Raw genomic sequence first — 144,179 nt, 5'->3', positions numbered from 1 at the left:
GTACCTGGGCAACGAGGGCTTGTGGCGGTTCAGACCCCAGTAGTCCTATACGCCACTGCATCCCCCGCTGGAACTCTGAAGTTTCAGTCTTCTCTGACAAGGCAAGGCTGTTCTGGTCCTCCTCCATTAGCTCCGTGATCAAGGTAGCTTTGGACTTGTTACTGGTCGTCTGCCCATGGGCCTCCAGTAAGTCCTTCAGTGTCTTCTTTTTCGTAGTCCCGGTGGTGGTTTGGATGTCAGGGTACTGAGGAAGCATCCCACCGCTGCCACCAGATGCCAACGCAGAGCATTGTGCGGCCATCATTTGCCGGCAGGCACGGGAGGCGGACAATGCTCTGCATTGGCATCTGGTTGGAACACGGTGGTTAGGTGACCCAGATCATTCCCCAGCAGGACTTCCGTAGGTAGGTTCCTCATGACACCTACTACCACTTCGGGAGCGCCGGCTCCCCAATCCAAATAAACCCGGACAGTGGGGATTCGGAGCACACTTCCTCCTGCCACTCGTACGGCAACTGAGCGGCTGGTCTGGCACAAACAAGAAATACCACATATACTGAGGAAATACAGCAATCACAACCAATAAATACGACCAAAACGGCACCTATTAACCCTGGGCTCATTGAGTACAATGATACCACCCATGCATGGGTTTGTCAGATTGTTTGAGGACTAAAAGGCCCCATTTGGGATGTTCACATTTTTCTATTTAGAATTTTACCATCTGGTCATCCTACCCTACATGTCCTATTTGGGACATCTTTGAACCAGGCCAATTCAATGTACCCATCAAACCATATATTTTTTAAACTAGACATGCTGGTATTTTAACTCTTTCCATGCACTAATTCTACCACCAGCCTTTGTCAAAAATTGTGGTAGTTATTTGTAGTGTGTGTTTTTTCCCCACAAACAATGTACTTTAGGTATGAATTTACAGTCCATGGTATTTGTCACTGACAAACAACACCCCAATATGTGTTTATCAACATCTCCTGAGTACAGTGATACCACCCATCAATAGGTTTGTCAGGTTCGTTGGGAGGTGCATTTTTCAACTTGGAAGTTTGACATCTGGCCCTTCTGCCCTCATGTCCTATTTGGGACATCTTTGAATCGGGCTAAATCAATTTACCCCGATGAAACCATATATTTTTGAAAACTAGGCACAGTGATAGCACCCATGCATAGGTCTGTCAGGTTATTTTGGGGCTAAAAGGCCATATTTCGGAGGCGTGCAAGTTTTTCTTTTCATTTTGACATCTGCTCAGTCTGCACACTGAGACATCTTTGAACCCGACCAGTTTAATTTACCCCTTCAAACCATAAAAGTCCATGGGTATTTCAAATGCTAGTATTTTAACTGTTTCTGTGCCAGGATTTTTGGTAATTTTAACACTTGCTCATAAAAATAAACTTTTTTTTATTTTTGATATTTTCTTGAAACTGGATAGTTTCCTTGATGGTCACTAATTATTTTCAAACATTAGCACATTTGTATTTATTTTTTAACGACTTTTTTCAAAAATGTAAACTTTTTTCAAATTTTTTACATTACTTTAATTTTTTTACTAATCACGTTGTCATTGGAAAATGATGTTCAATAGACTTGAATCTTTGAATGTAGTACCTGTAGTCAACCATTTCGGGTTTTCACCGTCACTGAAATCATTCATCGTTGATCGCCTCCTAAGCTCTTTTAAATCAGGCGCCCAACGCCATAGAGTATAACGGATGTTGACGCCCCGGGGAGGGACCACACAGAGCCCCTGCTGCAGATTTCAGTGTTGCCGAATGCCTTAACAGCTCTCCATTTTCTCATCTATATTACTTCTTATTATTTCTCCCCATCTCACTTTCTTTCTACCTCTGCCCTACCTCTCTCCTCCTCATTACCTCTTCCCTATTTCTTTCTCTTTATCTCTCCATTGCCTTACTATCTATTCTATACCATCTATTTTTCCGCTTTCTCAATATTTTTTGCCCGTTTCCCATTTCTCTTTTTCTCATTATCCCCATCTCACTATCTGTTCTCTTTCTCATTATCTTTTTCTCAATATCTATTCTGTACTACCTATCGCTTCCTTACCCCCTCATATCTTAGCTTGGCCCTGTGGTAGGAGCGTGAGGTATGTTCTCCTCAGTTTCACTGCTCTCCACAGACCTCGCACTCACTTTATTTTACCCTACTCTTCCAGCGGCCTCCTGCCGCAGAGGAGGCGCCCCTGGCAGGTTAGAACTCTAGCCTGGCGCTTACCTTCCCTATAGCTAGCTCCAGCCCTACATGTGAAATAAGTCAATTGTAGATCAGCAAATAGAACATTATTATATATAATAAACGTTTTCCATAGGTCAAGCAATTATTTATCAAGTGTTATAATTACCCTAATCCGGGACTGTTTCCTATTGATATAGAAAGCAAACATTATTTTTTCAGATGTTTTGGTGAAATCACACAGGATTTTACATCCTGTATTTCTGGATATTTTGTTCAGAAAATTAGCAATTATTATCTGACTGAAGCAAAATAAAAGCCTTTGATAATAAACAGTAAACACAATTACTTAAAAAGGCAAGGCGAATTGTGTTTTTAAGTTATCCTTTTTTCTGTTTGTGGTAATTAATGTCTGGAAAACTAAATTGCTATTTATTATCACAAAATTAAATTAAACAGAACGTCCAGAAACTCTCCTCATTTCTAATACAATAACTACCACAGTAAACAATCAGCTTTTTTATTTTACAAAGGGCATAAACCTTTTCACAACTCTTTTTGATCTTTTATATTGGAAGGTCTAATCACCTTTTCTTTCTGTTTCAATTTGTAATTTTCTTTATCACCAACTACATAGTCCCAGTACAAGCCGGTTCTATATAAATAAAATATATTAATAATGATACCGATTATAACTAAATATTCAGTACCATTATTACTATATTTTATAGTAACTAAAAATATTTTCTTTATAAATACCTGGGGAAGATCAATTCCATTAAAGATGTATCTCTTGTATCAGTAAGGATTTTCCCTATATATATCTAAATTATGCAAGTCAAGTATGATTAAAAAAAATAAAATTCTAGTTTAGATGGAAGTTGGGAGATGAAAAGGCTACTACAGATACCACATGTGTTTATAAAGAAGCCATTCATCTCTCCTGTTTGTGTTAGAAATAGAGATGGAATAAACACGGGCTCTTTAACCCACACCCAGAGGACCATCTAATGGACAAGATACAGACTAATTAGGTCAGATTGAATGTTTGATCATTTTGCAGATCCAGTTTCCTGGGTGACACAAAATCCCAGTCACCCTCCGCAACCCTCCTACAAATGAATTGTCTGATTCAATTACGGAAAAAAACATTGTGACTCTGCGTAGTAAGTCCACAGCAAAATAACATGAAAGCATTAACCTTTCACTGTAAGAAAAAAAACAGAACTCAGGGTTTACCTTAAGAGCAAACCAATCTGCCATCAGGACTGTAACACAAAATACCATTCACAAATCATTTTTAACATTTTTAGTTTAATTATTATGCTGTTTGATCCCCCAATATTTTTTTTAAAACTTAGCAGGGTTTGTTTTCACCTTGCAGTTGTCCTGAAACCCTACTCACCCAAAAATGTTTTTAAATCATATAATACCTGACCTTTTTTTTTTTTTTCAATATTGCAGGAGTAAAGAATGGTTAAGTATAGTAATTATGTTCTGGTCAATCACTGACATCATGTTAGAAGGTCTTCTTTTCAATTGGGATACATACAACGCTGCATTATGCATCCCTGTCAAATTTAACTAACAACCATTGGCAAATTATCCAGACTTTACAGTTGATTATAACCCCCACATGCACGTATAGTTTTTTGCTTTGTTTTTCAGACGGGCGCTTTTTGGTCCAAATGTCAATATGCTTGGCACCCAAATGGTGTATGGTACTTAAAGGTAGAGGACAGCTAGATAGTTTAATGTATTCAATCTTTGTTATATATACGTAAATATTTTTAGTATAGGTTACCCTTCCATCCCACAGCAAAGAGGATGGCGTAAGAGATATGGTGAGTTGCCATGTAACCCTAGAGGTTTAAATTTTATTTTTAATCCCCCCATTCCACAATGCATGAGAAGGGGGTGGAGGGGGAAGCTACTGATTAACCCCCATACCTCTGCATGCTGGGTGGCTCCTACTGCCCCCACCTTTGGTTAACAGAGGTCCCAAGTACCCTATATTTTAATAGTTTATTTTTTAAGATGTACATTGCATTAAAATATATTTATGTTGGCAGCAAACTCATACAACGCTTACTACTGCACTGACATGTAATCTTCTGCCTGCATACAACATAAATCAAGTCACATCAGTTGAGTTTAACTTTAACATGACAGACAAGAGTCAATCTATCCAAGTCTGTATGCCATGTCAGATGATTATTGAATATAATTTTATTCCATAAAGAGAATAGAAATATAGATTGTCAGCTCAAAAGAAAAGGGCCTTCTGCTTCTGCAGCAGAGTTATTTTGACTGTCAATTTTGTATTTTTGTTTTAATGCTATTGTTTTTTTTCACTCTGCTCTATTGCAATAGCAGTACAGAATATGCTGGCACCTTATAAACAAACACATACAACTTTCAGCCAAAAATGATAGTACTGTGATATGTAGTCAAACAGCTGAAGGGACAGAGATTTTCCAATCTTGAAAGAATATATTTATAGGAACATAATACTTAATGTTCCACACAAAGGCTGAACACAGGCTTATAGCCTCATTGTCTGTCTTTGTTCTCTGTTTTCTATATTATGGAGAATATACAAGAAAGCAAGAAAGCATATGAGCTGTAGTCTCTTGCTGATTCATCCATTCACAATGCATTTCATTATTACTGCCTACAAAGCTTCTTATGAAAAAAAATAATAATAATGTCAACCTTGTTTTCCATTAACCTTTAATCCTCTTGTGCTTTCTACACCAACTGCGTATCTATCTCCTGCCCACGCAGTGATTTACCCTGCCATTTTGTTTTGTTACATAATGTTATATATATTGAATTGACATAGCTTACTGGTCGGAGAAAAGGGAAAACCAGCTGTTGTAAATCCCATCATTCACATGTCTGGTTGAGTGTACTGAGCTGCAGCCCTAACAATTCCCCATTCAATAGGAAATACAAAATCATCCAGCGACAGAAAGGGGCACATTCCCATCTTCTAGAATCTATAAAGCTTTAGGTAACACAACTAAAACTTAAGAAATATTGCTTACATGTAATGAACAAGTGGCTAAAAGTTTTCCATTATCCTCATCAGGCATGGCTGGACCAATTTCTGTAGAAGTTATGAGCTGATATATTTTTGGCAACTAGAAAGAGGTACACCTATAAAGATTAATAAATAAATACGTGGCTCCTACATGTCAAATCTAAATGATGGGTGGGGAAAACAATAATGAACAGTTATATTGCATTCAGACAAGATCTAGTGAACAGTTTTGAGAAATACTGTCTTGTTATGTACACTCTCATAAGCTGGACTATTGAAAACAGTAATAATCAAAAAATGCCTATTTCCACAGAGGAATATTTCAATGTTTTTTGTGAGGAGCCAGGAGTACTCTCTACAGTAGTGTATTTTGGCCTATGGTTTTGGAGGCTTGCATTAGCCTATGTGTTGCATTAGCAGTGACCGATCTCTCTATTGAATTATCAGGCTTCCTAGTGTGCTACTGCTCAATTACCATAGTTTCTGTAGTGTCTTTTATCTGGCTCTCATTACAGTGGATGTAGACCATAAGAAATAGAGGAGCTGCTTAAGAAAGGTCATGGGGTGATAGCCTGGGTCAGGGCAAGGGCAATGCTCCTAAAAAATACACCACTGACTGCCTGTACCATGTATCATATAAAAAGGTCTTGCTAATATGAATAAACACACTGAGATAAATTGAGAAGTCAAAGGCCAAGTTGCTTTTATTAATTCTTGGCTAACTAGTCACCTTTTGTGTCCTGTCCTTTGTTCTTCTTGATTAATATTTTTTTTCTGTTTGTTATGTATTGCAGTTTTGTCCAAGGTATATCTTTTTCCTAGACACGTGTGGCTGTTTTGAACAGTACTTGATTGTTTAATCAGCAGGGTATGGGATGGTGCAACACATTTTAGAAAGGGTAGATGTTTAGCCAGCAACAGTATTCTGGTCTATACTGAAAAAAAACAAGCTACATCAAGACATTCTAATTCCACACTTTTCTGCTAGCACTCATTCTACTATGTGTCAGTCATAACTTTAACTGTCAATGTGTGCACAAGAGTATTGAGGCTAGGCATAGAGCAGTGGTTCTTAAGTGGTTTTCCATGTTCTGGGGTCAGCTATACAGACAGATTACTTATTCAGCGGCTGCACATATATAAATACTCACATACTCACATTTCAGTTCAAATAGTTCCATAATGACACTGAACAGAAGCAGGAATTCAGGTAAGAGAATTCTGTATAAGGAGTTGGTTTATGCAATGCACCAAGGGCATCAGTGATAGATTGTTGCCATGTTAGAGATGGATAAGTGTAAAGGCTAAGTGGTTGGTGCATCATATTTGCACTAAAACTATTCACACCCCACTCCACTGCATATACAAATAACAAATTGTCTCATAGCATTAGATATCCTGGTAAAAAGCAATATGTGCGTGTATAAAAACCATTTAGGTTGACTGGACAAGTTCTCAGAGTCACACGGCCTTGAGCTGACTCCTTCATATTTTACTCTGACTTAGTGATATCTGAGCTTCCTGATTGGTGCATTTTCTTGCTGGGATATCTTTAGTGTACATATGACAATTAATGTTTTTTTTATGAGGACTTCTATTAACCGTATTTGGTTGCCACTATTACTCAATTACTCACTACAACAGAATCAATCGTCATGGGCTGTTAGAGGTAATATTTGAAGAGCCTCAGGTCAGCTCATTTATAACTTCCCAGGAATTAACACGTTCTCTAGTAACCTGCATTATAATTAGATAAAGCTGTGGTTATTGTTATCACTCCAGTCCAGCCAAACTAAGCTGCTTATGTATTGCTGCCCCTTGTTGTGCATGTTGTTCTGTTTACAAGTAGTAAAAGGTTCCTATGCATTACCTCCACCACATTGGAGCTCTGCCAGTTCCCTTTTGTAGTCAGCTCAGCAGCTCAAGGTCACTTAGCAACCATCTGTCTGCTTCCTGGCCCACACACAGAGCTATAAATAACAGACATTTCACCTGGCGCATCACAAATAAAGCTGATCAACCCAGAGAACCTGCAGAGCCAGGGTTTAGAGTTCTGCATTTGTCCATGACCTTGTTTAAGGCTGGTCAGACTACCCTGAGCATTAATTTTCAGATAAAATCCAAATGCTTGACTTTTGACTTCAGGTTATAGGTTTAAGTTAACCATATGTTCCCTGTACCGAACAGTATACATAATATATCGAAGATCCAGCCCACAAAAATGGGAAACAATATATTAACATGGATAAATACACAATATACACATGTATTGATTAAGTATACACCAATCAACCATAACATGACCACTTGCCTACTATTGTGTAGGTCCCCCTTTTGTCACCAAAACAGCCCTGACCCATCGAGGCATGGACTCCACTAAACCGCTGAAGGTATGATATGGTATCTGGCATCAAGACATAAGCAGCAGATCATTTAAGTCCTGTAAGTTGTGAGGTGAAGCCTCCATGGATGCATCCTGGTACCATCTGTTCTTCAGGTGAGTGGTGCACATGTACCAGGCCATCCACATGATGTAAAAGAAAACGTGATTCATCAGACAAAGCCACCTCCTTCCATGGTCAAGCTTCATGGTCCAGTTCTTATGCTCATGTGCCAATTGCAGGGGATTTTGGCAGTGGACAGGGGTCAGCATGGACACCCTGACGGGTCTGCAGCTACACAGCCCCATACACAACAAACGGTGATGCATTGTGTGTTCTGACACCTTTCTATCAGAACCAACATTAACATTTTTCAGCAATTTGAGGTACAGTAGCTCATCTGTTGGATTTGGCCATTTGGGCCAGCTTTCGACCCCCACATGCATCAATGAGCCTTGGCCACCCATGACCCTGTCGCCGGTTCACTGCTTTTCCTCATTTTTTAAATCTTTAATTTTACATACCTGAAGCTTTAACACAAATACTCACCCAACCATGATCCTATTCGCACTAGTCAGCGTCTTCTCTCATGATCTGGAAGCTGTAGGCATTAAAGTTTAATAAACCAATATAATGCTGAACTTATTTGTTCCTGCTGTTATAATGAGACATAACATATCCATCTCAAGGGCACTCCAAGGGAGGTCACAATAGGATCTGTTCACTAATCTGTGCATCGTAGGCAGTAACTGCATGAAAAGGGGGACTTTTATAAGGAAAGGAAATTGTTAGTACTGTGAATAGTCAGTGCGGTCCAGAGATTTTATTTTATCCCAGTTTACATACAACTCCCTATTTACTGAATAAAGCCCAAGTGATTGACCTGTCCCCCTACCTTAAATAGCTCCTGCAGTCACTCTACTGTTACAGTACAGTGGAAAAGTGGAAAAGACTGCTGGGCAACAAGCTGATCAAATGGTTCTTTGGTACATCTCTAATGTAGTGGATTTGACTTCAAAACCAAATCTTTACAAAACATCTATGCTTTGGTTACTTTTTGACCACCAATGACCCTCTAATTACTTTGCAGAGACAATAAGCCTTTGGGATTTCAGGGATATTCTGTTTCACCAAAATCTGTGTTGCTATTTCTAGCTTGTAACTGTTTGTGGAAACTCTGTTCATAGGTAACACATTTTCTCTAACTGTTATAAGTATGGGCACCACACAGTTAAACTGGTACTTCAAATATCTCAAGAGGGCTGTTTATACTGATGGAAAAATGATTGTTAATATTGTTGTTTCTGCACTGCTGTCCTCTCGTTTATTTGCAACATTTTATGGCAGGTCATTTAAAAGTTCTGAATGCTAGGCTCATGTTACTTCCGATTGATAAAACAACTTGAAAATTATGGCACCACTTTAAATTACCCACACACATGGTTGATAAAAAAAAGCATTCAAAAGTCATCACACAACTGCAAACATGAACAGAATTTTTTTTTTAAAAACAAGAAACCTTAAACTGATACTGGTTTATATTCTATTTGGAAATGGTATGTCTATCCTGAATACAAACTTTCTTGCCCATATAAGTCTAATGTGTCCCCACACCAACACCTACAACTGGGCCCAGTCACATCTCCCTTCTAAAAAGCATCTCTTTAGGAAGGACAATCTCACTTTACTCCTTTTCAATTTTTTTTAGGAGTCTAGAATGTTTGGCTCTAACTATTATAATGTTCCACTTCAATAGAATGTACAAAACTCTGTTACACCAGGAAACATGCATATTAACATATTTGTAAACTATAGTAGTAGGATCTTGCTCAAAATAACTTCCTGAACTACACACATAGCTAAAATGTTGAGTATACCAAAGAGTGTATGCGTTTTTCCCAGTTTATTACTTGCATCATTGTATGGGTTAAACCTGCCTATTTTTTCTGTTGAACTAGGCATTACCCTTTATAATCACGAAAAACGAATATGGTTTTTATGTTTCTTTTTTGTTCACATTCTTGTCTTGCTAGTTTATATAAAAATACAGTATGTTATTTAAATAAAAAAATAAGAATTATTGAGATGTTCACAAAACTATTAGGAAAAACAATTAAGAGTAAAATATTTGTTAAAATGGGCAGACTAGATGGCTCTGGTTTTTTTCAGCTATCACAGTTAATGTTCCTCCTTTTGGCCATAAGATACTTTGGTTATATTCTGATTCAGGGGCTGTTGTCACGGGACCAATCAGATGCCTCTCTGATGGTATTGCATGATGGATAAGCATCTACCTGTACTTCTTAGTATTGAGGAAACCATTAATACTGACCAAATCTTTAACTCCATTTGCCAAAATGCAAGGAACTTCCAAAGAACCTCCACCATGCTTCACATTTGCCTGCAAACACTTCTTCTATGTGCGGATTTGACTTTAACAGCAGTATGCAAGTAAAATCAGTTACTTTTCTCAGGTGCTTACTTAGATAACTTTGCTTCTCCCTCACATAGAAAATGTACAGTATATAGGCCCAAGGTCGGGACTTGGCATGATGCAATGTGCATACATAGCAGGGGTCACTGCTAATCTAAAAGCTCTAGGTGTCCATGGTTCCATCTGCTGAAAGCACTAGTGGGTGCCATATCTTTAAAATTAAGCCTCTAAGAAGCATGTTTTGAAGCCAAATTAAAGCACAAAATTTCAGTGGTGTAAGCATGCCTTCAAGATACGCACTGAAAACTGTACAGGGACCAGTAAGGTTTCACAAGAAAGCCATTGTGCTCCTATTAAAATGTTAAATTAAACACACATAATGCGGGTTTGTAATGTATTCACCACTTTTTGTACACACTATTACCTAGGTTTATTTAGTGAACTCATCTGTAAAATGTGCATTGAGAAAAGTGAGAGATTGACTTTAAACTCAATTCCCAAAATATTTAACCACTACGTATGTAAAGAATCCACAGAAAAACTAATGGAATCCATGCAGTGTTTGTATGAAAGAGGAAGAATAAGATTAAGTTTGAATGTTAACAATAAATTAAATGATATAGTTTAATTTAGTCTATTGGGAGTTAAGTAGTTTAAAACCTTAATCATTTGAATGCATTGCCTAAGACCTAACATATGTAGAAGTGAGACGTGATTGATAACCTTGAACTTTAAAGCAGGAAATGTGTATCTAGGTTTCTAGAAAATCCTGGGTTCAAGCATACTGTTTCTGCAATTAAAACAGGAGGTTTAGTTAAATATGGCAGTACAGCTACCTGTCACCAACCCTAATCCCCTAATTTTCTACCAGAGCTGACTAATGTTTATGGGATTTATGTACAATAACAGCTGGAGGTTCATCTTCAGTATGGCACCCAAATGAGTCCTCTTATGTAGTCACATCATTTCATTTACGTATGGTTTGTTGCAGTTAACATTTCTATATTTAAACCCAACCTTCACCCTCCGTCATCACACAGGTTTTTGTTTAGGTTTGAAATCAAACTTAAAGAGTTTCCATGAGCTTAGAAAATGTATAGACACAATATGTAGGATCAAGATCCAAACACATATGACACGTGAATGGCGAGTATTACGCAACCAAGTTTGTACAGCTGCTTTACCAAATTAAACACTATTCCTACCTATAAATATACAGTATTCTGGAAGAGCATTAGCGAAGTTTAAAAAATATTTTCCAAACAAAACAATTAAAATTAAAACTGGAAAAAACTCACTCATTCTACAAACACTTGGGTTAGTGTTAGTTTTTCATCATTTCAATGAAAAGTATATGTTTGCTTTGTATTATGGAATCTTGGGTTATCAGCAGGTAATCACAACAGAAAAAAAACAGTATCTATTAAACTAAATGCTGAAAAAAGGTTTAATTTATCAATGTCCAACATGAGCTCATTGTAACATACATTACCAAATTTGCATTTATAATTAATTTTTGATCCGACTGTCCCATAGATCATAACCGACCCCCAGTATTCACACCATTTTGCCAGTCAAATGGGGGGCTGCTAATGTTTTCATAGTTATATACAGTATTATTTATTTATGGCGCCATCATCTTCCTCAATCCTGAACAGGAGATAACAAGTAGTGTATAACATAAGAATAAACAAAGGTCCTGCTGAAACGGGTTTACAATCTAGAATAAAAACATATGAATATTTTCCAGTAATAGAGCATACAGAGAACCCTACAGGTGCCCAGTGTTTAGTAGGCAACCTAAACCTCTTTCGTAGATTATTGTTTTTCCAATATAAATAAAAGAGACATAGGTGTGTGCTTCTCATAAAGAATAAACAGATTCTATATTTCAGAACTGTATTAAAGTGAGCTGACCTCACTAGTCATCAAGTCTAGTGTATGCAGTCTCTCTCTATATACCTTACATACATACATCACAATGCTGTTTATTCACTAAACAGATTTGTGTTATGGTGACATTTCATTATGGTGACATACCTGTACAGTAAATATCCATCAGATAGTGTACAATCATATTGGCCATACAAAATGCATGTTTTTTTTAATGCATTAAAAGCAACTTAATTATGTTTTATCACAATCTATGGTAATATCACAAAATACTGGCTAAGTAAAGTAGTAAAGATTAAGTTTGGTAACTCAAAGTTATTACCAACATAATATGTTTAATTTACTAAAGCTATAGTTCTAGTACATCCAAAACTTGGTGTACAACAGTGCCCTCTTGCAGGTTATAAAACCTCTGTTTGACTCCTGTCTCTGTATAAAGCAATACGGATATCATGTTTTTAAATATTTGCTTAAATATCACAGGTGTGCTATGCAAGCAGTCAACAAAAGCTATTTACTGTTCTGATTAAAAGACGCATACTGTATACACTGAGCTGCACAGTGGTTTACGGTAGCTTCCTTCACACCCTGGAGTTTCAGGGAAATTGTGCTATCGTGATAACTCAGTTCTTTATTATATACTTCACCTTTTGATTCCAGAGCCCTCTATGCCTTCTGCCTCTGTTTTCTTACAATTGTTATAGAATTGCTGTAGAATCTTTTGGTGCTATATAGTTAAAATAGAAACATATTTCTATGTCACTTCCAACATTAATTGGCCAATTGTATATAATGTATATGCACTTATAGATAATAATCAGTACAGTTTTTTTTCCATGGGTTTGAAATGTCTAGAAACATTGTATTTCAACCACAATTAATATTACTTTATTTTTCATGTGGATAAATTAGTAGAATTTCAAAATCACTTTTTTACCCTTTTTTCCAGCAGCGTGTTAGAAAGGCAGATAGATATATAGATAGATAGATAGGCAGCTAGATAGGCAGATAGACAGGCAGATAGACCATAAATGAACAGCTTAAAGTTTTAATCACACTCATTACTCGGCTTTGCCATCATTTTTAGCGCCATATGTCTACACAGAGAAGAATCAGTAGCATTTTGTTTTGCCTTGGCTAGAAAGTTTTACTGATTTTGCAAGTACACTTTATTAAACTATTATTCCAGCATAATGGAACTCAGAAAAATGTAGAACTTTTACTTACTAATGCTTGTGAAAGAATGTACAATAATTTAGGTTCAGCGTGACCACAATGTCAGCGGGGACCGAGGATAGCATGACCACAGAAACAAAATACATTTGGGTTCATATAACATTTATATAACATTTAATACATATCTGGATTGTATTGCTTAGGGTATTTACAAAAGGTGTTGGATCTCAAATTATTATAAAATAACCAAATATATTAATTATGATCAGCATCTCCAGAAGATGGGGAGCTCCAGGCAGCCTACCCTGGGAAGTTCCCAGGTATGGTGATCAAGTACTGTATGTAATATTTAATGGGCAGAGATATTTTTGTCACATATAAGGACCTTTGCATCAAGATCTAAATCTGTAATATTTTAAGCAGGTCTTGAAACGATTTCCAAGTATTGAATCTTTTAATAGTGCAAAATACTAAAATCAGAATTATTTTTTATACGCAAACAAATAAATGCATAAGATGAATATTAAAATGAATATATAGTCAAATGTAATGGAACATATTGAACTTTTAATATATACAAAAAACAAAAACTGTCTGCGCTTCTTACCCTAATAAAGTTGGCAACAAATATATAAACATAATATAATAAGGTTTTGGTAGCAGTATAAACTGCTTTGTGTGCCCACTATGTAGGAGGTGAGCGTAGGTTCTCACCCTATTGAGAGTGTGCCTTGACGTGGCGGGTGAGCTTAATTATGCTTTGGCCAATTCATATAACCAAAACCTCTCATTTATATTATGTTTATATATTTGTTGCCAACTTTATTAGGGTAAGAAGCGCAGACAGTTTTTGTTTTTTGTATACATTGTACAGCCAATACACTGTTTTTGCAGCATGCTTACACCTGTTTGGTAGGCCTCGTATTATACATTTGTATTATTTGAGCCTGTGACTAGCTTAGCGCACCGACATTTTTTCTTTTCCAACTTTTAATATATGCTTAACATTGACATGAATTGAAGGAATATTTTTTTTATAGTCTGTGTTTAACATTTACAAATATATAACACAGATAAAACATTAAATCTCAGTAGCATTTCATATTTAAACATGACATAATGTGTGCAGCTCTTTTAGGGGAAATACATTGTGTTTGGACCCGAAACTAAAGACATTATTTTCCATAAATCCAAAAGCAAAGTTTATATTTTATTTCTTCTACTTTTTATTGTATACTTAGCATACAACAGCAGAAAAAAGGATTCTCCTGCCTTCCAAAATAACACATGCTGTTTCAAATATGTTATGCTTTATGAGTGTTTGAAAATGTTTAATTAGGTATATTGCAAAATATTATTTTCACATAAAATAAACTTGTGTAATAACTGTTTTATTTATTATTTAATCTGCCTCATGCCACATTTTGCCTGAATCTACAAAACCTCCATTCACAGCTGGAACCCCTTCATATTGTCTGTTTCCATTTTCTGTACTTTAAATAAATTGTGCTTTGTGTCGTGACAAGCCTTATCATGTTCGAACAATCAAATTTTAAGACACTTGCCTTTCTCATTCAAAGGAGAGATATATGAAGGCTGAGAGTTTTGTGGCACATCATGTATCATACATTAACTCTTTTGGAAACAGGTTCCATGGTTCCTAGTTATATTCGTTACATGCTTTATTTTATAAGAATTTTTTTTGTAGGTATAGAAGCAATGAAATCTGTAATAAGGTTGGTGGAAGAACAAGTCTAAGTGGTTTCAAGACCACATTTATCTAAAGCACTAAAATGTTTAACCCTTTTTTCCATCAAGATTCTTAAGTGCTAAAAGCTAGTGCAGAACTGTTTGCCCTAATTATTCACAATTCACACCACTGACAGAAAAACATTCCCTGGAATTTTTTTGTAATTATAAAACAAACACTACAAAGGGGAAGTATGAAAAAAAGTTACAGTATTAACTTTGTATAAATGAAAAAATAATTCTTTGGGGGTTTTTTTTTTTTAGCAGTTCATCAATCTTATTATCCTTTATTGTTATTTCACATATCCACAAAGATGGTTCTGTTTACCCACCTCTGTGTTCTATCACTGATTAGCAGCAAAAGGCGGAAAACTGGGAAAAGTTCATCTCTTGTTTGATTTGGACGTGAACTTGGCGAACAATCAAAATATAAGAAAAAAAAAACATTTGACATTTGTATTTAAGTCAGGAAAGGACAGCTACATGGCTTCATAACGTTATCTGTCTCTTCTTATTTGTTATTGCCAAATAAATACTCCGTTTCAACCATAATGATAGTTTCTGTTTTTATGTAAAAACAAAATGTTGAGGAGTGGTAGACAGACCTGCAATGATAATACAGGTTTCCGATAGGCTTAATGAGCTAGGTTTATAACATCGGTATCAAAACTGTGGCCAGAGGCTCCCACATTGTGTCATCATATCAAATTGTCTATAGATGCCAATATTTTTGGTATAAGAAAAATAGCTTCATCTGCTGCTGGACTAGAACTTGAGGTAAGTTTTAGCTATCGGAGGACTCTCCATGAGGCATAGTAAGGTATCATTCGGGAATATTCTTATAGCTGCCTGTTGCCTACTCCTGTTGTACAATGTTAAGTTATTATCTTCCAGGAAGGAAGCCCTGTTGTCAAAAGAGCATTCCATTTCCTGTTATTTCATTGAGGATGGATTTTTTTTCTAGACCTTGATAAGAAGGCTCCATGATAATCAAATGCTTATCCTGCTTAACAATACTATTGACAGTCCCACTGAAGTCCATGGTAGTATAATGTATTAATGTGAGCACTGAGTGGTCTTTAGATGATGTGCAGAACTCAACACAGAATGGATCTAAGCAGAGAGGCAGTAATAAAGTACAGAATACGTCCTGGGTTACTCTTTTCACCCTTCCCAACAGTTACCTAAATCTCACATCTCAACACTTGGAGTATCCAACTTGTAAATGTTTTCCCACAAGCCATACATTTAAGTTTACGCAATATTATCATGGTATCACATATGATCTGGTTTTCATCTTTCAATTGCAAAGGGAAATTATGCCACACAAAAAAACATGTTGGCGGCTCTACACACAGTGAAACTTCAACCCAAGAATACCGTATTGGTTTGAATATAGGCCGCACTTTTTCCCCCCACTTTAAGTGTTTAAAGTGGGGGTGCGGCCTATATTCGGGGTCTAGCAGGCAGCGGTGCATCCTACTCTCCGATGCACTCAGACAGCCTCCCCTGTCGGCACTTCCCACGGGGGGAGTGCCGGCACGGGAGATTGTCTAAGCACGCGCACACGCAGACGTTCACCGGCAGCGGCTATGTGAGTAAACAGCCCCCGCTGCTGGCACGTCTGCACGATGTGCTTTAACAATCTCCCTTGTCGGGAATTCCCACGGGTGGAGTCCTGGCAAGGGAGATTGTTAAAGCACATCGTGCAGACGTGCCGGCAGCGGAGGTTGTTAATGCTTGCATAGCCGCAGCCGGTGAACGTCTGTGCGATTTACGCTAAAAATCTTCCACCGGAAGTTGAATACGTACTGCGTAGCCATTGAAAAATGACGGTTGCTGTCTACTGGGCTGATATTTGGGGCACTATAGCTTTAAATTTCCACAGTAAAAATGCACCATATTCTCAGAAATAATAGAGGGGCATGTGTTTGAGATATCTGCAGTGTAACTGTATTGGTCCAATGGGAATTTTTTTTTTAACCCCCTGTAGAATGTTGAAAAATGGCAGTTACTGTCTACTGGGCTGATATTTGGGGCGCTATAGCTTTAAATTTCCACAGTAAAAATGCACCATATTCTCAGAAATAATAGAGGGGCATGTGTTTGAGATATCTGCAGTGTAACTGTATTGGTCCAATGGGGAAATTTTTTTTAACCCTCTGTAGAATGCTGAAAAATGCCAGTTGCTGTCTACTGAGCTGATATTTGGGGCGCTATAGCTTTAAATTTCCATAGTAAAAATGCACCATATTCTCAGAAATAATAGAGGATGGTGTGTTTGAGATATTTGCACTGTAACTGAATTGGTCCAATGGGGGATTTTTTTTTAACCCTATGTAGAATGTTGAAACATGACATTTATCAAGTACTGCACTACTATTTGGGGTGCTATATCTTTAAATTTCCACAGTAAAAATGCACCATATTGTAAGATATTATATAGGGGTGTGTGTGCGAGATATGTGCAGTGTAAATGTGTTGGTCCAACGGTGGAATTTTGTAATATATGCAGAAATGTTATAAATGAGCGGATAAAAGCGTCTGATGGCATGACCACTGATTTGAAAGTGTCTGATAGCTTGACTCCAGTGCTTGTAAGGGGGTAGGAGGGTATTTTTTCCTGGGATTCTCTGTTTTGGAGAAATGGGGCCACTACTGGAGACTTTTTCTGTGTTTTACTTGTAATGCTACATATAGCCACCAGGCTATCTAGAGTAGCAACTTGGCCTTTACAATGAAGACTGGATAGTGAAGACTGAGTGTGTTGTCTGGCAGATGTGTGCTGCTTTGGAATAATAATTAGGATAAAGGTTAACATACTTCACGTGTATAATTAGTGTATAAGTACACCATTAGTTGCAATCAGATCCTATCCACTCAAGTATGCATTTTTAGATTGAAGCAAAAACTTCAACATTTCTTGGTTTTATTAAATACCGTACCTTAAAGTGTGAATTGTGGGATATATTGCAAGTAACAATCAGCAATTATATAATTTTATTTTTAAATAAATTGGGCAGGGTAAAAAATGATATATTTGATTGATCAATGGTTGACATTGATATGTCCACATACACAATATATTTGCTTGATTAATAATAATTCTACAGACACCCCCCCCCATATTCATTTGACTTTTTCCCCACCTCCTAGCAAATTTGGCATACACATCTTCTGGCACATAATATACTTACTGCCAGTCTGCTTCAGAGCTGGCTTTGCGAATGCTGGGGGGGGGGGGGGGCTGCAGCTTCTCCTTAAAGTAGATTATATATATATATATATATATATATAATATTTGTAGGTTGAATTCATGCGTTTGAAAGTACTTTCATATGCATTAATTGTTCAGGAGGCTCCCTGGGTGATTGGAGTGTCACTTTAAGATGGCACTGTCTGTAAAGAATGCATTGGCAGAGTATTCAAAGCATGCACTCTGCATTTTGTTTGCTTTACAGAGTTTGCTTCAGTAACACACATGTACCGTGGATTTCAACCTCTCATATAAAAACCAGCTTGTGTCATACAACGCCATAAATGCTGCTTCCCATAATTATTTTGTACTCATACAATTGATAACATTCCTTTCTATAATCACACAGATGATTCTATTTCCAATATACATAATACAAATGATTTCTTCAGGGAGATCAGTCTTTTTTTTTATTAAACATAAATATTTGTATTTTTGGTTATAATTAACTTCATGGGAATAAAAAAGTTAAGTTTGTAAGTATTACAAATAAGGAATAGACTGAAAAAGTATTTTCCCACTGCAGTTTCGCCAAACCTCGCTACTGAACCTTGCTATCAGGAACTGAGTCGCATGAGATCCCTCTTCCTGCTGACTATTGCCCTTGAACACACTCTGCAGTTTATTTCCATTGCACTCTTGCTTGGCATTTGTCGCAGCTCTGCTGCAGGCATTCGCAATAGTCCTGATAATGGGTAATATTTGTGCACGCTGCTAACAATGCCTTATGAACTACACATTTACCCTCCCACAAGACTCTACCCCTAACCATTCCTCCCAACATTTCAAAATGTGAAAGAGGGACACTTTTTTTTTTTATCTCTCTCGCGGAACTAATACAAGCAATTGCACTTTACAATGTCGCGTTTGCAGCGGCACTTAAAACAGGCTTCATTTTTGTCAGCACAGTCATGCATATTCAAAATAACCATGAGGCTCAGCACCAGGCATCCTACTTTCATGATGCTGGCTGAGCATCATGGGAAGTGCAGTTAACAGTAGATAAAGCTGCAGATATTAGCTGTGAATTACAATTCCCATGATGCTCAGCCAACCAGGTGTCCACCATGACTAGGCATCGCGGGAGTTGTAATTCACAACTAACACCTGTCACATCATCTGCTGTTAACTACAATTCACATGAGGCTCAGTCAGACATACTGCTTCCATGATGCTGGCTGAGCATCATGGGAAGTGCAGTCAACAGTAAAGTTGCAGATGCTAACTGTGAACTACAATTCCCATGATTCTCAGCCAGTCAGGTGTCCACCATGATGCTGGCTGAGCATCATAAGAGTAGTCAACAGCAGCAGAGATTTCTTTTTTTATTTCAAAAAGGCTAATGTTAGCCTCCCTCCCAGGACCATCACACACTGCCTTTACACACACCTGCCCATAAACACACATATACGCATACACTGCCCTTACACACACACACACATACACTGCCCTTACACACACACACATACACATATGTAGGTCCAATGCCTGCTCACATGTCTTTGCATGAATTTCTCAAAATTATAAAAAAAAAAACACCCCTCTCATATTATATATATAAATGAGAGTACTCATAGTAAAAGTACTATGAAATAATAAATTAGACATAGTTGCAGAGAATGACTGTTTTTTAAGCCATATATATATATATATATATATATATATATATATGTGTCGTTTTGCTCAGAAATGTTTTAGACTTGAGAAAGGGAGAAGAGCTCCCGAAAGCTTGTCATTCCAAAATTCTGTTAGTCCAATAAAAAAGGTATTATCACAAGATACTTATTCCATCTGTTTTTTGATATAAATACCTACATATATATAAACACACACACATTTATATATATATATATAGCACAAAATGTTATGATCATTATAGAAAAATGAAGCTAAAGGTTATTGGCATGTTTGTAAACTGTTAATTTGATACTAGATAAAAATGAGATTGATGGATTAACAGACCTAAGCAGTCTCCAAACCAATGAAGAGAAATAATAGGAGCAAAGCTCCGTCTTTGTCTGTGCAGCCCCAACAAGCATCCAGTTTCTCAGGTGAGTTGTCACTTGGCAGCAAAATGCCAAAATTCCACATCAATTAATAATCCCAGGTGCTATTAATGGCTAGCCCAGGAAATTCTATTATGGAACAAAGGTGTTCATTTTCAAGAAGGTGACTTAAGTCCTTCTTTATATGGCTTTAAAACAGCAATCTGAGAAATAACTGACATCTGTGAGTCTATTAGCAAAGGTACAATGGACATATTGGCCACTCACAGTCTTGCATGCACCAGTAAAAAGCTATTCTTAGTCAACCATGGTTTAAGTGCAGCAGTCTAACATGGAAATCTGAGAAAGGTCACTACAGAGCCATTGTATATTTAGTGGTTTAACAATAAGTGACATAGATGGTATAGCTGTTACCAGACCCATCAAGTTCTGGGGGGCTGCACTGTACTCACTGTAATCCATTCATCTTGAGGATCTAGAAGGGGGCATATGTTTTGTGCCTCCATTAGATAAATGTTCAGAATATGTGACCTTTTGGGTGCTCATGTAAGAATAGGGTGCTACCCCTGTTTCATGGGCTGCTGTGCCATTTTTGTTTTCTCATCCTGTTCCACATTTCAACAATATAACACACCAGGCACGTTTTGAATTGAGATGGCCTTAGCTTTATTAAAGACTTTACAAGTAACAGAAGAGAGTGGATTTATAACTTACAAACAGTTCATGTTGTAACATGTAAAATTAGAAACCAGAATGCCAAAAAAATTAACACCCAATCACGTGTCCGTAAAGGTGAAAGTGAAAATAAAAATAAATAAAAATACTTCCCTAATATTGCACTGCCGCAGCCCAACAAAACACTCCTCTCAGTGTTCAGAAATGTATACAGCAGAAATAGGGGCGCATGTGTAAATAGGGGAAAAAAATAAATATATGATAGTATAGTACTGTCTGATAAATATAAAATGTGTGAAATTGTAAATGCACTCACAAGCACTCACTCACAACGCTCCAATTGAAACCTGCTATCCTATCCTGCATTCTATTTGCCTGTATTCAACACAGGAAGATACTACACTATTTTGGTCTTTTTATATATTTATCTATAGATTTTAATGAAGAAATAAAGGACTTATTTTACCTTTGAAGAGCCTCTTATACCGGCACTGCTTGTGAGTGCATTTACAATTTCACACATTTTATATTAATCAGACAGTACTATACTATCATATATTTCTTTTTTTCCCTGTTTACACATGCGCCCCTATTTCTGCTGTATACATGTTGTAACATGTTAAACAACAATCTCCAAAATACAGGCATTACATTTGAAAACACAATTCAAGCCCTAGCCATTGGTAGAGCAACCACTAAACCTACTAGATATAGGTTAACCCCTTAAGGACAACGGGCGGTCCCAAAACCCATTGAAAACAATTAATTTTGAGCCCGTACATGTACGGGCTTTGTCATTAAGGGGTTAAACCACTACTTAGCCCCAAGTCGCATGCCACCAGTGTATCGGGCCTCATTTTCTTGCCTTCAATTGGGCCAACCACGCCCAGCAATTACCACCACCTTAACATCTTAAACCAACACGAAACAATAACTTCCTCCAACAGGTATCCACTCAGTCCACATGCTGTGACCACTTAGCACTTGTAAAGGGCGGGTGCGTGAGAGTGCTGCTATGCGGTCCACATGTCTTGTCTGTCTGCATACACCCTCTCACCCCCTCCCACCCCATTCCCTTCCCCTCTGGTCATGCTGCCCGTCCTCGTATGGATCTTCCTAGGGATCCATGAATTTTGGGACAGGATTTATTAAACTAACACTTAGCTAAAAGCAAATAATTATAGCAATATGTCATTAATAAAAATGCTTGCTCGCTGTTTTGTATTGTTCCCACGTAGGATAGTTAAATGACTGAAAATATATATTTTTGTACATGTATTTTCAAGCCAGACAAATGTTTAGCTCCCTTTTTACCTGACCTCAAAAACAGTAGTAGGAAATTCAACTACAGCAACAGCACACAACAGATATTCACAAATAAGTTAAAGTAGGCAATTTATGTGTGATGATTGTAAAATGTTGTGGTTTTTTTTGTTTTAGGTTGATTATAAGCAGTGGTGTCATTACCTACGGTGCTGCAATAGGCCTGATCAAGGACAGCACCCCGAACAGCACCCTCCACAGCTGCCATCTTCACTACAGGGCACTGGAATATGATGTCATAAATGTGTGCATCCCCCCTTTATGCTGTCTATGGAGGCTGGCTTAGAGGTCTACCCTGTAACTGGCTCATTATGTAGCAGCATACTTGGGGGGCTCATCACCCAAGAGGATAATCTGCCCCTCACGGTTCTGCTACCGGGGGACTGCTGCCACCCTAGACCTGCCGCCCTTGCCGGGTCTAGGCCAGGATAAATCACGGGCTAAAAATGCAGCACAACGCGGTAACAGAGTCTTGAAATCTAAAGCACCTTTTTCTTAAATTTATACTACAACTATCAGGTAGAGCACCCCTTGCATGCTGATAGCAGATGTAGGATGATAGACGGACCCACACATGACTGCATATAATATATTTCTTTGATGCATAGCTACCCAGTCAACTCTGCAGTGCATCAAACTTAATTTTCTCTATTCTGCAATGTATCAGCCAAGAGCTAATTCACATACTTGACACAGGTTTCTAGTTCTATTTATGCAGCGGAATAAATGACGGTTCCGTTTACCTTCCCGAAAGGAAGTAATACCAGATGCACATGTGTACTGTAGTGTAGTGTGTTGTGCATCCTCCTGATATATAGGCTCAGAATTATCTCCACATATACACATATGGTAATACATAAAAGGATCTGAATGTAGTATCATATGCCTTGCAAATCTAGATCCTTTATATATACAGTATATATATATAGGTATATATTTATATTTCGTATTTTAAATAAAGAGCAAATGACTGTGTATGTTCACTGGGGGTTAATAATGACTAAAAGAAGGAATAAAAGAACAAAGAAATGTGCGTTTTTCAGGAAGGTCAAAACAGAAAAAAAAGATTAGCTACACAAAGTCAAAATTAGTAACACATATAATAGAACAATTTATCTGGAGATGCAATAAAAGGTGGTAGAGATGGGCTCTAAAGGGGAAGAGGGTTTTCCACTGTAAAACAAACATACGTCTGCCGAGCGGTTCACTGTATTGTTATGTGATATGAATGTGCTTTCATTATAGGAAGCAAAGCCAAAAGCTGCGAAGCAAGGTTTCCCTACAATATCATATCTTATACAGATGTGATGCTATCTTTCCTCTGACATTGGTTCAGCAGGTACTAAGCATCAGGTCCATTGAGCGTTATGGGGCTCACCAAAGCCTGGTTCAGGGCATTATGTTATCTATGTACCCATAGACATAAAGACTATTGTCAGTGTGGAAGTAGATAGAAGTGGCATATTAAAAATAAGTGGTGTATTTTCAAAGACAGAACATCAGTAGGGTTACTGAACTGTTTGAAAGCACTACCAGATTTGGCTGCTGTGTCAATCATGTTGTAAAGAAAAAATGCTTCAGTATAGGTTCATGTCTAGCCTAACTCATTGGGGAATACACAATGTATTATATAGTTCCACTTATGCATCCTACTGACATCACTTAATGGCGCAATCTATACACTTCATGGGCGCTATACAAAAGAGTATACAATAATAATGTATAGGATCCCTGAAAAGTCCCAAAGTATTTTATGTGATAGATTTCTATTGGCCTCCCACAGAGTGTGTCATTGTTTTGCAAACCTTTTTTGCATTAAATGGCTAATGTGACTACACAAAAATACCAATTAATATTCCTCTGAATAACTCACTGAATTTCATAAAGAACTGCCAGTGCATCACAGGTTCATATAAAAAGTATTTGTAAAGCCCCCTAGCTATACCTCTAGCTTTACCCCTAACACATCTCTTTCAAGCCATTTGGAATGCTAGGCGGTAGGTGATGGGAGATTATTCATTCTCAAATGAATGTTCCCCACACTCTTATAAAATGACCATCTACAGAGTAAAGTACAACTTCACAAAAAGTGAATAATGGCCATTATTAGTTTGTATTATACATGTTTATAATGTCCAAGACTAATATTTTAGTAGACTGATAATGTCCACTCCTCCACACTTGCTTGGTTCAATGTAAGGCTGACTAAAATATCAAGTGACACGTTAATCAAGAAAGACACATAACCCCATCTTTAACAATAAGTCCTCATGTTCATATTTACTGCTTATCTCCTTTTTATTTTTCTTTCTTAAGTGGATTGAGCTAAACCATATGGAAAGATCAAAAGGCAAGAGGAACCATTAAAAAAATAATTCATATCTTTAGGAGTAAAAAAAAAATTAAAAATCTTGTCAGCCATAGCTTATTAAATTAACAATGTTAAGAAAAAAAGCAGAAAGCTTTCATCAGTTGGAAATTTACTAAGAGGAACATCTTAGAAATGCATTATGGGTAACATATTTTGAATTGTTTTAAACTATCTTCCCAGGGTGAAAAACAGAATGGTATAATGAGAAGTTGTGTATTTGATCTCAAAGCCTGAACGATATTTCACCATATTGAATTGTACAGTCTGGGAAATGTCAGCAGAGCCCTTCATTTTTAACTTCTCTTGCTAACTTTGGTTTACAAGATATTATACAGTTAGATATATATTAATCGTGAGCTGTGATGTTTAAAATAAGTGATACAAAATGGTAGCCATTACCACAAAAAACACAAAATATGAAGACAAATACTTATCTGGATAACATATGATCTGCTTATATTTTCTGAGAAACTTGGTATAGACCTGTTCCAGTAGTGATAGAAGGAAAGAGAAAGAGAAAGAAAGGAAAATGTTGAAAGTGGCTTTAAACACCAACTACAACTATTCCTAGAGCTTAAAAGAAATTGTAAAATGTAATAGATGTGGTTAACTTTTTAATTCATACATAAACATACATATTCATAAAAAATGAATTGGAAACCCTTCAGAGGGTTATGACCATACCTGGGAACTCTCTGGGTTTGGCCAGCACCGCTTCTCTGGTTTTCCGGGTCATGACCCGAATCCTCCAGGTCGTGGGAGCGGGGTCTTGACACGCCCTACCCCCTCCCCATTTTTTCCTTTAGATGGGGGTGTTTCCCTCTGCCGTCAGCGGGAACGCCCCCTGATATCAGAGGAACTCCCACTGACGTCAGTGGGCAGTCCTGGCCATGTCCCGCAAGGGAAGGCTCCGGGTAGCTGGAGCCCAGAAGTTCCCAGGTATGGTTATGACACAAAAATACAAGTAATAGTTTAGAATCTGATTTGTACTCGACATAGTACTGATGTGAGGCTTGCACTTGGCTGCCTGGCCATGGAAACCCATTCCATGTAGCGCCTTTCGCACATTTTTTGTGCCAGTATTAATGCCAGTGAAATTTTAGAACTCTTTAGCATAATAACTCTGCTCTGGTACTTTTCATGGTCTTCCGCTTTGTGGCTGAGTTGCTGCTATTCCTACACGCTTCCACGTTCCAATAATACCACTTACAGTTGACAGTAGAATGTCTAGCAGGGATGATTGCATGTACTGACTTATTGCAAAGGTGGCATCCTATCACAGTACTACGCTTGAATTCACCGAGCTTTTCAGAACAACCCCATTTTGTGTCCCAATACGTTTGTCCATATAGTGTATATTAATATGGATTGTTCATTGGTTAGGTTGCATGGGACAAAGAAGTGGCCCTTTAAATTACTTCAATAGAACAGCCAGTCCAGGCCTGTTTAAAAAATGTGTATATGTGTGCATAGGTAGAATTTTAGTACAGTTAGAATCCACACACACTGCAAAAAAAAACAAAAAACAATTAAACAAAAAGCTGGTAGTTTTGTTTAAAAATATGTCTATTTATAAAGGATGAATCCTTAGATTATTTTCCCTATTCAAACAAATCTACCAGATTCTATAACATTCAACCAGAAAGCTTTAAAATAAAACTTTCCAAAACTATGTAGCATGCAATTGCAGTTGCATGCCAAACAGAACATGGATTAATAGATGATGAAGACTAACAGAGCACAAACAATATGTAATAATTGATAAAAACAAGATAAGTATTGAAGAGCATAATATATTCATAAAATACAGTTTTTTTACAGAGATGTAAGATAATAGTAAAAAATAAAACGAGAAAACCTAAATGAAAAAGATGAAGAATGAATTGGCAGTACAAAATTTATAGAAAAATGCAGCGGATATAGAGTAAGGAACTCGATAGGAGTATGATTATTAATTAAAAAATATTAAAATAATGTCATAAATAAATCATATTATACGAGAATAAATTAATGAAAGGAAAATGAATGAATCATGAAGGGATAGATGGCTAAATGATGGATGAATAAATAAATTATGAGAGTATGAATTAGTAAAACTTTTTTTTTATTGAAGTGTGCACATGAAATAAAAAAACATTACTGATGATTGGTAGTAAGAAAAGGGTATGAAATAAAAAATAGTGAATTAGCTTATATTTTTTCATCACTATAGCGTATGCCTTATGTTTGTCATTTGAAATGTATTTTAAATGTTAACATCATAGAATCCAAGATAGGCCGCAGCCTGTGGCAGAGCCATCATTATCTAATGAACTTCTTGTCCTAAAGTTCTCTTCTTTCACCTTTTCCCACCCTTCCAAAGGGTGTTTGAACCAATTTAACAATAGGTGACAGTTTTGCTTTAAGGTTTAATTTTTCCTGACCTTTACTCATAGTTACAATTCTCTTCTCAATGGATTCAAGGTATCTATCATTTACATGAGAATGATCCAAACCACCATATCTGGGAAATCTTCAGGTTTAGCTCAAAGAGTCCAGGAATCGTAGGTAATTAGCAGGCTTCCAGTGCGGTGTTTGATCTCGGGAGGGGAAGGAGCAGTGTTCTCCTTGTCTAGGTTCTGCCTGCACCCACCTCCTTTCACATCTATTGCAGAATAGCTCTTGCCCCACGCGTTACTAGTGACGGCTCCTCAACTCAGTCCTAGCCAGAGTTTGCTCATGAGTTGGCCTGAGACAGATTTTGAGTATGAATCCCCTGACAGTCTGAAATATTGAAATAAAATGTTGTGTCTAACTCAAGGCAACTGTTACCATTTGTTTAATTGATATAGTTCACTGACATCAGGTATTCACTGATGTGTGCTGAAGGATTCAAGCCTCAATATATTACTCTCTAAAACCCCTAAAGTTATTTTCCGGGGAGCCCAAACCTAAAAAGTATTTTGATTAACAGCAAAATAAAAAAACCCCACATTTTTTAAAATAAAGAGAATAGTATATAAATAGTATATACAAGAGACGTTCAAAATGTTTCCGCACGTATATGTTTTCGTTAGAAACGGTGAAGGCGGGAGGAGAAATAATTGGTCGTCCACGACAGGACACCCCTCTACCGGGGATACACGACAGGACAGGACAACCCCACAGGTTACATACCAGACTGACACACATAAATACAGGAACTAGCCTAGGACTATATGATAACTATTGGAGATCCGGCACATCTTATGGCCATAGTATGCTTAGCCCACCACTACGCCAAAGTTCTTGCACACTTTATAGATTTTTGCAAACTTTTATATAACTTTTTTATGGATTTTGTAAGGATTAATGGGAGCTCCATTTTTAAATGTTTTAATCTATTATTGTTGTAATATTTTTAAATACATTTTATTAATAATTTTTATTGTAAATTTAATAAACTATTAATAAGTAATAAACATCTCTATTTGTTTTAATGTAAATTATAAGCACTCCAATTCATCCATTTATATAAATCTGTATACGTTAGACCGATGTAAAAAAAAGTTTATTATTCATACTGAATGATAAGTAGAGAGCTAGTATTGAAAGGGTTAATAATTAGTGGGCCAGGTTATAATTGTAGCAGAGGACAACCACATTACACGTCTGTTTGAAAAAGCAATCAGAGCGAAACGTGGCGTAGTGACGCAAGAGAGAGGATTCAGACCGAAGCCACTTCACTGGAAGCCTCTTCACTGTACTACCTATACAGAGGCCTACTGCATTGCTCGCTGTAAGACACTTGTCCGGATGTCGCTTAACGGACACTTATGCACCCAAGCTTATATGTCTGTGCCCTCTTTGTCCCTAAAGAGCTTGTCAGTGCTCCCTAAAAACCTGACTGTTCCATCTATGCCCCCAAGCAGCTTCCCTGTGCCATCCGTGCCCCTAACAGCTTGCCGTGACCTCTTTGCCCACCAAACAGCTTGCCTGTGCCATCTTTGCTCCTAAACAGCTCGTTAGTGTCTCCAAAGAGCTTTCTGGGTCCATATTTTTCCCAAACAGCTTGCCTGTGCCACCTATGCCCTCCAAACAGCTTGGGTCTGCCATTTGTGCCCCAAACAGCTTGCCCATCCCCTCTTTGCCCACCAAACAGCTTGCCTGTGCCATCTTTGCCCACCAAACAGCTTGGGTATGCCATGGTTGCCCCAAACAGCTTGCCTGTGCTATATATGCTCCTAAGCAGCTTGTTTGTGTCTCCAAACAGCTTTCCAGGTCCATATTTCCCCAAACCGCTTGCCTGTGCTATCTTTGTCCCCAAACAGCGTGCCTATGCCATATTTACTCCCAAATAGCTTGCTTGTGTCATCTTTGTCCCCAAACAGCTTGCCAGTGCCCCCAAACAGCTTGCCTGTGTCATCCTTGTCCCTAAACAGCTTGTCAGTGCAACATTTTCCTCAAATTGCCTCTGCTCTCTTTGCCCCCAAACAGCAGAGAACAGTAGAGAACATAATCCTTGTGGTGTATGGGGGAGGCAGATCATTTGTCCATTTCTGATGGTGGCCCTGCATATACGGTTATATTTGGTGGATTTATCATCCTGTAACATAAACAAATTGTTCAATCTATGTATTTTTTATTCTTTTTTTTAATTAGTTTTCTTATCTCTTCAAATAAATAGATAAGTATTCATTATCCTTATTTGTATGAGCAACTTTTTTGCACTTTTCTAGTTTCGGTTTAACCCCTACAAGCCGGTAAACATCAGTGATTAATGGAAACCATCTACTGCCATAGCCCTAAATGAAGATTACCTATGTACAAATAACCCCAAAACCAACCAGCCTGGTGATGATAAATAATTGCAGCACCAAAAATAAAAAATTGTGAGGGAGGGTGTCAACACTAGACTACCTTCGCACAGACAGAAATTATGTCATATAAGGAATTATCAATTAATTTACTCCAGCGGCCTAAACGAAAATAACATATAATAAGTTCAACCTTTATGTGCCAACACCCACCCTTCAACGTACAATTAACCTTTTGGGCACGACAATGCTTAAGGCTCCTTTCCATCGACCGTTTGCCTATTCCATTTTTATTTTTTTGCAAAGTCACTACAAAGCTACTAAATCTCTTATCTTTTACAACAACGAGAACACACAACGGTTAATGTTGCAATTAATCTGCAGTTCATTAATTAAATTGTCATTTGACCCTGGCAATTCTTTGCTTTTCTATATATATAACACAACAGGCTGTCCTAGGCTGTGTTTGCCCTCCAGGGTAAACGCTTAAATTCTCCCAGCTGCATGAAATAGCAGTATAATTCTCAAATAATAATATCCCAAAGGGAAGCAACATAATCATTTTGTTTTATAAATCTGCCACTGTTTCTTGACCTGCATTTGCAATTGGGAAACAAATATCAAGCTCTGTAATTTTGAACTTGGCAAAATCTATTTATTTGTTTTTTTCTGTTCTTTGTTTGGCATATATTTTTCTGCATAACCCATTGCGGCTTAAAGCTGCTTCCTCTCTAATTTTGCATCTTCATATGTGTAAGAGGAGTTATTTAATTGAGCTATTAAATCCCTATTACCGTATTAACATTTACAAGATATCCATGGGTTTCTTTTGTTTTATTTTGTGTATTGTTTGTAAACAAGTAGGCATCAACTGTAAAGCAGAGCAATACCTATAATGGTCCAGTTGGGACTGTACCACAAGATGCAGAAGGCCCAGATGTTCTGCTCGCCCTGTGGTCTTGTCCCTAGTGTGGGTCTAGAAGATGATCTGTGTATTTCTTACAGGTCACGTGTTGAGAGCTTACCTCATACAGGTCCCCACTGGGGAAAAGGATCATTTGGCACATCATCGCCTCCCCATGTTCGCCTACACTTTTGTTTTTCATTTAATTTTTTATTTCATTAACATCCTACCAGGTAGAAACAACCTTTACTAGGCCAGCAGACCTCTGGGGGCCAGGGGAGGCATTGTGGAAGGGAGTCTTCAGTCTTTTTCTTGGTGCCCGTGATCATACCGAGGGCGATAGACAAGGCCTCCAATTACAATCCCAGAGATAGGCCCAAATTCCCCCTCACTTCATCTGATGCTCATTCCACTCTTAAGACCGGTTACCCGTGCTCCCAAGGTAGGCCAGGATAGTTTTATTTTTACTATTCCAGTATTTTATTCTTTGGAGCTCCCTCGTTTTTCTCTCCCTCTCATAGGGCAGTAGCCCTGTGTGCTATACTTTTTGGCATATGGAGTATTAGACAGGTCCAAGGTCCCTGCCCCAGGGAGCTCTTTGAGAAAGGTCCGGCGGCAGCCATGCATTGGTGACTCTTATTCCTTTGCTTGAGACTTTGTATTGACAAAACACTATTATTAAAGTCGAGGCAGTCCCAGGAAAAGAACATATGTTTCATGGGTATGTATGTGGGTATGTGATTGTGCGTGTGCATGTGTGTCTCAATATGTGATTGTGTGTGCCTAGGTGCGTTTGGGTATGTTAGTGTTTGTGTGTCTGGGTATGTTAGTGTGGACATGTGTTTGGGTATGTTAGTTTCTGTGTTTGTCTGGATATTATAGTGTTTGCATGTATTTAATTAAATTATTTTGTTTAACTTCTTTAGTATAGTGTCAATCATATTTTAATATTTAATGTATTATATGATGTTCTTTAATGCTCTGTTAATGCCCCTGATTCATTTCCATTTTTTAGGTTATTATTTGGATAGGTCCTCCATGACAACTGGACTTCATCCCATGATTTTATATGATTAATTGATTGTCAATTTAATTGGAATATACTGTATATTATAAGGTTACATATATGGTTTTTTCTGGCTTATGGGAAAGTATTTTCTAGTGTTTTGTCATCTGTTATTATGGTGTATATATACAAAAGTTCACATCTAAACCCACATATATATGGGTTTAGAAGTGAATATTTAAAAGCAATACAAACACTTTATTCTTCCTCATATATCTCTGTGTGGCAGGGTATCAATCCCCCAGGCTTGGAATACTAAATGGCATAAAACAGGGAAATCCTTTGATGCCTCTTCTCTTTGCCTTGGTAACTGAACCAATAGCACTAAGGATTCATCAACGTGTAAAAGTAACGGGCATCAGGGGCGTACCTAGAGTATTTGCCACCCAGGCAGATCCTGATCCTGATACAGCATAACTCCCATTACTATATAATGAGCCAGACATTGACAGTAGTGCAGCATAACCCATATCACTATAAAGCAAGCCAGACTTTGACATGGCAGGCCTCTGCCCCATCTGCTGCAACTAAAACATTCTCTCTGTTCCACAGCTGCCCCTAAAACAACCTGCCTGTTGTGTACGGGACAAGTGACATGGGACACAGATCCTATCTTTCAACATACTTTTGCTCCGTGGGACTCGTTTGTGTCAATGTTCAGTTTACTATCTGGTGGTTCCAGCCCCTCTGAGAGATGCAGTGGAAAGACTGTCTATGCCTTGGCATACATGCGAAAACAAGTCCTTTATAGAATTGCGGATTTGTAGGAAAGAGGGTAGTTGCTGGACCTTCAGACCTTGATGGCTAGGTTTGGACTGAGGGGATTCAACTGGCAATCATTGATTTCCAGGTGAGGGATTTACATCATAAGATTAGGGAAATCAACCTTGATGGCTCTACTTCTCCTCTAGTGGATCATTCCTTGGAAGGGTAGCAACCAAATTCATCAAGACTATATTTTCTTATTAACTCCAATGGACAGTAAGCATAAGTATAGTTTGGGTGCATGACTAACAACAAGATCTCTCAGGGGAACTATGGCAGGCAACACTAGAGGAGATAAAGAAAATGTTCCGGACATAGAAATGATACACAAAAAGGTGAATTTTATTCCTTCCTCAAAGTGTTTTCAAAGTTAAAGTGCAGCAACTTCACGGTAGTAAGTGTTAAGCCTTAAGCCATCAAATTGCAAAGAAAAATCCCAAACAGTCATGAAAGTCACTTTACCTGATGTACAAAAAGAGGCCGTGAGCTGGTCCATCTGTAAATATAAAAAATAACTTTAAATAATATTTAAATTTAAAATCAAAGATATATAACACCAGGTGACACAGGACAGAAAGCAAAAGCCCCTCAGCTGGGTAGTAGTTACTTCTAATTACTATGCGGCTGAGGGCTTTGGCATAATGACAGGACTTTGTTGCTAGGCAACTGTTCTATTTGAATAAACACAGTTTTTAAGAGACAGGGAGCATTACAGAGCAAAACAAATCTTTCTTTTACTTCTCTCTACTTATTTTGGGGATATTATAAGAGGCACCCTATGTATAACGGTTCATTTAAGTAATTGCTGAATAATCCATGAGATGCATTATATGACATCAGTAATGTAACAGGCCCTTGTGCACCCGCCTGGGATGTAGACTGATAAGCGCATCCCTTATTAAATCGTTTGACGTGACTGTTCTAGAACAGCAACAAGAGTAGGTGCCCAAAAATGGTGAATTTTAATAAAGGCACAAAGAGCTGTCATTGTCGCTCTCAAACTTTGAATTTGGGTCTGCAATAAATTTGAGTGATTGCATATTTTTATTAATTTAACCCATACATTGAAGATCATCACTAGGGATACAGAGTAATGTTTTACTTTAACAGTTGTTGCATAAATACTTTATTTGGTTTGTAAAATTTAAAAGCAAATTCAAGCTTGATTTAGCCCCCAGATAATCATTATTGCCAAAAATCATAATCTTATTTAATGTCAGTACAGTGCTGAGCTAGAACAGAATACATTTTGTGCACAGGATGAACTGTGCCCTTGTCCTCCCAAATAAAACATGCTATAAACTATTAGAGGTGGCAGGGAAAGCTGCTTCACAATCATCTTATTATGTTAAAGAGATTGCTCCTGGTGGCGTGTCCCTAAAACAAAAAGTGAACCAGGTCACATAATTTTAGCCCATCAGTATTGAACAGATAGTTTAATACCCTAGATACTATGGAAACCAAAGAAGAATGCATATTAACCCCTTAACGTCCATTGCCGGGTCAGGCACGTCATGCAAAACGGTCACTTAACGACCTATGACGTCCCTGACACGTCATGAGACTTAAACAAGCTTAGAAAGTGATCAACGATCACTTTCTAAGCTTAAACAGTGTTGCTGTAATGCCTCGATGTCGAGGCATTCAGCAACACCAAGATCGGCATGATGGGCCATGTCTGGCCCCTCCCCGGGGCGTCAACATCCGCCATACATTGTATTTTAAAAGCGTTTAGGAGGCGATCAACGATCAGCGACACCAAATACTTACCCCAGGGCGGGCTGTGACCGCTCCGGAGAGCGGTCACAGCCGCAGCTGCACGCAGTCTTCGCCATCCGCAAGATGGCGGCGGCCCGGGAAAAAAAATAATAACGTTGAAAAAGTTCGCTAGACGGTCTCCAGACCCTCTAGAGAACTCTGGCTCCACTTGCAGGTTGAATACAGGTACTGCATTCAACCATACAAGTCAATGGAGCCCAGCTTTCTAATCACTATGTGATTAGTAAAATATTTAAAAAAAAAAAAAAATTATATATATATATATATATATATATAAAAAAAAAAAGGAAAAAAAGAAAAAGCTTTTAAAAATTATTATGCTTTAGAGGAACTATCCAGTTCCAGCAAAATGTAAAAAAAAAAGTCCGAAAAGAGTAAAATAAATAAAATAAAAAAATAAAGTTTATTATTATGAGCAAGTGCTAAAATTAGCGCTGTATCTTCCCAAAAATCCTGACATGGAAAAATTTAAATAAAAGCATTTCAAATACCCAAGGGGTGTCTAATTTTAAAAAAATGAATGATTTGATGGGGTAAATTGGAGTGGCCGGGCTCAAAGATAGGGCATAGGCACAGACTGACCCAAATGGGGGGAAAAAAGCGCATTTCCAAAATGTGGCATTTTAACCCCAAACACCAGACAAACTCATACATGTGGGGTATGACTGAACTCGGGAGATGTTCCTGAACACATATTAGGGTGTTGTTTGATAGTGACGTATACCTGGAGCTATAAATTTATACCCAAAGTACAATTTGTGTGAAAAAATATATAAAAAAAATACTACCACAAAGTGTGGCAAAGGCTGGTGGTAGAATCAGATGCATGGAAAGGGTTAAATACTACCATTTTAAGTACCTTGGGGTGACTAGTTTTCAAAATATATGGTTTTATGAGGTAAATTGTAGTGGCCAGGCTCAAAGATAGGGCATAGGCACAGACTGACCAAAATAAGGAAAAAAAAGCGCACTTCCCAAATGTGGCCTTTTAACCCCAAACAGCAGTCAAACCCATGCATGGGTGGTATCACTGTACTCGAGAGATGTTGTTGAACACATATTAGGGTGTTGTTTGATAGTGACGTATACCTGGAGCTATAAATGTATACCCAAAGTACAATTTGTGTAAAAAAAAAACCCAAAAAATAGTAACACAAAGTGTGGCAAAGGCTGGTGGTAGAATCTCATGCATGGAAAGGGTTAAAATACTAGCATTTGAAATACCTTGGGGTGTCTAGTTTTCAAACATATATGGTTTGATGGGGTAAATTGAATTAGCAGACTTCAAAGATGGTCCTATTAGGACATGGGGGCAGAATGACCAGATGTAAAAGTTCCAAGTTAAAAAATGTGCACTTCCTAAATGTGGCGATTTACCTCCCAAACAACCCGACAAACCCATGCATGGGGGTATGACTGTACTCGGGAGATGTTGCTGAACACATATTGGGGTGTTGTTTGAAAGTGATGTATACCAGGAGCTGTAAATCCATACCTGAAGAGCAATTTTAGCGATAAAAAAACACAAAATAAATTACTACCACAAAGTTTGACAAAGACTGGTGGTAGAATTAGTGCATGGAAAGAGTTAAAATTCTAGCATTTGAAATACCTTAGGGTTTCTAGTTTTCAAAAATATATGATTTGATGGGGTAAATTGCATTGGCCGGCTTCAAAGATACCCGAAATGGCACATCGGGGGGAAGAATTACCAGATTTGGAAAAAATGGTTTTGAAATAGCAAAACGCTACTTGTACTTAATGCTCCATAACGTGCAGAAAAAAGCAAAAAAACATAAAAACATTGGGTATTTTTAAACTCAGGACAAATAGTAGAATCTATTTAGTAGGTTTTTTCATTAGCTTTTTTGGATGAGTAAAAGATTTTTGGGATAAAAGTCAGAAAATTTGTTGGGTTTTTTTACATTTTTCATCATATTTTATTATTTTTTGGGGGGGAAATTAGATAATATCATTAAAACAATGGTATCTGATGAGTGAAGAGAAAATTACATCTAAACACAAACACCGCAAAAGTGTTAAAACAGCCTCGGTCCCAATGGTACAAAGGGTAAAACACAGCCTGGTCCTTAAGGGGTTAAAGTATTTTATTAGTAATTTAATATGCATGTTTTAAAAAGTTAAACAAATAAATAAAAAACACTTACCTTAAGGAGAAGCCCCCTGACTCCCATTGTCTGACAAGTCTTGCCACTGATTAGCTGCTTTAAGCAAAGGGAGCACTTTCTGCACATGCTCAGGGGGCCTCATTAGCTTGTGTTGGTGCTGACTGGTGGTAAATTAACCATGTGTCTGCAGAAGTGTTTGGTCTAACACATGTCTAAGCAGTGGTGTATCCTGGCCTAGGCCAACAGAGTACAGGCCTAGGCCAACAAGGTCCAGGCCTAGGGCAGCAGGTCCAGGGGGCCCTGTTGTACAAAACAGGAAGCAGAAGACCCTCTCAGGCAATCAAGCCCCCCAGTGTCCTGCCAAACAAAGGGCTGGTTAAAAGGGAGGTCTTTGATCGTCATAAAAGGCTTAATTTTAAAAAAAAACACCCCATGCTTTAGAAAAAAGCAGAACATATTGATAGGTGATAGACACATTTGTCATAGCAAAAAAATATTGGTGTCAACTCCCACCATCACTAACTAGTATTATTAGATTGAGCTGCGATAATCTGTCAACATCCCAGACCTAAAGTATATTTAATCAGCTGTCAACAGCCTGCATTTGTTGTCTATTGCATGTGTGGACAAAAGGTCCTGCCAGGGAGTGAAACCAGATAATCAGGCATCTCATCAGATGGAAGACCATTTCTACTAAACCGCAGATAACTGTCTAATAGGTGCATTTTCCACCACGGATACAGCCATTATCCACAATATATTGGACAAGACTATAAATAAAGCAAAGAGGTTACATATTAAAGGTGACTTTGGTGCGAAAGGGTAGCGCTACTGGGATCTGCTGGCACTCTATAAATAAAGCATAATGTAAAATCATCAGAGCAACTAATACGATAGTCCAATCAGTATGAACATTTTCTTGGTTGCTATAGTGTTAAGGACACTTTTTAAGCTTTGTACTAGAGTCAGTTTTTTGTATAACCCCAAATACCTACTGGTCAGTGTAAATGCAACTTAACTTAACTTTTTTATGTTTTAATTTATGTGAAATTACCAACTCCATTGTGCACTACGAAGCCCAGCGAGTTTCTCCAGCAAGAAAGGCCTTGTTGGCCCTTCACAATAGTTAAATTGTTGACATTTCTCTAAATTAATTCCATGGTTAAAATATTATTTTACGAATACTATGTTTCAATGTTTCTCCAGTTTTAGCCTAGACCATCTTTATTGTTTAAAAATGATTTGGTAAAATAACAGGCATCTTTTAATGCATATCTGCAACCACATAAATAGAGTAAGGGCTATATCAGGTTCAAGGTTCTATCATGTGGACAGATACATAAAGAGTTATACATGCAATGTATTCATACATGCAACATGCCATGTTAACAGACTCATGGCCATCTGCTGCATTTGTCCAAATGAACTTAGTCAGCTCTTGTGTCTTCTGTGACCAGCTTCTACAGAGAAGAGCTGAAGAAAGCAGCAGGTGAAGGAGAACCTCATATCGGAAGAATTGTGCAAACCTAACGTTTAATATAAGCAAGGTTGGAATAATTGTTTTAAAAAAAAGTCTACTGTCTAATCTCCACTATTCTTGCTGTAATTTTCTTTCCCAGTAAAGCTAAAACTACTCAAACATAACTGAATGGTTCTGTAACCGATCATATCCAAGTAGGGAGAAGGGTTTCAATATTGCAAAATGTTGCTTGACCAAGTTTTAACTGCCGCAGGAATTTGCTTGATACTTTTGGCAAATATAGTGGGAAATGTTTATTGCTTGTATCTAGGACAGAGCAAAGGAGACAGTCGCGAGCAATAAGGGTCTGCCAGTCTACACACAGAAGAGGGATACATTTAATTACTTGTGGAACAGCTTTCTTGCACGACTGCTATGTGGAAAAAAGAATAACAGTGTTCATGGAAAAAGACATGTATCATCCTTAGCAAAAACATCCCATCAGAGGCATCAAAGAGGAATAACTTCAGAAAAATTATATGCAAGTGTGAGCAGGCAAAGACAATCCAACAGAAGCAACTCCAAACACTCGCCAGCTGTCAGACACCAATAGGTGTCTGTGTTGCGTTCAGAGAAGGAGCCCAATATGCAGGATGAGGAACAGGGAAGCAAAAACAGGTGAAGTTCAGACTCACTTTACTAGGTACAGTCCAGGGTCTGGATCAAGCACAGGTGCAGGTGACGGTACAGGCACAGGTAGAGGTAACGATACAGGCGCAGGCACAGGTAGAGGTAACGATACGGCACAGGCACAGGTACAGGTGCAGGCACAGGTGCAGGTGCAGGCACCGGTTTAGGCGCAGGCACAGGTATAGACGCAGGCACAGGTACAGGTGCAGGTGCAGGTAACGGTACCGGTTCAGGCACAGGTTCAGGCACAGGTTCAGGCACAGAATAGGGCAAGGAGCAGAGCACTTGGGACGCTATGTAGCATACAGAGCGTCTCAGAATATCTGAGCACTGCTGAGAGGGAGCTTGGGGCTTTTATAGGGATCACAGGTGTGACGTATGGTGTCACGCCTGTAGATCCAGCCCTAGTACCGCCTCTCACACAAGCTCTAGAGGGAGACGGCGTTGGAAGCGCCGCCCCTCTAGCAATAGCCTCCTCAGTCTCTCCTCCACCCTCTGCCTCTCCGGCGCCGACCCTGCGTGCCGGTACGTGCGTGACACCAGCAATGGTTTTCAAAGTTTTTCTGATGGTTAAAGTTGTCAGCTGTCGGTAAAATCATACTGGAAGCACCGGTCATGTAGATGTCATGGATTTATGATTCAGATGTTATGCACAAGGAAATAATGAAGAGTTAGAATGTGTCTACATGATCCATATTACAGCTACAAAGGGACACTGCTTTACCTACAAAGTTGTTAAATATATCAGGAACACAGCATAGGCCCAATATAAATAAATATTACTTTTGATTTATTAATTACTGGTTTATATATGGTCATCATATTCCACAGCACTGTATAATGGAATGTAAAGGTAACTATTATGGAGGCACCTGATTTCATGCTGCCATCTACCTTGTACATGGTTGGTAATTTTGGCAATATGTAAACACATATTTCTGCTGTAACACCAGGCAGAGTCACTGGAAGTTGTGTTCCTAGCTTCCGTTTGTTTGCTTACATATGATACTTTGGGGTCCATTTTCTAAAAGGAGAGTCTACAGGAAAGCTTGACAAGCCCTATATAATGCATAGTTAAATTTGTAAGATGTCTTCAAAGTGGTTTCACCTGTTGAATTATGCATTATACAGGGCCATGTCAACCTTTCTTGGACAAGAAAACTTAAAGTGATGAAGTAAAAACCTTAATGTGGTGGCAGATTTTAGTGTTACATTTTACAACATCTAATGTAGAATTGATGAAAAGACACAACTCCAACAAAAACTGCAAGAACTAAAATATATTACAACCAACGGTCTCCAACAATATATACTGACACACATATTTACACACAAACGTTTATACAAACACAAACATACAAACCCATGCTAACACATAGATACAACACACACACTTACACATACACCCTCACTCTTACATATATATATATATATATATATATATATATATATATATATATATATATATATATATATACATACATACAGACAGACGTGGTGAAGCTTCCAATGAATTTAGAGCTAAGACCATTTTGCTTTTTCCTTATGGAACATCTTCCTTAGTTATTATATTTGAAAAATTTGAAACAAAGAGAAGGTTCCAGCACTTACACATCCAACCAGTAAATGCTGTAACCTAGGCATGATGGGACTGTGATTGCTGTTAGCAATCACACTCCCATCATGCCAAGTCAGCCAGTACATGCTGGTACAGGGTTGCTGTAAGTGATGTGCAGACCCCATACTGCTGGCAGCATCAATACACAAGCGGGGCAGCTAGCTATGTTTCAGCATGTACTGGCTGACTTGGCATGATAGGAGTGTGATTGCTAACAGCAATCACAGTCCCATCATGCCTAGGTTCCAGCACTTACACATCCAACCAGTAAATGCTGTAACCTAGGCATGATGGGACTGTGATTGCTGTTAGCAATCACACTCCTATCATGCCAAGTCAGCCAGTACATACTGGTACACGGTGGCTGTAAGTGATGTGCAGACCCCATACTGCTGGCAGCATCAATACACAAGGGGGGCAGCTAGCTATGTTTTAGCATGTACTGGCTGACTTGGCATGATAGGAGTGTGATTGCTAACATCAATCACAGTCCCATCATGCCTAGGTTCCAGCACTTACACATTCATGCTATCACACACACTCATTCATTCATATACTCATTCATTCACAGATTAATTCCCTCAATCACGCATACTCATTGAAACACCCTCCCCACCCCCTTACCTGCACTGCAGCTCCTCGATGCCGCTCACAGGCTTCAGCAGAGGGCGCGGCCTCCCTCTGCGTTCTCTGGTACTGCACAGAGGATGTGATGTAATGTCACGTGAACTGGGTTCCGGTTCCTCTGTGCAGTACAGAAGACCCTCCCACAGGTAAGTAGCAGGGCTTGAGGTGCGGACCGCGTAAGATCGGTTGCCCTGGCTGCCGATTTTACGCGGGCCGCACCTCGAGGTCTCGCGGGCCGGATTTGCGGCGTTTCTATTGGGGGGGTTCCTACGGCCCTGGGGGGATTTCTTAATTATCGGTCCCCCCCGCATGAGTTACTGGGGGGGATCTGTCCCCCCGTCCCCCCCGGTTCCTACGCCCATGGTGACAGCATAAGGTAGGAAGTGTTTTCCATGTATATTAAAATTCCACTGAATTGTTTGATACATCACACCTGGCCTGTATTTACACATAGAGAATTCTTTTCATTGCACCACGCATTTTGGTTTTGCATAGTTTGTATTGTATAATACATTATGAAAAGATTGTAAAACAATGATCCCTGAAAATAAAAAGATGGATCATAGGCCATACGAACTCCTAAATACAGAATAGTTTAAATGATTTTAATGTGTAAATGATTTTTTTATGTGTTCGTAGTACATATAAGTCCTACCTTTACAAAAGAATGTTGCATTACAGTCACTCTAATTCCCCTGATAACAGCCATGGTAAAGTGTGGGGTTCCCAACAACTGTCTAAAGTAATTCTAATGCAGTGATACCCATGCCAGCTAATGTACTCCTTTAACCCCTTCATGACCAATAACCTACCAGGTATGTCATGAAAAGATGTCGCTAGGAGACCAATGCCATATCTGGTAAGTCATGGGTTAAAAATGGTCCCACATCACCACAAGCACATTGATCACTGGGTCACCGCTGTTGCTGACCACTCTGTGCACTTTAAGGACAGCACCTGTCTGATGAAGCTTATGTTGCTTATGTAGCTTGCAGCCGAGCATATCCTGCTGCTGCAATAAAGTGTCCTACAAGATGCAAGTAAAAAACGTGCTCCATTTGCACCATCCTATCCTGTATAGAGAACCTATAAACTTTGCAGAAAAAGCATTCAGTCATCACAGAAATGCTAACTTAAAGTCATTCTTACTCTAGAAGTCTGATTATTATATATATTATTATAATTTTTTGTTTTATATAGCGCCATCAAGTTCCGTAGCGCTGTACAATCGGTAGACAGAACTTAACAAGTAGCATGTAATATAACAAATTGACTAACAGAGACAACAGGTGAGGAGGGCCCTGCTCAAATGAGCTTAATAGTTATAAAACATTCAAGGCTTTAGGCAGTGGGGCAAAATTTTTAAATCAGGCCATCCCAGAAGGCAAATGACCCTCCAACCTCCCCTGCTGGCACAACCCTATCTTGGGTGTATGTTGATTTCTATACATATTGGTTTTTAGCATCTTTTCTAAGGTTCTTTATATTTAATTTATCTTCAGAATAAAAAAAAAGAAAAATCAAAGAAAAATATATGTACATTCAAATATAGGAGGGTAAAGTACTGGATATGGAATGGAAAATCATTTGTATAGACTGAATAAACATGGTTATTTCTTAGCTTCTAGCAAGAAAACACACGAAAGAATTCCAGAAATCCAGTCTTTTCCCCTACATCTTAAATGTCTATGATGACCCTGAGGGGCTATCACCATCTCTGGATTTTTTTGTTTGTTTTTCATAGGTCTGTTTAATACTATGAATTCTTTCTGTAGGTAAATCTGTATCCGAATAAAGAATCTGTTCTTAGCATTGTGATATATTACAAGGACCTGTGTTGACATCAGTGCTATTATCATAGATGATTTTTGTTAGCACTACTTCTAAAGCTGACACCGTAACCTCTGAGGATGTTTTATTACCAAATTAACTGACCCAATGTTCTAATGAGCAATACTTGTCATCTATTTTAATGTGTTATCGTCTTAATTCAGCACCCAAACAGCACTGTTTCGCAAAGATTTAGCTGACAAGTTGAGTCTGTAAATAGTCTGCTTGCACTCTCTGACATAACAAGCTGTTACAAAAGGTTAGTCACAAATAGCTGGGCTGGAGTCTCGCAAATGATAATCTTGGCTCTTTACTGATATCTACTCAGAGCCGGCCTTAAGTGTTCTGGTGCCCTGTGGGGACTACTCCTCTGGCACCCCCATCCCCCCAAAAAATGAAAGGAAAAATATCTCCCCCCCTGCCCTTTCTCACTATCTACCACCTCTGCCCCTTCTCACTATCTACCACCTCTGCCCCTTCTCACTATCTACCACCTCTGCCCTTCTCATTATCTACCCCCTCTCCCTATCCTTACTTACCTTGTTGCCGGAGTCCTGCGGTGGGAGCGGGAGGCGTCAGTCTTCCCGCTCTGCCGCGGTGCACGCTTCACAGCTGAGCGCCAGAATAATTCCGGCGCTCAGCATGAAACGCCGGCACCGCGATGGAGTCACGGAAAGTGAGGGGCGCCGAGCGGTTGCTGAAAACTTCACGAGCGACCGCTCGGCGCCCCTGTCTGGGACTTAAATGAAAACCCCGTTTTTTGTTTTGGAATATGGTATATTTGAGCATATTAAGACTTCTGTCAAATTTACAGAAACAATCATATTATTAGTAATTTGTGTCAAACACTGGTTCTCCTACCCAATCATTATGTATGTTATGGGTCGTGGATGAGTAAGTGTGTGTTTTCAAGCCCCAAATTCAAGCATATTATTTGCAAACAGATGCCACTGGTGGTCATATGTCAATATAAATATGCTTATATAAAACTGTGATAATTCCCTTTAATTTCACAATAACTGGGGAAATCATAGATAAATGCCAGTCTTATACCCAGCTAATTACGTGCAATCCAGCTGGTAGGCTATATGTGCTGCTACGATAAACACTGTTTAAACCATGGTGGGGGTGATTGCTGATCCAGTTATAGTGTCTACTCATTGTTTGTGATCATTTGTGCACACCTTAATTTTGGATGATTTCTTAAGTGTCTAATACTGTAAATTGCTTAGTTCAGCAGAGCACACCAAACTTTGCAGAATGGATCTACTGATTGCTGCACACAGGGGAAATGATATCAAGTGACTGCATTGTAATAATTACATCCTACATCTATCTGACAGCAGAGAACCATAACAAAACACAGCAATTATTACTATTATTATTAAGTTCCAAATTGTTATAGATGTTATTGTTGTGTCCAGTGCAGAGGACATTGCGCCAGCTTTACTTGGCACAAAAGGACATACACTGCAGCTCTCGATCAATAACATAAATGGGCTCTATACGATAGATCACAGCTGCCTTTTACAACATGCAATGTGGGTGTTTGACCAAGGCTTTCCATAAAAGGGCCCACATGGCCAGCTCATCTTGTAGAGAGATTGTTACTGATGCAGCATGCCAATGCTTGGGAGAGAGATCAGTGGCTGAGATATACACTTTGGCGAGAAGTAACACATTATTCATTTTGAGAGAAGTAGATTATTTCCAACAAGTTTAAACTAATTGTGGGTGCTTTGAAATACAAAAGAATATCTTTACTTGACCCGTGAAATCACCCAAAATGACCATGAAAGCATAAATTCTTGTATTTATGTATTTTCTAACAATTAAAGAAAAAGGTATCAATAGTCTCCCTCAAGCTGATGCAAGTCAGACGTCTGTGAGTTTTGATTGTACTTTTGCCAATCCGATATTTGTACTAAGAAGTCCACACTGTTTAGATGTTCTGACAGAGAGCTATGGATAAGCACTTGATCTCCTGGGTGGATTAGTACAAAGAAACTAAAAGTTCTAAATGACCCAGTCACATTTAAATACAACAATAAAATCAGAAATAAATGATGTAAGGTTTTAATAACAAGTAACCTTCAGGTTTCTCCTTTTATTTCATTTGTTTGGAAATGCAAAATATCATAATCCTAATTCTATGAAAAATAGAATGTCTTAAAGAGACACTCGTTTGTTTCCCCGTGACAAAGTTGTCATGTTGCTGGCGAAGCACGTGTCAGGTTTTATTTTTGTAATTTGTGGGTTTTTATGGTTTTTTCCACTTACAACATAATTTTTTCCATTAACCTTCATAAACACTTTGAGTTACCGGTAATAGCATTTTTAGGTAGATTTTTCTTTCATATATGTGGGTAATGACAGATAATACAGGGATTGGCTAATCATGTAGAGAGATTATATCAAACCGCTTGTATTAAAACACAATTATAACAAACAATTAAATATTTATTCAACGCTGTTTTTAAGTTTAAAATAATAATTAATATAAAAAAGGCATTTTATATTGTTATTTCTCAGTAAAGTTCCAATTTATTTGCCCATGCTCACTTCCACCTGCTGCTTTGTCTGGGGTCATATCCGCAGAAGCCGGTCTCCAACTGCACAGGAGGAGGCTGTATCCATGCCGAGAAATCAGATCCTTGCCGTTAAGAAAAGCAAATCCACCCTTGGCATTTCTCTTTGATTTTGTCCTTGTTCAGCCTAGAAAGCATCATCCCTTATGCTACAACAGAGGTCTCTAGTTTCACTATAATTCCTCTTTATGTTCTTTTACAATGTCTTAGGGTGCATTAAAGGTGTGATCTATGAGTACAGAGCACCATAAAATGTAATGTCCCTGCCAAAGCAAGTACAATGGTCAAGTGACAATAGGGGTTACCTATTGCCACAACTTCTTGCTATCGGACTTCTATCATTTAATTAAACATATCTTCTAGTGTCAATGTTTCCACTTTGTGTTTCTCACTTGAAAACAGCACAAATGAAGCAGAAAAAAAAATGAATGCCATCAAGCCACAGGAATTTGCTGCAACACTATGTACCACGAAACATAAGGTCTTTATTAGTTAAGAAAACAACATAAAAACACTATGCCATTTTATTATCAGATTTGGAAAGTACATGCAATTTCACCCTCCACTCATCCGTCTCTAAGGATATCAATCATGTTTTCAGTGTGTGTGCCTGAAGTATGTGATACACACAATATGAAGCTTTATTGTAGGAACAGGACAGGTCTTTTTGTAGAAGAAGGCAGCCATTAATCATACACTGCGTCAGACAGACGTGTTACAAATCTATGCTTTCCTGTGTGACTAGGGCTTGTGGTAACCATACAATGTACCTACAGCTATTCATTACCCAACATATTTAAAATGAGTTGCTGCTGTTTGAGTGTTTTTCTTTCGCAACCGAAGACTTTTCTATATACTTTGAGGTCACTTAATGCTATTCCCTATGTTTCCCTTTGCTAGAAGTCCCATTAAAAGGGAAAAGCCCAAGTGCTCACAGTACCAAAGGTGTTCACTAGTCTCGCCCAAGACCTTTAATGAAACGCAGCTCAAAAATTTCAAGGCATGTGCTTCTTTTCTCGGTGCCCCCAAAGGACAGCGCTATAAGACAATTCCTGATGAAAGTCTCCTGTTTCTCTTTTTTATGTGGTTACTAAATACTGTGCCTTTCGGACAGCAGGATCAGGGATAGCATCCTCATTTTTCAGTTATTCTATTTAATAGAACAATATTGATATGCATATCTATTTATATACATATTGGTTACCCCTTTATCTGACCTCTCATTCGCTGCCTACATTCAGTCTCAAAAAACTCCAAAAAAGCCTGTCTCCATCTTAAAAACATTGGCCTCAATCGTCCCTTCCTAACTAATGCCACTAAAGCTCTTGTCCATGCCCTCATTATCTCCTGCCTTGACTATTGTAACTCTGTCTTAGCAGATCTAACATTGCTTGTTTCTTACTAAGACGTCAGTAAAAAGCTGTAAAATATTCTGACTGAAAAACTAAAGTAAAAAATATTGATATCGGATACAAATGCAAAGAAAAGTCTAAAATGTGAAAATGTTTGCATATTGATATCTGATACAAATGCAAAAAAAGTCTAAAATGTAAAAATTGTACCTTTGTAATTATTATTTTTGTCATATTTCACCAAAAGAGTATTTTACCTATGTGTATACTTTGCTATTTATGTCTAGTAGAGAGAAAATGTTTCTATAATATGATCTTCTAATAACTGTGACATTTTGCATATTGATTTTAGAATATTTGTAAAGGTTTAGTAACATAGGCCAGGTACTTTAACTGAGTGATAAATGTTAAAGAATGTGATCTGGAGCCTATTTCAAATGGAGCCCCATGAACTGACCCATACCTGCTTAATACCTCTGCTGGATTACAAAAAGGCAGATAGGCAAGACGAGGCCTAAGAAATGACACATTAACATAAAGTTAAGAAATACGGTGTTACAGATCCAAATACAATAGCGTAATATTGTCACATACCTGATGGTATTATTTGTGCTTATAACTTATAACCTTTTTCTTTATTGTAGGGAGTTGTCTGAATGATAGAGAAGTGTTGCCACCTTTTGGATATATGAATAACTGCAGTGAATTTGGGCTAACTTTGGATAAACTAATGATTTATTGTACAAGTGAATTGTTTAACCATCCCACTCTGCTAACTCTGCTAATTCACAAGATAAAATAATTGCTAACATTGATTGGGTCTTATCTTATTCCAAGGGGATTATTAACAAACGGCTATGGGTCCTTATTCGTTGCTGTGCTATTTACATATTGTTTCCACATTGCTTAGAAAAAATATAGTGTTTGGTGTGTTAAATGACATCAGGGTCCACTTAGTTTATGGGGTCTGAGGTTGTTTAATTTAGAGAGTCTGGAGACAGTAGCAGGTGCATACTCTACAGATTCATGTGAGCCCATGCGTGAAGCAGCAATAGAAGACTCAAGCTGTCATTGTCTGATTTGGGTGTTGCAATATCTATTTTTTTATGTTAACACTATTGAATGCACCACATTATACATACACACATGATCAAGGCATTACAATCTGGTTGTATGGAAAAAGTGTTTAAAGTGTTTTTTCATTCTTTCAAAACATCTTAGTCAGACCCAGTGAGCATATACAGACTTTGCATTCATCTAAAATTTCCACAAAAATACAGCAATGCAAGGCAAAAGAGTCTAAGCGGGATAAGCAGTGTTTCTCCATCTTCAAAAAGATATATTTTTAAACTAATTTAAAATATTTTAAATAGAAAACATTAACAAAAAATAAAAAATTATAATTAAACAGACACCATGGCTTCATAAGTGGTTCCTTCCCGTTCCAAAACAGATCCCTTTAAAGGTCTCCATAAAAAAGTATAGAAATTAAAAAAATTTAAAACATTTAAAAAAAAGCATGTGTTTGTGTTTTAAAAGGGAATAAGCTTATTTAAGATGAATATCATATTAATACATAATAAAATAATGTAAACACTAAACCCTTTTAGATTAGGGCTTAGTTTAACTGTATGGGCAATCTAGATGGCTGTCTAGGCTTATACCATGTGAGAGGGCGCCATTGTGAGGTTCATTGCTTACGTTGGCAAGCAAGTACATGTAGGAAGGGGTTGCAAGAAACCCTAGGCTGCTAGAAACCATAAGTTGACCTTGTTTTAGAGACCCCATGTTAAGACATACAAATTAAATCTAGGCCTTCCTTGTAACAGGGCAAAATCTAAACACAACATTCAATATATATTGCTAACCACATTCTAATTCTAATTGCACAAATATGTTAAGTTTTATGGTTTCCTATAAATAGTTAGTTAGCCTATACTCCCCTCTTGTGGTCAACACTGGTTAGGAAAATGGCTGTTATAAAATTAGAGACTGTCCACTGCACAGATGTGTGCATGTTGTTAAATTCTGTACTTCCTTCACTACTTGTGGATATCCACCAATCCTAATGAATGCTGAGAGAGATTGGGATGGGAAATTGTGCATTCAAAGTCATGAATTTCCTAATAAGAGAAAGGTTTAAACCCAGATGTTCCACAAACATCACTTTTTATTTTAGTTCCTGAATTTGTGGACCTGAAAAAAATGGATCTGTACCTTTCACGATAGTTGTGGACATGATCCAACAATACATACCTCCCAAGTGTCCCTCTTTAGGCAGGATAGTCCCTGTTAAAAACCAGGGCTCCCTTTCCTTCCCTGACGGCACACTTTTCTAGGTACACAGATTTTTCCTACGTATGAGTGTATCACAATGTTCTGCAGTTCTAAAAGCCACAATAACGTATATAGAAACAACATAAATGTGTTTATAAATTGAATTATGAAAAGAAAATCATTCGATGACATCTCACATTATTTACTGTTTCACATATCAGTTTTTAATTTTTGGAATAAATTAGATTTCATTGTAGAAAACACAATTTTATTTATTAATTTTCTAGTTATAGTTAGTTTTTATAGTAAGTAGTCTTTCCTGCACTTACAGTGGGGCAAAAAAGTATTTAGTCAGCCACCAATTGTGCAAGTTCTCCCACTGTAATTTTCACCATAGGTACACTTCAACTATGAGAGACAGAATGAGACAACAAAGTCCATAAATCACATTGTCTGATTTTTAAAGAGTTTATTTGCAAATTATGGTGGAAAATAAGTATTTGGTCAATAACAAAAGTTCATATCAATACTTTGTTATATACCCTTTGTTGGCAATGACGGAGGTCAAACGTTTTCTGTAAGTTTTCACAAGGTTTTCACACACTGTTGCTGGTATTTTGGACCATTCCTCCATGCAGATCTCCTCTAGAGCAGTGATGTTTTGGGGCTGTCACTGGGCAACACGGACTTTCAACTCCCTCCAAAGGCTTTCTATGGGGTTGAGATCTGGAGACTGGCTAGGCCACTCCAGGACCTTGAAATGCTTCTTACGAAGCCACTCCTTCGTTGCCCGGGCGGTGTGTTTGGGATCATTGTCATGCTGAAAGACCTAGCCACGTTTCATCTTCAATGCCCTTGCTGATGGAAGGAGGTTTTTACTCAAAATCTAACGATACATGGCCCCATTCATTCTTTCCTTTACACGGATCAGCCGTCCTGGTCCCTTTGCAGAAAAACAGCCACAAAACATGATGTTTCCACCCCCATGCTTCACAGTAGCTATGGTGTTCTTTGGATGCAAATCAGCATTCTTTCTCCTCCAAACACGACGAGTTGAGTTTCTACCAAAATGTTCTACCTTGGTTTCATCTGACCATATGACATTCGCCCAATCCTCTTCTGGATCATCCAAATGCTCTCTATCAAACTTCAGACGGGCCCGGACATGTACTGGCTTGAGTCCCTGGCGGCGTAGTGTGTTACTGATGGTAGCCTTTGTTACTTTGGTCCCAGCTCTCTGCAGGGCATTCACTAGGTCCCCCCGTGTGGTTGTGGGATTTTTGCTCACCGTTCTTGTGATCATTTTGACACCACGGGGTGAGATCTTGCGTGGGGCCCCAGACCAAGGGAGATTATCAGTGGTCCTGTATGTCTTCCATTTTCGAATAATTGCTCCCACAGTTGATTTCTTCACACCAAGCTGCTTGCCTATTGCAGATTCAGTGTTCCCAGCCTGGTGCAGGTCTACAATTTTGTTTCTGGTGTCCTTCGACAGCTCTTTGGTCTTGGCCATAGTGGGGTTTGGAGTGTGACTGTTTGAGGTTGTGGACAGGTGTCTTTTATACTGATAACAAGTTCAAACAGGTGCCATTAATACAGGTAACGAGTGGAGGACAGAGGAGACTCTTAAAGAAGATGTTACAGGTCTGTGAGAGCCAGATATCTTGCTTGTTTGTAGGTGACCAAATACTTATTTTACCGAGGAATTTACCAATGAATTAATTAGAAATCCTACAATGTGATTTCCTGTATTCTTTCCCCCCCATTCTGTCTCTCGTAGTTGAAGTGTACCTATGGTGAAAATTACAGGCCTCTCTCATCTTTTTAAGTGGGAGAACTTTTTGGTGGGTGACTAAATACTTTTTTGCCCCACTGTATGCTCACACACACCCCATGCTCTCACACACTTATACATACAAATTCATAATCACTTACACTTAAACATGGACATCCATGATCACATACATCTATACATAGACATTCATGCTTACATACACTTATTCATAGACATTCATGCCCACCTACACTTATACATAGACATCAATGTTTACATAGGAACATACATACTGGCCTCCCCCATACCTAGTTACCTCTCCAGCAGCTTTTGGCTAGGCTATTTGTTATTCATTTGCTCTTTACCTGCAGAAAACCATGTTGCCATGTTTTATTTATTTACTCTAAACCTGCTAAACCTGCAGGATTTGTATGTCTTATTGAGTTGGTCTATGCCTATAATGCTGTTTTTCCTTGTATTATTTAATCTATACCTGAACTACATGTGGGAGGAAAAGGCATGGCACAATGAAAAAGGGACAAAGGGACTCAGGGGGTGGTGATGGGAGGGGAGCCTGAACACCTAAGGCTGGGCTTGTCTATAACCTAACAAGTGCTCTCTTGCTCTTGGGCTTAGAAAGCCTCCAAAACTACAATCTGACCTACATCACTACAAGTTATTTGAAGGGTTTCAAGAAAAAAGCCCCTACTCTCATCCAAAAACAAACTCAACCGACTGTTACCTTTCGCCGGCGGGTCTGTCCAGGGAGCTCCTCTGCTGCCGTCCTCGGTGCTATGGAAGTGCACACACGTGCACGCTGTCATGGCGGCCAGGAATCCTTACCCAGCAACTGCGTACGTCACGCTAGGGGGCGGGTCCTCCCGCTTTTTATCTGATTGGCTGATTATTGCCTGCAGCTGTTTGGCACCAAATTTAAGCCCACTGCTCACTCTAATCTGAGCCCTTGTGTGGTACATTCGTTATCACTGTCTCAGTGTGCTATATATCTGATATTCTGGTTTTCTGACTCCTGCTTTGTTCCTGACTACTCTTTGATCGCCGCCTGGATTGACTTCGGATTGCTTTTTGAACTTTGCCTGTTTGCTGCCTGCCTTGACCTTGGACTGTGACCTGTTTTTGCTATTTGTACTGTTCCGCTGGTGTCCCACTATTCCTCCTACAACTACTTGTCCGGATAGCTCACCACTCTGCATACGGGACCCGTCCCTTGTCGGATTGTTACAGTACACAAGGGCCATTTAATGGATCCCGCAGAAATGGATCAGCTGTTTCGGTCACAGGAGGCAAGAATGCAAGGACTGGATCATCGTATGGATCAATTGGCGCAAGCCCTGCAGACTCTCCTCACACGCACTGATCCAGTGTCAGGTACCGCTGCACCTCCTGTTAACCCCCAAGTTACCACACCGCCCGCTGCGACTATACCGTTACGCCTACCGTCTCCACCTCGTTATGGAGGGGATCCCACCACCTGTAGAGGTTTCCTCAATCAATGTGCGATCCAGTTTGAGCTGATGCCTTCTATGTTCCCATCTGACCGAGCCCGTGTCGGCTATATGATTTCACTCCTAACCGACCGAGCCCTAGCCTGGGCGTCACCTCTTTGGCAAAAAGAGTCGCCTTTAATCAATGACTACCGTGACTTTGTGGCTACCATGCAAAGAATCTTTGACATGCCGGGCCATGAGGCTACAGCCTCTGCATCGCTCATGTCCCTCCAACAAGGCTCCCGTTCCTTATCGGACTATGCCATAGAATTCAGAACGATAGCAGCTGAACTTGGTTGGAACAACGAAGCCCTAGTGGCTGCATTCATGCATGGCCTATCTGATAAGTTAAAAGATGAATTAGCAGCCAGAGAAATGCCTGAGGACCTAGAGGATCTAATATTATTCATATCACGCATAGATCTCCGCCTCAGACAGCGACAATCACAAAAGGAGAAACAAAGGAAACCCCCTATACGGCTAGCTCCCCGATTCTCCAACTCCACACCCCAGAGCCTAGATCCGGAGGAACCTATGCAATTGGGTGCTACCTCCTTAACTGAGCAAGAAAAGTCTCACCGCCGTAGTGAAGGCCTCTGTTTGTACTGCGGAGGTAGGGGACATTTCGCTAGGTATTGCCCGAACAAGCCGGGAAACGCCCGCACCTAGGTAGGATCAGGGGACCTACTCTGGGTGTTCTTTGTATCTCCCCTGAGCACCAGATCAAACGCATGACTGTTCCTGCCTCGTTATGTTGGGAAAACACCAGGGTTAACGTAGAGGTACTCATCGATTCCGGTGCTGCCGGTAATTTCATCGATTCCAAGTTTGTCACCCGGTATGACATACCTCAGGTCAAGAAACATACACCATTGACATTGGAGGCAATTGATGGCAGACCTCTAAGCCCTTCCACAGTGACACATGAGACAGAGGCCGTTACCTTTCAAGTAGGAGCACTGCATCAAGAAGTCTTGAACTTCAACATAATCACATCTCCTTCCTGTCCTGTTGTGATCGGATTTCCTTGGCTCCAGAAACACAATCCGGTGATAGACTGGAGAACTGCTCAAATCGTGTCTTGGGGTGAGGAGTGTAAAAATTGCTGTCTTTGTAAAACCACGCCCGTACACAGTGTCACTATGTCTCCTCTCTCCACCAGAATTCCGAAACCGTATCAAGCATTTGCGGATGTGTTCAGTAAGAAGGAAGCGGATCGCCTTCCACCCCATCGTCCCTACGACTGCCCGATCGACTTATTACCTGGAACCACACCTCCTAGGGGCAGGGTGTACCCTCTTTCGAAACCAGAGAATGAGGCCATGGAAGCCTACATCAAGGAGAATTTGGAGAAAGGCTTCATCAGACGGTCCTCCTCCCCGGCAGGAGCGGGATTCTTCTTTGTCAAAAAGAAAGAGGGGGATTTAAGACCATGTATTGATTACCGTGGTTTGAACCAGATAACAATAAAGAACAAGTATCCCATACCTCTGATTCCTGAATTATTTGACCGACTAAAGGGGGCTAAAATCTTCACAAAGCTCGATCTCAGAGGGGCCTATAACCTTGTACGGATTCGTGAAGGACATGAGTGGAAGACCGCCTTCAATACCAGGTCAGGTCACTATGAATACCTGGTCATGCCATTTGGGCTCTGCAATGCCCCAGCGGTCTTCCAAGACTTTATTAATGATTGCCTCAGAGACTACCTCTCCCAATTCGTCATAGTATATCTTGACGATATTCTGATATATTCACCTGATCTCCATACCCATCGCCGGCATACTACCCTCGTTCTTCAAAGATTAAGGGAGAATGGACTCTATGCTAAGCTTGAAAAATGTCTGTTTGAGGTTTCCAAAGTTGCATTTCTGGGCTACATCATCAGTCCGTCTGGTTTTGAAATGGATCCTACCAAATTGAACGCCATCCTTCACTGGCCTAAACCAGTAGGCTTAAAACCTCTTCAGCGATTCTTGGGTTTTGCAAATTATTACAGGCGATTTATCCGGAATTTCTCACGGGTCGCAGCTCCTCTCACAGCCCTTACGAAGAAGGGAGCCGACGTACACAATTGGCCCAAAGAAGCATACCAAGCCTTTCAGAAACTCAAAAAGGCATTTACCTCTGCTCCGGTCCTGGTTCACCCTGACCCGTCTCTTCCATTCACCCTTGAGGTCGATGCTTCAGAATGTGGAGCGGGAGCTGTACTTTCCCAAAGGAAAACGTATTCCAGTCCGTTACACCCATGTGGCTTCTTTTCTAAGAAATTCAGTTCATCCGAAAGGAACTATGATGTGGGAAACCGGGAACTCCTAGCCATTATTCTTGCGTTGGAAGAGTGGAGACACCTCTTGGAAGGAACCACCATTCCGATAACCATCATTACTGATCACAAGAATCTATCCTATCTGAGCACCGCTAAACGCTTAAACCCTCGACAGGCCCGCTGGGCACTCTTTTTGTCTCGCTTTCAATATGTCATTACTTACAGACCCGGCTCCAAAAATACCAAGGCTGATGCTTTATCACGTCAACATACTACTATCAAGGAGGAGGAGGAGATCGAAAAAGAACCCATTATTCCAAGGAATAGGATACTGGCCATGGTTAAAACCACACTTGAGTCTCCTCTAATAACCAAAATCAAGGCTATGCAACACCATCTTCCTACCGACCTACCACAGGGAAAATTGTTTGTACCCATGCGGGAGAGGATTCCCATCATGTCAATCCATCATAATACTTTACCTACTGGACATCCAGGTGTTTCTCGAACCATTTCATTGATCAAAAGATCATACTGGTGGCCTACCATGAATAAGGACATCAAGGAATACGTGTTAGCCTGTCAAGCTTGCGCCAGGGTGAAGACACCTCGCTCACTACCTTCTGGTCTGCTACAACCACTTCCACTACCCGAACAACCTTGGACTCATTTATCGATGGATTTTATCGTGGATTTGCCACCTTCCAACAAGTATACTACTATTCTGGTTGTGGTCGATAGATACTCAAAAATGGCTCATTTCGTTCCGCTTCTTGCTTTACCTACAGCAGCAGCACTTTCTACCATCTTCATCAGAGAGATCTTCCGATTGCATGGACTGCCTAAGGAAATAGTCTCAGACAGGGGGAGCCAATTCGTGTCGAGATTCTGGAGAACATTCTGCTCTGAGATGGGAATCAAATTATCGTTTTCATCTGCCTACCATCCCCAATCCAATGGGGCAGCAGAGAGGACCAACCAATCACTGGAACAGTACCTTCGCCTTTTCGTTTCAGACCATCAGGACAATTGGTCCAATCTTCTTCCCTGGGCAGAATTTGCCTTCAACAATGCTACACATGAATCCACTAAAACCTCTCCGTTCTTCTGTTGTTCCGGTGTACATCCACGTTTCCTGCCCGACTCCTTTCAAGTCAGTAACATTCCTACTCTGGATGACAGACTGGCAGAATTAAGAAGAATCTGGAATACAGTTCGGGAATCGCTAAAATTGGCTACCGAGAAACAAAAGAAATACGCAGACAAAAGAAGAGGGGGAACATCCTCCTATCTCCCTGGAGATCGTGTGTGGTTATCCACGAAGAACATAAAATTACGTGTTCCGACACCCAAACTTGCCCCTAGATACATCGGCCCTTACAAGATCCTCAGACGCATCAACCCAGTGGCTTACGAGTTGCAACTGCCTCCAACTCTTAGGATACCCCGGGTATTTCATGTGTCCCTCCTGAAACCCCTTCACTGTAACCGGTACACCACTCTGGATCCTGTTCCGGATAAGGTCCAGGTTGATGGTCACGAAGAGTATGAGGTGCGTTCTATACTGGACTCCCGTTTCCACAGGGGCTCTTTACAGTATTTGGTCCATTGGAAGGGTTATGGACCCGAAGAACGTTCCTGGGTGTCGGCCAAGGATCTTCATGCCCCACATCTGGTGAAAGGTTACCATCGCCGCTTTCCTTCCCGTCCTGGTTGTGCCCGTCCGGAGTCCGGCCCTTGCGGAGGGGGTTCTGTTACCTTTCGCCGGCGGGTCTGTCCAGGGAGCTCCTCTGCTGCCGTCCTCGGTGCTATGGAAGTGCACACACGTGCACGCTGTCATGGCGGCCAGGAATCCTTACCCAGCAACTGCGTACGTCACGCTAGGGGGCGGGTCCTCCCGCTTTTTATCTGATTGGCTGATTATTGCCTGCAGCTGTTTGGCACCAAATTTAAGCCCACTGCTCACTCTAATCTGAGCCCTTGTGTGGTACATTCGTTATCACTGTCTCAGTGTGCTATATATCTGATATTCTGGTTTTCTGACTCCTGCTTTGTTCCTGACTACTCTTTGATCGCCGCCTGGATTGACTTCGGATTGCTTTTTGAACTTTGCCTGTTTGCTGCCTGCCTTGACCTTGGACTGTGACCTGTTTTTGCTATTTGTACTGTTCCGCTGCTGTCCCACTATTCCTCCTACAACTACTTGTCCGGATAGCTCACCACTCTGCATACGGGACCCGTCCCTTGTCGGATTGTTACACCGACTTAAAATGGGATCAGGTTCTATGGTCAAATGAAACCAAAAGAGAGCTTTTTGGCAATAAACCCCAGAGGTGGGTTTGGTGCACACAGAGAGGTAGCAATATGGAAAAGTATCTCAGGCCCACATGTCAGGAACTGGATCCATACAGGCGACTGTCTAATGACCTAGAGCGCCCAAAGATTGTGTTCAGGAGTTATTGCGCAGTAGCAGGGTAACTGCACTCTCCTGGGTGGGCATCTAGGGTTGTGCAGCCACATACCAGGGCCCGGACATAGCAGCTGATGTTGTCCAGAACAAAGCAGAACTTGGTGATATCCTGCAAGCACCCTGAAGTAGGCATGAGACATAGCACTAGAATCATGTGCAGGATGCTGCAGGCTGGGAGTATGGAAGCTAAGCAGAGTAACAGCTGAAATATAGCGAGCAAGGGGGACAGATCGAGCAAGGGACAGGGTGACCAAGCAAGAAACAAACCAGACAATACATACATGGAACAGGACACAACAAAGGACAGGGAACACAGGGGATGGAGTAAGGAGCCGAGATCCTCAGACGCTTCTCCTTTAAGCAAGAATAGGAAATCTCAACGGGGCCATGGGGAGAGGAGAGAGGAACCAAGATCCTCAGATGATTCAGGGAAATAGAGGGCAAAGGTACATACGAGACAGACAAACATGAATACAGGAACTAGCCTAGGACTATGTGATAACAATTGGAGATTCTGTTCTATCATATGGCCATAGTATGCTTAGCCCACCACTACGTCAAAGTACTCCAATATACGGTGGGTCCTAACACTAAACCCTGCCTACTGAATTATTAATAAACTGAAACTAAACACTGAATCTAAACACAAAACCAAGAAGGACATACCTGTAGACTGCTGACTGAGACAAACATAACAAATGGGTGGTGCACACCTTATAAAGGAAACAGAGCTGAAGCAAAGAGCAGAACTGGAATCAAGGAATCAGAAGCACAGAACAGAGTAATCTGTTCCTGGAAATCCAGGAATGGATTACAGCAAAGGGGGGAACTCTAGCGAGACGGGGGGAAACTATAGCGAGACGGTGGGTAACTAAAAGGAAGCAGCTCCGCAGCCTGGATGGAGCCTGACACCACAGTTCAATATAGTGGTGGCTTTTTAATCTTTTGGGGCTGTGTTTCTGCTAGAGAATCTGGACATTTTGTTAGGATACATGGCATCATAGACTCATAATAGACATCATAATGGCCAGATATTAAATGAGCACCTGACTGCATCTGCCAGAAAGCGTAAAAAGGGCTGTGGTTGGATTTTCCAGCAGGAGAATGATCCAAGACAAAAATGGTTTACCCAACACCAAAAGATCCTGCTAGGCCATCCCAGTCCCATGACTTGAACCACATAGAAAACATGTGGGGTGAACTTAAGAGGAGAGTCCACCAGTGTCGACCTCAAAATTTTAAGGATCTGGAGAAGTTCTGTATGGAGGAATGGTCTCAGATCCCTTGCCAACCTTATCAGGCATTATATGAGCAGTTGTTGCAGATTTGTCGGCTGCACATCCATGATGTGAATCTCCCGTTCCACCACATCCCAAATGTACTCTAATGGATTGAGATCTGGTGACTGTGGAGGCCATTGGAGTACAGTGAACTCATTGTCATGTTCAAGAAACTAGTTTGAGATGATGACATGGTGCATTATCCTGCTATAAGCAGCCATCAGAAGATGAGTACACTGTGGTCATAAAGGGATGGACATGGTCAGCAACAATACTCAGGTAGGCTGTTGGTCAATTGGTACTAAGGGGTTCAAAGTGTGCAAAGAAAATGTCCCCCATACCATTACACCACCACCACCAGCCTGAACCATTAATACAAGGCAGGATGGATCCATGCTTTCGTGTTGTGCATTCAGAGATGGTATTCTGCATACCTTGGTTGTAAGGAGTGGTTATTTGAGTTACTGTTGTCTTTCTGTTATCTTGAACCAGTCAGGCCATTCTCCTCTGACTTCTGACGTCCACACAACTGCCGCTCACTGGATATTTTCTCTTTTTCGGACCATTCTCTGTAAACCCTAGAGATGGATGTGCGTGAAAATCCCAGTTTATCAGCTGTTTCTGTAATACCCAGACCAGCCCATCTGGCACCAACAACCATGCCATGTTCAAAGTCACTTAAATCACCTTTCCTCTCCATTCTGATGCTCAGTTTGAACTCCAGCAAGTTGTTTTGACCACGTCTACATGCCTAAATGCATTGAGTTGCTGCCATGTGATTGGCTGATTAGCAAGCAAATGAACAGGTGTACCTTATAAAGTGGCCAGTGAGGGTATGTGTTATACAACAAAAGTCTTACAAATAAAAACATTTGTTTGATAGCTTCCAAGCTATTTTAACATCCATGGAGAAGCAGAAGCTTGTCTACCTTGTGCCCATTACATAATAGTCCTGAGTTCTTGGATGCAAACAGATGCAAAAGCTGTGTGACAACAGGGTTTTCATTATTGTATTGCCAAGTAGCCCAGAAACGACATCAGCAAAGGTGCATTGTTTGTGTAGTTTCTGATAAATATACAAGCAGAATTTCCCATAAAAAATTTCCTATATGCATACTTTATGCATAGCTCTACTCAAGGGAAATGCCTGTTTACATTAGGAAATCCAGCCAATATATTGCTGATCAGGTTCCTAAATATGGTTTATATTAGACTTGTGCATTCGTCTTCGGGCGAACATGAAAACGAACACGAAGAATGCGTTTTCGTGTTCGTTCCGAAGACACGCCGAAGAGACAGCAGCGGTAAAACGTAGGCGAAGACTAAGACACACCACGAAGAGCTTCGTGATCGTCTTCGTCTACCACTTCGTGATCGTCTTCGTCTCCCCGGTCCCTTCCCCTTCTAACTTACCTTGGCATCGCGGCATGGCGGCAGTTCACGGAAGTGGAAATCCGCAGGTTCGCCGTCACGGGTTACAGGGCAGTGCGAATGAGCCTATTGGTCGCCTACAGGGACCTCCTCTGGCATCAACCAATTGGTTGATGCCAGAGGAAGACCCTGCAGGTGACCAATAGGCTCACTCGCAAGGCCTTTGTAACCTCTGACAGCGAACCTATGGATTTCCGTTAACCCCTTCGATGCTACGTTAGATAACGGGAGCGGAAATCCGTAGGTTAAAGGGCCGTGCAAGCGACCAATAGGCTCACTCGCACGGCCCCTTAACCCCTTTAGGTGCAACAAGTGCACCAGGAGCCTAAAGGTAAAAGTTAACCCCTAATGAAAGTTAAAAAGTTAACCCCAATGCTGCAACTTACCCGGCAGATCCCACTGGTCTCCCTGTTCTATCAGTTAAATGTCCGTACAAGCGACTTTATTGGTTGTTCGTACGGACATTTAACTGATAGAACAGGGAGACCAGTGGGATCTCCCGGGTAAGTTGCAGCATTGGGGTTTTAAAAGTCTGTACGAGTGACCAACAGAGTCGCTCGTACAGACTTTTAAAACCCCAATGCTGCAACTTACCCGGCAGATCTCACTGGTCTCCCTGTTCTATCGGTTAAATGTCCGTACAAGCGACTTTATTGGTCGTTCGTACGGACATTTAACTGATAGAACAGGGAGACCAATGGCATCTGCCGGACAAGTTACGGAAACAGGAGCCTAAAAGTCTGTACGAGCGACCAACAGAGTCGCTCGTACAGACTTTTAAAACCCTAATGCAGCAGCTTACCCGGCAGATCCCACTGGTCTCCCTGTTCCCGAAGACGCCCCCTGGTGCCAAGTCTAGTTTATATATCTTTTCTGAATACATGGAAACACTAATATGATTCTTGGTGTTCCAACTGAAAACTAAGGAAAAATATCCAGATGCTTATAAAGGTAATTTAGTATGTTTTTTATGCCATTGTGTTATTTGAGGTACACTCATGCAGAAAAGAAAGGTTCTACTTAATTTGTACGTCATATGTACTGTATGAAGATTTTCCAGCCCCTGGTTGTTCCCATAGAACCTAAGCTATACCCTACTACCTATTACTAGTAGTAAGTGGGTAATTACAAAATGGAACAGTTGCTCACTGTGCTTACATATATATACTGGCCACACAACAAGGTTGAAAATAGTTCAGTACCAGGGTCTAGTGGTGGATCCATAGTCTGATCTTGGGTGGGGCACTTACATTAACGCACACACAGAGACACTAACACAACCAGACACATACACACTAACATACCCAGACACACATACCTAGAAACCCACATGAAACACTTACCTTGCGAAGCTTCGATCTGTCTTTAGTGCAGCTTGCACTGTGTGAAAGCTGCCATGCCACTGTCACAGGTTCACACAATGCAATTTTACTTGATCATGTTCAACCATGGCTCCTTGAAATTAGGGACATAACCCCTGGAGCATCCTGCTGTCTTTCTTGGGGCCTCCGTTGCGCCTCTCCCAGCGATTTGCCCATGTCATGGTTAATGACTCTGTTGTTGGTACCTAGATGTAGACTAAGAAATATCACCAAATGTATGTGTTAATGTGCCCTTAGAACAATACACGTGGCCCTCAACTCTACCTATTTTAAGCACCCATGTACTTTTAGGTATTAGACTCGAAACCTGTTATCAGGAACTGGAAATGGACATCTCTGACACAGCAAAAGCTGTTAAGCTCTGTTCATACTTGGTAGAACATCTCTTCCCGTCCATTTTTTTCAGCAGCAAAATGACAGGTTATATTTTAATTTTCATAATAATTACTATGAGCAAGTTAGAACAAAAAGATATTTCCCAATATGTCACTTTTTGTCTTTATAGACATGTCACACTTGGCACACCTGGAAGACCAGAGTGGTAGTGGCCTTGCACTTTTGCATGAAAAACTGACATAGAAAGAGATCAATGGCAGAAAAGGGCATAGTCAATGTCAAGATTTAAATAGACCCTAGGCCCTAGCTCTTTAAACACCACTGTCATACCAGTCTTTAAAGCAATGCCCATCATCCATGAATCCGGGAGATAGACTGTTTTGAATGGTGGCCCTCCTTTTCTTGAGTCAAATTCTGGCTGTGCCGAATACTTATGTTCAATAATAATTCAAATGACAGTTTTCATTCTTTTTTGTGTGACAATGTGTCAGCATTCACCTCAAGGTACAAAAAAGCAAATGATTAGTGCTACTCGATACCTCAAAATTAATTTTCTGGGTCAGTGTTTGGCATTCACCTTTCAGGTCATACCCAGTAACAGAGTACTTAGTATTACTGAACTTGAGGGAGGAGGAGGGGAACAATCAAATGGAATGTGAAGTGCAACCTGAGAGATTAAAATTCAACAGTGATCAGGGCCTGATTATATGTCCAAAGTACATAGCTACATAGAGAGGCAACTTTTTCATAACACAAAGCACATTCAACAAACATTTAGTGGCAAGTGCACTTGCCACTATTGGAATGTGCTGGAGGCTAGCCATTGAGTCATTGAGTAAATGTGTGGCATTGTTGATAAATTATCTGGGGTAAATACAAGTTTAGAGCCTCGCAATATCAGATTGTGCCAGCACCTAAAGCATGTGTACAATATGGGTGTTGGGGTAAGTCCTATGTTTGCAACCTGGGTGCTGGGCAAGTCCTGTGCGTGCAAGTGGTTTGGATGCAACGTGGGTGTTGAGCTAGTCCTGTGGATGTAACTTGGGTGCTGAGCAAGTGGTTTGAATGCAATTTGGGTGCTGAGCAAGTCCTGTGGATGCAATCTGGGTGCTGCAGAAAGTCCTATGAGGGGAATCTGGGTGCTGAGCAAGTCCCGTAGATTAAAGTCACAGCGCCGGATGTCACTGACACATTTAGTGCAAAAGTCAGTGGTCCTGATGCTACCCTTGAGCCTTGCATTTACCTTACAATAAGTAAGCCATACAATATACTGTATACCTACAAAATTATCTAACTGGCTGATCCTGTCACAGAAAGTGAGAAGCTGCCTCTGCCATCACTGAGCTTACCCCAGAAACCTGTCTGTTTACGAAATCTGTCCCATTTACGAAGTGAGCCCCATCTGGCCCACCGCATAACCAAACAACAAGTATTATGTCCCTTCTGAGAATATATAAATCACAACATAAAGGAAGGAATAAGTGGGGGTTCAGTGCCTCCATTTTTACTAACAAAAAAATTAAGTAATCCTTATGTTACTATTTAAGTGAGGAGCTGGGGACCCTTTTTTTAGGACACAGCCAGCGCCTTTAGTGTCGGAGACCTTCTGTACAGTTGACCAGATGGCAGGAGGAAGTGGGCACCTAAAGGTTAGTATACAGCTATAGTCTTAAGAAAGTATTCTTTCAATATAATTAACGTTTCCTTACTTTTTCTTTCTATAGTAAAAAGTTGTTTAATTCCTCATGTTTAACATGACAAAAGTGTACTAGACAAGCTATGGTGCCAGGATCAGCAAAGGGAAAGTGCTAACCAACCCTCATAGAACACTATGCAAAGTATAGGGGACAGACGGACAATATTTTTTACATAAACTAAACAAATTTTTTTTTAAAAAAAGGGGTTGAGTGTTTAAAACTTCAGCGGTAAATATTTTTTGAGTTAAAAATCACTTTAATCAATTCAAAGCATACCACTATAGCCTGGAAATGTATAAATATATTATAACCTCTCTTGTGTATTTGTTTTTTGAAACCAGTCAGTGTTATTACCTCTCACATTATATTTTGTTGTGTTTCACAGCTGGCCTTGCAAACAAAGGAAGGAAATGGGTGATCATGTTTGATTCTGCAAGATGCACTCCTTCCGGTTCTCTAGCAGTGTGTTCTTAAGTGTGACCAAAGGATCTAAAAGGTAGTGACCTTTTTCAGTGATGTGCGTTGGACTTCTTAAAAAGTTATTGTGTGAGATTGTAAGACAGAAATGCCAAATATACCATGTTTGCTCAATCATAATTATAAGACGACCCCCCAAAATTTGAATATTAATTTGGGGAAAAAATAAAAAGCCTGAATATAAGACTACCCTATAGGGAAAAAAAAGTTTTAGTAGTAAATATTAATTCACTTTCTTTTTCATATTTAATAAAAACTATGAGAAAAATTTTTTTTTGTTTTTATTTCCGTTTCTTTGCTACTCTGAACCCAGTTATGCACATCTGCCCCCAGATATACCTTATACCCCCTATATGCCACTCTGCCTCCCAGATATGACTTTTAACCCCCTATTTGCCACTCTGCCCCCAGATATGCCTTATACACCCCTATGTGCCACTCTGCCTCCCTGACATGCCCGTTAACCCCATATTTGCAACTCTGCCCCCCAGATATCCCTTATAAACCCCTATATGGCACTCTGCCTCCCTGATATGCCTTTTAACCCCCTATATGCCACTCTGCTTCGAGAAAACTGTTATACCCCCATGCCACTCTTAATCCCCACCGACTTACCAGTGCATCCCTAGACTTGTCCCCCATGCTTCAGACTCCCTGGTGTCTAGTGGGGCAGACGGTGGAGGTCTGTGGGATGCGCTGCTGCTGGCACTTCCGCCGTGGCTTCTATGACTGAGCACTTGAAGGTCATGTGATGCCGGTCCGCCGTCATAGAAGCCCCAGAGGAAGTGCCGGCAGAAGCGGAGGTTGTCTTTGCACATCGCACAGACCTCTACTGGCTTACAGAAAGGAGGATCCAGGTCCCCTGCAGCGCTGCGGGGGATCTAGATCTTAGTTTTATAGTCAGACCTCTATTTGAGGTCTGCTTATAAGACGACTGTGACGGAAGCCTCCATCACTGGGGCCACTGGAGAAGCCTGACTGCCAGCCTCCTCCCTATTGACTATGGGCCCTGGGTTTGTAAAGACTTCTGTGGCTACCCCCAGCAGTATCATCTCATCACTGGCTGAAGGGATTATCTCCGGCAGACAGCCAGGATCTGCCACCAGGGAGTGACCACCATTCTTTGATGTTTAATGTTGTATAAATCAGTCTCCCCCTATTGTATTGTTAATCCCGTTACTGCCCCTGTTGTCTCTGAGAGGCAGATTAAGAGGGCGGTTTGTGTCCCAATATCTTGTTTTATGTTAATGTGTGTTTTGCTGGATATATCCAGCTCTGTGTGTCTAAAATAAATTAGTCTTCGTTTGGTTTTACCCTACACTGAGTCTCGGCTAGTGACTGGGGAACCGGGGAAAGTGTTGTCCCAGACTAAGGGAGCACAAGACAGCGGAGATAGTCGGTCGGACTAGCCAGCTCCGTGACAACGACCTTGAATATAAGACGAGGGATATTTTTCAGAGCAAATACAGTAATAAAACACACAATACTATTTGCTAACATTTGGTACACCAGCATTTTTGTTCAGAGTACACTGCCATTAGTTAGGTAAAACAAAGTACTATGACAGAATAAGTCATATTTGTATCATACAATGAGACAAGTGGAGTTTGAATGATACCTTTATTGGCTAACTGAGTAAATATAGATTGCAAGCTTTCAAGACCTCTCAGGTCCCTTCATCAGGCATATTATTTCACAACTATCTTTTTTCAAAATCTGCTCATCATGCACCCATGTCCTATTTGGGACATCGTTGAAGCTGTCCAATTCAATTTACTCCCCTCAAACCATATATTTTTGAAAACAGTGTATTTCAAATGCTGGTATTTTAACTCCTTCAATGCACTAATTCTACCACCAGCCTTTTGTGGGGTTTTTTCGCATACATTGTACTACAGGTATGAATTTAAAGCTCCACGTATATGTCACTGCCAAACAACACCTGATATGTGTTCAGCAACATCTTCTGTGTACAGTTATACCGCCAATGCAAGAAAACAGAGTTACTGACTGTTCTTTGCCCCCTGCATACTCTTCATCTTTGGATACGGGACCTCAAGGAGACTTCACATAGGGGACCACAGAGCAGACTTCAGATAGCGGACCTTGGAGCAAACTGGGTCCTCTGGCAAGGCACGAGGCTGGAACTCCTTGGTCAAGGTACATGGCTGGAAGCCCACAGACGGGGCACTTGACTCACGGTAGGGCACTAGACTCACGGCAGGCACAGGAACTCAGGGACGCCGGGTCAACACCAGAAGATCACAGGAACAAAGCCAAATGATAAAGGAGGGAAATAATGAGAGATTAGGATAAAGGGGAGATATATTAAGAAAGAAGAGATACAGAAAAAGAGGAGGATACAGAGAAAGAAGAGAGATAAAGAGAAGCAGGAGACATGTGGGAGTAAGGGGAGAGATCATAAAAACAGTGAGAGAAATCTGGGATTATGAGAAAGGGGGGGAGATAAGAGATAGTAGAAATTATGAGAAAGGGGAGTGATGGAGAGTAAGGGGGAAGATAATTAGAAAGGAGAGAGAGTATGAAAGTGTTTGCATGTTAGGGCAAGTGTGTTTAAGGACAATTATGTATTTGTGTGTAAGAGCATAAATGTGTGTGTATGGGCAGGCACTGCAGTGTATATGTTTTTATAATCTTTCTATTACTACTGTTTTGGGCACATTTTACCCCAGGAGGACTATTTAGTATTGTTGTAAATAAAACAAATGATAATGTCCTTCACTGAGTCCAGCAACTGTGAACATGCCTGCCATGAACAATGTCTGTGCCTATCCCTGTTTATGATGGGAGTGATGTGTTTTTTTGTGTTAGATGTGATAGGAGTGATGTATGATAGGTGGGATGCTTTGTGTGATGGGAGTAATGTGTGCTAGGTGTGAGGGAATGAGGTCCCTTTAACCCGAAGACCTTAAAGGTAGCACTCACTTCTGTGATGTCATAAGAGGCCCCACTGAAATGTTCTCAAAAAGAAAACACAGAAAATTGTATGTTTGGTGGCCCCTGCAACTTTTTTGGTGTTGCTGAATGCCTCACTATATGTAACTGTATGTTTTTCCATGAAATAGAAAAATAAGACTTACACATAATAAATCTTCAATGAGGTGGTTATTATGGGGGACTTTAACTATCCCGACATAAACTGGGAAACAGAGACCTGTGAATCTCATGAAGGAAACCGGTTTCTGACTATAAGTAAGGATAATTATCTGTCCCAAATGGTACAGGACCCGACCAGAGGAGGCGCCCTACTGGACTTAATATTAACCAACAGACCTGACAGAGTAACTAATGTGCAGGTCAGGGGGCATCTAGGAAATAGTGATCACAATATGATACATTATAACTTGTCCTTCAATAAGGGAACTCTTAGAAGAGCCACAAGAACCATGAACTTTAGGAAGGCAAAGTTTGATCAACTAAGAGAAGCCCTTAACACTGTAAATTGGGAAAATGTCCTCAAAAACAAGAGTACAGACACTCAATGGGAGATTTTTAAGGATATCTTAAATTCTCACTGTGAAAGGTACATACCGTATGGGAATAAAAGAGTCAGGAACAAGAGAAAACCAATGTGGATAAATAAAAATGTAAAGGGGGTAATAAATGGCAAAAAAAAGGCATTTAAGCTACTAAAACAGGAAGGCAGTGAGGAAGCACTAAAAAGCTATCGGGAAAAAAATAAAATATGTAAAAATCAGATAAAAGCAGCAAAATTGGAGACAGAAAGACTCATTGCCAAAGAGAGTAAGACAAACCCCAAAATGTTCTTTAACTATATAAATAGTAAAAAGGTTAAAAATGAAAGCGTTGGCCCCTTAAAAAGTAATGAGGGAGAAGTTATAGACGGGGATCAGGAAAAAGCTAATCTATTAAATATATTCTTCTCTGCTGTATTCACAGAGGAAAATGAAAGGCCAGGTAATATACAGCAGTATGAGATAACTGCCCCAGTACATGTCGCCTGTCTAACCCAGGAAGAAGTGCAGTGCCGCCTATTTCTAATATTCAAGGACTCTATAGTGACAGGGTCTGTTCCCCAGGACTGGCGCATAGCAAATGTTGTGCCAATATTCAAAAAGGGGACAAAAAGTGACCCGGGGAATTATAGGCCTGTTAGTTTAACTTCTGTTGTGTGTAAACTGTTTGAGGGTTTCCTAAGAGATGCTATTTTGGAGTATCTCAATGAAAATAAGTGTATGACTCCATATCAGCATGGGTTTACAAGGGATCGGTCCTGTCAAACAAACCTGATCAGCTTTTATGAGGAGGTGAGCTCAAGACTGGATCGGGGTGAATCGCTGGATGTCGTATATCTTGATTTTTCCAAAGCATTTGATACGGTGCCACATAAAAGGCTGGTACATAAAATGAGAATGCTTGGGCTGGGGGAGAATGTGTGTATGTGGGTAAGTAACTGGCTCAGTGATAGGAAACAGAGGGTGGTTATTAATGGTACATACTCTGAGTGGGTTACTGTTGCTAGTGGGGTACCACAGGGGTCAGTTTTGGGTCCTATTCTTTTTAATATATTTATTAATGACCTTGTAGAGGGATTGTATAGTAAAGTATCAATCTTTGCAGACGATACTAAGCTCTGTAACGTGGTTAACACAATAGAGGACAGTGCACGATTACAAATGGATCTGCATAGGTTGGAGGCTTGGGCTGGGATGTGGCAGATGAGGTTCAACACAGATAAATGTAAGGTTATGCACATGGGGAAGAAAAATCCAGGCTGGGAATATGTATTAAATGGGAAAACACTGGGCACGACTGACATGGAAAAGGACTTAGGAGTTTTAGTTAACAGTAAATTTACCTGTAGCGACCAGTGTCAGGCAGCTGCTGCTAAGGCAAATAAAATCATGGGGTGCATCAAAAGGGGCATAGATGCCCACGACAAGGAAATAATTCTACCACTGTACAAGTCACTAGTCAGACTACACATGGAATACTGTGTACAGTACTGGGCACCAGTGTACAAGAAAGATATAGTGGAGCTGGAGAGGGTTCAAAGATGGGCAACCAGAGTAATAAGGGGAATGGGAGGACTACAGTACCCAGAAAGATTATCAGAATTAGGGTTATTTAGTTTGGAAAAAAGACGGCTTAGGGGGGATTTAATAACTATGTATAAATATATAAGGGGACAGTACAGAGATCACTCCCAGGACCTATTTATACCCAGGACTGTATCTATAACAAGGGGACATCCTCTACGGTTGGAGGAAAGAAGGTTTCTACACCAGCACAGACGGGGGTTCTTTACAGTAAGAGCGGTGAGATTATGGAACTCTCTGCCAGAGGAAGTGGTAATGGTAAACTCAATAAAAGAGTTCAAAAGGAGCCTGGACGTGTTTCTTGAAAGCAATAATATTACAAGTTATGGATATTAGATTAATAGGGACAGAACGTTGATCCAGGGATTTAATCCTGGTATGGGGCAATTGGCATCTGCTTCACAAGGGTTTTTTTGTGCCTTCCTCTGGATCAACACAGTAGGGACACAATATGTATATAGGTTGAACTTGATGGACTTTGGTCTTTTTTCAACCTTATGAACTATGTTACTATGTTACTATGTATATTGAGTTTAGAGTATCTAGGCCAGAGGCTTAGCTTGGACAATACATTTTCTCACTAAGTTCAGGTGACCAGATGGCACCTTTAATTTGGGAAATTTACAGAAAATGTATTCTGCCTGGCTGCATTAAAACCATTCACAGCTACTTAGGTAACTGAGTAAGGCACATTATTGTTGCTTTCATATACAGTCATATACACCAAGCAGCCTGCGCTCTTAGCATAGCAGATTCACAACCATCTTTTTGTTTTTTAAGTTATCAGCTCTGTGAGCTTACTCATTCTTTAAATAAGAAACTGTCACCAGCCGAAATTCCCTTGAGATGCAATCCACATAAAATGGTTGATTAATTCCTACAAAGTTACAGTGTGGCTGCTAGAGCCCTGTTCTTCCCACACAGTTTTAAAGCTAAGTTGTATTAATGCTCTATTGTCTCCTCTCTCTCAGGGCCTTGTTAGTGTGTTGCGACACTGCTCTGTTTGATGAACTGTTACTATGGTTTAGTGAATGAGGCCACAGCGTGAATCCTGATGGCATCAGCAATAATTTCGAATCTGTTGCAGAAGTGGGTGCATTAGTTCACCCATAATTGTCAAGTGTTCTCCCACTTAGTGATGAATCATCAAGAGAAAATACATTTTGCAGTCGCACCAGCTCACAAACAGAACACAGTGCATCAAGCAGAACAGACAGCTTGAGTAAAATTAACCCGTGGAGTGCTAGAGGAGAATGCAATGAATAACAATGCAGTATTGCCTTTTTCCATGACATTAGGGCAGCCGGGGCTGTCCCTTAAACAAAGGAGCTCGCCAATGTCTCAGAATAAAATAAACACAGTGCAGGCTGCTCTTTGCACCTATCATCTGTCTGCAATCAGTTCAGGAGAGGGCAAGGTAGAGTTACTGCCTATCATAAATATTTCACTAAGGGCAACTAGAACTCCAAGACAGTGGGAAGGACCTCAAGGCACCTGCCTCCCTGGAACGCATGAGTTGCCTTTATATCCCTCTAGCTGCCTGTACACATGATGTCTCTTCAGAGAGTATGTTATGGGTAAATCAAATTTTATTCGTTTTCAAAAGTTTTGGGGAGGGATACAAAAAGGAAAAAAGGGAAGGGTGGGAAGGACAAGGTACAATGCAATAAGGTACAGTACAGGACATTACAGCATCCAACACAACACCAAGTGTGAGAGGGCCCGAGAGGCAACAACAAGCCCCGGGACTAGGCACAAGTCCGGCGTAGATGAAATATACAGTAAAAAATGCAGAAGTTTCGCAGCTCGGAAAGGCGCTCCACTATGGGAGTGGCAGCACTCACAGAGGGCCCGCAATGGTGCTAAAATCACGGGAAGCAGCAGCGACAAAGCGTACCGTGGGTTGTGGAGGCGTGAGAGAGGAGAAAAGAGGACTGGAAAGACCAATCGAGATGGCCAACTAATGGTATCGAGTCCATGCTCGGACCAAGCATAGGCCAGACCAGGTGAGTATACGGCCATAACCAGTCAGGGTAGGCCAAGGGAAGTAACCTGTACGATGCATCGCAGGGCACAACTGCGGTACTAAGCCGAAAACCTGAAACGCATAAAGGGACGGTAAGTATCATGGGCAGGGGGGGGGAGGAGCAGGGGGAGAAGGGGTAAGAAAGGGAAGGAAGGGTGGACAACAAAGGGACGGAGGCGACAGGACCAAGGGAAAACAAGGGGGGAGAGTAAGAGAGAGAGAGAGAAGAGAAAAAAAAAAAAAAAAAAAAAAAGAGGGGAGGGGAAGAAAAGGACAGGAGGCATAATCACAGAGGAGAGGGCGAGACAGAAGAGCACAAGGACTAGGTAAGGAGAGAACAGGCCAGAGGACCAGACACAAATCCCAACCAGTAGAACCATGTCTGTTGATATCGCTCAGTCGCCCCGATCTGGAACTCCTCAAATACCCGGGTCCGTTCCACTCGGAGAATCCATTCCTTAAGAGTAGGCGGGGCGGAGCAGCCCCAATGTAGGGGTATCAACGCCTTGGCCGCAGTGAGAAGATGGCGAAGGACCGACTTCCGGAACCAGGAGGCAGAATACTGCATGTGAAAAAGAAGAAAAAATTCCGGCGTGAACGGTATGGCCCTATCCGTAAAGTGCTGCAGCTGAAGGTGGATGGAAGACCAGAAGGGAACGATACGTGGACAGAGCCACCACAAATGAAGAAGAGAGCCTGGGACCGCGTCACATCTCCAGCAGGTGTTTGGTACATCCGGGCGGTAAGCGGAGAGAACAGAGGGAGGCCGATACCAAAGGGCCAGCAATTTATAACATATCTCTTGGTCCCCGTTACTCCTAGAGCAACGATGAGTAAGGACACAGATCTTCTCCCATTCCTCGGGAGAGAGGACGATGTGTAGGTCAGACTCCCAATGCCCCATAAAGGGGGGAGAGCCAGAGCTGAAGGCCTCGAGAAGTAAGCCATAAAGACGTGATATGCCATGAGGTGGGAGGGAGGGCGCCACACAAAGGTCCTCAAACGTAGTTAAATCCCGTAGCACATTATGCTTTGGAACCAGGGACCGAAAGAAACTATGAAGCTGAGCATGGTGAAGCACATCAGTAAGAGAAGGAGGAGAACGCGTGGCAAGCTGAGCCAGTGGTTTGACACCAGCCTTAGTCACGTACAAGCGGATGTCGGACCGCACCATAGGGGGGGAGGAGGGAAAGAGGGGGGCGGGCAATCCAGGAGGGAAGTCAGGGTTATTGCGAATGGACGTCAGGGGAGAGGGAATAGTGGACAACCTGGTCCGTCGCACGATGGAGAGCCAGGTGTCCAAGGTAGCCTTAATGAAAGGATGGGGCAGCGCAACCCCCCGGGCCGTCGGGATCGAAAGCCAGGGCAACACACCGGCAGGAAGACCCAGCAATGCAGACTCAACCCCCACCCATTGCTTATGACCAGGATTATGGGACCATTCCAGGACTCGGAGTAAGTGACAAGCCCTGTAGTAAGAGCGGGGGCAAGGCAAAGCTAAACCGCCTTGAGACTTAGGAAGGATCAAAGTGGAGAAGCGGAAACAACAAAGTTCGAAGAGAGGCAAAAAAGGAAGGGGGGACAGCAGGGGGGACAGCAATAGGGAGGGTCTGGAACAAATACAGTAAACGGGGCATGATGTTCATTTTAATGATATTAACCTTACCGACCCAGGAGACCAACAACCGCCTCCAGGACCGAAAATCATCGGAAAGCGCGGTGAGAAGGGGTAAGAAATTATTGGCGAAGAGGTGGGAGAAGTCAGGAGAAAGCCAAACCCCTAGGTATCGAAGTTTAGCGTCGCACCACGCAAAGGGAAAAGAGGACCGCAGGCGAGACGAGACAGTCTGGGAGAGAGTGACATTGAGGATCTCCGATTTGGAATTATTAATTTTAAAATTGTGAGCATACCGTAGGTCGAAAATTCCCGGATAATATTAGGGAGGGTGACCGGAGGACAGGTGACTACAAACAGTAGATCGTCGGCATAGCTCAGCACCTTATGGTGAGCACCCCCGATGCGAAGACCACTGATGTCAGGGTTCAGCCTGATAGCCTGGAGTAGGGGCTCCAGGGCAAGCACGAAAAGAAGAGGGGATAACGGGCAACCCTGCCGGGTCCCATTACGAATATAAAAAGGGTCAGAAAAGGAACCGTTAACGCGAACACGAGCAGAGGGAGTGGTGTACAAGGAGTTCACCCAGGAGAGCAGCCCAGGACCAAAGCCCATATGAGTGAGGGTGGACATCAAGAAACCCCAGGCCACCCTGTCAAATGCTTTCTCCGCATCAGTGGCCAGCAGGATGGCTGGCGTGGAGGTGTGTTGGGCATAATGCATGAGGGATAAGGCCCTAATAGTGCTATCCCTAGCTTCCCGGCCTGGAATGAAGCCGGTCTGATCGGGATGAACCAGCAGGGGCATGAGAGGCTTCATTCTGTTGGCCAGGATCTTTGCAAAAATCTTCAAATCGGCGTTCAGTAAGGAGATAGGGCGATAGCTACTGCACAACGCGGGGTCCTTACCATCCTTAGGAATCACGGCGATTGAGGCCGCCAGAGTATGTTCATGGATACGGCCACCATCTAGAATGGAATTAAAGGCCCTCACAAAGTGAGGACCCAAAAGCTCCTGGAAGACGGTGTAATACCTCAAAGGGAACCCATCGGGGCCAGGGCATTTACCAGGTGGAGAGGAGCGGAGGGCCAGTGTAAATTCTGATAAGGTGATTGGGGAATCCAGAGGAGAAGATTCCTCCGCCGTCAATTTCCTACCAATCGCCCTCTCCAGGTAGGAGCGGGCCGGGGAGACACCAGTGGGGGAGCGCGAAGTGCCGGCGTCTGAGCGAAGGTTGTACAAGCCCTCATAGTAATCCCTAAAACACTCGGCAATGTCTGCTGGGAGAGACTTAGAAACGCCATCAGAGGAGCGGATCGTGGAAACATAGGTAGATTTCCGACTAGCACGAAGAGCCCGTGCCAAATACTTACCCGGTTTGTTGCCATGCTCGTAAAACAAGGCCCTCGTTTTCAGAAAGGAACGCTGCATGTTATAGTTAAGAAGGGAGGCCAACTCCCCCCGCAAAGCCAATAGACGTTGGAGGTCCTCACCCGACAGGGAGGATTTGTGAGCCTGCTCAGCTACAGCGATTTGCCCATAGAGCTCCTCAATCCTCTTTGCCTCACGGCGGCGACGATGGGAACAGGCGCTAATAAGGTGGCCCCGAACCACACATTTGTGCGCCTCCCACACAGTCAATAAGGGGGTCCCCGACACTAAGTTGTCAGCAAAGTATCCCTCAAGGACGCGGGAAGTCTCCTCACGGAGCGCGGCATCCGTTAGGACAGACTCATTAAGACGCCAGGAACGCCCAGAGGGGCGGGTCAGAGAAGAGGAGAGAGAGAGGGAGAGAGGGGCATGATCGGACCAAGTGGCGATCCCGATAGCGGAGCTACGGAGAAACGGGGCAAACTGACATGGAATGAAAAAATAATCAATGCGAGAGTAGGAGCAGTGAGCCGCAGAAAAGAAAGTGTAGTCCTTAACAGCGGGGTGTAAAGCCCTCCAGCAATCAACCAATTTACGATCCGTGAGAAGAGAGAGAAGCTTCCGCAAGACATGTCGAGGAGTCCGCGTGCAACCCGCGGAAGCGTCAAGCGCCGGGTGCAGAGCCACATTAAAGTCCCCTCCCAAAACCAATAAACCCTCTTGGAAAAGGTCAAGCTCACGCAGGACCGCACGGAGAGCAACATGTTGTCCCCGATTAGGGAGATAAACGTTCGCAAAGGTGTATACCTGCTGCAAAATTGTCCCCTTCACCAACAGAAATCTCCCCTCAGGATCAACACGAGTGTCCAGCACCGTAAAGGGAACACGGCTGGAGAAAAGCACCGCTACTCCTTTAGATTTGGACAGGGGGTTGTTGCTCACGAAAACGGTGGGATAGAGCCGATGTTGAAGCTTGGGAGCCTTAGGCCCAAAAAAGTGAGTCTCCTGTAGAAAGGCAACATCAATCCGATTCTTTTTCAAGTCCCGGAAAAGGGAGGAACGTTTCTCAGGGGTGTTAAGCCCACGGGCATTGAGAGACAGGAAAGCGAGCTCGGAACAGGCCGGAGGCGCCATAGTACAGAAAAAGGAAAATCAGAGAGAAGGAGACGCACAAGAACAGGACCAGGGGGAAACAAGGAAAGAGCGAGGGAGGAGGGGGGAAAGAGGCCGGAAGGGAAGCGAAGGAAAGGCGGGAAAGAAAACAGACACAAACTACGCCTGCCGGGGACCACTACCCGGCAACGAATGGCGTCACTGTGTAGGGGCAAGACCCACCACAGAGGGAGAACCGCGAACAAAAACTAGAGAAAAGAAAACCGTAAAAACCAAAACAAACCGACGCGAGCCGCCGCTCGCAACTCCAATAACACAAAAAGTAGGGCAGCTATAAATAATCTGGGCACAAGGGAAACCATGAAGAGGGGAGGGGACACCCATTGCGTAGTCAACGGGCGCCACAGGGGAAGGCGCTGCCAGACGTGCGACCAAAGTCGCAGCATATATAGGAAAGGGCTGGGGGGGGGAACAGGGGAGGAACAAAAAGAGAGAAAAGAAAGGAAAAGAGAACCGAAAGGACAGATGTGCAGGAGTGTAAGGGTGCACCGGCCAGGAAATCCCGCTACTAGAGCGGGTCCCCGCATAAGCGACTAAAACCACCCCGGCGAAAGGTATAGCAGGAACATGCGCAGATTAGGGCCACAGCACACAGTGGGTTTAAAGCCACAAAGTACACTATCCACTTAGGTAGCGGGACAAATAAGGGAGGAGCAAGGCAATACGCGCACCCGAGTGAGGTAGCATCATGCATCGGTATACAAGGAAACAGGAGAAAGTACAATCACAGCCACACCCGAGATATAAAACAGTGTGCAAGAAAACAGTCGTCAAACCAAAAACCCCCCCCGCCCCTCCCCCGAAACAGCAGGTGCGTAGAGGCGAACGGGAGCCCACCAGGGCGGGTCCCCACACATGCGGAGAAACCGCACCAGCGGAAGGCATACCAGAAACAGTTACCCGTGAGGCCACAGCACATAGAGGATATAGCGCCCCACAGTGCACAGGCCTCACAGACAGTGGGACCAGAGCAAGGAATGGGGGCTAAGGCAATATGTACATACAAATGAGGCGGTGGCAAACAGCGATAGTCAGAGAAGAGCAAACGAAAACAAAAACAAAAAACAAAAACAAAAAAAAAAAACAAACAAAAAAAAAACCAAAAAAAAAAAAACAAACCCCCACCCCCCCCAAGACCCACAACGCCCCCCCCCCGAAACGACAGATGTGTAGAGGTGTAAGAGTGCATAGGCCAGGGAACACCGCAACCAGAGCGAAAGGCAGAACATAAACAGTTACATTTGAGGGCCACAGCACATAGAAGATATAACGCCACACAGTACGCAAATCCCATATGCAGCGAAGCCAGAGCAATAAGCGGTGGCCCAGGCAATATGAACCCTCAGAGTGGAACATGAAACCATAGGCACCCCCCCCCCGCCCCCCAGAAACCACTAGTAGTAGCGTCGTCAACCGTAAAGGAAACTCAACAGAAAGGCGACGGGAAACAGAAACAAATAAACAAATAAACCAGGATGTGACCGAGCAGCAGTCCAACGAAGCCCAGTGACGCGGAGAGTGGAAGCCACTGCACGGTGTAGAGGTGAGGCAGTGCAACTAGACAGTCCATCCAGGTAAGAGGACCCGCCAGGGCGAAGTTGTGATACTCACGACCACTCATTCCTCAATGGCCCCCAGGCGGCGGGAAACAGGGGTGTGGGCGGACTGTCCCCGAGGAGGGCTCCGGCGAACATGGTCGGAGCGAGAAGGGCGTCTCAACTGTGACAATGGGTTCGAGGACAAGCCAGATACCACATCCAGATCGACCCAATCCGGAATTCGCAGGTCGGGTAAGTTCAGAAGTTGGAGGACAGGCAGAACGTCAGGGTGATGCCTGATGATGAGGGATCTGTTGTCGTAACGGATCACCAGGGCAAAAGGATGACCCCAGCGATACGGGATCTGTAGACGACGAAGTTCCGAGGTTAATGGGCGAAGAGCCCGTCTAGCCTGCAGGGTGAGGTCAGACAAGTCCTGAAAAAAGGAAATCTGGTGCCCCTGCAACGGCCAGGTACCGAGTTCCCGAGCCTTGGCCATGATCTCTTCCTTCAAGCGGAAATCCGACAGGTGGCAGATGATATCCCTCGGAGGGGATCCTGGGCCACCTCTAGGACGGAGAGCCCGGTGAGCCCTGTCTATCGGCACAGGTGAGTCGGGTGATCTGTTCAAAAGGCCATTGAACATCTCGGAAAGCAGGGCCAAAATGTCCTCCGAAGCGTCGGATTCCGGCACCCCCCGCACCCGAATATTCTGACGCCGGCCCCGGTTGTCAATGTCCTCGACCCGGCGGCGAAGATCTCGCAGGTAAGTCGCGTGCCGTTCGCCCAATTGCTGAGCCTGCGTCACAGTGCGCTGTTGGCGGGAAGAGGAGTCCTCCAGGGCCTGCACCCTCTGTTCCAGCGAGGTTAAATCCGAACGAAGAGCCGACACCTCGTCACGCACCACTTGTTTAAGCTCCGTAATGAGCGTGGAGAAGTCCGACTTCCAGGGCGCAGATGAGAAAAGTTGCAGCACTTCTGGAGGGTGAGATGCGGAAGGTAAGGGGACTGCTGATGTCGAGTCGTCCACAGAGGAGGAACTCGAGGCCAGGTCAGCGGGAGTACGGAAATACTCCCGCAACGAGGCCAAGGATGACCGCGACCGGTCACCCGGAGCAGGGGAATCCGTGGCTACCTTTCTAGAACGGCCCATGATAGGATGGAGCTTGATAGCTATAAGATCTTTGCGAGCGGCGGCAGAGCGGTCAGATCATGCGGCCATCTTCCCCGGCGGTCGGGCACGCCCCCCCCAGAGAGTATGTTAAATCAGCTTGAACAACCTAAGGTGCTGCTGAAGGCTTCAAGTACCCTGTGTAACAAATTGGTGTGTGTGCATAACAATCACGGAGGTCCACCACTTATTATTTTCATGTCATTAAATTTTAGAATCATAAAATGGTAACAAAATACAATGGGATACAAGGCCAACACATGATAGAGATGGGAAGGATGAAAGATACAGTGGATACAGTGGATATAAAAAGTCTACACACCCCTGTTAAAATGCCCGGTTCTTGTGATGTTAAAGAATGAGACAAAGATAAATCATGTCAGAACTTTTTCCACCTTTAACGTGACCTATAACGTGAACAAGTAAATTGCAAAACAAACTGAAATTTTTGAGGGGAAAGAAAAACCTAATACTTTGTTGAAGTACCTTTTGATTTTATTACAGCAATTAGTCTTTTTGGGTAGGAGTCTATTACCATGGCACATCTTGACGTGGCAATATTTGCCCACTCTTCTTTGCAAAAGCACACCAAATCTGTCACATTTCAAGGACATCTCCTGTGCACAGCCCTCTTCAGATCACCCCACAGATGTTCAATTGGATTCAGGTCTGGGCTCTAGCTGGGCCATTCCAAAACATCAATCTTCTTCTGCTTTTGTGGATTTGGATGTTTGCTTTGGGTCATTTTCGTGCTGAAAGGTGAACTTCTTATTCATCTTCCTAACGGACGCCTGAAGGTTTTGTGCCAAAATTGCACTGTTCATAATTCCCTCCACCCTAAGGCCCCGTTCCAGCTTAAGAAAAACAGCCCCAAAGCATGATGCTGCCTCCACCATGCTTCACTGTGGGTATGGTGTTCTTTGGGTGATGTGCAGTGTTGTTTGTGCGCCAAACTTACCTTATGGAATTATGGCCAAAAAGTTTAACCTTGGTTTCATCAGACCATAACACATTTCCCACGTGCTTTTGGGGGGACTTGATGTTTGTTTTTGCAAACTTCAGCTGGGCTTGGATGTTTTTCTTTGTAAGAAAAGGCTTCCGTCTTGCCACCCTACCCCTTTCATATGAAGAATATGGGAGATTGTTGCCACATGTAGCACACAGCCAGTACTTGCCAGAAAGTCCTGTAGTTCCTTTAATGTTGCAGTGGGCCCCTTGTAAGCCTCTCTGACCAGTTTCCTTCTCGTCTTTTCATCAATTTTGGAGGGACGTCCAGTTCTTGGTGATGTCTCTGTTGTGCCATATTTTCTCCACTTGATGATGACTGTCTTCACTGTGTTCCAAGGTATATATAATGCTTTGGAAATTCTTTTGTACCCTTCTCCTGACTGATATCTTTCAAAATGAGATCCCGCTGATGCTTTGGAAGCTCTCTGCGGACCATGGCTTTTGCTCTGACATGCAAATAAGCAAATATCAGGTAAATCTTACTAAAACAGCTTTATTTGTGATTAATCAGTCACTTTAAATGATGGGAGGTGTGTAATGACTTCTATTTAACATGAGTTTGAATGTGATTGGTTATAAGAGGGTCTGCACACTTATGCAACCGGGTTATTGTAAGACCCCCCGCCCCCAAGATTTCAGCTTGTTTTGCTATTGAATTGTTCACGTTGTAGGTCACATTAAAGGTGGGAAAATTTCTGACATGATTTATCTTTGTCTCATTATTTAACATCACAAGAAACTGGCATTTTAACAAGGGTGTGCACTGTAAAATGAGGTAACACTATATGGAACTTCAAGAGTTAAGAGAACAATGAGCTTTAGGTATGACTCATTTAGATGCCAGCTCTTCTAACCTTGATGCAGTAAAAGCTGATCTATTAACGATGGGTTACTTGGAATCAATGAATAAACGCAGGATCTAATGCAATGATTTACCTTGCTGGCAATAAAATGTTATTGTTCAAATTTCATAATATAGATGGGCGGGTGCAAGATATGATTGAATGTTTTATGTGGCTGACTGGGGTGTCGTTCATAACCGAAAACCTTTTCAAGGGCAGGGCCGGCCTTAGGGGTGTGTGCGAGAGGCGGCAGGGAGAGGAGGAGAGAGAGGGGTGCCGAGAGGTCGCACATAAAAAAGATTTTAGCAACCGCTCGGCCCCCTTTGTCTCCTCAGCTCCCTACCGCTGCCCTGATCTCATATTCTGAAGCTCAGCAGTGAAGCTGCGCGCGCCGCAGCAGGACATAGAGACAGGCCTCGCGTTCCGACCACAGGACTTCAGCAGGGTAAGTGAACAGCAAGGGGAGGGAGGGGGTAGATAGTAAGAAGGGGGGGTAGTTAGTAAGAAGGGGGGAAAGGGGAGAGATAGTAAGAAGGGGGAGAGGGGGAGATAGTAAGAAGGAGGAGGGGTAGACAGTAAGAAGGGGGAGAGGGGGTAGATAGTAAGAAGGGGAGGAGGGGTAGATAGTAAAATAGTAGATAGTGAGAAGGGGGAGGAGATTGTGAGAAAGGGAGGTTGTAAGAATCTTGAAAGAAAAAGTGAGAATGAGTAAGTGAATTAATGTGTGGATGAATTATGTGAATGCGTGAGGATGAATGAATTGGTATGTGGATGAATTTTGTGAATGTGTGAGAGAATAAATGAATTAATGTGTGGATGAATTGTGTGAAAGTGTGAGATAATTAATGAATTAATGTCTGTATGAATTGTGTGAATGAGGAAGATAATGAATTAATTAATGTGTGGATGAATTGCGTGAATGAGTGAAAGTATAAATTAATGTGTGGATAAATTGTGTGAATGAGAGAGAATAAATAACTGTGTGGATGAATTGTGTGAATGAATTAGAGAATTAATGAATGAATGTGTGGATGAATGGTGAGAATGCATTAATAAATATGTGTAAATGATTTGTGTGAATAAGTGAGAGAATTAATAATTGTGTGAAGGAATTATGTAAATTGAAGATTGAAGGAGTGACTGTATAAGTGTTTTGTGTGTATATGATAGATGTATTAGTGATTTGGGGAAAGGCAAAGATGGCACAAGCAGGGTGTTTGAGCTTTGGGGACCAAGATGGCACGGGCAGGGTGTTTATGGGACAAAGATGGCACAGGCAGGGAGTTTATGAGACAAAGATGGCACAGGCAGGGTGTTTGGGACAAAGATGGCTCACGCTGGGCTGTTTGGGGACAAAGATGGCTCATGCTGGGCTGTAATTTGTGTGTGTAATCTGGGTGCTGGTCAATTTCTATGTGGACACCAGGGCTGCCTTATGGGCGTGCAACCTGTGATCTATTCCTGTAATTTACAAAGATGGATTTGTGTGTTATTCTGTTGGTCTATATCTGAAATGCTATGTTTCCATACATTATTTATGTATACCTGCAAATACAGGGTTTGTAGATCCTATTAAGTTGATCTATACCTGCAGTGCTGTTTCCATGTGTTGTTTATTTGATCTATACCTTCAGTGCTGAGTTTGCATGTGATCCCCAGTTTATCTATACCTGCAAAACTGGGTTTGTGTGTTAATCTGTTGGATTATAACTGCAATGCTTTACATGCAAGTGCTGTTTACATGTGTTGTTTATTTGATCTATACCTGAACTACGGGGAGCAAGGAAAAGAGAGGTGTGGCTTAGTGAATGAGGGGACAAAAGGACTCTGGGGAAGAGTACGGGAGAGAGGACCTTTCAAAGTCACAGTAGAGTCAGGAGGGAAGACTGCACTGACTCTCAGTCTTCCCCTAATCTGCAGTCAGTGTGAAAAAATTTTTTTTTTTGGTGTGGGAGCGGAGGGAGTGATTGCATGCTACGGTGCGTGGAGGGGGTGCAAAGAAAATAATTGCCTAGGGTCCAATTTTTTCAATATTTAATGGGAAATGTTTTTGTTATAAAGATTGCACTGTTAGCTGTCTTTTTTTCTATATTTAATGTATTTAAGGTACATTATTGTTACCAGTGTTTCCAGTTATATATTATTGTGCTTGTTTGCACTTGCACATAAATAATCTCTAATTAAAACTAGATTTATTCCCTTTCTTTTTTGTTGAGGGTAGCACCAGAGAACTATTCCACACAGGGCCGGCCCTGTTAATGGGCATTCTATCGATTGTGTTTCCATGTATTTTTTTTTAGATATGATTTTTTTTTTTAAATGGCAGCTTTTTAGTGCCTCACTTACAAATAATGATTATTGTTGACATAGTGGCATCATATTCCGCTGCGCTGTACATTAGGTAAACAGGGCTTGAGAAACTGCATACGGCAACAGAAAGCTTGGAACTGTGTGGAGTCAAGTGTCTTTACACAGCGTTTCACACAAACACTATATAGAGCACACAGATGGTTATGAGGACTTAAATACTTTATAAAAATATAAACAATCATGTATAAAATGTTTATCGCACTAGCCATTTAACCCCCTTCATGACAAAGCCTGTACATGTACGGGCTCACAACCCATTGTCCTTAAGAGGTTAAAGAGAAAGCTTTAGTACCTACATTTTCATACACCTGCAACCATTGTGGGAAGTTGCCATTTAGTTTATATGTTTACAGGCACGGGGTTTTATGCAACAAACCGTGAATTTATGCTAATATCTGGGTGAACACAAAAAACTGACTGGTATGAAAAGTGATTGCTGTTATTCAGATTTTTTAAGCATATCCCAGCTTCCCACAAGCTACATCCCTATTGACTTTTAAAGCTAGAGAGTTGAAAAGCAAAAATGAGTTTCAAAACTCCCAAGAAATGTTTGGTTCATCTGGAGTCACCGTAATACGCGGTAATGAGGGACCCCAGCAAACTTCCTTGATGAGAAGGCCCGAGTTTACTCTTTAAAATTGTTAAGCCCATGATGAGTTTGAAGGGAATAGTGGTTGACCACGGGATCCCTGGCCGTTTCTGCCGCATTCCTTGTAGAGTGAGCCATCTACAGTTTGGTAGCCTCTCCATGTCTTATGCCTGCTCCTTTGGGGAATTCTCCTCAACCAATCCTTACAACAGGACACACCAGTAAGGATGCAAATGTAATAGTTTATGGGGGGAACAGGGTTTTGAACTAGACAGGACTAAGGTGACTGGGTAGACAGGTCACAAATCACTTCACTTATTGTCATCTACGGCAAATGTGACGTGCAAGTGCCATTTTAGTGTGGCCAATAGATTGAAAACCTGTGGAAATGGCACACAAGGACCACTGAGGAGATGCACATGTGGTCACCTAGGAAGGCCTCAAATGGAAGATGCTGTAAAGAGTCTTATCTTATAGGGTTTATTAGTTTTGTTTTCTGGCTTAACAAAATCTTGACGCATGCCACAGTCCACTGACGCGTGTAAAGTCACGACGCCAAATAATTCCCGGTGTATGCCAACCTGTTAAATCTCTGAGCCCAAAACACTGGTGCAGTAGCTATGGCATCTGTCCTAGTGGTCTGTAACCCTAGACACAGCAGCTGACATTCTATCCCTGTTGTAAAGGACCCTGTCTGTTCAAAGTGGTATTCAGTTAACTTCCTTTACAGTCAGTGCAAATCGTAGTGACACGTCATAAAACATGTTATTGTAATCATAAAACATCTGTGTAGAGGTTGATAAAAGTGAAACAAAATACAGTAGAAAAAAAAACTGCTGCCAGGACTGGGGCGAGTTGTCTGACGTCATATTAGATATAGTCTGTTATAAACACAGAGCTCAAGAGGTGACAGACAAACCGACAGCAGACAAGCTTCTTTCAGCATCAGAAAACCCGACCCATTTGGTGACGTCACATGCACGGCGCGGATAGGCTGTTACAGCGAGGGGACCGAGAGAGGGGGGAGTTCTGTGACGTATCATGCGCGTCTCTGGCCCTGTCCTCTCGCCTCCTTGTAGTCCCCGTGTTTGGGGCCGCGCAGCGTGAGCGCGCTTGCCCGTGTGAAGGCAGAAAGAGTGGTAACGGCCGAGGCTGCCCCCGCCGGCACCCATGGGAGGGTGTGTGGGCACTCACCATGACTCCTCGGGCAGCCTGAACGAGAACTCGGATGGTACCGGAGGTGAGAAAGGAGGGATGGGGAAAGAGCTAAAAGGATGGTGGGGAGGGGAAGAGGACATAAGGGGGAGGAGGAGGGGAAATAGAAAGGGATCCGCTGCTCTTTTGTCTGACAGTGGCCCGGTGAGCATTGTACCCCTTCTAGGGGCAGTAATATCCCTTTGGGACCCTGCTTATACCCTCCATTGGGAGGTCGGTGACCGAGTGCTCATTGCTGTTAGGGTGAGGGCAACTTAACGTAGCCTTTGATGTAAAACACCCCACATAGTGGGCAGCTGGTGGGCATATGGGGCACTAACTGGCACAGAGGATTGGAAAGTTCATGCCAACACGGCAAAAGAATACCGGAGTTGTGAAGTTAAACCCTTTCTCCTCACGGTCACCCTGGGCATTGGGACACATGTAGCGATTAAACCGGCACTGGGAGAAAATACTCTTAATGTCCAAAAATACATTTTAGACCGATATAGTTTTCCATTTGGGCGCGTAAGTAACAGAACTCCTGGAGTGCCTTTGAACGCGTTTCGCTGACAAGCGTTCGTATTTGTTTCTATGTATTGAAGGATAGATAAAACTAGTAATACACACGTACTCCACCAAACACGATCCTCTTCCAATTCTTTCCATCTTTCCCAAATTTAGCAGGTTCTTGAAATTGAAAAAAAATTGTATTTCAGCCAAAAGTATATATATTCGTAGTTTTTCTATTTTGTCGAAACATTACTGTCGTTTATTTTGACTAGAACTTTTTTTGCGATTAAATTTTTAGGTTGTAATAGATTTTGGAGGCCAACTTATTTAAATATTTGCTTTCATCTTTTTTGTTGCATTTGATAATGTAATTATTTTACCGTACGATACAGGAATAGGGGTTGATTATATGGATGTCAGAGAGCATTTAAGGTACACCTATAAATGATATTAATGCACATCAAAGAAAACAATAAATGCCATATTTACATTGGAAGATTTCAGGATGGGGCCAGGACTCTTGTATCTATAAGTACTTTTTATTAATGGGAGTGGAGCGTAAGCGCACCCATAAAGTGATCTTAGTGAGTAGAAAATAATATAAATGATTGTATATGTTAGTTTTTTGTCTGAATGCTCTCCGATGCATTGTTAGTAGTTTACTTTGGTTACTTCCTTGTTTTTTTCTGTATAAAAGCATTCAGGGCTGCTGACCTCGCATATCTCCTTCTTCTTTAATTCATGACTTAATTTGTTTTGACACATGTTAAAATAGACATAGGGAAACTGACCTGCCGCAGGGCAGATTCCCCATGAACTTGGTAACTAGACATTTCCATGTCTGACAGCTGTGTCTACCTCCTGCTGATTTCTCTACCACCACCTCCACCTCCTGTCCTCCTGCATCTGGTCTTTGTCTTCTGTACATTTCTCGTATCCCCACCAGGCCACGCGCATGATTTGTCGCTTTCATTCCTGGAAGAGACATTGTCACACACCTACCTGTCCTCTATCATTAGAGGCCGATGAGGCTAGGTGAATTCCCGTGGATCTGCCTTTAAGCTAGGAATAAGTTGGCCATCTCAACATTGCAAAATGGGGACGTGATGCTTTTTATTTTTTTTAATGACTTTTTCCACCAAATTAAATAGGCCATGGTGCCCAAACAATACATTAAGAAATTGATTTACCCTTATAAAAGGCAAGCTAGCGTGAATGTGGGCTCTTTATGCCAACAGGACATATTTTTCTAATAGGTTTTGTAGTGTTCTTTGGGAAGATCGATCATGGATTGTTAGCTTGTACATTCTGCACAGAAATCGTTATGACTCCTGCTATTTCCTTTTGTATTTGTTCCTCATATTTTGTGTATCCGGACTCAAATCCGTAGACCTGCTTGAAAGTTATTTAGTTTGGACTAGGTGTTGCTATATTATTGTATCAAAGGAAACTTGCTGATGATCATTCCAAAGGTATTACCGGCAGTCGTATAAAGAATAAACACATGGGTCCAAGGCCTTTAATATTTTTATTATTAGTTCTATTGGTTAGTATTATAAGGAGCCGCACCCTGACATCCATACTTTCTTCTGCCCAAAAGTAGAACTACAGCTATTTTTGAAATGTCTTCTACCATGCCAAAGTGTGATTGGGAATCATGGGAAATGTAGTTCAAACGTTTTCTTGCCCTGACCAACAAAGGCCTGTCGTTTCTTATGTATATTTTCGTTGACGTTTCATTGGAAATTGATGTTTCTGGCCGATGATGGGAAACACGGCTGTAATTGTACATGAAGCGTAGAAGAACTGTATTCAGCATCCCGCAAACACTGATCGCTGCTACCAGTCCTGTAGTGTCTGCTCATTTTGTTATCATGCTTATATAGGAACTTTTAGTTTGTCATATGTACGTTGGACAGTAACTACACCTGTCAGGTAATGTTATGATAGAAATGCAATTAAAGCAAATGATATTGCCATATTCAATATTCACGTATCTACCATCATGAATGATCATTCTTTCTGCCACAAAAAAAGAGCTAATATCATATCACTTGTGTATCGTTGTTGCAATGATCAAAATGTCAGCCATATGGTGTTATAAAGACCTAACCTTCTGACTATAATAATAATCATTATCCTTCTTGTGACGTAATAGAACATTGAAGATTGAGAATTCTGAATTATTTTCTTTGTCTAGTATAGACCTGATCCGGAGAGAGGTAGAAGAAAGCGTCTACCAACACAACCTCTGGACGACTCTGCTGTTATTATTACATAACTAGATTAGTTATGGATCGAAACAACACTCTGGTCTTTAAACCTTTTGAAACAGCAATAAACATTCCAGTAGACGGACCTTATTTGTTCTCTGTACAGTTAGCAAGCTCCATGCTCTTTACCCTTTGAGTGCCAGAATGATGTGGAAAGGCACATTTCTGTGCCCTCAGGCTCACAAGTTGTTAATGAAGGCAGTAAAAGAGTGCAAAACAGACCTGTAAACAGGCTGGGATTCACCTTTTCTTGGTGCATTTTATTATTTATACTAGAGCTGCATGGAAGGATCCAGCTGCGTCTACGTTTCATTGGAGAGACATACTCTATAAAGTCTATTGGAGTGCTGTAGAGCGAACCTCCTGGCGTCTTTGCTAGAAAGGCCCGACAGTAGGTCCTTTCATTTGGTACTGAGCATTAAATATTAATGCTGGCTTGGAGGTTTGGGTATGTTCAGAAATTCAGGCAGATTAGCTGTTACTCCACAGCTAATGTGCAAATTAAATGAACCCATCTGGCACTAGCTATACATTTTTATATAAATAAATAAAACCTGCATGTATCTATCCATTTTAGCCTATAAATCCGGTGTTACAGAAGCAACTTGCTTGATGTTTGGATATTCCCTTGAGAAGGCGGTGATGCCAGGGATCACTGCTACCAGTTTAATTGGTGACAGCACTATCCATAGTATAATGCACAGGCAATGTACACTAAAGAAAAAAGGAGAGGAAATGTAAGTTTTTCTCATACTACAATGACCTGATTTCCTTTTTTTACGTGAGGAGTGTGGAGAAAATATATGTTAAAATCAAAACCCATCTGGTCACCCTTGCCAGGGGCATCACTATTGCTCATGCAACAGATGAGGCTTGAGCCTATACTAAATTCTCAGAATTAAACAACTCCTACACACATACACAAAGACTCTGCTCACAAACACATAACCATTCCATTTTGTATCAACATATCCACAAGTATTTCTGTGTGTCTGGGCTCCAGCCCTCTTAGTCAACCCTAACATCTCTGCCCTAATCAGTATTTCAAATAAATGACACTATACTGATTCTATTTCAAGTAAATCTTAAATAAAGAATTAATGTAGTATAGCAGTGGTATATATTGTGATTTCCTATAACATTCCGCAGTGGTATCTGTCCCCTAAATCCCTGTGACATCACAGAGATTGGTTTTGCATACAAGGCGGTCTTGGGAGTGTTGGAAATAGGAGAGAAGCCAATTAAATTTGCATGACCAAATATATACTGTTTGCAGATATCAACATTACACTTCGTTTCTCTGAAGCCATCCAGAAATTCTGCATTAAAACATTAAGGCGTAAATTGAAACGGGGTTATTGCAAACTACTGTAGGCGAGATGAGTTTTAAGATGATTTTCAGAAGACTGGGAAATAGCTCAGGTTCACTATATCGAAATTGTCTATAAAATGGAATTATCATTAGGTTATTAGGAGTCCTCTGCCTTGCTTGATGTTTGTCTCTTTTCATCTCTCATTTTAAAACCTGCCTTTAGATCACTTTTAGGTGAGTGACGAATGCTATAGATAGATTGATCAGTAGTGTTAGATTGTAGCAATGAATATATGAATGCATAAATACAACATTGTGTGCTCTAAATTCATTTTTAATAGTAAAGGAGGGACAAAATACTTCTCCAGACCATAAGCTTGTAAGCAGGGCCATCATTACTTAATATATCGGTTAATCTTAGCCTGTCAATTCTAGTTTGGTCATACCCTTTGAATAAGTATTGTAACAGGCGCTGTGTATGTTTTTGTTGCTATATTAAAAAAAATCTTCGTGAAAACTTTTGCTATGTGGAAGCCATAATATAACATTTAGGTGATCATGTATCTCTCTTTGGTCTCTTGGTGAATCTTTTGACCAACATAGGATACCATGTTAGATCACATAAGCCTTTGGGACCCAAGTGGTCTCCTCTTCAGGTGGAAACATGTCTCTGTTTTTATAGCTGCACATTCATGTTGAATATATGCTTAAAAACTGGATATTTTTTGAGCCAATAAGAAGGCTACTTAATAATAATATAATAATAATACTTAGCTGTTGTGGGTACTTTGTAACCCTTCAGCCTCTAACTATATCTCCCACCACTGTTGGTGAGTTAAATTCATGCTGTAGCCCCTTTTCTCTAGATGATCTGTACTGAGACCAACTTTATACATTTAAGTAAATAGGATATTACTGTATCAGATTACAGGTCTCACCCTTATAGGTTGGTGCCATTTTAAAGAAAATTGTTTGGTTTTTTTTGTAAGATAAAATACACAAAGGCTATAAAGTATTGGGCTATAATACAATCCTTTGTAGTCTTTAAGGTCCACCCTTAATTTGTGATACACCAGCTAGGGAGCCATTATGAATTTATGTGGAGACCTTAAAAGGGCTTCAGTAGACCAGATAGAAAGGCAAGCGTTTAGTGATTAGAGCTTGCAGAGAATGAACAGAACATGGTGGAACCAGTTCTATCGGCTTGCGTTACCAATGGACCACGTTGCCGCACGTGCTCCATTTCTTCCCGCTTAATCTCCACAGGAGAGAAAACTCTTGCTGCCCTGACTATCTAAACGCCGATTAAAGGCTGCACCCCTAGTTTAAAGATTTCAATTAGGGCGGGAAAGTGCAATCTATAATCAGGACAATACGGTATGTAAAAACACTCTAAATGAGGCGGTATCTCTTAACAGATCAAAGCTCCACCGCTGACTCCATTGTCAGTTGGCTTTGAAATTCTTCTTGCCTATTTGTCTGTTCAATAGATTCTTCTAAAAGAAGGTTGAAGCTGGCGTTTGTGGTATTTGGCCACAAATTCTGCATAACTAATTGGTTCATAGTCCTGAAATCCCTTATCTTAATTCATATATCTCAAGCAACAAGAGCCAAATAGATCATTTCAGGCAAACCATATGACGTGTGTTAAACTTCATAATTGTAGGCCATATTTAAATATATATACTTATCAATGCAAAACTACAGAAACACTTGTACTTAGGTTATTCATACCCCCTGCATCTAATTAGCCGCACAATCACCTATTTTTATAAAAACGACGCTGTTAAGTGGGGTAAAAAAAGGTTGAAAATTAATTTCTGAACGAGAATCATTGTGTAACATGACCCAGTTTCCATTGCTTGGTTTTAGTGCCCCTGCAGTGTGTTTATTACATGTATGCACTTTGCAAATGTAAGTTAACCCTATTACAGACAGTTTCCAAGAAACTTATTCTAGTAGTCATTAAGCTAGAACTCCCATGGGGGATTATGCTTTCCGGTAATGTGAAAATGATGACATCTCTCTTGCGACCTGCTGGTAGCAGGGTATTCCATAATAAATATGTTGCTAGAATTTGCAACAAAATCTGTTCAAATAACACATCATTTTCAAGTTCAGATAATTAAGCAATCATTTCACGGCATGAGGAGTCTTCAGTTTTCCTTTAAATCCAGAACATAATTTGCTAGAGGGGAATATATTTTTTTATTTTATCCAAAACAAATTACATTGCTTCCCAAACATTAATGTAGGGCTCCTCTGTTTTCACAACAGAACACCCAGAGGTAAATTGTTAGTAAAACATTGCTAAATGGGAATGTAAATGTATTGGGCCTTTTAAAACTTAATTTTATTCTGAAAAAAATAATCTAAAAAACAACCTTTGCACACCAAGATGCGGTCACCTCCTCTTCCAGACATATACATCACATCACATAACCTCCATGATACCCTCAATGTCTGCCAAGCTGTGGGGCAGTTGAGGAGCCCGCCATTAAAGCCTTTATTGATCGTATACTGATGTTCCTCTATAGACTTTCGTTAGTCAGAATGTCCAGCTGGATAACCCCTTCAGTCACCTATGGACGTACCAATACGTCCTGACCTTCCCCCCGGTCAGCATAAGCCAGCGATCTCCAGCTGCCTGTGCGAACGCTGGAAAACTGTTTTAAATGCCCGCTCGTGCGATTGGGCTTTCCCTTCCGGGTCGCGGACGTCAGTTCTGACGTCACCTGCAGGGTCATCGGAGGACAGGATATTCCCTGCAGGGTCTGTCTAGGATGCGGGGTATTTCCGTAATGAGGAGATGCAGCTAAACAATTTTGGCTGGGTTTCTCTGCCGTAACACATACCCTGTGCAAAAAAAATCTAAGCAACACAGAAGTGTTGGTGAAAAAAAGCACAGGAAATAATTTCTGCGGCCACCTTTTGACAGTGATTGGTGGCCAGATAGCTGCATGAAGAATGCCCAAATACCCCTGATACGATAGTCTGGGTTGTCTGCTTTACAGAAATATATATACTTTTGTGGGTAATTTTGGTTTATTTGTTTGCATTCCCATCATACCTAAGGTAAAAGTTCTACAGCTTTGTAAAGAATAATGTACACCTTATAGTATGTTTCCTATAAGTGCTGGGAAAGTATGGAAATTCTATAAAAATTAGGTATTTCTGAAATCAGGACACCTGAATTGATAAACTTGGAGGGGTTTTTCCCTCACTTTACCTAATTTTGTGGAAAATATATAAAAAATTAGAGATAGATAGATTAAATAGATTCTTTTTACTAAATTTCTCATCCTAAATTTTCAGCTAATTATCTAACTATGGCATCAAAAGAAAGCTCTATCTCTCCTTGTAAAAACAATATATAGTTTACTTGGGTATTTGCAGGAAAGGAGAATAATCGATAAACCGACATACCACAAAAATGGCAAAATTGCTGTGGGACTTGAGGTACCAAAAACCCCTGGGACTGATGGGGTTAAGTAAGGCTGAGCCATTTTATTGTTTGGAACAAGCAGTGGGGTTGCTCTCTAGTAAATTGGGTTAAGATAACAGCCAGAGAACACAAAAACTGCTAATATTCAGCAGCCCGACAACACTGTATTATGCAAAAACTAGAACTTAAAAATAAGAAAACTACACAATACTTTTGAAAAATGTATTCTTTGCTTAACTGGATCTTTAGTACCGTATTTGCTCGATTATAAGACGACCCTGATTATAAGACGACCCCCCAAAATCTGAATATTAACTTAGGAAAAAAAGAAAAAGCCTGAATATAAGACGACCCTAAAGGAAAAAAGTTTTACCAGTAAATGTTAATTCATGTAAACTATTTTTTTTAATAAAAGCTATGATTGAGAAAAATATTTTTTTTGTTTTTATTTCTTGTATTTTCCAACCTGTCCCCCAGTTACGCACATCTGCCCCCAGGCTTGCCACTCCAATATGGCACTGTGGCCCATGATATGCCTTTTAACCCTCTATATGCCACTGTGCCCCATGGTATGCCTTTTGACCCCCTATGTGCCACTCTGCCTCCAGAAATGCCTTATACCCCTATATGCCACTCTGCCTCCAGAAATGCCTTATACCCCTATATCCCATTCTGGCATTTAGGGGGTTAAAATGCATATTATGGGGCAGAGTGGCATATAGGGAGGTATAAGGCATTTCAGGAGGCAGAGTGGCATTAAGGGAGTTAAAAGGCATTGTATAGAGCACTCTGCCTCCAGAAATGCCTTATACCCCTATATGCCACTCTGGCATTTAGGGGGTTAAAATGCATATTATGGGGCAGAGTGGCATATAGGTGTATAAGGCATTTCAGGAGGCAGAGTGCTCTATTAAATGCCCCCTTAACGCCACTCCAGAAATGCCCTATGCCCCCATTTAACACACACACACACACACACACACACACACACCCTATACCCCCATTTAACTAACACACACACACACACTCTCCCCTCCCCTCCCCTCTCAGCCCTCTCTTACCGGTGCTTCCAGCCGGGGCAGCGGGTTGACGTCGCCTTCTGCTGCAGCCGGAAGGAGGTGGAGTTGGCAGCGGGGGTTTGTATCCGTCCGTCGCGTATACTTTCCCCGGCTGTCAGAGATCAGAGTTCCCCGCACCGGTGCGGGGAACTCTGATCTCTGACAGTCGGGGAAGGTTTGCGCGACGGACGCAGACAACCCCCGCTGCTAGCCACACCTCCTTCCGGCTGCAGCGGACGTTGTCTACGCGAATCGCGTAGACGTCAACCCGCTGCCCCGGCAATACAGCAGGAAGCACCGGTAAGTGTGTGTATGATGGGGGGGGGGGGTGAGACAGGAGGATCCAGGTCCCCTGCAGCGGTGCGGGGGATCTGGATCTTAGTCTCCTAATCAGACTCTATTTGAGGTCTGATTAGAAGACGACCCCGATTAGAAGACGAGGGGTATTTTTCAGAGCATTTGCTCTGAAAAAAACCTCGTCTTATAATCGAGCAAATACGGTATATGGATCCAAAAAAGACTTTCTATGTAAACATTAACAGATGCTAGTGTGCAAATGATAATCTAAACTTGTACTTATTCTTATTAATCTGTTGCCTAACATTTTTAAAGAATGAGGGTTTGTGGTGTCACAAAGAAGGCCAGTATTGCTTATTTTCAACATAGTGACAGAAGGTTACAATATGCTAGGCAATGTGACCCATTGATTATGGTTTCTAATACAGTTGTGTAACCTTTATCTAGGTCAGAGGCCTAAATGGTAAACACAAGATGAAACTAGATCTATAGTTCCTGGTTGCAACGGCAAGAAAAAAAAAATAATAATAATAATAAATATGTATATACACACACTATGTGTATGTATATATAAATCAATTAAAATGTCTACAATTTGTTTAAAGCTTAACATCAAATACCAGCTTTTGGTTAATTCTACTGAAACTCGTATTCTCAGAAAAAGTGAGTTAAAAAGAAACGGTCTCGAGAAAATCAGCTTGACTCCTAAAGAGCAGGCAGGTTGACCCAAAACTTTATCACCAGCTTCACTTACAAACGGCAAACCTTACAGCAACTTTATCTTGGTTACTGTAGTATTTAAGCGTTAAAATGAGTGAATAAACCTCAATTTCCAAACGGAATGGCCATGACATAGTTTAAAGTTTTTTTCTTTTGGTTTTGAGTGCATGTTAACCTGATACTTAACCGCCTTACCTTCTTTGGTTCAGAATTGGTCAGTAGTTATCTGTTTCAAAACAACGTTCAAATTTCATAGTGGGTTGGTAGGGGTATAAAATAATAAAACACCTGTTAGAGATTGTAGACTATGTAACTTAGGGGATCATTTCTGAGTCATAAAGTCTTATTTTTGTTAGTGTCTGTGATTAGCGTGCAACCGTATGCAAAAGGTTTTTGTCTTTGCAAAGACCACGTCGCCACATAAAGTTATCATAATAGACTATGTGATTCAGAATGTATGCATCTCGAAAAGATGACTATGCTTCCGAGCCAGTACATCATCATCATCATCATCTAACTTTTGTAATTGCCATCTAACAATGACCTTTGCCTGCTTCCATTTTGCTAGAGACTGGTGTATTTTTGTTTTGTGGAAGGTTTTAAACAGAGGTCAGTGAGCTGGGTTGACACAGTAACCCCAATATAGAAATATGGAGTGGATCACGTTTTTTCTTCGTCTTTTTAGAGTCAGAAAAACAATATATCAGGAAGACACTGAGAATGACGTAAAAGAGTATTTAGATGCCAGCATTAAAAGATTTAGAGATTCCTCGGATAATCAGCATTGAATAGCCCCAAACAGTATGTTTTATTATCCCATTTAGTTGGGAGTTTAAAGCATATCAGCAACGTGTTTGATCTCTGAAGTGTACCCTGGCGCTCTAGTATTATTTAAAATTGTTTAAACTTCAAACAGATTGCGCTTGAAGCAATAAAAATATGCAGGGTGTTAACATGACTAAAATATTTATCTTGGATGGTGCTCACTTCTTGTAGTTTCTAGTCCACATGCATATCCAGCAAGAAAATCCGTTAGCTTGGCATTGTGTGGTAATTGGAAATTGACGTTTTCTTGGGACTGAGAACTTTAGATATCGTGTTTATTCACTAAATGGTAACATTTCATCTCACTGATTTACGTGCAATCCAAGAACGGACAAAGTAGTTTGCCGGTGGAAGATGCAGGCTCTACAGATTTCATACCCTGATGCTGTGACTTGGAGCTGGATTTATTTCACAGCTGACTATGTGAAAGGCATCCATGCAACGTTAGTAAGTGGAGCCAGACATTCTCCTCCAGGATTTTATGATAGAGAGCAGAATTAATTTCATTAATTATGGCAAGTCACTCAGGTTTTGAAGTAGCCCTAGACCATCACACTACCACCACCGTGACGGTTTGTATGATGTTTTTGTTGTAGAACGTTGTGCTAGATTTATGGCAGATGTAATGGGACCCATGTCTTCCAGAAAGCTCTACTTTTTGACTTATCAGTCCACAGAATATTATTCCAAAAGTCTTAAGGAGGGATGTTTTTTGGCAGATATGAGTCGACGATGTGGGTTCTATTTGGCTTATTTCTAAGACAAACTGGGCCACATTCAGGACACTCATGAAATCTTTGGTTTTTCGCCTCGCGACCAATGGATGCCATTTTTGCCCACTCTTACTGTGGAGTTGTGAGCATTGGCCTTAACTGCAGTGCTTTGCTGGATGACGATGCGCTCTTGGAGGAATTTTGGTAGACTCCTGGGAAGGTTCACCACTGTACCAAGTTTTCTCTGTTTTGTAGATAATGGCTCTCATCGTGGTTTGCTCGTGTTCCAGAGCTTTAGAAATGGCTTTGTAACCCTTTCCAGACTGATAGATGTCAATGACTTGTTTCTCATCTGTTCTTAAATTTCTTTAGGTGTCGGATAATGGCTGCTTTTTGATACCTTTTTAGCCTACTTCACATTGCAAGACAGGTTCTATTTAATTGATGTTTAGATTGAACTGGGCTGGCAGTGAACATGCCTGGATGTGTCCAGTGAAATTAAACCCAATTATCAATTAAATTTGGTATGGAATTTTTTTTTATTTTTTTTAGTAATTATTGGATACGGCTGGGATTTTATAGGAGAGTGACTTTTTGCTCCTTGTGTACTAATCGTCTGGGGAGGACAATATGCATTTAACATGTATAGTTATACTGTGGTCTGTTTACATTGTATTAGCACGTGGTTTAATGCGTTCTAATAAATAAGATGCTTTTGATATTTCGTGAATGCTTTGGACGTGTGTCCATGTAGAAGCTCTCATATTCCTCAGTGTGCTGTGTGAATTTCAAGGTATCCTGTAATTGAGCCCTTGTGGTTGGAACCTAATATCTACAGCCTTCTTACTTTAATTGGACACAGGCTGAAACCCAATTAATTTTAATGGCTGAGTCTGGTAACCTTAACAGTGAGTGAGCTGGACTAGTACATTATAATTTTTACTGAAATGTATTATTTAGTATTTTTTTTATTTGTTTCCCAAGGTTCATTGCATATCTGGAAATTAGCTATATATATCTTTACTGGCTGTTCATAAACAATGAGGTGTAAGCAGAGCCCTGATGACATATCTGGGAACCATAAGTCTGTGGGTATCTATGCCTTTTAGTTTTCTGTGCATCTTCTGGGGTCTGTCCTCTAAAGGGAGAGAATGCAGGAGAGTTGTCTTGGTTGGCTTGGCCCTTCATGATGTCGGATAACTTTCCTGCAAACTCTCCCGTTGGGCACTCCTTTTAGGGAATAGACCCATCTGTAACTTATGGAGGTGTATTTTGTTAATAAGCTGACACTGTGGATTTTTCATACCCTTCCCTCTAGGAGATCTTAGTATTAACTGGCCTATCGTTGATACCACCAGGATTGCATGGTCGACTGTTAGCCTGTGTCCAAGCAGCAGTGACATTTTATAATCTGCCATATGTTATAACATGTAAAAATGGGTTTATTTGTAACCTGTGATAATATCCAGTATAAGTTACACATTCTTTATTGAAGCATACTAAAATCCAGCTATGTCATTTCAAATTGGGCTTAGCTGTTTCTATATATTGTCTGTGAATGTCACACAAATTAATGTTATAGGATCCACACAAACTAGTTTATCTGTTTCTTTGTAGGGATCTTCATTAGAACTTCACATTATTAAGGGATTTAGAGCTTTTCTCCTAAGAGGGCCTTCTCCATAATTATTTGATTCTTCACAAGCATATGTAACTACTCAATTCATTTTTAGCAGATCATTGTGACCTCCTTGAAATGAGTATGTTAGACTATGTCTGTGTTATCAGCTAGGTCTGAGACAGAATGAAATCCCTCCGGGTCGCAGACTGTGGTAGTTATATAGCATTTGCAGCATTACGCAGCTCTCCCAGCTACAGAGTCAGAATCCTCTTCTGTTTTTAAATGCGCAGCCATTTTTAAAGGTGCTGTTCCACCTATAAGAACTTCCTTCTAGTACCTCCCCCCAAACTAGTGCTAATTATTTAATCATGTAAAGTTTTACCATATTTATACTTTTTGCTGGAAAAACTTAATGGCTCTGACAAAGAGCAGGCACTGCCAGGTTGTTGCCGTAGAAACCAAGAAAGCTTCTTAAAAAGCTTCTGTGATTAAACCTTCAAAGGAAAGAATGAAATGACAGATCTGTTAAGGTTTATTGGGTTAACATGCTAGGAGGCACTGTTTGTTTTGTGAAAACAGCACCTTTATTTTAAAGTAATCCGCAGTGCCAGAGTGGCACATTGCCAAAGAACCTGTGAGCCAGCTAAATATGTTTAGAATCGAGGCTGAAATGCCAGTATCCTTAGAGATCACCGGAAAATAATTTAATGTGTTATATGCCAGTTGTACTGTGTCAGGACATTTAGCTTGGTGGTAATAATTAAAAAGTAAAAAAGAGAAGAAAAAAACCATAACAAAATAATTTCCCTGTGCTTGGCTGCTAATAATATGAGAGAAAGCGGCATCGTGGAACCAGACTTTTATTTGGATTGGCTCCAAACATTTGCCAAGTCCATATTTTATTAAGCCTTCCTCCTATTAGCGCATACACATTTGTAACGTGGTGGACCAACGATCTACTGTAACTTATTAAGGCCGAAGCCGTGGTCAAGTAAAGCTGCCAAACATGAGGAACAAATATGCTAAATCTAATTCATGGAAATGAATTCAGAATCAGTTGGAAATGCTATTATTTCCAGGCCCTGGAAACATGACCTATTTTAATTTTTTTTATATTTTTGTTGCAACATTTAGATAAACGTCATTATAATTTACATACAGTGGATATAAAAAGTCTACACACCCCTGTTAAAATGCCAGGTTCTTGTGATGTTAAAGAATGAGACAAAGATAAATCATGTCAGAACTTTTTTCACCTTTAATGTGAACAATGCAATTGCAAAACAAGCTGAAATCTTTGAGGGGAGAAAAAATATATAAAAAAACTTTGCCCTTTTTCATTCAGGTCCTGCTAAATCTGTATGTTTACGTGCTACCCTTACATGGCACCAGAAGTCTGGGAAAGAAGGGCCTTGCAGAACTAATTAGGTCTGTTTGACTGATAGTCGGCAGCACTACATTTTCACTGTGCCAGCACTCTGGCAGTCACCTCCATATGCTTATATCTCAGTGTGTTTGTAAGATTCAATTATTTTTGTTACCCATATTGTAGAAAAAGTAAACACCAACTTAATATAATACATATTAATCTTGCTGCGTGAAGTGGTAGATGCCCCAGCCAGTCCTTGCCATCTGGGTCTTGGCTGTGAAGTAGTTGGTGGAGTGTAGGCTTATACAGAGTTATATTTGTCTTGACATAGGACCCCCTCCTTCTTTTGTCTGGTTTTGTTGTACTTCTCTTATACCGGTAAATCGATCTTCACATGATGTCGTATCGTAACACTTAGAATTAGGGACAGCAGTCATGAAGGTGAACCCTGGGTGGCTGGGGCAGGGACTTAGTCTTGACCTTGGTAAATACATCATTGACTGTAGGGTGTACAAGATGAGGTTAAGTGTAGCCATTATTATTCATTACAAACAATGCTCTTCCTCCTTTTTGTCATGTGTATTATTCTTTGGAACAGTGAATTCCAGGGTGTTGCCCTGTTTTAAGAATGCTTACACAAGATCTTTTTTGAGGAAGCCTGAGGAACCAGACTGCAGCTCTTTTCATTTTCTGTCTATCCCCCTTTCTACTTATTTATATGCCAGATTTTACACATTTCAAACCATGTGCAGATAGTGGACATTACGATTAGTACCAGTTGACCCTAACAGCAGCAAGAACTTAAATATGGCAGCATCTCTTAGGATGGTTTCAGATTTAACCTTCAAGCAGGATCTGTCACTTTTCCAGTACACTGAATTAGGGATTAAAATAAGGAACATATGTATTTAAAAATCCCACGTAATGTATATACTGTGGGGTAGCCGTCCTAAATTCCTGTTCTCAGGATCTCCCCATTGTTAAAATGACCAACAAAAACCTTCACGTTATGGGTAGTTTTAATACATGACCGTATTATGTTCAGTGACGGGGTTGTTTTTTTTAAACAATTCTATTTTATGAAATCCCCAAGCCATGTAGAATTGAACACACAATCACACACCAATAATTTTAAATAGATTTTAAAAAGCTTAAGTTATAATGGACTACTACTAAGGGACAGCCTACCAATTGTAAATATATCCTCTTTTGAAAGCTTGTGCTTCTTAGAAGGCTTCTATCTTTGTGGCGTATGTAGTGACTGCTGATGGCACTATGAGCAGTTTGAAGCTGCCAGTACTGTGAGTCAGTGGTCTATCTCTTGTTTGGATGCTTAACCCCTTCGTGACAAAGGCTGATTTTACTTTTTGTACCCTTCGTGACAATGGCCGTTTTAACATTTCTGCGCTGCTCGTGTTTAGCTGTAATTTTCTTCTTTCCCGTTTACTGAACCCACACACATTAGATATTGTTTTTTTCAGGACAAGAAGGGCTTTCTTTAGATGACATTGTTTTGATTGTATCGTATTATTTACTATTAAAAAAAGTATAAAATATGGTGAAAAATTTAGAAAAAAATGACTGTTTCTAACTTTTAGTTGAAAAATCTTTTACTCATCTATAAAAGGTAATAAAAAAACCTGCTAAATAGATTCTACTATTTGTCCTGAGTTTAGAAATACCCAATGTTTTTATGTTTTTTTGCTTTTTTCTGCACGTTATGGAGCAATAAGTACAGGTAGCGTTTTGCTATTTCAAAGCCATTTTTTCCAAATCTGGTAATTCTTCCCCCCATGTGCCATTTCGGGTATCTTTGAAGCCGGCCAATGCAATTTACCCCATCAAGTCATATATTTTTGAAAACTAGACAGCCCAGGGTATTCCAAATGCTGGTATTTTAACCCTTTCCAAGCACTTATTCTACCATCAGCCTTTGTCAAACTTTATGGTAGTAATTTTTTTGCATTTGTTTTTTCACACACATTTTACTTTAGGTATAAATAAACAGGTTCTGGTATATGTCACTATCAAAAAACACCCCAATATGTGTTTAGCAACATCTCCTGAGCGCAGTGATACCCCACATGAATGATTTTGCCTGGCTGTTCGGGGGCAAAAGAGCCACATTTGGGGCATGCACATTTTTCAATGTTGAACTTTGGCATTTGGGGATCCACTGCCCGTGCCCTATTTGGTACATCTTTGAGCCGGGCCATTTCAGTATGCCCCACAAAACCATATATTTTTGAAAACTAGACACCCCAGGGTATTTTAAATGCTGGTATTTTAACTCTTTGCATGCACACATTTTACCACCAGCATTTTTTTTAAGTTTGCAGTAGTATTTTTGTGTGTGTATTTTTCCCACACACACCTACTTTATGTATGAATTTACAGCTCCTGGTATATGCCGCTGTCACACGACACCCCAATATGTGTTCAGCAACATCTCCTGAGTACAGTGATACCCCACATGCATGGGTTTGTCATTTTTGGGGGGAACTAAAAGGCCACATTTGGTACGTGTGCATTTTTCTAATTGGAAATTAGATGTGTGGCCATCCTTCCCCCCGTGTTAATTGGGACCTTGTTGAACCCGGCCAATTCAATTTACCCCATCAAATCATACATTTTTTAAAAGTAGACACCCCATGGGCATTTAATATGCCAGTATTTTAACTCTTTCCATGCGAGAATTGTTTTAAGCTAATATGCTAATTTTAGGACTTGCTCACAAAAATATATTTTTTATATATATTTTTTTTTTTTTTGCCTTTTTTTTTTTATTTTTTTAACATTTTTTTTCAACTTGAAGGTTCCCCTGATAGTGACATCAGTGGGAAATTATTTTTACATTTTACTGTTTTTTTACTATTTTTTTTCTAATTATTATTAATTTTATTTTTAATTTATTTTTTCTAATCACACTGTGATTAGAAAGCTGAGCTCCATTGACTTGCATGGTTGAATGCAGTACCTATATTCAACCTGCAAGTGGAGCCAGAGTTCTCTAGAGGGTCTGGAGACCGTCTAGCGAACTTTTTAGACTTTATTGTTTCTTTATTGAATTTTCCCGGACCGCCGCCATCTTGCAGATGGCGAAGATCACCGGCAGCTGCGGCTGTGACCGCTCTCCGGAGCGGTCACAGCCCATCCAAAGGTAAGTGTTTGGTGTCGCTGGATGCCTCCTGATCGAGGCATTCCAGCGACACCATTTAAGTTTAGGAGGCGATCGTTGATCGCCTCCTAAACGCTTTTAAAACGGGCGTCCGCCGCCATACAAAGTATGGCGGATGTTGACGCCCCGAGGAGGGGCCAGAGATGGCCCCTTTGTGCCGATAATGGCGTTGCTGAATGCCTCGAGGTCGAGGCATTACAGCAACGCCGTTTCGGTGCAGAAAGCGAAAATAGATCGCTTTCTGCACCCGTTTAATGACGTGCCGGTCCTGGCACGTCATTTGTCGTTATCGACATGAATTTCCGTGACGTGCCCGGACCGGCAATTGTCATCAAGGGGTTAAGCACCAAATCTTTATTTTTCTTAAACCTGGTATTTCATCTATGCAGTGTAGGGTTTCCACCTTTCTTAGTCTTACCTGGGCAGTCCTGGAAGGTAAAGTCCTGCCTTCAGGATTTCAATCTTAATGTCCCACACCAGTGGCCATGTGGGATGCCTTTGAGCAAGTGAAGTTGGATGATTGCCACACTTAGTAGGGCTCTGGAACGCAATGGAATGTATATGGAGAGAGAGTGGATGGTCAGTGCATACTCGAGCTAATGAGCCGAAGGAAAGGTAAGTTACATTATCAGTGCTGGACATTTGTAGGCTGTGGAATGGGTCTTGCCTGCAGATACTGTGGAAAGAAGAGAGTGACGAACTCCGTCTGCAGCACAGTAACTGTGAGCAGGTTTTACATTTAAGATGTAATGACTAAATTTACAAATTTTCTGATGAAGTTGCTGGGGGCCCAGTTGTCATCACCCTCATACAACTAAAATCTTTCTCTTAACTTTTACTCCTTTTAGCTCTCCTCTTCCCTCGCTTCTTCCTCCTCTCTGTGCTCTCTTCTATATGAATATCAGGCAGCATTCATTCTCTAATGATTTTTGGGTCTTGCTCTTATGTAGACACAATGACCCCTCTTAGCCAGGAGTTGAACTCTCTGAGCAAACCAGCAATTACTTGGTTGTGTTTATACTGCAAATGGGACTGATTAGCTGTGATTATTTCACCATCCCAAATGCTTGGCCTTTCTCACTGCTTAAATATCAAGAACGACTTTAAACCAGTCTCATGTGACATAGGGGAAAATTGCTTACGCTTTTGAGCCAACATTCTTTGGGGTGTGTCTTAAAAATATTTTTGGTTAAGGAGCTGGGCTTACTTAAGATTTTTAGAATGTGCTGAATACTGAAACATTTGCAGGAAATAATTATTTATTCCTGTAAAAGCATTCATAATATACGTTGGGAGCACAGTGTGACACAAAAAGCAGGCATTGATAGGGTGTTGTCATAGAAACCAAAAATGCTTCCAAAACGATCTTTTGATTTTCTTTTTATGCGATCAAATCATAAGAGGGAAAAATAAAATTACAGCTCTGGTGAGGTATATTTGCTTAGCATAGTAGAGTGAACAATAGCAAACATTATTCGATGTGCTTTCCTACAAGAAACCATAGAAATTAACATTAGTCTGTTTATTTTGTTTTTAAATTTATGGTGGTTTTATTACAGATGGAAACTACCATTTTTTGTTTTGGTGAAAAGTGTTATCTTTTATACTTCTGTTTATCTTTTGAGAACCAGTTCATTTATACATGATTATATATCATGTATCTAGGAGGAGGACACTATCTTCCCCACCTTCCCCTTCTCCCACCCGAATACCTCCTTACCTCATCCTCATTTGTTGGCCTAGAAAAATGGTTTCCTGGTGGAAGACAAATGTTAGTTACCCATTAATAGGAAAATTCATATGACCGCAGTAGTAGGAGCTACAGACCAACGTGTACCTGCACAGCATGAGAACTTTAGTTTACAGTAGCTGGGGTGGAAAACATTAGCCACAACTACGTAGTCTACAAATAGTGCAGCATAGCTCTGTGAGCCAGAGAAAACATTCTGAAGCATTAAAAAAGGGACATAAGGGCTTGGAACCAGCTGCAGTACCAATTCATACTGATATAAAAGTTAACATTTGTAAAAGTACTCACTTTGTCATGATGCTTAACATACCAGACTGACTGAGAGTCGGGAGAAATGTAGTCTCAACAGCTGGAGTATTAGCTAACCCTAGCTGTAATGCATGTTTGAAATAAACTACTATGTGTCTGCAGCATGCAAACTGTATCTCTGCCCAGTGCCCCCTCTTGACCCTCTCCTCCGGACACCTGCTTGTAGGAGTTCCCTAGCACTGTTTTCTTGGTACATGCCTATTGAAGTTCATTTTGCATGCTCGTAACTAGGTGCAGATCTTTAGTTATTGCAGTTCTTCCTTCACATTTAACAGCAGGACACCCCCCCCCCCCTTAAATTCACTTTCATGAAGCAGAACAGTTTTTTTTATGCGTTCATTGATTTAATTGAGGCGAAGTGCCCAAGCATGTTGTCATATCGTAACACTTAGGGACAGCAGTCATGAAGATGAACCCCAGGTGGCTGGGGCAGGGAATTAGTCTTAACTTTCGTAAATACATCGCTGACTGTAAGATGTACTAGATGAAGGTAAGTATAGCCTTTATCATTCATTACAAACAATGCTCTTCCTCCTTTTTGTTATTAGCTGGTGAAGGCAAAACGCATGCCCCCAATGCAGTGGATAGACCTCACACGTTCCTTTGGGTTGCGCTGGGAGGTCTGATGTGCAGACTGTCACAGAACAATGCTCTGAGGACTTGCAAACTCAATTTATGTTTACCAAGGAAACTATTTTGGCAAAGAGCCTCAATTGTGTTTTCCAGATTATTGGGGATATGTTTATGTTCAAGTCCATTGGTAATACACTAAACTTGTAGAGTGTTTTCTTCCTGAATGACAAGTGCTTATGTTGGGAACTCAGCTGTTTATTAACCCCTTCAGTACCGGGACGTACCTGGTACTTCCTGGTTAACAGTCACCGGTAGACCGGGACGTACCAGGTACGTCCCCTCCAAAAAACGCCCCCACATCACCACAATCGCGGTGATCGTTGGGGGCGCTGCTGCTGCTGTCTGCCCAGGACAGCACAGCCTGTCTAAGCCCGCCCCCAAGCCCACGATCACTCCCACGGAGTGATTCTCTAGGCAGAAACTGCGATTGCAGAAAAATCTGCAATCGCGGTTTCAGCTGCCACAGGCAGCTTCAGGGAAGGGTGGAGGGGTATTGAATGGGTCCTCACACAAGTGTGGGGACCTGATCCAACACCCCCCTGCTGCCTGATCGCTCCATGAGAGCGTCAGTGCAGCGTTAACCCCTTCAATGCCGCGATCGCGGCATTGAAGGGGTTAATTCCCGTTTTTTAGGGGGTTCTGCTGCTGGTGGTCTGCCTGGAAGCCCAGGCAGACAAGCAACAGCAAAAACGAGCCCCCAGAAGTCCTCTGATCAGTCCTGTAGGACTGATCAGAGAGACTCCTCCCCTACAATCTCCAGTCTATTGGAGATTGTGTCCCAGCTGCCAGAGGCAGCTTCAGGGACAGGGAGACAGGGTTCTTTGGTCTCCACATGAGTGTGGAGACCAGACCTCCCCCACCCCCACCCTTCCTCAGTTAACCCCTACCCCCCTCTTCCTCAATTAACCCCTTCAATGATGCGATTGTGTATGACCCCCATCACAGCATTGCAGGGGTTAATATTAGTCCCCACAAGCTTGTGGGGACTAAATATCAATCAATGCTGTGCTTCAATGGAGCATCAGCATTGAAAGAGTTAAAAAAAATAATGTAAAAAATAATAATAATAATGAAAAATTTTTTTTTTTATAAATAAATAAATTAAAAAAAAATAATAAAATAATAATAATAATAATAAAAAAATAACAGCACTGACCTGAAAGTCCAGGGTGCTTCCAGGTCAAATGCTGGGCTGATCAGATCACTCCTGGCCAATAGGAGTGATCGGATCATTATGGCAGCCCACGGATGACCCTGCTCTACAAAGAGAGAGGGGTCATCTAGGGTAATTATGAAAAAACACAAATTATTAATAAATGAAATAATCATAATTATTACCTGATCACTTGTCGGTGACATTTTAAGTCGCTGATTATTGATCGGTCTCCCTGATTGATGTCAGCGGCCTAAACCTGTCACTTACAAGTAATCTGATGAAAAAAATATTTAAAAAAATGTAAATGCACATGTTCCAGTTTTGCCCTCATAGCTTCCTCAAAAAATACATGAACTATGCATGTGAGGCCTTGTTGGAACCGGGGGGTGTTGGTGAACAAAATGTGGTGTTTTTTTTCCAGTGTTACACATATGCTGTGCAAGAAATAAATTGCAACATTGAAATGTATGCGTTAAAAACGCAATAAAATAATTTCCCTGTGAAGTTTGGCAGACATCAGTGAAGAAATGGCTGGCTGAAAACTGTCAAAACTACCCTAGTTGAACACCTTGACTCGTCTACTGTTCATAAATATATACTTTTATGGGGTAATTTACAGTGGGGGGGCTTCCAAAATGTCCCAAATGGGATATGGGCCCAGGAAACCAATTTCTGAAAACTTGCGCATGTTCCAGTTATGGCCTCATGGCTTCCTCAAAAAATGCATGAACCATGCATGTGAGGCCGTGTTGGAACCGGGGGGTGTTGGTGAACAAAATGTGGTGCTTTCTTCCACTGTTGCACATATGCTGTGCAAGAAATAAATTTTAACATTGAAATCTATTTGTTAAAAACGCAATAAAATAAATTTTCCGTGAACTTTGGCAGACATCAGTGAAGAAAAGGCTAGCTGAAAACTGTCAAAACTACCCTAGTTGAACACCTTGACTTGTCTACTGTTCATAAATATATACTTTTATGGGGTAATTTACAGCAGGGGGCTTCCAAAATGTCCCAAATGGGATATGGGCCCAGGAAACCAATTTCTGAAAATTCCAAATGTGAAAACGAAAATGCGCATGTTCCAGTTTTGCCCTCATAGCTTCCTCAAAAAATGCATGAACCATGCATGTGAGGCCTTGTTGGAACCGGGGGATGTTGGTGAACACAATTTGGTGTTTTGTTCTGCAGTTGCACATATTCTATACAAAATATAATATAAAATCTAAAGCAACATTGCAACATATGCAAAAAAACCCCAAAAAATATAAAAATACCTCAAAATTTGGCAGCAATCGGCGATAAAATCCCTGTTTGAAAAGTGTCAAAATGACCCTAGTTGTACACCTTGACTTATCTACTTTTCATAAACATATAATTTTGGGGGGATAATCAGTATTTGTGACAACTATTGCAGTTATTAGACTACCATGCCAAATTTGAAAAAAATTACATTTCAAAAACGTGATGCATGCCTTGCAATATTTGCCCTATACTGGTCAAAATAGATAAAAATCCTGGCCATGTTGGGTGGTTTCCAAATCAGGACAAGTTAATGAATATATTTGGAATAATTTTTTCCCATTGGTTTAATGTGTGTACAATTTGTATGTATACAAAACTGTAAAAAAATGCGGTTTTTTTTTTCATTTTTTCCCCACTTTTTCCAGTTTTTTTCAAACAAAACAATGTACTACCCAGCTTACTATGGTTTCAAATGAAAGCCCTACTTGTGCTGAAAAAAACAATATATGATTTGTGTGGGTGCACCAATTGATAAGAGAGAAATTACAGTTGAAGAAAGACATGGCAAAAACACAAAAACGGCTCCGGTCCTTTAGCGACACCCTAGCTTAAAAATCCCGGTCCTGAAGGGGTTAATTAAGCAGATCTGCTTGCAATGTCCTCTATATCCATTTTAAAGGGACACTCTAGCCTTGTATGTAAGCAGATATGAGAGCTGTGTGGTCCCTTTACATTTGTATCCATTTTCCAAATGCATGAGTTATTCTGCAGAATACCCCATATTTATTTTGCCCTCTCCCAGCTATCTTTCAAGTGTCCAATACCACTGCTAGCTTTGAAAATGCTGCAGGTGGTGGCCTTTTCGGTTCAACTGAGTTCAATTGGAGTGCTTTCCTGCCACTGATAATCTGGCTGCCTGACAGAGAATGGTCAGGCCACAGGATAAGTGGGCAGCTGCAGCTTCTACCTCAGGTAAATAATTTATTTTTGTTTTTTTTTTAAGAATGTGTGTTAAACCACTCAGAGTACTTTATGGTTTCTACTGTAGTAAGGTTTTCAGGTTTTGTAAACTGACACTTTAAGTAACCAGGTTTAAATTGAGTAATGTTAATAATAATTGACTCTAATTTGATTAGACTTGTGCAACTGGACTAAACTATTCAGACAATTTTTTGGTTTCTTTTTTGGCCTATTAATCTTAAGACAAAGAATTTCTGCCCTCTCGGTTCGGACAGCATTAGGAGGGCTTTTCCATTTAGAAACTAAATTGGTTGTCCCTCACTCACCCCCTCTCGTGCTCTCTCACCTTCTTACTTTCACACTGCCTCTCAATGTCTGTCTACCCTCTCCGCCGTCCCTGTCTCCTTCTCCGCAGCTCCGCTTCCTTGCTTGCTTCTGTTTTGGTTTGTCTCATCGGTTCCATTAAGGCCTCCCGGAGTACCTTCACAAAGGGCGGCATTTTCACACACACACTCTGTCCCCTGATTGGAGGAACGAGAGAGAGGCTCTCCCTGTGGTGAGCGCCATGGCTCTGACCTTTTGCGGACATACTCCAAGAGGCCAGTATATTGTAGACTGATACACGAAGACAGATACGTGTTTCTGGACCTCTCTTTCCATCTGCATTATTCTGGCTTCTTGGAGTGCTTCCGTAAAAGGATGTAACCACGGGACAGCCTCTCCCAGTTCCTCCAATCATAGGAGAGGGTGTGCACAGAGGCTCCGCCCTTTTGCAGAAGTGCTCTGGGAAGACGGAGAAGGTAGGTTGTCATTGAGAAACAGTGAGAGTGTAAAAAAAAAAAAATTAGTTTGTTTTGTTGGAGTTCCCCTTTGTTTTTTGGAGGTTTGTATGAATTAACAAAATTGACGCCAATCCGACCATTCAAATCTGAATCATGACCAATTTTATTTTTAGTATGAATGATATGCTAAAATGGTAGAAATTTTTTTTTCACATTTCCCCTTCATAATTGTCACTCAGCTGGTTAAGCTTAACCCCCTAATGACCAATGACATCCAGGCACGTCACAGAAAAACGATACGTTAATGACCATTCTGTTCTGGGACATATTGGGGTTTAACCCCTTGAGGACAATTGCCGGTCCGGGCACATCACGGAAAAACAAGTCGTTAACAACAAATGACGTGCCAGGACCGTCATTTGTTAAAACGGGTGAAAAAAATAGATCCGTGATCGATTTTTTTTCACCCAAACGGCGTTGCTGTAATGCCTCGACCTCGAGGCATTCAGCAACGCCACGATCGGCACCAGAGGCCATGTCTGGCCCCTCCCCGGGGCGTCAACATCCGCCATACAATGTATGGCGGCGGACGCCCGTTTTAAAAGCGTTTAGGAGGCGATCCAGCGACACCAAATGGAATGCCTCGATTAGGAGGCATCCAGCGACACCAAACACTTACAGGGGAACCTTCAAGTTGAAAAAAAATGTACATTTTTTTTAAAAAAAGGCAAAAAAAAAATAGATTTTTGTGAGCAAGTCCTAAAATTAGCACATTAGCTTAAAACAATTCTCACATGAAAAGAGTTAAAATACTGGCATATTAAATGCCCATGGGGTGTCTACTTTTAAAAAATGTATGATTTGATGGGGTAAATAGAATTGGCCGGATTCAACTAGGGCTGAAACAACTAATCGATAAAATCGATAATAATCGATAATGAAAATCGTTGTCAACGATTTTCATTATCGATTAATCAAATCGATTTTTATCGAGCAAATGCTCTGAAAAACTCCTCTCCTTATATAATCTGACCTCAAACAGAGATCGGATTATAACACTAGAATCCAGATCCCCCGCAACGCTGCAGGGGACCTGGATTCCCCTCACTGTCGGCCGGTCTCTCACTTCCGTCTCTCTCCCCCCTCCCATACATCACTCTGCCTCTCTCCCGACTCGTTACTGACAGGCACTTTCACTGCAGCCTCAGCATAAGTGAAGGGCAGTAACGGAGGCGGACTGTGCGCATCGTGCAGACCCCCACCGGCTGACAGAATCATCCTCTCTGTCAGCCGGTGGGAGTCTGCATCGCACAGACAGCCTCCGTTACTGCCCTTCACTTACGCTGAGGCTTCTATGAAGCTGCAGTGAAAGTGCCTGTCAGCAACGGAGCCGGGTAGAGAGGCAGAGCGGTGTATGGGAGGGGGGAGGAGTCAGAGGGAGCCACCCTCCCATACACCACTCTGGCTCCTCCCCCTCCCATACGCCACTCTGCCTCTCTACCCGGCTCCCTGGTGTCTTGGGAACCTCCGTTGCTGACAGGAGGCAGAGTGGAGTATGGGAGGGGGGAGGAGGCAGAGTGGAGTATGGGAGGGGGAGGAGGCAGAGTGGAGTATGGGAGGGGGGAGGAGCCAAAGTGATGTATGGGAGGGGGGAGGAGGCAGAGTGGAGTATGGGAGGGGGGAGGTGGCAGAGTGGTGTATGGGAGGGGGAGGACCCAGAGTGGGGGAGGGGGAGGAGCCAGAGTGGTGTATGGGTGAGTTATAGTGGTGTATGGGGGGGTATTATGAATTTCAGGGAATATAGGGGGTATAAGGCATATCGATATTAGGCATATCAGGGGGGCATAAAACATATCTGGGGTAAAAGGTATATCGGGGTGCTCAGTTGCATATCACTGGCATATACGGAGTATAACGCATATCAGGGGCACAGTGGAATCTGGCATATAAGAGGTATAAGGCATATATGGGGGCAGAGTGGCAAGCTGGGGGTCAGATGTGCATAACTGGGGGCAGTTTGGTAAATAAAAGAAAATATAAACAAGGCTTTTTTTCTCACAGTTTTTATTAAATATGAAAAATAGTTAACATATGAATTAATATTTACTAATAACTTTGTATTAAAACCTAGTTTGAGAAACACCATGTTTGGGTTCTTGTAGCTTTTATTATTATGTCAGTAAAATAAGAAGGCGTATAGAGAGAGGCCATTGCAATAAAGAGATGAAAGTGTAAATTGTACGTTTTTTATTACATTATTTTAAATTAAAAAAAAATGCATTTTTTAATCCGATTAATCGAAAAAATAATCGGTAATCGATTATTAAAATAATCGTTAGTTGCAGCCCTAGATTCAACAATGTCCCAATCAACACGGGGGGGGGGAGGATGGCCACACGTCTAATTTCCAATTAGAAAAATGCACACGTACCAAATGTGGCCTTTTAGTTCCCCCCCAAAAATGACAAACCCATGCATCAGGAGATGTTGCTGAACACATATTGGGGTGTTGTGTGACAGCGGCATATACCAGGAGCTGTAAATTCATACATAACATAGGTGTGTGGGGGAAAATACACACAAAAGAATACTACAGCAAACTTTGAAAAAATTCTGGTGGTAAAATATGTGCATGCAAAGAGTTAAAATACCAGCATTTAAAATACCCTGGGGTGTCTAGTTTTCAAAAATATATGGTTTTGTTGGGCACACTGAAATGGCCTGGCTCAAAGATGTACCAAATAGGGCATGGGCAGTGGATCCCCAAATGCAAAAGTTCAACGTTGAAAAATGCGCATGCCCCAAATGTTGCCCTTTTCCCCCCAAACAGCCAGGCAAAATCATTAATGTGAGGTATCGCTGTACTCGGGAGATGTTGCTAAACACATATTGAGGTGTTTTATGATAGTGACATATACCAGAACCTGTTTATTCATACCTAAAGTAAAATGTCTGTGAAAAAACAAATGCAAAAAAAATTACTACCATAAAGTTTGACAAAGGCTGATGGTAGAATTAGTGCTTGGAAAGGGTTAAAATACTAGCATTTGGAATACCCTGGGCTGTCTAGTTTTCAAAAATATATGACTTGATGGGGTAAATTGCATTGGCCGGCTTCAAAGATACCCGAAATGGCACATGGGGGGAAGAAGTACCAGATTTGGAGAAAATGGCTTTGAAATAGCAAAACGCTACCTGTACTTATTGCCCCATAATGTGTAGAAAAAAGCAAAAAAACATAAAAACAATGGGTATTTCTAAACTCAGGACAAATAGTAGAATCTATTTAGCAGGTTTTTTCATTACCTTTTATAGATGAGTAAAAGATTTTTCAACTAAAAGTTAGAAACAGTCATTTTTTTCTAAATTTTTCACCATATTTTATACTTTTTTTAATAGTAAATAATATGATACAATCAAAACAATGTCATCTAAAGAAAGCCCTTCTTGTCCTGAAAAAAACAATATCTAATGTGTGTGGGTTCAGTAAACGGGAAAGAAGAAAATTACAGCTAAACACGAGCAGCGCAGAAATGTTAAAACGGCCATTGTCACGAAGGGTACAAAAAGTAAAATCAGCCTTTGTCACGAAGGGGTTAAAGAGAATTTTTTATTGAGCTCCTTGTCCTTTTTGTTGGTTGAGTCATTCAAATCCATGTGCATAATCATAAGATCTGAAGAAAGCACTTAATCTGTGTACAGTTCACATTGAGTTTGGGAACTTTTCAAGTTTTCCGAGAACACACAGAAGTCAGAAAGCTTAGGGGTAATCCTCTTCCAACTACAGTCAGTCACTTGAAACGAACATTTACATATAGATGGCAGGGATCTTCCTTGAAGTACTTACAATGCAAGATCAGAAAGCTCTATTTAAAGATAATTGTTGTTACGACAGCATACCTAAATAAGCATATATGTTTTTCAAAAAAGACGTATGTAAAACATATTGTAATTTGACATGGCAGCAGATTGTTCATTGTAGCAAAGCTGATTCCCCTTTTTACAAAATGCTTCTTGTAGGTTATTGAAGGTATGCAGACCGTACTGAAGGCTGTAGCATTACACAAGCGTTCCTGTTGCAGTTTGTAGCCGTTTATCGCTTATTATTGATATATATAATATATGTGTGAACATACATACCTAGGAACTTCTGAGCTCCAACTACCCGGGGCCTTCCCTTGTAGTGGGCGGACTCGATGACGTCAGTGGGCGTTCCTGCTGACATCACAGGAAATATCCCCATTTAAAGGGGAAAAGGGTGGGGAGAGGGGTATGGCATGACCCCACTCCCACGACCAGTAGGATTCGGGTGTTGACCCAGAGAAGTGGTGCCTCCTAGGTTTTTGTATGTATGTGTGTGTGTGTGTGTGTGTATGTATGTATGTATGTAAAATATATATATATATATCACATTGCTGGCTGAATTTTTTTTGATCATATGACATACGGGATTACATGTTTTTCTCCTTTTTTTTTAGGGTTTTGACTAGTACACTCTGTTTTTCTTTATGGTTATTACAAGAACAAGACCTTATTATTCTGTTGGTAAAACAGAAGGCCTTTTTTGTAGCAGTATGAGAGCTTGTGGAAGCGCATATATTTTCCCCATGCTTATAGTACAGAAAAAAAAGTTTAATACACACAGGAGTGAAGGAATCCATTCCAAGTCTAGGCGAGGACAACAAAGCACGTCAGTTGGTGTGTAATTCATAGAGAGAGCCTAAAAACTCTTAAAGGCAAAAATATAAAAAATAAGAAACAGGTTTTTTTGCATAATGTTTTCAGGCAGCTGTGTATTAGCAGTTTGTGTGTGTTCTGGCTCTGTTACCGTTACCTAGTTTACTACACAAACACCCTGAGTGGTTCTTACACTGCATGTGATAAACAATAGAATGGCTTAGTCTTAATCATTCAGCTGGACACTCTGACTCGTGAATATATATGTAAGAGCAGACTTTATTAGTATTGCAATCATTTAGCATTGTGATAAGCAGTCAGCTCAGTGTGGTGGCACAGAATTAGGTAAAACCAGGTTTTTGTCCATGCTAGCCTACACTACTGTATTTTATGCTGAAGGAGGAAAGTCAGTGGTACTTCAACTTTAAGGATTTATTGCATTGAGAAAAGCGTGCAAGTAAATTCTCATACTGTTATTTGCTTTCCGTGGGGAATGCACGGCTAGTGCTTTACAAGAGACATGCTGATTCAGTACTGTTGCCGACACTGCCCTCAGGTTGTAGTCTTAGGGTTCAAAACGAAATAATCCATTAAACATCCCACGAGCATGGCATTATTAATAATGGAGTTATTTGTCGAAAGTTAAGAGGAAATCTAAATATATTGTAGGATATTAACTTCATTCTATCAGTCCTTGAAATCATTCTTGCGTTTCCCAGTATTTAGCATATTCATACCATTTTAAAGAAATACTGTGTCTATGTATCATATTGAACTAAAACAAAGAAAATTACATATCCACACATTCTGAACAAGAAAATAGCTTGTGTTTGATAGCCCAAAACACACGTATACTCCAGCCACAGTTTAGAATAAGTAATTGCATGCTGGGTCACAATAGTGTTATTACAACATTTTAACATTTTCCCTCTTTTTGTGTATATTTTTGTTACTACTTGTTGTAAAGTAAGTGAACAGTCACATTTAGGTTTGTGAGCAGCCCTTTAATATAAGTGACCCTTTTCTCATTTAGTAGGGTTGTGTTTGCTGTTTTATCATCTAAGCTAATATTTAAAGAGGCAAGCACGACAACTTTTTTTGGAATCAATAAAAAAAACTACTGTATAGTTGTAATTCTCATAAATGGTGCTGCTCATAGCATGGCCTCTCATGCAGAGGTGCAGTTTATGTCAGATACTGAAATTTTAAGGTGTCCCTGTTATCAAGGTGCAGATATTCTGGGGAACCCTATGAGTGCTTTGGTCAAGGTGCCCTTTGTCCTTAAAACCTATTTGTGTGAGTACAGAAATACCTTGTCCTTAGGTTGCAACATACCCTTGGTTAAGAAGTGATTTTTAATGACTAATGCATATGTGCCCTTTAAATAAATAAATATATATATACATACATACATACATACATAATCTCAGACGTATAGTCAATTACTTGATGCAGTGAAATTAATAACATAATCCTTCTCTTTTGCATCCCATTACTGTGCGTCTTTACATAGACCACTGAGGATGGGAGTCATCATGACCTGCCCGTTTGGTAAGGGCTATATTTGTCGCTGAAAGGTTTATACCAGGGCTTGACAAATTTGTTTTGATTCTAGGAGCCAGGTTTTTAAACTAAAAAAGTTTTATTTTCAACAAAAATGAATGATGTCCCAAGGGTATCCCCCCCCCCCTTAAATATAGGTCTACTTTCCTTGAACCCCTATTTTTTTTTTAAATACTTACATTTTCGCTTTTCATTTTTTCCCCGCTCTCCTCTGACATGGCGATCCTCTCCCCGTCACGAGGAACTCTTCTGTAAGCCCACCCCCTTGAGCGCCAAGTCTTGAAAGGGGCAGGATGAAGAGCCTCACTGAAGCACTGCCACTCAGCAGCACGATGTGTGCCTAACGCCTAAAAAAATTAAAGCGGCCGGCGGTCTTACCACCTCACCTCGTGAACGTTGGTCTGCCAGCCCGACCACGTTCACGTAATTTTGTTAGGCGGCCGGCTTGCTCACGTGGCCCCCACATTGAAGTCCGATGGGCCGCACGTTGGACGCCATGGCGACCTGGTTTATACCATGTCCTCGTGTTGCCTGACGTGCCTTTTTATTCTGGATGTAAACGTTAAACACTCTTATAATGAAGGAACAAATCAAAGAATTTGGCTGTGGCAGCTATCAGAGAATCTAATCTAATTGTAGGACCAAACCCATAGGCTTATTGCATTGGGAGATTGTCATGTGGGTGTTTATTACCATGGACAGCACCCCTTTTTCTGTGTTTTGCCCATTTTTAAAGGTTGTGTTCAGCTTAGATTAACAAAATAAAGCAGCATCTGTAATTTAATTCTTTTCTCTCAATTAAGTTTTTCCAACTATTGTGGCAACAACCCATCAGCAAATCATGGAATGTCCCAGGGGGGGCTACCTGGAATTCCCTTTTCTGGGCACTGGCTTTGTGAAGGATTCGGTAAGGGTTAGCTATGGGGCATGGCTAGCCCAATGGCTAGTGTTGGAGAATAGGAGGGAAGTGGACACAGAAACCATTCCATCTTTCCAAAGAAAGAGAAAACTGACCCAGGGGAAGCAGCACTTCACCCAGAGACTATAAGCCAAATACCGAGAGTTCCCAGGAATTGCTTTTGTGTCACAAGACAAGTATTCCAGCAAAAAAAAAAATATGAATAATGCAAAATGTTAGGTGTTTTAAAGAATTATTCGGGGAAGAGTTTGGGCATTTAATGGTACAAAGAATACTGTTTCTAGTTATGCATTAATCTACAATATGGTTACATTAAACAGAGTAAGTCAAACTGCACCATGTCAATGTTTTAATTGTATTTGTAGTGGTAGCTGTATATTTTGCTTTTGTAACGCATAATAGATTTTTACTAATTCCTTTAAAAAAGGTGTGTTTCAGTCATGAAACACATTAACTTGCACATACGTCCAGAGCATGGATGGAAAACGAAAATGTACCGTATTTGCTCGATTATAAGACAAGGTTTTTTCCAGAGCAAATGCTCTGAAAAATACCCCTCATCTCATAATCGGGGTTGTCATATAATCAGACCTCAACTAGGTCTGACTATGAGACTAAGATCCAGATCCCCCGCAGTGATGCAGGGGACCTGGATCCTCCTGCCCCCCCCCCCCACTTACTGGTACTTCTGAGTCCCTGGTGCTTAGTCCGGGCAGCGTTTAGAGCTCTGCGCAATTCGCGTACACAACTTCCGCTGCAGCCGGTGAGGGGAACTCTGATCTCTGACAGCCGGAGAAGGTCTGCGCGATGGACGCAGACAACCCCCGCTGCTAGCCTCGCCTCCTCCCAGCTGCAGCAGAAGTTGTGTACTCAAATCGCGTAGAGCTCTACACCCTACCCGGACTATGCACCGGGGACTCAGAAGCTCCGGTAAGTTTGGAGGAGGGAGGGGGAGGGAGTGTTAAATGGGGGTTATAAGGCATTTCTGGAGGCAGAGTGCTCTGTGAAATGCCTTTTAACCCCCTTAATGCCACTCTGCCTCCAGAAATGCCTTATACCTCCCTATATGCCACTCTGCCCCATAATATGCTTTTTAACCCCCTAAATGCCAGAGTGGCATATAGGGGTATAAGGCAATTCTGGAGGCAGAGTGGCACAGTGGCATTTAGAGGGTTAAAAGGCATATCATGGGGCACAGTGGCATATAGGGGGTATAAGGCATTTGTGGGCCAGAGTGGCAAGCCAGGGGGCAGATGTGCATAACTGGGGGGGCAGGTTGAAAAAAAAAAAAAAGAAATAAAAACAAAATATTTTTCTCAATATAGCTTTTATTAAAAAAAATTGTTCACATAGTTTACATGAATTAACATTTACTGGTAAAACTTTTTTCCTATAGGGTCGTCTTATATTCAGGCTTTTTCTTTTTTTCATAAATTAATATTCAGATTTTAGGGGGGCGTTTTATAATCAGGATCGTCTTATAATCGAGCAAATACGGTACTTAAAGTGAAGCACTACCTTTGTTTCCACTTATCAATGCATGTACTACACGGCAATCGTGTCCCTGCTGGCCCAGTTTCATGTTTTGTTTACATCCCCATTATATATTGTGAGAGGCGCTATGTTTATGACCAGGGCCGGCCTTAGGTGTTTAGGCGCCCTATGCAGACTACTTCTCTGGCGCCCCCTCGGGAAAAAAAAAAGAAAGAAAGAGAGAAAAAATCTTGAAACAATTTATGTGCACGTGCAAACAAGTACAATAAAATATAACTGGAAACACTGGTAACAATAATGCACCTTAAATACATTAAATATAGGAAAAAAACTGCTAACAGTGCAATCTTTGTATCAAAAAAATTTGCCCCTAGGCAATTATTTCCTTTGCACCCCCTCCACTCTTTCCCAATGTCCCTTTGTCCCCTCATTCCCAAACCACACCTCTCTTTTACTTACTCCCTGTAGTTCAGATATAGCATTGAAGGTATAGTCCAACAGAATAACACACAAACCCAGCTTTGCAGGTATAGATCAATTGAGGATCACATGTAAACTCAGCAATGAAGGTATAGATCAAATAAACAAATGGAAACCGTACTGCAGGTATAGATCAAATAAATAACATCTACAAACCCTGTATTAGTAGGTATACATAAATAATGTATAGAAACATAGCATAGCAGATATAGATCAACAGAATAACGCACAAATCCGGCTTTGCAGGTATAGATCAACTGGAAATCGCATATAAACTCAGCATTAAAGGTATAAATAAAAAACAACCTAAATTACAGGCATAGATAACAGGTTGCTCACCCCAAAAGCCAGCCCTGGTGTCCACGTAGAACTTGACCAGCACCCAGATTACACACACAAATTACAGCCCAGCCTGAGCCATTTGTGTCCCCAAACAGCCCAGCATGAGACCTCTTTGTCCCATAAACACCCTGCTTGTGCCATCTTTGTCCCATAAACACCCTGCATGTACCATCTTTGCCTTTTCCTAAATCACTTATACATCTATGATACACACAAAACACTTATACAATTACTCTCATTCACTCTGTCATTTACACAATTCCTTCACACAATTATTCATTCTTTCACTTATTCACACAAATCATTTACTGATATTCACTAATGCATTCTCTCAATTCCTTCACACAATTCATCCACACATTAATTCATTAATTCTTTCTCACACAATTTATCCACACATTAATTCATTCATTATCCCTCTCATTCACACAATCTACCCCCTCTCCCCCCTTCTTACTATCTACCTCCCCCTTTCATTTAATTTACCCTGGTGAAGTCCTGTGGTGGGAGCTTCACCACCGAGCTATGGGATATGACGTAGTGTTCCTGACTCAACATGAAGCGCCGCACCGCGACCAAGGCTTCGAGCTCCCACCACCGCAGTCAGGGCAGCGGTAGGGAGCAGAGGAGACAAATGGGGCCGATCGGTTGGTGAAAACTTTTTCATGTGCGATGACTCGGCGCCCCCCTCTCTCTCCCCCTCTCCCTGCCGCCTGGGTGCTGAGCACCCCGTGCACCTGCCTCGGCGTGGCTCCGCTCTGGCCCTGGTAATAGGGCGGCCACACAGCTCGCACACCCCAAAGGCTGGCCCTGTTTACAACACAACTGGATCCAGTAGCCAGTGGTGGTCAATTAGCTTGTTTACTTCCAAAATCTTGTATGCTAAGTTGAATTTGTTATTTTAGATTTTCTGTTTATCTGTACCAGCAGTGGACACACTTTACTTACAAAGACACTGTGAAAAGCTCTCAGTTGTATAGCCTCTAATTTGACTGATTTCTATATTCAGCTTACTGCATCCTAGTAGTTTATAGAAGATATGATTATTTATGTTCTAAATTTATGTTCTCTGAAAACATTGAAAATAGTACGTCATCCTTCTTGTGAAGGAGGAAGTGACTCAGAGCTTTGTGTCAAAAGCTGGAAAATGAGCAACAGGCTGACAGCAAGAATTTGATAGTACTGGGGCAAACCTATAATGACATGGGTTGAGATACTGCTCTTGGCATGAACATAGCCCTGACCTTTTAAGGCCAGTGCGAGGTGTGGCCACCATGGATGCATCCTGGTGTGTTCTCTAGGTAAGCAACACACGCGCCCGGCCATCCACATGCTCATGTGCCCATTGTAGACACTTTCAACAGTGGACAGGGGTCAGCATGGGCACCCTGACTGGTCTGCGGCTACGCAGCCCCATACGCAACAAATTGTGATGCACTGTGTGTTCTGACCCCCTTCTATCAGAACCAGAATTAACTTTTTCAGCAATTTACAATATACAGTAGCTCGTCTGTTGGATTTGACCACACATGCCTCAATAAGCCTTGGCCGCCCATGACCCTGTGGCCAGTTCACCGCTTTTCCTTCTTTGGACCACTTCTGATAGGTACTGACCACTGCACATTTTTGGAGGTGCTCTGACCCAGTCGTCTACCCATCACAATTTGGCCCTTGTCAAAGTCACTTGGATCCTTCCACTACATTTTTCCTGCTTCTAACACATCAACTTTGAGGACAAAATGTTCAATTGGTGCCTGATGTGTCCTACCCACTGACAGGTACCATGATAAGATTATTAGTGTTATTCCCTTCACCTGTCAGTGGTCATAATGTTATGGCTGATCGGTGTGTGTGTTTATACATTATATATACTTTTTATTTTTTGCAATTTTCTTAGGACAGTTTGCATAACCCTTGTGTACCAGTGAACAAAATCACATGGTAGATCTGTATGCGTGAAATAATGTTCGGTTTTCCCTGTAGAGGATAAGACATTGACATCACAAAAATGTGTCTGGTAACGGCAGGATCTGCCATCATTCCCTACACACTCTGTTTTGCATATAGTGTTTTGTTTTGTTTTATAGTTTGTTTTTATTACTTGGTTATGTTATTTTATTGCATGTTTCTGTGATTATTTATGTTCTGTTTGCCCATAAAGCCTTATAATAAGTTAATGAACTTTAAGTGTATGAAAATAAGACGTCCACTAGCGCTGTTTGTTTCCACGTCCTAAACTCATATGTCTTGTCACTAATGTGACAACGCACCTCAGTACCCTGTGACTGTTTCTTTGCTGCATCTGCCTGCTTGTTTTCTTCATTCAAGTATGACAGTTTAAGCTTCATGCTACGTCCCTTTCAGTGGTCAATAATGTGAAATGCTCAGTAATTGTTCTTCTTAGCCAACTACTTATGGGGAAACAGTGACTTTATTGAAAATATTTGATGTACAAATGTGTTTTTATTTATTACTTAAATTAGTGTGTAAAGCAGATCATGCTGACTAATTAACCATCATTTTGGCTACTAGGGAACTGAACGATTTCAAAATTAGTCCCATTTCTGCTGTTCTTTTATTCATGTTATATATCTATAGGTATAAAATGATGAAGTATAATACTTTTCTGTAAGACATTAGAACATCTGTAGTAGTACATCCACAATCTAAAATCCTAAATATAAGTTATCAGAACCAACTAGGGTCATATAATAATGTGGAAGCTGTTAATTTTCTCTGATTTGGCCAACGTGTGTTCTTCTGCTGACAGCCCTGCCATTTGATAAGTTAGCTTGTTCCAGCTCCCCATATGTATTCCTGACGATTGGTGTGACATGTATGTCATCATCATTTCATGTCAGATTTTCGTGGGATTGTCGATGTCTATGGGCCAAATGAGCCTTTCCTTTTTTTTCTGGTTGGTCAGGACTGCCAGTCCAGCTGGCATTTCCAGTGATTTAAACCATATGTTCCAAACTCGATTCAGCGACATCAGTATGTTAGAGAGTCACGTTTCCAATTACTGCTAAATCTGTCCGGTTTGAAAAGCCATTCTCCAATGGTATGGAGCTGATAGGCAGGCAGAAACATTTGCGCCCGGCCAGGCAGCTTCGCGGTTTGCTTATTGTAACCACTCCAGACTTCTAGTACATTAGCATTAATCCGTTAATATGTGTCTTAAAGTGAGAACCTCTAGCGCACAAATGTGCCTCCGCTAAACCATAAACCTCTGTGTGGTGAAATTCTAGCTGGGCAATTCTAGGTAGCCATAGCACCTAATATTTTGTGATATCTTATGCTGATTTCTTTGGATGCCTCAACTGTACCATCTGGTGGTACTTTGTGATCTCCATAAACTTCACCTGGGTTCAATGAGACAGAACAAAGTGAAATTATTTTTTAAAGGGAGAAACTGCTAGAGATTTGTGGTTTCCACTCCCTCGTTGCTATATATTATGAAGGGCCAACTCAAGAGGGTTTCTGCAGCTGGCCATGTATAATGGATAATTAAATGTGTTGTGAAACTTTGAAGAAATTCCTCTGATTTAAGTATACATTATACTTGGACAGCCAACTCTTCCTGCAGAAAAAAACTTAACGGGGTTTGTTATGTATACTGAACTCAAGAGGCTGAAACACAACTCCTCCTTTAGGGAATAAACCACAATATTACATTTGTGGTTCTGTATGACAACTATGTAAAAACAGCATATGTGAATTATATAGACTGTTTAATAAAATTTTAAAATGGCTTTTATATACGTATTTTAACTGCTACCTATTAAAAGAATGTGACCCGTGTTAATATAGAGCCAAGGAGGAAACTCATTTTTGTTAACTTCATTGGTAATTAAAGCCTCTGGCTCAGGTGGAGAAGAAGAGTTTCTGTCTTAGTTTGGCAGGTGCCTGGATTGCGATCTCTTATTAGTGCCAGCATGTTTCATAAGATTTGGTGTGCCAGTCAAGCCACCTTCCCGTGAAAGCTTCTATTCAGCCTGGCTCAGGTCTTCGATGCAGTAAAGTTGCAGCACAGGTTCTGTTATAGCTGTGTTTATCGTTTGCCAGTCTGGCACAGGTAAGCGAACAAGACTGCTGTTTGAAACAAACCCTATTGTTTAGTTATAGCAGATCTTTTCCCCAATACTACATTTCACAGTAACCATGTTCACAGGATAAAAAAAAAAACATCATCTGTGTATATCATGGGAACAGCTATTTTATCCAACATTTTGCATGATCTTTTATGGTAAGTACTTTCTCATCCTCTCATTTATTAATTTGTTGACTGGTCTTTATAAGCGTAGGGGAGGTGAAGGAAACCTCAGAACAGAAAATCTTGCCTTTTATTAGGTGAAAGCTCATACTAAATGTCTCCAAAAAATTACACTGATTCACAAATCAAAAGCTCAGGGTCTTGGCAGCTTCCAAACATGACTACTACTCCCAAAGGCTCTCATGGCAGCACTTCCCCATTAGTGACATGTCACAATGTCATATTCTGTGGACATGGTCAGATCTGGGATTAAATTCAACCCTGTCCCTTTAAGTCCATGGGCCAATAAAATGACCTGTGTATTGCTAGATACACGTGGCCACAAGCTATGCTCTTACACTTGAAAAAAGTGTGTAGCACTTTGTATTTACCTAGTGGCCTCACACTAAAGGATGGCGCCTGCCGCATTTCCCACCTGGCCAGTTGTGTCCTGCCTGTCCCGTATTTCTTCCTCTAAATTTAGAATAAAATGTAAGGTCCCAGGCTAGTAGATTTAATGTAACTGTGACATGTAAAGAGATTCTTCAAAAGGATTATTCCTAAAACGTATAGCAATTTATTATTACGGTCGTGACTTGTTTTCTCAATGCAAAGTTGCGGCAGCACAATAGAGATAAATCGTCTCCAGATAACATACAGAAAATGTGTTGTCAAATTGCTTCATCACCCCCTGTTTCTCCACTCTTTGTCCACATCGTCTTTGTCACATGTACTTCAGAGAAGCCGTATGTTTTCAACATCACAGTACAGTTGAAGCTGCATTACTCATTGTTATAATATTCACTGTTAGAATGGTTAAGCACTTTATTGGAGTGTCCCCTTTTCACTAATAAGTATTCTGGCCCTCTTTAAAGAAAATTCATCATATGAATATTGTGTAATCACATGTTTAAACAGAGTCAATTGCCTATTAATGACTTCTGGCAATCTTTTGTACGTTGGCATTAATTGTATACATCACTGCATTTTGTCTCTTGGAATAAACTGTATGAGTGGTTTGTCTGGCTTGATTTTAAAAATGTTATGTTATGTATCAACCCATTCCAGGTGCACTGAAGTTTAGTAAGGGGCAAACATATAGATCACCTTGTTGGATGGGTGTCAGTGTGAATAAATACAAATAGGAATCAGGTATAATTGTACCTGTGTGAGCATCTTTTTTTTTTATTTTTCAGTGGCCTTAGGTCGTAACCAACCATTGAAAAAAGACAAACCCAAATGGAAAAGTGACTACCCCATGACTGATGGACAGTTGCGCAGCAAAAGGGATGAGTTCTGGGATACAGCACCTGCCTTTGAAGGACGTAAAGAGATTTGGGACGCACTGAAAGCAGCAGCACACGCCTTTGAGAGTAATGATCACGAGCTGGCGCAGGCAATCATAGATGGTGCAAGTATAACATTACCACACGGTAGGTTCCTTATGCATATGTGTGAGACAGGTTCTGCTGTGGAAATGTAATGAGAGTTCGGAGTGCCTGTAAACCCGCTACTGTAACTCTTCAGTCTCAGGCACCAGTTGTAGCAGGAAGCATTTTGTTGTTACACACGTTAACATGCCAAGGATTGATTGAAGATGAATCCATATTTTCTGTATCTGCTACTAAGGACAAGTTGTAACAAGTAAGTAACCAACAAATGCCTTGTATTTTGCCACCAACCAATGAGAGAAGATCAGATGGATATCACTAGGAGAGAGCTCCTGTATATATACATATATGGCATATTTGTGTAGATAAAGCTAGTATGCACCACACATACATATAGGGTCATGAATGCACACGTTTGAAGAATTGTCAGAACAAGAGAAAACCAATGTGGATAAATAAAAATGTAAAGGGGGCAAAAAAAAGGAAGGCAGTGAGGAAGCACTAAAAAGCTATCGGGGAAAAAAATAAAATATGTAAAAATCAGATAAAAGCAGCAAAAGTGGAGACAGAAAGACTCATTGCCAAAGAGAGTAAAACAAACCCCAAAATGTTCTTTAACTATATAAATAGTAAAAAGGTTAAAAATGAAAGTGTTGGCCCCTTAAAAAGTAATGAGGGAGAAGTTAGACGGGGATCAGGAAAAAGCTAATCTATTAAATATATTCTTCTCTGCTGTATTCACAGAGGAAAATGAAATGCCAGGTAATATACAGCAGGATGAGATAAATGCCCCAGTACATGTCGCCTGTCTAACCCAGGAAGAAGTGCAGTGCCGCCTAAAAAAAATCAAAATAGACAAATCACCAGGTCCAGATGGCATTTACCCCCGCGTTCTAAGGGAGTTAAGTAATGTAATAGACAGACCCCTATTTCTAATATTCAAGGACTCTATAGTGACAGGGTCTGTTCCCCAGGGCTGGCGCATAGCAAATGTTGTGCCAATATTCAAAAAGGGGACAAAAAGTGACCCGGGGAGTTAGTTTAACTTCTGTTGTGTGTAAACTGTTTGAGGGTTTCCTAAGAGATGCTATTTTGGAGTATCTCAACGAAAATAAATGTATGACTCCATATCAGCATGGGTTTACAAGGGATCGGTCCTGTCAAGCTAACCTGATCAGCTTTTATGAGGAGGTGAGCTCAAAACTGGATCGGGGTGAATCGCTGGATGTCGTATATCTTGATTTTTCCAAAGCATTTGATTAGGGCTGCAACAACTAATCGATAATAATCGATAATGAAAATCGTTGCCAACGAATTTCATTATCGATTAGTTGAATCGATTTTTATCGATTATTAAATGAGGGTTTTTTCAGAGCAAACGCTCTGAAAAATACCCCTCATTATATAATCTGTTTAGTCTGACTCACAGCAGCAGCTCCTACTTACCAGCCCCTCCCTGTAATCACTGTGACAACTGGCGCCGCCCCCTTCCTTCTCCCAGAAGGCCAGAACCACATGGCTGTGATACTCATCTAACTGTAAGTATAAAATTAATATTTGGGCTGCTGAAAGTTAGGGGAGGTGGGGGTTAATTTAGGGGCTGTTATGGTTAATGGGGTGTTTAGGGTTCATTTAGGGGCAGTTATGGTTAATGGGGTGTTTAGGGTTAATTTAAGGGCAGCTATGGTTAATGGGGTGTTTAGGGTTAATTTAGGGGCAGCTATGGTTAATGGTGTGTTTAGGGTTAATTTAGGACCAGCTGTGGTTAATGGGGTGTTTGGGGTTAATTTGAGGCAGTTTTGGTTAATGGTATGTTTAGGGTTAATTTAGGGGCTGTTGTGGTTCATGGGGTCTTTAGGGTTAATTTAGGGGATGCTGTGGTTGATGGGGTCTTAAGGGTTAATTTAGGGGCAGTTATGGTTAATGGGGTGTTTAGGGTTAATTTAATGATGAGGACTGAGGGTTAATTTTATTAAAGTTAACTTAAGGTGCAGTTAGAGATAAAGGGGGGCAAACTAAGGGGAATCTAAATCCTGGGGCAGTGAAGATTAACCCAGTACTTATTTATAAAAGTATGGTCTGTGACTCTATGAGGGGACTATGAGATATCTGGGGGGTATAAGGCATATCTGGGGAGGACGGAGTGACATATCTGGGGGTATAAGGCATATAGGGTATATAAGGCATATGTGGGGAGGGCAGTGTGGCATGTCTGGGGAGGACAGAGTGGTGTATCAGGGTGTATAAGGCAGATCTGGGGCCACAGTGGCATATCTGGGGGTAGAGTGGAGTGGCTTATCTGGGGGTAGAGTGGAGTGGCATATGTGGGGAGGGCAGTGTGGCATGTCTGGGAGGCAGTGTGGCATGTCTAGGGAGGATGGAGTGGTGTATCGGGGTATAAGGTGTATCAGGCACAGTGGCATATGTGGGGGTAGAGTGGAGTGACATATGTGGGAGGCAGCGTGGAGTGGCATATGTGGGAGGCAGAGTGGCATATGTGGGAGGCAGCGTGGAGTGGCATATGTGGGAGGCAGAGTGGCATATGTGGGAGGCAGAGTGGCATATGTGGGAGGCAGCGTGGAGTGGCATATGTGGGAGGCAGCGTGGAGTGGCATATGTGGGAGGCAGCGTGGAGTGGCATATGTGGGAGGCAGCGTGGCATATGTGGGAGGCAGAGTGGAGTGGCATATGTGGGGGGCAGCGTGGCATATCTGGGAGGCAGCGTGGCAAGCCTGGGCTCAAACGTGCATAAATTGGGGGGGGCTGGTTGCGAAATAAAGGCAAGAAATGCATTTTATCAAAGTTTTTTTATTATGCTGTTTGTATTTAATATAATTTGTTTATTACATTATTTTAAATAAATGAAAAATTTACATTCATTTTTTTTATCCGATTAATCGAAAAAATAATCGGCCAACTAATCGATTATGAAAATAATCGTTAGTTGCAGCCCTACATTTGATACGGTGCCACATAAAAGGCTGGTACATAAAATGAGAATGCTTGGGCTGGGGGAGAATGTGTGTATGTGGGTAAGTAACTGGCTCAGTGATAGGAAACAGAGGGTGGTTATTAATGGTACATACTCTGAGTGGGTGACTGTTGCTAGTGGGGGTACCACAGGGGTCAGTTTTGGGTCCTATTCTTTTTAATATATTTATTAATGACCTTGTAGAGGGATTGTATAGTAAAGTATCAATCTTTGCAGACGATACTAAGCTCTGTAACGTGGTTAACACAATAGAGGACAGTGCACGATTACAAATGGATCTGCATAGGTTGGAGGCTTGGGCCGGGATGTGGCAGATGAGGTTCAATACAGATAAATGTAAGGTTCAATACAGATAAATGTAAGGTTATGCACATGGGGAAGAAAAATCCAGGCTGGGAATATGTATTAAATGGGAAAACACTGGGGACGACTGACATGGAAAAGGACTTAGGAGTTTTAATTAACAGTAAATTTACCTGTAGCGACCAGTGTCAGGCAGCTGCTGCTAAGGCAAATAAAATCATGGGGTGCATCAAAAGGGGCATAGATGCCCACGACAAGGAAATAATTCTACCACTGTACAAATCACTAGTGAGACCACACATGGAATACTGTGTACAGTACTGGGCACCAGTGTACAAGAAAGATATAGTGGAGCTGGAGAGGGTTCAAAGACGGGCCACCAGAGTAATAAGGGGAATGGGAGGACTACAGTACCCAGAAAGATTATCAGAATTAGGGTTATTTAGTTTGGAAAAAAGACGGTTTAGGGGGGACTTAATAACTATGTATAAATATATAAGGGGGCAGTACAGAGATCACTCTCAGGACCTATTTATACCCAGTACTGTATCTATAACAAGGGGACATCCTCTACGGCTGGAGGAAAGAAGGTTTCTACACCAGCACAGACGGGGGTTCTTTACAGTAAGAGCGGTGTGATTATGGAACTCTGCCAGAGGAAGTGGTGATGGTAAACTCAATAAAAGAGTTCAAAAGGAGCCTGGACGTGTTTCTTGAAAGCAATAATATTACAAGTTATGGATATTAGATTAATAGGGACATAATGTTGATCCAGGGATTTATTCTGATTGCCATATTTGGAGTCGGGAAGGAATTTTCCCCCTGGTATGGGGCAATTGGCATCTGGGGTTTTTTTCCTTCCTCTGGATCAACACAGTAGGGACGCAATATGTATATTAGGGCTGCAACTAACGATTATTTTAATAATCGATTAGTTGGCCGATTATTTTTTCGATTAATCGATTAATCGGATAAAAAAATAAAAAAAAATTCAATGTAAAATAATGTAATAAAAAACGTACAATTTACACTTTCATCTCTTTATTGCAATGGCCTCTTTCTCTCTATTCACCTTCTTATTTTACTGACATAATAATAAAAGCTACAAGAACCCAAACAGTGTTTCTCAAACTAGGTTTTAATACAAAGTTATTAGTAAATATTAATTCATATGTTAACTATTTTTCATATTTAATAAAAACTATGAGAAAAAAGCCTTGTTTAAATTTTTTTTATTTACCAAACTGCCCCCGGTTATGCACATCTGACGCCCAGCTTGCCACTCTGCCCCCATATATGCCTTATACCTCTTATATGCCAGTGATATGCAACTGAGCCCCCTGATATACCTTTTACCCCCAGATATGTTTTATGCCCCCCTGATATGCTTAATATCGATATGCCTTATACCCCCTATATGCCCTGAAATTCATAATACCCCCCCATACACCACTATAACTCACCCATACACCACTCTGGCTCCTCCCCCTCCCATACACCACTCTGGCTCCTCCCCCCTCCCATACACCACTCTGGCTCCTCCCCCCTCCCATACACCACTCTGCCTCCTCCCCCTCCCATACACCACTCTGGCTCCTCTCCCTCCCATACACCACTCTGGCTCCTCTCCCTCCCATACACCACTCTGGCTCCTCCCCCTCCCATACTCCACTCTGGCTCCTCCCCCCACCCATACACCACTCTGGCTCCTCCCCCTCCCATACTCCACTCTGCCTCCTCCCCCCTCCCATACTCCACTCTGCCTCCTCCCATACATCACTTTGCCTCCTCCCCCTCCCATATACCACTTTGCCCCCTCCCATACTCCACTCTGCCTCCTCCCCCTCCCATACATCACTTTGGTTCCCCCCCCTCCCATACTCCACTCTGCCTCCTCCCCCCTCCCATACTCCACTCTGCCTCCTCCCCCCTCCCATACTCCACTCTGCCTCCTGTCAGCCACGGAGGTTCATAAGACACCAGGGAGCCGGGTAGAGAGGCAGAGTGCTGTATGGGAGGGGGAGGAGCCAGAGTGGTGTATGGGGAGGGTGACTCCCATACACCCCTCTGACTCCTCCCCCTTCCCATACACCGCTCTGCCTCTCTACCCGGCTCCGTTACTGACAGGAACTTTCACTGCAGCTTCATAGAAGCCTCAGCCTAAGTGAAGGGCAGTAACGGAGGCTGTCTGTGCAATGCAGACCCCCTCTGTCAGCCGGTGGGGGTCTAAACGATGCGCAAAGACAGCCTCCGATACTGCCCTTCACTTAGGCTGAGGCTTCTATGAAGTCAGTAACGGAGCCGGGTAGAGAGGCAGAGTGATGTATGGGAGGGGGGAGGAGTCAGAGGGGTGTATGGGCGGGGGAGAGAGACGGAAGTGAGAGACCGGCCAACAGTGAGGGGAATCCAGGTCCCCTGCAGCGTTGCGGGGGATCTGGATTCTAGTGTTTTATAATCCGATCTCTGTTTGAGGTCGGATTATAATTTTTATAATCAATAAAAATCGATTCGATTAATCGATAATGAAAATCATTGACAACGATTTTCTTTATCGATTAGTTGTTTCAGCCCTAATGTATATAGGTTGAACTTGATAGACTTTGGTCTTTTTTCAACCTTATGAACTATGTTACTATGTGTGCTGAAGGAAAATCTGGCCCTTTCAGCAATTTAACAATTTGATGTTTTCAAGGTTGAAGGTAATTTTTTTTATTATTATTATTTCTTTATAGGCTTGTATCTGTCTTAGCCTTGTGGAAGAAGAAGCCATTTGTTAGGATAGGATAGAAATAGGATCATTCAGAAGTGCATTTGTGGGGTTGGGTACTCTCCAGCTGATTTGGTGTTGTGAATTTTATCTTGGTCAGTCAGTGCTGGAACCCAACATCAGTCACATAGTTACTGCTACCCAGCTGACTCCTACAATAATATAGCAGTATTTATACATTGAGGCAGGTTGGAAAAGGCTTTGTCACCCTTACAGTTAAAAATGCCCTCTTTGGTATGACAATTTGCCTCCGACCATTAATTATGTTTTCCATTATCATCATAGTAGATCTTGTTCATGTATAAAAAGTAATTCTGTTTTTTTAATAAGCGTTTTATAACCTTAGCAACTAATGGAATGGTCGAGTGAGCTGGAACATTCCATTGGTTTCTATAATGATAGGGCCATATTACTAACTGTGCCAAGAACACGTTTATGCATAACCTCCAATATATCGTGTAGTAAGGATTCTGCTTCCCAGATTGCTAGATACATCAGAGCTTTCTAAAAGTGAGCAAGGGAGTGTGGTGGTTTATGTACACTATATGGACAAAAGTATTGGGACACCTGACAATTACACCAACAGGGACTTTGAGGACATTGTATTCTAAATACCGTATTTGCTCGATTATAAGACGAGGTTTTTTTCAGAGCAAATGCTCTGAAAAATACCCCTCGTCTTCTAATCGGGGTCGTCTTCTAATCAGACCTCAAATAGAGTCTGATTAGGAGACTAAGATCCAGATCCCCCGCACCGCTGCAGGGGACCTGGATCCTCCTGTCTCACCCCCCCCCCCCCCCATCATACACACACTTACCGGTGCTTCCTGCTGTATTGCCGGGGCAGCGGGTTGACGTCTACGCGATCCGCGTAGACAACGTCCGCTGCAGCCGGAAGGAGGTGTGGCTAGCAGCGGGGGTTGTCTGCGTCCGTCGCGCAAACCTTCCCCGACTGTCAGAGATCAGAGTTCCCCGCACCGGTGCGGGGAACTCTGATCTCTGACAGCCGGGGAAAGTATACGCGACGGACGCAGACAAACCCCCGCTGCCAACTCCACCTCCTTCCGGCTGCAGCAGAAGGCGACGTCAACCCGCTGCCCCGGCTGGAAGCACCGGTAAGAGAGGGCTGAGAGGGGAGGGGAGGGGAGAGTGTGTGTGTGTGTGTTAGTTAAATGGGGGTATAGGGTGTGTGTGTGTGTGTGTGTGTGTGTGTGTGTGTGTTAAATGGGGGCATAGGGCATTTCTGGAGTGGCGTTAAGGGGGCATTTAATAGAGCACTCTGCCTCCTGAAATGCCTTATACACCTATATGCCACTCTGCCCCATAATATGCATTTTAACCCCCTGAATGCCAGAGTGGCATATAGGGGTATAAGGCATTTCTGGAGGCAGAGTGCTCTATACAATGCCTTTTAACTCCCTTAATGCCACTCTGCCTCCTGAAATGCCTTATACCTCCCTATATGCCACTCTGCCCCATAATATGCATTTTAACCCCCTAAATGCCAGAATGGGATATAGGGGTATAAGGCATTTCTGGAGGCAGAGTGGCATATAGGGGTATAAGGCATTTCTGGAGGCAGAGTGGCACATAGGGGGTCAAAAGGCATACCATGGGGCACAGTGGCATATAGAGGGTTAAAAGGCATATCATGGGCCACAGTGCCATATTGGAGTGGCAAGCCTGGGGGCAGATGTGCGTAACTGGGGGACAGGTTGGAAAATACAAGAAATAAAAACAAAAAAAATATTTTTCTCAATCATAGCTTTTATTAAAAAAAATAGTTTACATGAATTAACATTTACTGGTAAAACTTTTTTCCTTTAGGGTCGTCTTATATTCAGGCTTTTTCTTTTTTTCCTAAGTTAATATTCAGATTTTGGGGGGTCGTCTTATAATCAGGGTCGTCTTATAATCGAGCAAATACGGTATGTAGACATTAATATGTGGTTGGTCTAGCTATAACAGCTTCTGCTTTTCTGGGAAGGCTTTCCACAAGATTTTGGAGTGCTTTTGTGGGAATTTTTTGCCTGTTTCATCCGGTAGAGCATTTGTGAGGTCAGGCACTGATGTTGGACGAGAAGACCTGGCTCGCAACTTCCGTTCCAGTTCGTGCCTTGGTGTTCCATGGGGTTGAGGTCAAGGCTCTGTGTGCGGCAGTCAAGTTCTTCCACACCAAACTTATCCAAGCATGTCTTTGTGGACCTTGTTTGTGCACTGGAAGCATAGCATTGTCCAAAATGTCTTGGTAAGCTGAAGCATCAAGATTTCCCTTCACTGGAAGTAAGAGGCCTAGGCCAATCCCTGAAAAACATCCCCATATCGTTATCCCTCCTCCACTAAACTTATACATTTGGCACAATGCAGTCAGGCAGGTAACGTTCTACTGGTGTCGTTCATGCTAGTAATTCTACAGAACAAAGCAAGAATTCAGTGCACACCCAAGGAATACCATTCAAAAAACATGTCAAAGTAACCCAAGTTTTGGCGAGTACTGTGTGATTTTTCATGGCTATATTGCTTATCACGAATTTGAATTAGTGGGACTGCAGTGCATTTTAACCCAAGTGAAACTCTCAGGCCCTCTCTGGACATCATTGACGAGGCACTGTGTGGCAGAAGGGGCCAGAACCTGCAAATATGTAAAAAAAAAAAAAAAAAACCCCTGAGGAGCATAAAAAGGCATATACATCCAGATTCTCTGGTTGCTGCTAGAATTATAATTACCAATATGTACACAAAACAGAGAAGAAAATCTGCGCATACCCAGCAACCATTCAGAAAGACCTTCTAAGGCATTAATATTGGGCATTCCATCACGCTATATGCCCATATATTGTTAAGTCCGACACTAAGTGAAAGTACTCCAAGTTTGGCGAGTCCTATCTAATTTTTCAAGGCTTTTACTTCATATTTTAACCCACTGAGACTCTCAATCAATTTAAAGCCCTCTCTGGACACCATTGGCGAGGCAACTGTGTGGCAGGAGGGCTGCTTAACCCTGTTTGGTCAGAACCTGCAAATATACACACAAAAAAAACACCGATATGTACATACAACAAACCAAGAAATCAGCCCACACCCAGCAAATAGTATTTTAAAACACCTATCTGAGGAATAAATATTGGGATTCCGTCACCCCAGTTGGCCATATATCTCTTAGCCAGCCACTTTGTAGTAGTAGTTAAAGTGAAAGTATGGGCTGCTTACGCTCCTCTGTTGAATTCAGTGTTAACTCCTCTGTAAACACCAAATAATGACTGTAGGAGGATGATTTATTTGTCTTTACTATTCTGTGGAGGATAATCACTTAGCTGCAGAGAGCCTTGACCTGTAGTACTTGACCTTAAGTCTTGTTTGCAAACATCCCACTTTGTCACTTGGGAGGTTTTGTTTCTATTTCACTTTTTTTGACATCTGTGCTTGCGTAGAGATGAATGGCTTTTGGCTTTAAAGCTGCTCGGTAAGATTAAACAGAAATGTAAACCGAATTTATGACAGAATTCAGTGCATACTGTTAAATAGAATGAGGCCTGATCTGCAGCTCTCGCCTGTCTTGTACCTCATCATTAGATCACAAATTATATCACCAAACAGTTGCACATGACACACTTTGACACAAATTGGAAAAATGGGAAGTCAACGAGATTTGAAGGAAATTGCTTCTGCCATTTGAGAGAATGAAAGTGTGATAAATGCAATATCCAACAAATTTTATCCTCTACGGATATTTTATTCTCTTCTAAGCGCTTTTCACTGCAGTCCGTTTTTCAATAAGATTACTTGGTGGTAGGCAACAACATAAGTATTTGATTTAAACGGGCATGAAATATGGCAGCACTTTTTTATTATATATGCCATTTTTGTTAATAGTACCCACTCCTTCTGTATTTTAAATGTATGGGTTTCCTTCACCTTATGTGTTGATTCTTAATTGGCCATTTAAGGTTTTTATACCATGTTTATCATGTAACATGCTAAATGGTTGATGCCATATTTATAATATTATAAAATGTTATAATGCATTTAACAGTTTTATTTTAAATAGTGTCTTTTTTTCCAATACATTGGTTCCCAAGTTGTATTCCCAGTGGTTGTCAAAACTGTATTTTCCATCATCTGCCAAACATGTAAATTAGCATGATGTAGTTTCTTCTCCTTGGCATCCATGTGTACCTTACTGCATGTGGCAAGTGAACAGGGACTTCAGCTTAAGAGGTTAATTCCCAAAGTGCTGAATCTTTCCCAATGCTCATATAATACTTGATGCATTTCTCTGCTACTCACTGGAGCCCCTCGCTACATTTAATTAGCCTGAGTTAGAACGCTTCAACCTGGGTAATTTTGGACTGACATGCCCTTAGTTAACAAACATCCACTCCTATAACTACTTAGAACATGATGTGTTGTGATAACCAAAGAAAACACAAGGTCTTAGTCTTCAGCTGGACCATTTCACTTATGAAGACCTATTAAGAATGGATTTACTGTATACCTCTATGAAGGAATAGGTAAGTAATATGATGAACTGCCAAAATATAAAACAGTCAACTGATTAATTTCGGGCTAGGAAAAGGAAATACGGAAAATGCAGTTAGAAAAAAAATACATTTATCATTAAACAGATTATAAATCTTAATAAAACTGTGATTTTTTTTTTTTCTGTCAGGCATGTAGTTTTACGAACCAAACATTACAAGATTGAAGTATTGAATAAATCGATCACATAAAATGGTGACATTAGCAGTGTTTGTGGTGGCCGAGCTGATTCCGGCACAGTGTTGTGACAGTTGTTACAGGATGGGGATTTGTAGTAGCCTGTGTACAAAGCTGTTAAATCAATGGAGTAGTCATTTCTCATACCATTATCAGATTTTAAAATGTGTAGTTGGAGGTGTCAGACTAGTATCAAAGAAAGTAAGAGACTGGTCTGGAGCCGCCAGCTTGTTCATGAGGTTCTTGGCGAATAAAAGAAGGAAGCCGATGAAATAGATTCGGGATCCCCATGGGCCAAGATTTTATTTAAGCCACATTTATCTTCACCTTATCTGCAAAGAAACCGTCCAGCAGTAAAAATGGTCTGGGCTTAAGAAATGCTTCTGTAGAATTGAATCACAATGCAGAAGAATCCTCATGGCAAATGTTTAATTAGCCTGAAATTTAAGTCTTGATGATACATGGTGTTGTAGCCTTAACTGTGGTCCAAGACAAGAAAACAAGGTGGCATCTGTGCGGGGCACTGTCTCTTTCCGTGGTACTTCATCATAAATAATGTAAGAAGCTGCACAATTAGGTTAATTCGAGTTTTACATTATTTATAACAACATATTCAGCTGTGCTATACAATGCACTATAAAGATGGCAGGGAAAAAACATGTTACAGGTCATAGTGGGTGCAAAGGATTTTTAATAGCTTTACTCTATACAGGTAATGATAAAAGCGATTGACTGGCTTGTGATGGGGTTGAAATGCTTATGATGGTCTGACAGTGTGATGAAATGGTAGAAGGATGAAGTGGAAGACCAGATGAGTTTTTGGAGCAGGTTACAAGGAATAGACATAGAATACATTTTATATGAGAAACACTTTTTAAATGTTGTATGTGTATACATGTGTATATTGTGTCTTACCATTCTGGTTATGTGAACACAATCATGGTCAGGCCTGAACCTAGTTATAAGAGGCAAATGCACTAGGAGTGCAGACAGCTGGTTTTCCTTATTGATCTTTCGAAAAATGGCATATTTGGAGCCCGTTAGAGAGAAAACACTAACACAGGCAGGTTTTGTAGGGGGGCTGTGAACTACACATTTGAAGGCACTTTTTCTATCTAAATTAAATGAGTATGAGACCCACAAAGTGACTAATTGTAGCCTTGTATCCCATGGAGATTTAAATGATCCTTTCCAGTTTATAAGCATTTAACACGATATACAGGAGGTGATGAAAACAGATCAAAGGTGAAATAGAATGTTTTTGCAATGAAGAATTTGGGATGTATGTTGGCATTTTAATTATTTATTTACTAAAGGGAAAGTTTATAGTTACAACTAGACACAAGGCCCAAAGCCATTTTGGACACATTTTTTCATTTCATTTTTGGCTCATTCATTTTAAAGTTTTAAAAGGAAGGGAGATTTACTTTACTGGGAGCAGAGCTGTAGCTAGCGCCTTTTGCGCCCGAGGCAAGAATGGAAATGTTTTTAGAGGCTTTTATATTTACACTACCCTTACACACTGCCTTTACACACACCAGCCCATTAACATACATATACACATACACTGCCATACACACCCCTGCCTAAACACACACACCTGCCCATAAACATGCATATACACATACACTGCCCTTGCACACCCCTGCCTTTACACACACCTGTCCATAAACATGCATATACACATACACTGCCCTTACACACGACTGCCCTGTACTACCTTTACACATATCTGCCCATAAACACACATACACATACACTGCCCTTACACACGACTGCCTTTACACATACCTGCCCATAAACACACATATACACATAAACTGGCTTTACACACGACTGCCCATACATGCTGCCTTTACACACACCTGCCAATTTACAAGCATATACACATACACTGGCTTTATACATACCTGCCCATAAACACACATATACACATACACTGCCCTTACACACACCTGCCTTTACACACCACTGCCCATACACACACACATGCACATACACATATACACACCAGCTTACCAACACACAAATACCTATACTGCTCTTACACCCACCTGCCCATACACACACAAGCTTACAAACACACACATATAAACACATACACTGCCCTTACGCTCCTTTCTCCTCATCCCTTACCTTTCTCATCTTTCATCCTACACCTTCCATCCTCCATCCAATTTTGGAAGCGCGAGGTCTGTCACTCCAGGACTCTGCTTTACTGCTCCCACATCACTATGCACCGGCTATTGATGCAGAGCGAGGGGATGATGTCATATCCCGGCGCTCGGCATCTATTGCCGGCACGTAGTGATTAGGGAGCACGGAAGCCAAGGTCTGAAGTGACAGACCTTGCAATCCCTAATGTTGGACCGGTTAGAGGGAGATTGTGATCTCCCCAACCAGTCCTGCAGGCTGCAGCTGCTGATCGGGCAGCTGTGCGCCCCGTTGCAGCTGAGCCCGAGGCAAGACTGAGAGGGTGGTGGGTACAGCCACTCATCAGAGGTTTTTTGTGGCCCGTAAAACCCCTGAGCTTCTTTTCCTCCTCTTTCTTCCTCTATTAAACTTTGGTGTTGTGGTTGAGATTTTTTAAGGTATTATTAAAAGTTAAGGATTGTTTCAGTATAGATATCTTTGGCATTGCAATGGTAACAATAGCCTTTTTTCTTTTTGTTGTGTGTAACCTCTTGCATCCTGACCTTGATGGTTTCCTGGGGAAAGTTGCATTTGCTAATGCTTAATAAGCAGCACCTGTTCTTTATGAAGGCTTTGCCGAACCTTAACCACTTTTCTGGGAACATTGCAACAATACCAATCACATCTTTAAGACTGTCAGACCCAAACAAAAGTAACATCTTCTAATGAATATGAAACTGTCCCAGAAAAATGTGTGAGACGGACAGGGAGAGATGACTCGATGGCAAATGAACTAAATTTCAGAGGTTTTACCATTTGTTTAGTTGACAGCCCTCCTATTTATCAGAAATCCATACGAACTTACAGAATTGGCAAAAATTGTTAAAAAATAAAGTTCATACGAATCTGAATGCACAAGTCTGGTTACAAGTCCCTCATATCACTATTCGTTATAAAGGGCTCAGCACTGGCAAGTTTCTCCTTCAAGAGCTAGCCCTATATTCCTGCAGCAGTGGGGCTTGCCCTTTAACAACTGGAAACCACTACTGTCCTTTCCCTTTAGTAGTGAATACTTTGCTTAGGGCTACAGATGTGTCCATGACACAGTTTGTCATTGGTACCAGTGAGGTACAAGAGATAATTTGTATTTAAGTGCAAGCATTACAAGGACCAGAGTCTGCTGGTGAATCACTTTTAGGAAAAAGCTACTCTTGAAACATTGCTTTGGAACACCATCACTTTGCTTTGTAAAACCATCCTGCTAAAGAGAGACACCATGAAGAAATTATTTTCATCCCTGAACCACAAGATTTTATTGTTCTGAGTTATAGAGAGTTTATAGGTTACTGAACATTTTATGACCGCTAGTGATATTTAAGTTTAGCTCGGAGTGATTTTCCCATCTCTGTGAAGGGCTTAATAAGTAAAGTACACTACAGTCTTAATAGCTGTCTGTAGAAGGTTTCTATGTCTTGCTGCTTGGGGAAGAGATTACAAAAAATACTCCTGTTTAGCTTTAATTACTGTTTTGTAAAATTAGGTGGTTGGACATGAACAGACGGTATAACTGCATACCAATCACGGACCTATCTGCATGTTATGCTCGGATACCATGAAACAGTGGCAGCTGAAGCCATTAAAAAGGAAAAATACTTTAAAAATTTTTATGTGGACCAGCTGAGAAACATGTGGAATAACCGTGAAATCGCTCTGAAAAATGCTTGTGTTTAAGAGTTTGGCCCATCACTATCAGTACAAAAAGACTATATTCTAAGTCTTATTGTGCCATCTACAGGCAAGACTGTGTATCGCACCTACTGGGTTATCAAAGGCGATTGAGCATAAAATACTAATAAGTAGTTACGCACTGCGTAATTCCATTGAACAAGCATAGGATAGCCAGTATTTTAAAATATTAACTATTTGTTAACTGATGGAGAATGGTTGGCTACTTTATTTGGGCTTTAAGGAATGCCACACCTTTTAAAATGTCATCCCATAATGTTTTTCAGGTCCATTGATTCCCACATATTTACTGTGAACCTACTGACTATGCATTAACGCTACACTGATGCTTTAGAGTAAAGGGCAGCACTTGCGGTTTGTCTTTGTTGTTGTTTTGTATCATCCTATCTGGTTTCTGGCAAACATTCGGGTCATTTAAGGTTGTTCTCATCCATTAACCCTTTACCAGGCTATAGTGGTTTGCATGCACCCCATGTTAAAGCTCAAATCAACTGAAGGGGAAACTGGACCTGTCCCTTGCTATCTCTCTGTTGGCCATGGTATTCAACAACAACAACAAAAAAATCTTTTAGAACTTAATGCCTATATAACAGTGATTTAAGTGTTGTTCAGATAATGTGATAATCATTGCTGCAGAGCTGTTTACAAATACCAGATCCTTATCTCAACATTTATGGTGCTTTCTTTGCCATTATTAGATTAATTATACTCAGGACATACAATTACCAGAGATTAGAAGCAGGGAGGGGGTTTTCTCTTTGTTTAAATAAATCTTTTCTTTGTGAGTGGTTTTAAACATTGTAACCCTAACACACTCTCCTTCCTTTCTACGAAAAACCAAACAAACACTTTTTCATGAAATTGGTTAGCTTGTTATTTGTTGGCACCAATAAAACATTTCAAGAAATCACTTAAAGTACTTATAATAGTTTACCCGAAAGATGAATACATCTAAAAGATTGCATACTGGATCTGCACTACAGTTCTGTAACATCTAACTTATTTGTTTTATTCATACCGATTTAAATACTATGTTCTTTTCTCTTAAAGGTGCCCTTACGGAGTGTTACGACGAACTGGGAAACCGCTACCAGCTTCCTGTTTACTGCCTTGCCCCTCCAATAAATATGATTGAGGAAAAGAGCGACACAGAGACTCTGGACATTCCCGAGCCCCCACCAAACTCTGGCCATGAATGCCATCTACGCTTGCGCCTCTCCACAGGCAAAGACCTTAGACTAATGGTGCGCAGCACGGACACGGTATATCACATGAAGCGGCGCCTCCACACAGCGGAAGCTGTGGAGCCTGCTAGCCAGCGTTGGTTCTTTTCCGGCCGGCCGCTGACAGACAAAATGAGACTGGAAGAACTAAAGATCCCCAGAGACTATGTGGTACAAGTAATAGTGAGCCAGCCTGTCCCACATCCCACACCAGTAGAAAACTGATCATCTCCAAAAGAAGACACACAACCGTCCTCTCTCTCTCTACTCAAATCACTCCTTGCTATGTTTGTATGCAGCCTGTAACCTTACTTTTTTTTCTTTTTGTTTCTTTTTAATTCCCACTTGTATTTAAATCTGAGCCTGTCAGAGCATTGAGGCCCCTTTGACAGCAGAAGATTTAATAGAGATTCAATAATGTACTTGAGATCGCAGAAGGAAAAGACGGGCCTTCCTGTGAGGTTGGGGGGGTGGACCATGTTTCTTAATATTGCATCAAGAGACTTTTTATAACATCAACATCACATCCTTTTTTAACTCTTCTATAAAGGTTTGAACTGAACATGGAGTATCTAGATTGCACTTTAAAAAAAAAAAAAAAATGAAACCCTGAATACCAAATTCTTGTTACTTTTAATGAAAACATCACCTAAAACAGCTTTTTCTTACACAGGAAAAAAGAAATGATTTCTGTAAGCTGCTTAATTACTGATTGCACTGAATTCTTGAATCCTTCTTTGTTGCCTAGAAGTGGGCAACCTTATAACCGTAATTCTCAATGGGTTAGTGTTATGGAGCTTCTAATATTTGACGGCATAGAACTGTATGCCAGATCTCCATTATTTTATCAATGTTACATTTTTGGGGGGTTCAGCTGGAAATGTACTGTGTCTTTTATGAGATTAATATTACAACAGGTGTACCATATGCCATAGCTAAATAGTAGACTCTCTGAGGGAACAAATTGACCAAACATTGAATGGTCCAGTTGATATTGGTAAAGAATCGTTAATGCTCATAAAATTGGAATGACCCTAATATGAATAGGAGATCATACTGTTCTGAACACGTATGGATGAGTAACCTCTGGCAAAAATGGTGTTGTCTGGAGTGATGCTGCAGCTACTATGGACCAGAGTCTGCAGATCCCTGTTTTTCGCTAACATGTCTCTCTTATGAGCAGGTCATCTCCATGTTCATCTATCAGTCTTACAATAAAACATTCCACAGATGGGAGGATTATGGGAGCACTTGCACTGCTTTTCCAAAGAAATAAGAGCAATAAAATGCTGGCTCTGATGTATTTTTCCTTACATTAAGGGCTTTTTACCAACACAGCACAAATCGATGTCCATGGTACACAGGGCTATAAAGTCCAGTTTTCATTTTGTTTTCTGTGATAGAGGCAATGTCTACATTTTTGTATCGATAAAGGCCATATCATTTCAATGGCCAAGTAACACAAGCAGTTCAAGATAATCAAACCATGGGCAGCTGCCTTTCGATTTTACTCCAAAGGTATTGACGACCCTTCTGACAGTCTTTGCAATGTGGCAACCTATGCCACATGGGGTAGGGTGTGTTCTTACAACAATGAAGTCGCCCATTCGTGTTTGGTTTCTTCACCCTAACAGCAATAAATCAGAGGCAAATTTCTTTTTTTTTTGTTTAATTGTATGTGTCCCTTGCCAGTGTTTCATTTGCAAAATTGCTAATGCAATGTTTGTATTCATGATAAGATTTGTAAGAGGTAGAAAACATAGCTGTGTTACTATTGAGGAATATAATATTACAAACAATTTAAAAGAGTCAAATAAAGTATTCTACCTATGAACCTGCAGATACATTTCAGCTATCACGCCAGGGATAGTAGTATATACGTAATCAGCATCCGCTTTCTCCATCTTAAGTCATTGGTCCTTAAAGTGAACCTCTTCACTTCGAGTCCCATAAGCTTTCAGGACTCAAGATTTCTTTCCTCTTGGACCAACATGGTATATGTTGCTTACTACATTTGTTTTTGAAATCTTATTCCTGATCATTGCTGATTTATAGATTTTATTGTTTTTTGCTCACACATCAAATCCTGCCAGAAGCCTTGGGTAATATTGCTGTACCTGCCAACCAGATTTAAAAGGAACATAACATGTATACCCCAAAATGACTTATGACCGCTGCACTATTGAGATCACAGTAGTATATAAAAAGTAAGGTCATAATTGGACCTTAACTTTTTGTGTGCAGGATCCCCCCATGCCCTGCAGGAGATGTGGTCGACCAAACACATATCCAGGCATGTTATATACTCTCCTTCAGTCAACTCTGAGAATACTATGGGTCACACTATGGGTCTGTTCAGACCTCCATGTATGATAAGGGCTCCCACTGATTTCAATGGAAACATTTTCCTTCCATGGACTGGCTGTTTTCATTTAAGATGAATCCATATTACAGTTTTCATAAAGTACTTTATTATGCATTAATGATAATATGGTATTAGGTTAACGCATTTGGTTTATTTGTGTGTAATCCATATTGCTTTAACGTTCACTTTTAGATGCGTCTTCCTTTAAACTAACACATCATCTCTGTTGTGTGCCGATCTTTTACTATGTCAGGAGCCTTTAAATTTGTTGCAATCAGTGACAAATAGTCCCCAGTTTTTTGCTAAAAATAGAAATTAGTTTTAAAAAGAATTTAGCTGGAAGACAGTTATTTAAATTATTTCATTTAGCATAATTAGATTATTTAAGGAAAGTAATTTAATTTCTAAATTGCCTACAGATGTTTCTGGTGAACTTTATAACACTTAATTAGAAAAAGGGAATGTGCTAACAAAAATGTTAAGTTCCTTGTCTTATTAATGTGTTCAAATTCATCAAAATTCATTTTTATTTTTTTTGTATTTTAGTATCTCCTTTGAATTGGAGAGAGTGTGACTGTGTGATGGTATAAAATAACCAGTTGAGTTTGGTTTGGTAAAGCAATACTCCAAATAGAGGTATGTGTTTATGACAGCAACAGATCCAAAAGGAATACGACCCAGTAACAGAACCAAGTTTCCTCCTTGTTCACTGGATGTTCCCATGCTCCCATGACAGTACTGTTACACTCCAGCCATCTAATGCACTATAATACATTTGGTAGCTGAGAGATCCATTTAAATGACCATGGTGTCCCCTTACAAATGCATGAGGGGTTCTGCAAATTAACGCATTTGCACATTCAACCCCTCCCAGCTAACATATGCTTACAACAGCTCCAGCATTGGCACAGCAAACATCACTGGACCACAGAGGAGGAGGGGAGCTGCAGTTCTCAAGCTCTCAATGGGAAGTACTTTGTTATATATATATATATACATATATAGATATATATATATATATATACATATATAGATATATATATATGTGTGTGTGTGTGTAAAATAGGATGAACAAATCTATGTGGGTATTACTGTACTTGGGGAATGTTGCTGAACATAAGTTATTTTTTTCAGAAATGTCATCTATTCTGCACACAAAGGTGTCTGTGATTTTACTGCGAGGGACTGGCGTAACTAGGGCCCGTGCCGCTGTAACTAGAGGCCCGGTGCAACCCCTTGTTCCTGACCCTTCGTACCACTTCAAAATAATTTAGAAAGGCCCCTTCCGACCTCGACCGCACCCGAAGGCAATTGATGGCACAGACCATCAATTGTGGGGGGGCAGTTTTCGTACCAGGTCCCTGTGGTTTCATGTTACGACCCTGCTATGGGGTAAATAAACATTTGCATTCCTTTATATCTGGACTAAGTCTGGGAAGGCACAAGCCATTTTCCACCTAAGTGTCACGGAGCTTGCCAAAGCCAAAAAGATCAGCAAGGAAGGGACTTGGCAAAACCATTACAATCAATATTTCTGTTTATCAGGTCTCTCTTTTACCTTTTCCTGCTCTTTGAAATCTCACCCCTATACGTCCTACTTTCTTTTACTTTCTCTTCTGCTTTTAGCAGATGGAGGATATCTCTGCTAATGCTTTTATACCCCCGCTTATGCCTCCAAAAACCACTAACTTTATTCAGATACCCAACCATTCCTCCTGCTCCCCTCCATACACTGATATATTTCCTAGTTCCCTGCTATTTTCCAACACTGTATCTCCTAATGCTCTTTTTATTATAAAGGCTATCCTTTCACTCCTGGACGTGGTGATCAAAAATATGGTGGTGTTGGGTTCCTGCTAAGTGCACCCCAGTTTGCACATTTCAGCATATCCCCCCTGCTCCTTGAGTCTCTTTATCCACTTGTGAGACTCGTGTTATCAGATTATTCAGTTCCGTCTCTCAACATATTGTTACCATATACCACCTCCCTTGTCCGTCTAACCTTTTTTTTTTTTTTTTTTTTTTTTTTAAATCAGGTCTCAGGATGCCTTCCCTACTTCATCTCCTGTGGTCCTTGGTGACTTCAACATCCCTATTAACACCTTAATGAGCCTTGTGGCCTCTAAATGCATTTCTACTATCTCCACTCAAAAGAACTGATTTGCCATGAACCTTATTAATTGTAACCTATGCTCAGTCACTTTTCTAGCATTTGTTTCCACCTTCTTGTTGGCTCAGAAGAACGGTTGGAGGCAAATGTTAGTTACCCACTAATAGGAAAAATGATTTGGCTGCAGTAGTAGTAACTACAGACCAGCATGTACCTGCGCAGCATGCGGGTGGTAAAGATTAGCCACAACTTCCCCAGTCTAGATTGTAAGCATCCAAGAGCAGCCTGCAACTGTGTCTCTGTCCAAGTGGGGACTCTGCCTTTATGAAGAAGTAGCTACCAGAGCAAAGGAGAGCAACAACATACCTGAGAACTTGCGCCCCTTGCGGGACGCAGCCAAGACTGTGACGCCGGTGGGCCTCCTCTCTGATGTCGGTGGGCGTTCCCTCAGATGTCGGTGGGTGTTTCCGCTGGCGTCAGTGGGCGTTCCCGCTGACATCACGGGACATACCCCCATTTAAAGGGAAAATGGGCAGGGAACGGGGCATGTCAAACCAGGAGATTTCCCATGTATGGAGATGAACTGTACAGACCAAACCACTCAGCAGAGGGGTGGACAGAATTAAATAAATGCTTTTTTGCCTGCTCTTCCCCTCCGGATGCCCATGGATACAGGGCATCCGGCTCTAGACCTTACACTCCTCATATTAATGGAAAACGCAGAGATGTAAACATGAAAAATAATAAAAGTTAGAACTCACTGGCCAGAAGCCTAAACTTTGTTTCGGTTATATATCTGAAAGTTTCCTAATTATTTGTCTAGGTTTTCGAGGGACTCGGGTTGTCTTGCTGCAAGACCTTATCACGGAAGCAGTCTGGGCCTCTGTGCGTTTGGTATCTCAATAGGTACAAGTGAGCAAAGAGGTCCATATCCAGACTCCCCTTTACATTTGGGATGAACCCCAAGAAATCAGGAGTTCAACTTCAAAATTATATACACATGCATTCAGTAAATATTTGTGATTCATGGTACGTGGGGCTGTCTTCTTTTTTAATGTAATGGGGACTACTAGACCCTAGCTAATACGTAACCTGAATTGCGAGCAAAATGCAGCAGAAAGTCTTGTTCTTTAGTCGGTAAACAGTGACATCTTTTTGGGTTAGATGTTTGCGTAGTCTTTAGCTTTAATAGATTTCATTTTGTCATAAAGACAAAAGCTTCCCTTTCTAATATGGCCGCAAATGTCCTTCAATTAGAATGAACCACTAACTACTAAATCCATATATAAGAAGATTGAATAACTCTGCCTTTTCTTGTCCAGCAATACAATTCACTCTATGCTGCCACCTTGTGGAAGACCCTAAATAAGACATTTGTCTCTTGTAGCTTAATCTGTTTAACCCACTAAAACAAATTCCTAATCATTTATAGTAGCTTTCCCAATGGCGAAGTTACAAAGGCCAAACAATTTTCCTTTTGAAGAAACACTATGCAGCTTTACCAAATTCCTTTGTACTTTTTTTGTTCATTTTTTAAACGGACACAAATCCAAGGTTACTG

The 144,179-nt window shown here is 41.0% G+C and overlaps 1 protein-coding gene across 1 annotated transcript; it reads left to right on the top strand.

The window, feature by feature from the left end:
* The first annotated feature begins 82,962 nt into the window (after positions 1–82,962).
* On the top strand, positions 82,963–138,368 carry LOC149297929 (ubiquitin domain-containing protein 1). The gene is made up of 3 exons (XM_089488113.1): positions 82,963–83,032; positions 122,069–122,305; positions 137,971–138,368. The coding sequence occupies exons 1-3, from the start codon at positions 82,963–82,965 to the stop codon at positions 138,366–138,368; spliced, it is 705 nt and encodes a 234-aa protein (XP_089344239.1).
* Positions 138,369–144,179: the final 5,811 nt, after the last annotated feature.

This window comes from Sceloporus occidentalis, unplaced genomic scaffold (genome assembly GCF_023333645.1).
Source record: "Sceloporus occidentalis isolate IW3139 unplaced genomic scaffold, rSceOcc1.0.p SCAF_36, whole genome shotgun sequence".
Taxonomy (NCBI): Eukaryota; Metazoa; Chordata; class Lepidosauria; order Squamata; family Phrynosomatidae; genus Sceloporus; species Sceloporus occidentalis.
The sequence above is the reverse complement of the archived record's forward strand: the minus strand, read 5'-3'. Positions and strand labels throughout refer to the sequence as shown.

What these genes read in the sequence shown, in the direction of transcription:
- LOC149297929 (XM_089488113.1), top strand. Translation starts at nt 82,963, where the DNA reads ATGGGAGGGTGTGTGGGCACTCACCATGACTCCTCGGGCAGCCTGAAC. An exon ending in GAACTCGGATGGTACCGGAG is followed by an intron (nt 83,033 to 122,068) that starts GTGAGAAAGGAG and finishes TTTATTTTTCAG; the next exon opens with TGGCCTTAGGTCGTAACCAA. An exon ending in AAGTATAACATTACCACACG is followed by an intron (nt 122,306 to 137,970) that starts GTAGGTTCCTTA and finishes TTTCTCTTAAAG; the next exon opens with GTGCCCTTACGGAGTGTTAC.